Source organism: Ostrinia nubilalis, chromosome 16, assembly GCF_963855985.1.
Source record: "Ostrinia nubilalis chromosome 16, ilOstNubi1.1, whole genome shotgun sequence".
In the NCBI taxonomy this organism is placed as follows: domain Eukaryota; kingdom Metazoa; phylum Arthropoda; class Insecta; order Lepidoptera; family Crambidae; genus Ostrinia; species Ostrinia nubilalis.
In genome coordinates this window covers 13,241,780-13,385,958 of record NC_087103.1, presented here as the reverse complement: position 1 = coordinate 13,385,958, position 144,179 = coordinate 13,241,780, and the positions used below count along the sequence as shown (strand labels likewise).

The window sequence follows — 144,179 nt, the reverse complement described above, 5'->3', positions numbered from 1 at the left end:
ATCACCTACGGAATTACGGATACGATGTCCTGGGTGAGCCAAGTGGACTCTAGTTAAATTATTATTTTAGTGTCCTTTGATCATCTACAAACAAATCACACCTCCTCTGAACAGTCACATGTCCAATTGTTGTACTTATATTTTGTTTTGTAACATTTTTGATATTTTCTAAAAACCGCAATAAACAAATTGGATATTATGTATGTGACAATTCAGAGGTATGATTTATTTATAGGTGATCAAAGAACACTAAAAAAAATAATTTTACTGGAGTCCACTTTGATCATCTTGGTGATCAAAGCCAGGTGGAATAGACCATTAACCCCTATGAGAACTCTTTTGAGACTTGTAGTTTCTGAGACTTCGTGATGAATGAGTGAGTCACTTAGTCATTCAATGACCTTTCGTTCTACTAAAATTATACGTACCTATAGTTATTATCATTAAAATCAAATAAGTAAGTACCTACCAACCTAAGTAATTAAAATAAACACCCTACCAAAAAATTAACAAATTACATACAGAAAACAAAAACGAAGTAATTCTTATCCTATTTAACTACAATCGCCCACGCGCCCATCCCATTTGTCCGCCGCTGAACCGTACCCTAATATTCATCTCGGTAGATGGCGGAATTTGCAAGGAAGTTTGTAAAAAGTCACTAATTAACACTTTGATTTGCTCGTTTAAACACAGTGAATGATTCAAATAGGTACCTACAGTGAATGGTTCAATTACATAAAATATTTTTATTTATTAAATTTTCAATATTATTTACGAACAGCGCTATTCATAGTACATGTAATATTTAGTTACTAATTTACTAATGATGTCGATAGATGGCGTTTGACAGCTTTGCTTTCATGAATATTTACGTACCTCAAACATTTTTGTCAGGCGTAAGAAGATTTTAACCAATGACGATAGATGGCGCTTTTCCACGTCTTATGAAAATCCCAAATATTTTACGGGACCCTATTTTTTCCAAAATAAAATTTAGCCTATGTTACTCGTGAGTTATGTAGCTTTCGAATGGTGAAAGAATTTTTAAAATCGGTCCAGTAGTTTTTGAGCGTATCCATTACAACTAAACAAACAAACAAACAAACAAACAAACAAACAAAGTTTTCCTCTTTATAATATTAGTGTAGATAATATTTATAGGTCACTATCTTTGACTCCATCCATACAATTATTATTTAAAGCCAAACAAATATTGGGGAAAATTAAACACCTAGGTGATGAAGGTTAATTGGATCATTTCATAAGTTGGCGAAATTATTAATTGTGCTTTTAAGGTCTTTACGTGTGACTAGTTACACTTTTGGGAAACTTCCACTTTTTCTGTCCAAGAAATAGCAACGCTAGTACGAGCTAGTGTTACATACTCGTAAATGATTAGCAAGATTACGGTTAAATTCCCTGCTTGTAAAACTTACGCCCGTATTCACAAACATTTTAACTAACCCTAGAGTAACGTAGGTAGTTCTACTTATTACTTAATATTGTATATTACTGGGTTGTTTAAGTGAATAAATATTTATTATTAGTTTTCCTAATTTTGTTTATCTCAGCACGGGGCTGGTGTGTTTTAAAACCATTTACGGGCATTACCAAGTATATGGTCTTACTCTTAAGTAATTGTTTGTGAAGGCTCTGAAGAGATTGTCGGTTCATCCTGAAGAAATCGGCGCACTATACTACGAGGTTTTACAGTGCGCTTGGACGTACTGGGTCACATAAATTCAAATTCAAATTTTTTATTGCATATCAAGTGTTTACAATTGGGTCACATACGAACCAATCACAGAGCCCTATTCAACGCTGTGCGTTCGATTTGCTGCTTCACTTAAGCAAGCATCGTTTGTGAATACGGGTGTCAGGCCATTGCACTTCCCTCAAGTTATGTAAGCAGGACGCTACTTCGGAGGTTCATAACTGCACACATCCTCTCGTTGTGCATGCTGTGGCTGACTGATAGTTCAATAACAATTCTATAAATAGCTAACCCAGAAAACCAATCTCAGTCGATTTGAATCATTAATTAGGCTAATTAGTCCCACGAGATAGTAATGAATTCAAATTGCTTATAATCGCTCTAAATTGTGACAAAACTTTAGCATTGGTAGATTTTAGGAAAGAGGATTCCTAAGTGGAGTCGGTACTCACAAAATGCAAATCGAACGCACAACGTTGAATAGAGCTCTGTGATTGGTTCGTGCGTCCACGCGCACTGTGAGACCTCATAGTAATGTTTGCGAAAACGGGCGTACGTCTCGTGATACATACGAGTAGTGTAGGAGACCCTCCAGCTCATGGATTAGCACATCCAAATTCATCCAATAGACACAAGAGGATGAAGCACCTAGTATGTAGTGGCTGATTGTAACAAACTAAAGGTTTCAGAACTAAAGAGCACTCTTTGGCCTTCCTTAGGGAGGGCTACGTCTAGCAGAGGCTTGCAATTGGTGATGATGATGATCTTATTTCACAATACTCCATCGTACCATAGATGATTGCAAAGAAATATTTATTTAAATAATTCTATGATGCCCATAGCTTTCTGTCGTCGTCTCTACATCAAGCACACCACCATGGCATCTTTTTTTCTTCTTTATGGCACTATGGCATCTTGTAATGATATAAGGAGCTAACTATTTTGACAAACAAGTAGGTACCTAGTCCCATGTGTTGACGACTGTACGAGTATATGTACGTACATACATCCAAAGTCTAAATTACTTTTGCAACGCAATGTTCGGGTATTTTTTGAGCCCACGAAATAAGTATTCATTACATAGTGACCATGAAAATGAACAGTCATCCGCGAAAACATGCAAGTACAATACGCTTTGTTACAGTGGGTTAGAGGAAAAATGAAAAATTATTTATGCGGTTGACTGTACATCCATTTGTTTGATTTTTTGTATGAACGCGAGTATATGTCGTAAGTGCCATTAGTACGCCTACAAAATAATGTTTGCTTTGTGTTATTGTTGAAATAACACTATATCAACAGTTTCTCTGCTGGAGAGATACTTGAATAGAATATGTTATGATGGTCGGTAAATAAATAAAAACTACTTTCTTTTATGGGCTGTGTGAGGTAATATCAAAGAACGAATGAAGAATGTTTAATACAAGTCTTTTTCCATTTAGCATTTTATCGTTTATTGTATTTATAATTGAGTTGAGTTGGAAATAATATTATTATAAAACGTCAAATTCATTCTTCAAAGTTGTTACATATCTAGAGATCGTTTTCTTTTACATTTTAGTTGTTAAAATTTATATGTGAAAGTTAGGAAACATGATAATAAATACCCAGTGTATTTTATTTGTGTGTATTTTACCGCAAAGAAAAAGGGTCGATTATTTAGAGAAAAGATTATTTTCTAAATCTATTAATCTTCAAAAGTACCTGACCTAGCTTTATGAAACAAAACATACTTAAGTACTGGAATTTTCCTTGTGGTCTAGTGTACTTGTACTTCATTGAATATCATCACAAGATTTAGTAGTTAGGAATGAAAATTATATTTCATTTGTGAATAAAAAAAATTCTTAAAAAATCTAATGGCACTTTGTCACCGACTGTCCGGATTGCTTTTCTGACATGGATGTAATGTTTGCGCTAAACGCAAAAAACTACAGCGATTTAAACTGCCATCAGACTTGCGCAAGTATCTAAACGTTGCATGCATACTTGGCCATGAAAAATCTAAAGTAGTGAAAAAATATTTGTTCATAGTTTTTTTACTGTTAAAGTCGAAAATCGAAACAGCACTTGGCATTATCTAATACTTCCCAGATAAAACTTCTTTAAAAACCCTTTATTCTAGCCCTGAAACAACAATGTCTAAAATCTGTAGTTGATGATTCCAAGTGAACCTCGCTTCCACCTTCGGCCTGATCATCACTTTCCATCGTGTGAGATGCAAGCCGTTTCTCGTTGTGGATAAAAAAAATCTGTTTTAGTAATTTTAAAATCATTATGATATCCATCGAGTTCTCTACCTGACGACGTTATAGAGTTACCAATGCAATACAAAATCTTTGGGAGAGTCGCATTTTTTTACAGCTCTTAAAAGATATTCAATATCATTACTATTCGAACTTTTCAAACAACCAGATGGAAGTTACATAACATGATGATAATAATAGTACTGTGTAAAAACAGCTGTTTCTGGGACGCATTGTCGAAGCGCAGCGATGCGTTTGACACGGCAACGATATAAATAATTCAGGGAATGTACCGCCATTACTATGTATAGTTAGACACCTTTCTGCGCAGTGTGCTTACCATGATACTCATAGTTAGGTATGCTTGCTAGCGAGTGCGTAGCGTGTGACGTCCACCCACAAGGACCGACGACATCATAAAGGAAGTAGGAAAGCGCTGGACGCAGGCCGCTACCAACCGGGCAACATGGAAAGCATTGGGGGAGGCCTATATATGTTCAGCAGTGGACGTCCTATGGCTGAGATGATGATGATGAGTACGTCAATAAATCTATGAACAATTGAACATTTTAGTTCTTGAAAGTAACGGTTACGGGCGCTGTACATTACCATACTTTTTACGCAGTCGCTAGCGAGCACACCTTATGTAAACTCACTGATCACGTATTCTTGCAGCCAAATTTGTATTCGAACAAGTGTTTGTTTACGTTACGATGTTTGTTTAGATGCCAACAATGAATTTCTATACCTACCTATTAGTTTAGTCGTAATCCACCTGGATAACAGGGTCATAAGGAGTAGTTTTGAGAGAGCCTAAAGTCTAGATCTAGTGTAGCATTTCCTTTTTTATATTTTTTACAAGAAGCACATGGCATATACTCGTAATTTATAAAATTAGGGAGGGAATTATTATAATTAATTTTACGATTCTTCGCCAAATTGTCACAAGCACACTGAAATACATAAAAGTGATTTTCATTTATAAATGTTTCCCCAAAAATGAATAGAATAGAATAGAAAGTATTTATTTGTCTCAAAACAGGTTTCATTTACAGTTTACAAAAAGCATAAGAGACAAAAATGTCTATGACTCAGTGATTGCAGGAAAATACTTGAATTATTTTTATTCGTAGTATTCATTAAAATGTCTACGGAAATAAAAGTATCCTATGTTGCCCCTGGGGACACCCGGCCGGGGACAGAGATTGATGGTCGAAGGTTCTAATGGGATTCTAACGAAGATGTCCCAAATAGTTCAATGTCGAAGGACACTTTTCCCTTTTTGCTAGTCTAAGCTTAATATTAGTATTATAGGGCTTAGTAGGTCGTTTTTCTATTAGATTAGACCCATCAAAAACATAAATGTGAAATGAGAGCCAAGTTCAATATTTTATAGGCCTTGGTTGTTGAATTAAACGGCAAAAAAAGTTAGATCTAAATGGGTGCCAAGTACAATGAATGGTCAGTCCTGAAAATTTAGAAAAACATAAAATATCTTTTCTTCTTATAACTTGGGATAATATAATTTGTAGCCTAAGGTCTGACATAGCATCTCATGATTATACGAATTGTTATATTCGATGGCTAGTTTCTACCAGCAAGCCAAATTTTCGGAATAATAAATTAAGAACCGGAAAGTAACATGTTTAGAATTTGCGAAGGCAATTTAACGTACCTCTAAAAAACACCCGTTAGATACTTATAATAGTAGAGTCGTCCTCCTGCAATGGAGTCTAAGGCTGAGTTGCACCACCTAACTTTAACCGTGACTATAACGATAACCGGTGTATTTTGTATGGAGTTTGACAGGTTTTTGACGTTTGTCAAAGTTAAAGTAGGATGGTGCAACCCAGCCTTAATGATCTGATGATGATAATCGCGCTACGTGAAAGTTGGCAAGTTAGTAATAAAGTATCAAAAGACCTAGATTTGCAAGTTTTGTTTGTTTGTCTAGTTTTATCTAACGTTTGCGTGGAACTCGCATATTTATACAAACGTGTAGGTGACAGCTTTCTAGCTTTCTCTGTGTTTACGATAGTGCCACTAAGGCCATTGTAATTTCTGAATAATATTTGAGATTGTATGGATTCATAAATGGCTGTCGTAAACAGTGTTTATTGGGTATATTTACAACCTGGTGGAACTTGAAAGCTACTGCAAAACGCCCACAAAAATATCTTTCTTTATTTGCTTTATTTTATGTTATTGAAAGTTATAGGACCCGCAACGATACTAATCTTAAGAGATTCTCCGTTCAAAAAAAGAAATTCAAAGCTATAACTACGACGTCCCTTCGGTGTAAAACATAGCTACTTATACGTCAAAATTATGAATATTCATCATTATAAAATTAGTCTATAATATTATGATGATGAATGTCCATAATTTCAGTCCACACGTAAGGACACACACACAAGGTCTTTAACTAAGCTTAGACTAGCTTTTCAGCTTGAGCTTTTAAGATTTTCAAATGGAGTGGGCGCCCCACACATCGTAAATAAACACCAAGATGTATTTTCATTAAAAACTTATTTACTCCGCCATATTGCCGTTTTAGCTTGCTTTAACTTTGCATGTTTGATCTTATATTGTTTTAAACTTTCATTTTCACATAGAATAATTATTGACGGGATTGCTACCATGTAGGTACCTCCGTGATCATGTGGCGCTTGCAACAGTGCCGAAATATCGGAGGCTCGTAAATAAGGGACGTGGTAGCAATCCCGTCAGTAATAATAATTATGCTTGATTATAGTGATTATACCAACCATAGATCATGTTCCTAAGGTCCTCAATATTCCTGGCAATGGTCTCCGGCCTCTCCCCGCAAAGCGCGTAGGCCACCTCCTGTCCTTCAGGGTCATCATGGCGGTCCAGCTCTGCCTTATACGCGATCTCCTTGAACCAATCTGACAGCACCATCTGGAAGACGATGAGAAAGGTTTTTAGTAAGAATTTAATTTTAATTAGAACCATGCTAGTTACTGCAGACTAGTGTTTCACGAAATACAACCAGCCGGGATAGGATGCGCGCCATGATATAAAATCCTATCGATGATTTTAGACAACAATTATATGGGCTTATCGCGTAAAATCTAGCGGGCCTACTGGGCAAAGTGTCATTCGTAACAGTTTTAATTTCAAATTAGCTACAATAAGCACTGTAACTGCCTAGTTAAAAAAACACCAGAGATAAGCAATTCCAGAATTCTAGGCCCATTGGACTTCTAAGTCAGAGGTCGCGGGTTCGAACGCCGCGGCGCCGTTACATCAGTCATGTGCATCGAATCTTTTAATGGTTTCCACGCATCAAAGGGATAACCATGGGAAGTTTACTTCAATCAAGGTAACGGTATACCAAGACAATTGGGTAGTGGAGCCGACCAATTAAATACTTTTTCAAAACATGAATGTCCTCTATATTTTGTATAGAAAGAGGAACATAGAGTATTAATTGATCTTATATCAGATGCACTGGTTCAGATAAAAGAAAGAAGAATGTCAGTCCGCAGTGTTCATTCTTCTTTGTTGATTAATAGAATAGAATAGAATAGAAAAACCTTTATTTGACACGAAAACACTGATAATAATGGTAATGTATAATCGGCTTTGTTGAGATGAAGCGGATTAAGCGCCAATTTCCTTGATGGGTTTGAGGTATTATCGTTTTGAGGTTTGGTGTGTGTTATAAATTGCATGAATCTGGTGTGAATCTGGTGAAACAGTACCTATCGTCATCATTTAACTTTATATGAAATCACATTAGAAAAACATATAATGACACTATAAAACCTTAATTACCTTGTCGTCTTAAGTCGTAAATAAAAATATAATTATTTAGTGACAATTTGACAAGCTACTCTATCCACAATTGTACGCAATACTAGTGCATAACCATAACTATTAAAGTAATTTGTGGCATACCAGCATGGCATAACACTTTATTACCTGCTAATGTCATAATAACCGTGGATACTGTACAATTTACTGTATTATGATGTAATTGTGAAGGATACTCATTAGTTTTATCGTTATATCATTGATGGCCAAGCCTGATGGCTTCAATGTAAGTTACAGTCTTAGATTTTGATCCTGCATGGCGCAAATTTTCGATTCTGCATGGCGCGATTTTTATACCCGAAGCCATAGTAATTATGTAATGTTGTTTATTTCGTTTGTTTCAGACAAATTAGTCCACAGCTGGATAAAAACCAGCCTCAAGGATTCTCCGTGGTCGCCACTCGAGAACCTTTCTGCCCCCAAGGCAATATTAAGAGTATCTACCAGTAAGGAAGGCGGCCCACTATAGTCAAATATTGTGGCATCTTTAGCACTTTTCGTTCATTCGTTCGTTTCAGACAAATAAAGTCCACTGCTGAACACAGGCCTCTCCCAAGGTTTTCCACAATGAACGGTCCTGCGCTGCCCGCATCCAGGCTCTTCCCGCAACCTTTACCAGATTGTCGGTCCACCTATTAGGAGGCCTGCCATTTTAGTTAGGTGCTATTTTAGAAAAGTTTGACGTACTGTCGACGCTAGACGTTCAGCTATGTAATTGGCTGACCTTGAAACTTTTTTGTGTCTGAGTGTGAAGTTCAGTGGAATTAAATACATAGATTTAGTACGAGAACAACATCAATGCCATGCCATAATGTGATTAGATTAGGAATTCTAAGAAAATAATTAAAATGTACTTAAGCACTGTCACGACGAAGGCTTTTTGCCTCTATAGCGCTACACAGTCATTAAAGAAAGAAAGAAAAAATATTTATTTGGTATCAAAGATATTAAATAGGATTAGTAATGTATTTTACACATTAACGCTCTATTAACCTTTGTTAATGAATATTTGGAAAGATTGTGGGAATAAAGCAATGCTTGCTTGTTTTAGACACATTAAATATTTTTTTGGATTGCTTCGAGTTTGACTCTACAATGTAGAGATCCTTTTAAAAACTTGTATTTTGCTAGAACTCGTTTTTCGTTAACCATTTCGGACAATCAAATTAAATTGTTACAAAATACAAATGTTTCCTCATCAAGCCCTTATGTTTTACAACATGTAATTACTTATGTAGTTACGACCGAAACGAAATGATATGTTTAGCGCAATACACATTTTTCTTGTAGTAAGGTTTTTTCAAATTGCACATCAGTGGTTCTCAACATATGGCCTAGACGTCCCCAATTTAAAAATCATATGTTAGGTTTATTCTGTACAGCTTTGGATGAGAATCGCAGGCAGAACTACTTGTATAAAACGATTGTAATCATGTTTAGCTCTTTCTCGTAATCTAAAGGGGATTTTCTAATTCGTCGATAAAAAAACATAACCCCTGGCGCATACAAAAAACGGGCAGTTACTATATTTTGTTGTTGAAATCGATACATTTAACAACCTGAATAGGATTTGTGGGGGAATTGAAGACGTGACTCGAAATGTTGAGAAGCTATGAAATTGTATCAAATGTGTATTACATGTTGCAAGATGCAAGCAAGGTCTGTCCGAAAGTCAAGTTAATTTATTAATTGTATTACAACAGAGTAGTTACAATTTTGGTTAACATAACAAAAATTAGATTAGCGTATCTGTATACGTACATTATGTTGTTTTAGAAATAAAATAAATGTGTTGTTAGGTATGAGTAGGATGATGGACACAACTTTTCCTTGCAAATTAAAAACCTTACCATTAATTTTTCGATCGTAATTGAAGCGCAGTAACTTAGCCTAGGCGCAGACCATCGATTTTTCGTCGGCCGATAGTTTAGTCGGGCAGTTGATCAGTATGGGCATGTATGGAAGTGCGCACATTACGCCGATTCGAATTGGCCGATTCTTCATACAAATTAAAATCGGGCCCAACTATCGGCCAACTAAAAATCGATGGTTTGCGCCTAGTCTTAGTGTAATAAAATACATTGCTTGTTATTCAGTATCTAGAATTCTAGAGCTTTACAGACAAAATATTTTATTTGTAGCACTTTTAAATGGCATACATAAAATATCATACTTATCAAACGACTTGCCACGTATAGTCTGGCCGCTTCGAAACCCGTTCCACTATACTTGAACTTGACACGCTACCATCTCTACGCCCGGAAGGCAGGGCTACCAACTTGACCAACTTCTTAATTTAGGCTCTACACTAAGGCCCGATTCGACCAAACTTTTATTCGAGAATAACTTCTGGTAGCAGGGAAGCGCTGGACGCAAGCCGCTACCAATCGATCAACATGGAAAGCATTGGGGGAGGCCTATGTTCACCAGTGGACGTCCTATGGCTGAAATGATGATGATGATGAACTCTTGGTATAACTGGCACACTGACAGTTTCAGTATGGGAAATATTATGTCAAAATGTCGAATAACTGACAATTTATTCTGAGATTTATATTTACTCTTGTTTGGTCGAATCCACCCTAATACAGACTTTTATACCTAGCTATGTAAAGAATTTTATGTGACGTTTAGGACAAACCACGCAAATGAAGTCTAAGGCTGAGTTGCGCCACGTAACTTTAACAGTAACTATAACCGGTGTTTTTTGTATGGGGTTTGATAGTTTTTAGACGTTTGTCAAAGTTAAAGTAAGATGGTGCAACCCGGCCTTAGTTTTAATTTAACGAGTATTTAGATTTTTCAAGATATAATTTTTAAAAAGGATAGGATTTATGACGATATGGGCTGATGCATTCGATGACCTGTTTGCTACCACACGCTTATTTACTTGGTGTTTCGTTACTAGTGCGGGTAGATACTATTATATGGTGGTAGCTATTTAGATTCCCGCACATTTACAGTTATATCTTTTGTCCTGTACCTACATTATAAACTTTGCTTAGTCTGGGACTAGACGACGCTGTATAAAATTTTCATACAATATTTACCATTGTTTATTACTTGAACAATGAAGAGGCAACCCTACAATAACGCCTGCGGTAGTTGATTAATGTAACCAGCGATGTTTGGTGAAAGTATCATAACTGTGCTTTCTAAAGTCGACTCTAACTTCATAGGTGAACTCGTACGTACTCGTGGATCTTCCCATGTCGGTTCGGAGGTATTTGGTATAAAATTTAACTTTATGATGTTATGTTGAGGTAGGTTGGAATACCGAGAGAACCGAGTAAAAGATAAGCACAGTTAGGTATGTGGAAGGTTGTTTTTAAGCAAGCATTACGAACTTTGTTGTTCATCGAAGTACAAGTAGCTCTAGAATTAGCCCGAAACTTTTGTCTGAGAATAATATCTGGTATAACTGACACATTGACAGTTTCAGTATGGGAAATAAGTCTTCTCTGAGATTCTGACTCTTTATTCTGAGATTAATTTTTACTGTTGTTTGGCCGAATAGGGTGGATTCGGCCAAACAACTGAAACTGTCAATGTGTCAGTTATACCAGATATTATTATTAGATAAAAGTTTCGGGCCTAAGTATCACACGTTACAGGTAAATTCTGAACTAAAGTAAGTAGGTACTTTATATGTAAATACATAAAGCTTGTGTGTGTTGTTACTAATACGAGTATGTAACATATACTTTCATGTACAAACGACAGAAAGTTGCAAAATGTATTGTTGCGGTATGAGAAGCAACTTTCTATAGTTTTGTGTGTTCTCGTGACACTAAAATTACTAATGCCACTTTTTTCACAAAAACGAATGGCAAATACCTGATCCCCTGAACTCTTCAAGCTATGTTAATGACTTTGGCTTCCTTTTACACAATGGAGCCATGGAAGTACTATTTCCTACTACATGGTAGCAACGTTTAAAGATGGAAACAACGTTTAAAGTTTTATAGTAAGTGCGTCCTTCTGAACGTAAGCCAAAAATCTTGTTGTCCTGATAAAGGTTGAATTGGTAAAGACCCATCTACCAATGATAATTTCGTCTCAAGTCTAGAAAATAGACTAGTTCAAAACGCAGTAAGTGATCCATTTAAATAAATAAATAAATAAATTTTAGCAGTCACAAGTAGGTATGTGATGCGGGCGGCGCAGTACCGGTTGTTGTGGAATCCTAGGGGGTACATTGTTTTAAAATTTCATGGTCACTAACATAATAATTATTATTTACGGGATTTCTACCATGCACCTTAATTTTGAGTTTCCGATATTTCGGCACTGTTGCAAGCCCCATGGTCACGGAGGACTATCCTAGGGGGAGGCCTTAGTACAGCACCCGTGGCGGCGGCGCGCGCATGTGTTCACGCGCACCGTTAGCGAAGACCAGGGGAGGTACTACTCCCCTGAAGCCAGTCGTCGCTTGCTCAAACAGAGCGAGCCACATTCTGGGGCGGAGCCGCGAAAGAATGTCTGGGCCATCTAGCTCGGACAATAACTCCCAGCACCGTCCCAAAGACTTCGGGAGGACACCGTCAGGTTTTAGTGAGTAGGCCCTGCCCATCTGGCAGGGAGAGCCTTACATAACCCACTGGTTCCCCCGGGCCAGTGGGTATGCAATTTCATGCATTTCCTGACGAAAAAAAAAAGGCCTTTGTACAGCAGTGGACGTCATTTGGCTGAAACGAAGTAGGTATATCTAGTGAGGTTGATGGGCCTAAATCAATTGTCTAATCATACTGCGTACCTAAGCTGAGCCCCTGCGATGACATGGGTACGTATTGTGTAGGACTTGACAACCTCAAACTAATCTAGGCCGAACCCTTTGGGAACTAAAAGACTACTTAACCCAAAACACAAAGGTCAAGTAACGCTAGAATATAAAGTGGCCCACTTTATGGAGTCCCACGTTTAGAAAACTTCATAAAATGCTTTACCTTGCATGTAGAGGTCAAGTTGTACGTTCAAGTAGCAAACCTAAGTTCGTGATATTTGATTGCGACAATTGCAGTGTTTATTCCTTCGTTTCGGTGTCGAAATGTTTTGCTCCTATTGTAAATCTATTGCCATACTAATTTAAAGTATAAGGCGCTCGTTCATTTGAGCGAATATGAACAGATTTATGTATTAGTGCAAAAATTGAATGCAAGACGAACTTAGGTACTTGAAAGTCTTGCAACTCTTTCAAATCTAAATTAAACTTATTCATGACTGCGATATTATGTACTATAGTATATGACTGTATACAAACTATTTTAGGACTCTACTTTTTAAGTTCAATGCAGTCACAATGTTTGGCAGTTACTTAAACGTAAAAATTGCATACAGATTTTTAAACAGTATTTATTCATATTAGCAAGTTCAAGAAGTGCTAAGCAAGTAACTTACTAAGGCTGGGTTGCACCATCTTACGTTGACTTTAACAAACGTCAGAAATCTGTCAAACCCCATACAAAACACACCGGTTATTGTCATAGTTACTGTTAAAGTTGGGTGGTGCAACTCAGCCTAAGATTTGCACAACAAAAAGTTTGAGTTAGTATTTATAGTATGACAAGTCTGGTTCAAGTGCGAAGTTGCATTCCATCTAGTTGAAGGCTACTGAACTTGCGTGTTCATATGAGAAGGTTAGGTTGTTGCACTTAGTAATATCCTGTTCATCACGTAATGTCCCGTGCATCACTCCTACTTTAAGATAGGTGGTAAAAAGTTGCAGTGGCACATTAATTTTAATCGTGAGTAGGTCATATCGGGTAAATAACATTCTTTTTTAAGTTTTCTTAAGTTTTTGTTAATTGTCTTTGGTCATAAAAATGGTAATAAAACAAAAATCCTCTTAATAATACTCTTAACGATACACTTCTCATCGTATTTTGTACCGATATTCTACATTACACTTCAGTTGACAGTCACCTTTTGTTACTTTTATTCAGAAATTCCGTCACGCAGCTGTTACGGAAGAGTGATAGCAATTACGAACTCTATTTTTAACTATTTCAATGTAAATTCGCTCTCATAGTAGTCCAGTCAATAAAGCATTATAGATGGAAAACTGTAGAACACAATTTCTGACTTCAGGACTTTATTTAGACTAGTTAGGAGGTGAACATAGCAAAAGTCCCCGCTCTTAGCCCTTGAGCCGGCGGGGTGAGGGGGGTTTAAAGGTGCCACTTTTCGGTTTTTCGCTTAATCCTCGAAAACTATGCGTCCTAGTGACATGACTACTGTGAACCAAAAAAAGCTTATTCAATTTGCTACAGGTGAGATAGACAAGTTTTTCTATAAGTTGTATAGTTTTCGCGGCATCTGCTCTAGAAGGTCTGTAATATTGGAAATTTTATTTTTGTCTTACATGATCCCATCAGGAGAAAATCGACTAAATCAATATTGAGCAATCATTCTAGACATGCGGGAGCATGTTCAGCCTAGTTCCAGGGAGGGGACTGCACCGTGCGTATATTTAGACGAACCACTTTGAGCCACTTTTGACTCCTCATCACTCAAAAAGTACTGTGCATTAACACTTCAAATTTGGCTCATGTGTTGAGACTTGCAAGATATACATCAGCTTTAAATTTCATAAATATGCCTCAAACGGTTATTTAAGTATTGACGTCCAAAAATCTACATGTCTGACCTATAGACCAAATTCTAACCACTTCCAGATGACCTCGAAGGTTCAAATTTGGCATCCAGAAAGGTAGTTATGTAAATACAAAGGAACAAATAAAAAACCAGTAAATTTTAACATTTCACAGGTGATAGATAGATTTTAGTGTTCGAAATGTCGATTTTTGAACGTCAATACCTAAATAACCGTTTGAGGTATATTTATGAAATTTGAAGCTGATGTATATTTTGCATGTCTCAATACATGAGCCAAATTTGAAGTGTTAATGCACAGTAGTTTTTGAATGCTGAAGAGTCAAAAGTGGCTCCAATTGGTTCGTCTAAATATACGCACGGTGCAGTCCCCTCCCTGGAACTAGGCTTAACATGCTCCTGCAAGTCTATAGTGTTTGCTCAATGTTGATTTAGTCGATTTTCTCCTGATAGGAACATGTAAGACAAAAATAAAATTTCCAATTTTACAGACCTTCTAGAGCAGATGCCGCAAAAACTATGCAAGATATAGAAAAACTTGACGGTCTCGCCTGTAGCAAATTGAATAAGCTTTTTTTGGTTCATAGTAGTCATGTCACTAGGACGCATAGTTTCCAAGGATTAAGCGAAAAACCGAAAAGTGGTACCTTTAAACCCCCCTCTCCCCGCTGGCTCAAGGGCTAAGGACAGGGACTTTTGCTATGTTCACCACCTAACTAGGCTAAATAAAGTCCCGAGGTCAGAAATTGTGTTCCACGGATTTCTCTCTACACCGTCGTTAAGGCATTCATTGACTGGACTATAGACCCTTACCTCTACTTAGGGATAAACTTAATGGCGAATTAAAAAAATAAGTACACCTTAGTTGTGATATTATTATGGTGGAGTGATAGCAATAATTAGGAACTCCATTTTTTAAATAGCTATTGCAACATAAATTCGCGGCCACAGGACAAGGCCCCTTACCATCGATAAGCCTAATGGTGCATTAAAAATTAAATAGGTACCTACTTAAGTCTTCTGACCTACTGTTAACCCAAGATTTTTCGACAATTATTGTCGCAAACTAGTTGTGCGATCGCTATCGAGGCATAACGGTATGAAACCACCATTGGCAAACTGTTTCTGAGCGGCAACGTAATACAAAAAGTAGATAACATTAGGCCTTCAAAATGTACGCGCCTGAGTTTGCGTCAAATCTTAGATAATCTGTCTAATTTGATAAAAAATGTTACCTATTTCGTTATTGTTAAAAGTATTAAGGCAATAAGGAAAAACTCCTAAATAAGGGTAAACAGCGTGTATTGCACAAGACGGTAAAAGGTAAACTTCAAAATCAAAAACTATCAATATAAAAAGTAAAAAACCATAAACAAATATAAAAAAGGATTGCTGGCAAAACTGCTAGCAACAAGTTTATTTACTAGGGCTTCGCCCTCTCAGATTTTGATAAATTAAGACCTTCATAATTCTGATGTTTAACGGAGATAAAACATATTGTAGTTTCATAAAAACCGTCTAGTAGTTTTGAGTGAAAAGTAGCAAACTATCCTCTTTACAAACTTTCGTATTTATTAGCATAAGTTAGAAATGCCTTCGTAAAATGATTTATCTTAGTATAATATCATTATATTAAAGTGAACGTACATTAACTCAACAGGCTTTAATTTAATCTCAAATTGGATCTAGATAATGCTTTAGACTAAATGTTAAATACGCGTTTACTGCATGCTGAAATGAGGCTAATGGTAAAACGGGACTATTCCCACCTCTCGTTCCCACCACTGCAACTCCTGTGTAGCCAGGATCTACAGCTTGACCGCCATAAAAACCCAACCAATGAAGGTCAAGTTTATCCCGGGGGAAAGTTAAACTGTCATTGGACCCGCAACGAAATTAATCAGAAGAACATAGGAGGAGTTCGAAATTAAGGTTCGACTTCCCTCCATTGCAAAGCGGATGACAGGTGACAAACGAAGGTTTAAAACCTTTAAGAAAACATTATGCACGACGGACAATAAATATCAATTAAGGGGGTCTATCTTATGAGGCTAATGGTAGTGCACCAGGAAGACTGTGGATTGATTGGATCCACTGAAGTTAGATTACTATGGTGCGATGGCATAACTAGAAGGCAGGTGTGGTGCCAATCAAGATGAAACATTAAGGCTGGGTGGCACCATCTTACTTTAACTTTGACAAACGTCAAAAATAATCTATCAAAATCCATACAAAAAGCACCGGTTATTGTTGTTACGGTTAAAATAAGGAGGTGTAAGTCAGTCTAAGGCTGGATTGCACCCCAATTTTGTCAAACTCCTTACAAAAACACCGGTTATGGTTAGAGTTACGGTTAAAGTAAACTGCCGTGCTAGCGATATCAGTAGTAACTCTTTTTTTGCTGTTAACAAAACGCCTGTCAGCTCATCTAAAAGAGCTCATTACAGCTTTGCCAAAAAATGGAGCTACTGCTGATATCGCACGGCAGTAACGTAGAGCAACTTGGCATTCATATTAATGTTAGTTTTGTAGGTAGACTGAAAATTAAACGATATTAATTAAAGCCTGCGTGAAAACAGATTAATTTTAAGCCTGTCTGAGCTCTGATGAATGTTCAATGTGTAAGCTGTTTGTTTTCTGAATAAAACCAAATAAAATAAAATAAAAATAATAATTATGGAAATAAAAAAGAAGTAAACGTAAAGTTAGTCAGTTAGCCTTAAAGGTTTTCATGCCGTTTAATCAAAATGTGTAAATTAACAGTTTAGAGTGCTTTATTTAAGTAATTACACATTTCAGATTTATTTTATAGTGTAGTAAAAGACTAATAGGCAATAATATTAAAACATTGCCTGTGGTTAATAAATTTTCGTACAAGCATTCATTTGATCTTTAATACAATAAAGTTTGTGAAATCATTAGTAATCGAATATCTGTTTATATTTACTAAACCTTATAACTTGGCGAATTTTAAAACTCTTAGGCTGGGTTGTAACATCTTACTTTTTAACTTTGACAAACGTTAAAAATCTGTCAAACTCCATACAAAAAGCATCGTTTATTTTCATTGTTACGGTTAAAGCTAGGTGGTACTACTCAGCTTTAGAGTTGACAATGTTTTGGATTTTAAATATAAAGATCAAACAAGTGTTATAGGCAGATATTAACTATCAATTGGCTATTAATAGAGTGTTAACTTGTAAAACTAGTTGGCTGAGGTTCATCGAAAAAAGACGTCAGTGGAACAAAAAATAATACGATGATTTATTGTTGAACCTATTGACTGCGATTATTTTCTTAATATTCAGTCAAGTACCAATATGTTCTAATCTTATTTAAAAAAATCATAATTACCTACCTTGTTTTATGACAAATCCAATTCGTAAACTAGTCCACAGGTCAGCACTAGCTTAGTGTCTAGTTAACTAGCTGAGCCCTATTCCCTGGACCCACACAATCGCCTTTCAAATCTGCGCTCCTGGTAATAAACTAAATTGCACAACACATTTTACTTCGATTTTGTTGCAACAACACTAGCACTATAAAGATCACAGATAATCAAAAACTATGGCCATTCCCGCCAATTTGATTTTATTTTTCACGCACAGTCCAGCCAGCCAGCGATTTTTTCAATCAAAACTTATTGAAGAGTAAAAACTTTTTTATTTTTTTCTGGCTTCGCAATTCACGCGCGAAAACTATTTTCTTTGTCTTACTTTTTTTTAAATAAAGCAATGAAATTAAAGCTGCTAGCCGATGACAGTAGTCGGCCGCGCGCGCGCACGATAGATACGATTATAGTGCACTACTATAGCCTATGAGCGGTTGACGACCCGTTAGGAGTGTGGTCCATTCATAAGCGGATAGATATAGTACATAAAGACTCCGAATATATTGAGACAAAAGGGAATATCGCTTTGTTAAACTCTAAAGGAAATAACAAAGCAATGTTCTCTGTTTGCGACCCACTTACCAGACTGTAAGATGACCTTACGTGTACATGTAGCGTCATCTCAGTGGTTACTAAATAAATTACTAATTTAATTGATTTAATGAATAATAAATGAATTATTCATGACGTGTATAATTATTTATGATGTGGCACATGATACATCCTTTTGCAGTACTGGAAAGCGTCCAGTGGAAAAAAAAATATTGGCCGTTGTGTCAGAAAGTTTTTGAGCAGCGACCACAGATTGGATAACGTAGTGGAAGCAGATTTTCCTCTTAGTGAAACGATGATCTGGTGAAGGTCACGGGAAATACATGGATGCAAGTAGTGCGAGCGCCAAGACCGGTCGTTGTGAAAATACTCAAGAGGAGAGGTTTGAAAAAATGATATAAGGAAGTACAAAATAAAATAGTGTCGTAAACAAGAACCTAACATCAATAAAAAGTCTACCCGATGAAAGTGAATGTTCAAGAACTCTTGAGATAATAATAATTTTTTTACAGCCGCTCCATTCACATAACTTGCACCACCACCACGAACAGCTCATAGAAAACCACAACAAAGATAAAAACAGTTAATATCCACACGCTCTCTTGTGCTGATTTTATGACCAAATTGCCATTCTCGGGCAGACTTAAGAAAATAAAGAAATAATTGTCAACGATATAAATGAGCTTCGTAAAAGTTTCATCGCTCAATGTAGGCGGAAATTCTATTTTATAGACCTTTCCACTGGCTTTCGTTTAACTCAATCTAAAACAGGTTTCTTAGCTAGGTGCCACCATCTTACTTTAACTTAGACAAACGTCAAAAATCTGCCAAATTCCATACAAAAACATAGGTTTTCGTTATAGTTACGGTTAAAGTTAGATGATGCAACTCAGCACCCTAAGGCTAAGCTTAGGGTGTCACGTTCGTTGATCTAATTGTACAAAACATTTTCCCAAATGGTCTTATTTCCTGTACCTAAGCAAATGTGGTTTAAGTTTTTGCCGAAAATTTTCTCTACCAAAGAGAGCGAACGGGCCTGTGGGTTCAGGGCTAGGATTCGCGCCATGATAAATTTTTATCGAGGCAGTTATCGATTTTGCACGATAAGCCCATACATTTTTCATCTAAAATCATCGACAATAATAACATCGGCTGATGGTAAGCGTACCATACTATACCCTAACACGAGAATAGAAACGTTGCTTACCTTTTTTACCTGACTGCGCCAGAAGGAAGGATTTCTCAAAGGAATATTCCTTGCATAATTATTATAAAGAGTTCAACAGGTTCCAGAAAAATAAACTTATTATAAAATTGTGTATTGAGTATTACTACTTTTTAAAGACTTACTTGTTGATTCTGCCACGCAACTGTTACTCAGTGATTAGCGATCAGCTAATTAGTAATTCTATTTTTAGCCTGGGTATTTTTAACTGTTTCAAAATACAGTCGCGGTTACAGTTCCAGTCTAGACACTTACTAAGCTAACACTAGATTGTAAATTGTAAAGTGACAAATATCAGTATCATCACCAAGGACGACGTTTCAGTAGAGCTATGTTTGATACTTTAGTAGAAAATATACAGAGGGAATCGCTTTTGGCTAGTTTCTTTTAAACTCCCAAGTTAATCTGTGGTGGTGTTCTTTGCAATCATAAGTAGTAAGAAACTCATAAAGGGATCATAATCAACACAAACGCGTGGAAATAGTTTGAATATCATTTCCCGTTTTTGCAAGATTTTTCTTTACTGCTCCGCTCCTATTGGCTGTAGGGTGATGTTTTAACGATAAAATGACGCAATGAAAGCATACCACGGCGCGCATCTTGGGTCTACCCTGCAGGTCGATCGTCAGATCTACATATTATTGGAATGCCAAACCCCATATACAGCGCCATTTTTGAACAATGGCCTGGTCCTGTGGGGCAATTTTGTGGATATTGAAAGGGTGTTAAGCTCTAAAAAAAATGCATACGGCCTATGACCTATGCACTGCCTACGGACAGCTGCAGACCATTATTTAGAAAACTTAAAATTATTCCGCTGACTTGTATGTTTATACTGAAGGCGTGTTTAATGGTAAAATCACACCCAGAATACTTTCAAAAAGTAACAGAGGTCTCTGTCCGAGCGCAAAGAGCGCAGTACGTAAATCTCCTGTACCAACCACCATGTCGTTACGATATCTACAAAAGAAATGCATATAACTGACTATATTAAGCTCAGGGTAGGGAATTTAAAATAGGGTTGACAAATTGGTTGCATGCAAATTGTTTTTATTCACTTAAGGAATATTATGACTGGAAGGGATTATTCTGACTAAAAGCAAATTATGTAGATATTATTTAAGTAGAAACTAAGTAAATAAAATTATGAACAAAATTGACTTGTATAAAATATTTGCATGCTAGTTTAAATCTGGTGAATGTGTGCAGAATACTTATTATGTAACATCTAATGTACCACATTCAGCAAATAAATAATTTCATTTTCATTTTTCGTATTCATTTTCAACAATATTTATTCATAGAAATCCAAATAAAGTGCAACATTAATTCTTTCTGATAATGAATAATAACTATTTTTCTTTCTTTCAAACGAAAATATACTTTTATTTTTTAACAAAAGCACGATATTTGGATTTTCATGCCTAACATGAAAAATTATATCGAAGGATTTTTAAACTGTAATGAGGGTTTTCGCGATTGAAAAATTCGCCAGATGGCAATACGTAGACGCGAGGTCCAAATGCTGCGTGATTGGTGGATTTTGACATATCTGTCAATGTCGTATTGCCATCTGGCGGATTTTTCAGTCGCGAAAAAGAAGAAAAAGAATGAATAATTATCACTTGTGGTTTAAATACTATTTTATTGCAGAAATGTTATTTTGCTCTTATTAATCTTACGGGCGTTAGAGAACTTCACCCGCAACTTCTTTAGCAGATGAAATGTTACTGAATTTATTTGTAGGCGTTCGGTCAACAGCGCCTTTTTTAACTTATTTGTACTTTTGTCGTAACTTTTTAGTATTTGGTATATTTATTTATTGCAATGAATATATTGTACATTAAGGAACCTAAAACAAGTTTAGGTAATTTAAATACAATGATGCACACCCGGTTATTAAAATTTAAACATTAAGGAGTTTTAGCTCACAAGATATTTTTTTTAAAACGATTGCCATTTTTTTTGTTTGTTCGTTTCAGCCAAATGACGGCCACTGCTGGACAAAGTCCTCCCCCAAGGCTTTCCGTAACGACCACGGTCCTGCGCTGCCCGCATCCAGGTTTTTCCCGCGACCTTCACCAGATCGTCGGTCCACCTAGAAAGAGGATTTTTTTTGGAATTATCTGTATTTGTTGCCCTATTTATTTTATTTCATTTTAAAAATCGTATTTGGCTAATGGAAAGCGACGTAAGTGACTTTTTGTGTTGGTTTAGATTGTAGTACTCAGAATAAGTGGGAACGAAATTTGGAAAACATGTTTTTCCACTCGCGTGAATAATTAAATTAATGAACACCTACATAATTGTTAGGTATTTCATTAAATGAAACTCGTGTACAGATGCCTACTCATTAAATAAGACAAACACGAATAAACATGAAGATAAATATTTAATTTGGACAAGAGAATAGTGATAATTTTTCAATAAATTTCTTCTACGATCTATACAGTTGAATATGAACTTTCAAGTTCCATTAGTTATTCCTCCAACCAAAGGTTCACGTGTTTTCTTAAGCTCTACTACTATTACTCCGCATTAATGCGGAGTTTTATTAGAGCAAGTAAGTAGGTTGTATGATACATCTAATCTAAAACTTTTTTATTTTAAGCAGTTAGGCGTGGGATTCGTTTCAGCAACATACATCTACTGCTTTTCATTGACTCTACCAATAATTTCCAGACAGTTCTAGATTTAAAGGCTTATTAAATAACTAGCGGCTGCCCGCGACTTCGTACGCGTGGACCCAGTTTTACCCCCTTAGAGGTTGAATTTTGGATAAATCCCGTCTTGGTGAGCACCTACGTTCTAAAAGGAACCCCCACGCAAAATTTGAGACTCCTAACACTGTCAGTTTCTGAGAGTTATAATAGAGAGAGACTCAGGAATACATGTGACGCCATGCAAAACATCAGAGAGAGAGTTAGTTTAGTACGTTAGTACTTACTTTGCCTGGCCCATTCCCATTTTATTTGGGGTCGGCCCTCCTCGTCATGCGTCTCCAGGCGGCTCGGTCCTGGGCTGTCTTACTGTTAACTTGGGCTTCTTTAAGGTCGTTATTGATTACGGACATCCATGTAATTTAGTTTAGTACGTTAGTACCTATCTTAAATTAAAACAAAATTTTAATTAAAGAGTGATGATTTTTAAATAAAGAATTTGAATTTGATGACGAATAATGAATATTTTCCACTAGATCCATTCATTAGCTTCATGGTCAGGGCTCATTACTGTCAGTACTTTTGACATAACACCTGAGACGTCTTTTTAAAATTATCCTTAACACTGAAAAAACCGGTAAGTACATAGTGTTACTTTAAGAGAATATTTGTATGTGTTTGAGTTGAGGCTTTATTATTTGGTATTCAAGTATTGACTTCGGGGTCAACTAGCCAGTTCAGGCCCATTTTAGACCAGTTCTAGGTATTCTAGGATAGTAGTCAGCCCTCAGTAGAGTCTAGACCTTTGATTACATAAGCGACATAACCTAATTGCAGAATTAATGTTTACTTTGAACGAAAATTCTAGAAACGTTTATAATTTAGTAATTAGACATGATTATTTTAAACTGATAACTAAATGCTAAGGGTCAAACCGCGACTGACACATTATCCTAGTTAATGAATAACGTTTGCTAATAAATAAGAAATATAATTTACACTTGCAGTGCATACACAACAATCTTGTTATCCATCCACTTGAAATACGTAATTTACTTGAGAACTAGGAAGTAACTTAGCTCTGGCCTTAACCTAAGTTTACAGAAGACTACATAAACCTTCCTGAATTTATAATTTTAAAATTCACGACAATGCCACGTGCTCTTTTTTGATTACCAGAAATAGTTATATGTTCTATGAATGAAAACTAGTTAAAATGTCTTAAGAAAATGTGTTCCTAAACGCATATTTTAGAAGATAATTATCATTAATCTTAGTAGAGTTTTTTATACGTCGAAAAAAATTGTTGAATTGAAAAAAAAATTGTGCCATTCGATTCTTTGATTTTTGATTTCTTTGATCTTATTAATACCCTAGAGTTCCAGGAAATCAAATAGAGCACGTTGTATTAAGCTACAATTATTATTATTATAAAATAGAGAGACACGGGTCTCAACGCGACATTTTTTCTATGAGCTACATTATGTAATCACGTTTGAAGCTATAATTAATGTGAGCACGTGAGCTTTAACTATTGTAGATCAACAAACGTTGCTAAGGCTGAGTTGTACCACTTTAACTTTAACGGTAACTATAACGATAGGTACTTAACCAGCGCTTTTTGTATGGAGTTTGTCAGATTTTTGACGTTTGTTTAACTTTTAAAGTAAGATGGTGCAACCCAGCCTAAGAGCCTATTTAACTTTTTTTAAAGAAATTCCTAAACATTCGGAGTCAGGCCTTTCTCACCAGCCAGGAATTTCTTGGGCTATTCTTTTTCATAATGTCTGTTATAACCTCGGTCGTTATTTTCTCACCAGCCTGTATTTAATAATTTTCATTGTTTTTCGTAACATTTCAGTGTCGAGACACTCGCACAATAGATTTTATATACATAAATATTGTCTTTTATTCTATTATTATTTAACTACAAATTATTATTTTCAAATTGAAAAGACGTGTACGTAACAGATAAAACAATTTCATGATAATTAACATCGTAAAGAAAAATAAAACGATAAATAACAATCAAGTTGTCTGCTTAAAGAAACATCTTTGTAGGAAAACGGTCGGAAAAGGCCGAAATTACAGCTTATTCTATCATAATCAAACTAGACCATTAATTTCGTCTACCGGTACAGTTTTTTAGTAATATTATATTGAAGACTAGCTTTCCGCCCGCGGCTTCGTGCGCGTGGACCCCTGAACCCTATTTTTTTCCAAAATAAAATTTAGCCTATGTTACTCCTGGATAATGTAGCTTTCGAATGGTGAACGAATTTTTAAAAACGGTTCAGTAGTTTTTGAGCCTATTCATTTCAACCAAACAAACAAACAAATAAAGTTTTCCTCTTTATAATATTAGTGTAGACAATATACAGAGTCTTTCGTAGCAATAAGTGCGTGTAAGTACTCTTCAATAACGTCTTAAAATGATTGTATGTGCCGATCGTATGTACCCTTTCGCTTTCATACAAGATCATAGACTCGCCTAGACCACGTTTGTATGGTTGTATGTATGTATGGATAGATAAATAGGCGGCTAAATGCCGTGGAGTACCAGGCGACCATAGGCGCCGAGAGCTCACGCGGTAAGGTCCAAGTCAAGGTGAGGCAGGGCGTAGGGTTGGCAACACCAAGAATTTATCAACAGATGCGTGTTAAAACTGTTGAGAACAAGTACCTAAAAGATGAAGGCGATCTTTCTCTCTAATGAATAAACATGTCGACGAGAATGTTATTGTAATAAAAGTTGTCAATTCTTCACAATAACGCATAAACACTGAGTAAGTAGGTACCAGATTAAAAACAATATTTTGTTGACAACACATTTTATTATGAAGGAATTATGTACCAATTATTGGCTTCGTCTAGTTCCGGAAATTCGGAATTCCTACTAAAGGTTTAATCTAAAATATCCTTGTGTCAAAAAGTTACAAGTAGCTAAAACGTAGTGGGTGTTCTAATTCTTAGAAGATTAGAGGATAACATCAAGCTTCCCCAGCCCGTCTGGCTAGCGTGGGGAGTTTAGGCGAAATCCTTCGCTGGACGACCACTGCTGAACATAGGCCTCTCCCAATGATTTCCAGATTGTACGGGACTATTCCCACCTCTCGTTCCCACCGCTGCAACTGCTGTGTAGTCAGGAAGCTTGATCGCCAATAAAAACCCTACCAGTGAAGGTCAAGTTTGTCCCGGGGGAAAGTTAAATTGTCATTGGACCCGCAACGAAATTAATCAGAAGAACATAGGAGGAGTTCGAAGTTAAGATTCGACTTCCCTCCATTGCAAAGCGGATGACAGGTGACAGCATTGTTATGTTCCGGCAGTTAGAGGTAAGATAGCCAGTTCCTCCGTGGTTAAGGATTCCGGGTGAAGCTCGCTTCCATCTACGGCCTGATCATCACTTACCTTCAGGTGAGATACAGGCTAAGAGCTTCCTCGTTGTGGATAAAAAAAAACAATGATTTAATAACCTTTAAGAAAAGCTTTCGCCTTTATAGTGTGATATTTATTATTTTTTCAGGTATAGGCAGCCCTGCACGCACCGGGCTATGACCCCGTTGGCCGGGCGGTCAGCGTGCACCCAGCCAAGGGCGTACGGCATTCAATACACCGTAGGTTGTGTAGCAACTCATGCGCATACACACGTTTTGTGGCAAAATAACACGTATTACAACTGCACAAGGTAGAGTGTTTAGGTTCAGTGCCGTCCATCTACAGTAACGGCTTCGAACAACTGATAAATACGAGTAAATTATTTACGCCACGATGTGTTTACCGCTTTTTTTTAAACTAGCGACCCGCCCCTGATTCACACTGGTACTTACAATGTATTATACTTATTTATTTATTTATTTTATTGGGCTATCAACATGAGATACAGCATTAAACACAATAAAAATAAATTAAGCCAAAGCTCTCTAGCTAACTGCTCCCACACATTATTATAATGTAAGCAACCCGTGAACTTTACACAATAGAACAAGTTATTACAACTTTGAATTTAAACGAAAAACAGCAAAAAGAAACTAAAACTACTTAAAAACCTTCCTCAAGAATCACTCTATCTATTAAAAAAAACCGCATCAAAATCCGTTGCGTATTAGTTTTAAAGGTCTAAGCATACATAGGGACAGACAGACAAGAAAGCGACTTTGTTTTATAATACATACATATGTACCTAGTGATAATGGGTGTAAGAAAGCCAAGGGTCTATTCTGTTTTAATATAACATTGTTCTTGCTTGAATTGAAATAAGAGATGAATGTCAAGGCTCCCTTTGTAAAATCGGATGTTGAAGGTAGTTAAGTTCCACCGTTAGGTACTTTTCAGCTCCAGCCGATATGCTGTCCCGAGTAAAAGATGAATGTCACGGTTATATCATTATTTTCTTTTAGAAATGTTTTGCTTCTTGCGAGTGACTGAGTTTCTTCCGCCTTCTTCTCTGCACCAGCCTATACTTATGTTATCCTAAAGTGAAGCAACGGCAAGCTATATTTGGGACGTGTAACATAATAAGTGCTCTGAAAAGGACTTTCGTATTAACCGAGATGAATTCCGCCACTGTAACTCCTCTCTAGCCAGGATCTGCAGTTGGACTCAATACTCAATATTCAATACTTTATTGCTTCACCACATTAGTATTTAGGTCTTACAATTTAAGCAGATCAATGTGGACCCAGTTAGGGCACAGCAACCTTTGGAAGGAGGCAGAACGATCTCAGTAGTTTATATAGACTGAATTTAACCGGTTGAGTATGGTGGAAATGTCAAATTTTTGTTTTTAATACGGGACTATTCCCACCTCTCGTTCCCACCACTGCAACTCCTGTTTAGCCAGGATCTACAGTTTGACCGCCATAAAAACACAACCAATTAAGGTCAACGTTTGTCCCGGGGAAAGTTAAACTGTCATTGGACCCGCTACGAAATTAATCAGAAGAACATAGGAGGCGGAATTTTTGTTATTGTTACTTCTTCTGGACTTCCAGTGAAACGCAACCAGTGAAGGTTGAGTACTTAGTCCTAGGGGATACCGAACTGTCTTGGAGGGTTCTAAGAATTTATCCAAAAGAATATAGTCAGGAAGACTTAAATAGAAAGACACGGGTCTTAACGCGACATTTATTAATGAGAACGTTAAGACCCGTGTCTTTAACGAAATGGAACGCGAAAGTTTAAAATCTAATAAGAGGAGTTAGAAATATGACTTATTATACCGTACCTTATGTTGTTCTGTTATTGTGATCACACAGCTCAAGGAAATACCTGTTAATACTAATTGGCATTAGCACTTTGACTCAGTGACGAATTAATTAGCAATGACTGGCGCATACATTGTTCCGGACTGTGATTGTATTTTATAAGACGACAGACTTAAGTACCTATGACTTATTGCAAACAGAGAAAAAGAGATGTGTGTTTGAAAAAAACCGGCCAAGTGCGAGTCGGGCTCGCACACCGAGGGTTCCGCCGTACAAACGTAGCGGTTTACAATTTATGACGTATTAAATCAAATTACTTACTTGATTCCGTTGCGAGTAGTGGCGAATTTCAAAATATGCGGTATGATTATTTTTTATTTATTTATTTTTCCTATATTTGCATTATAGGTAGGTACCTACCTCAGCGTTTTGAATTTTTGCGTTGATTTAGAATTTCTCACAGTTTAGAGGCAATTAGATTTAAGAAGTGTTTGATATGAATTTCAACTTTAATATCTCTACGCGTTCATGTGAAAAAGGGTAGGTAGTAAGTTTATAATTATTAAAAAAATATTTTATGTCATGTAAGCAAAAATAATATTTTAAATTTTATATAACTTCAAATTTATCATTTTCGCAATTTTTCCTTTATCTGTACTATATAACGTTGCTTCGTGCCGAATTTCAAGATTCTGAGTTCACAGGAAGTACCTTGTAGGTTTTGATTCCCTAGCGTGTGACGGAAATTCGTCTGAGGTGTCGGTATAAACTGCTGTATCTTTTGATCGCGTTAACTTAGAAGTTTGATTTTTTTACTTCTTAAAGGGACAATAGATCTAGGTATTTGGTATAAATTTCAATTTGATACCTTTATTCGTTCGTGAGAAATAAGGTAGTAAGTTTCATTTTATTAAAATATTTTTATTATATTATATAACTAAAAAAATGAAATTTTCGCAATTTTTTCTATATTTGCATTATATGACAATGCTTTATGCCAAATTTCAAGATTCTGAGTTTACGGGAAGTATCCTGTAGGTTTTGATTCCTTTGCGAGTGTCGAAAATTTGTTGAAAATATCGACATAATCGGCTGTATCTTTTGATTGGCTTGGCTTAGAAGTTTGATATTTTCACAGCTTAAAGGGACAATAGACCTGAGTATTTCATGTGAATTTCAGCTTGATACGTTCACGCGTTCTTGAGATAAAGGGTCTTGACAGACGGACGGACGGACAACAAAGTGATCCTATAAGGGTTCCGTTTTTTCCTTATGAGGTACGGAACCCTAAAAAAATATCTATATTAAACAAAGTTAGGGCTTTTAAAATATGAAATGTACAGTGGGGACAACAGATTTTTTGTAAAAAAATTTAATGCGTCGTACTAAGTCTGTGTCTATATTATTATGGCTTTACAGATAAATGAACGATTTAAAGCGAGAGGGGTTAAAAAACCAATAATATGGAAAATCACATAGTAGAAAAACCGCCCCCTGAAAGGAAATTTCTACTGTGAACGTGAAAACCAAAGAAAATCTTATGTAGCTTGTAACTAAATAAATGTATTTATACTGTAAATTGTTAGTCCAACAACTTGAATACACAACTTAAGATAGATTTACTTAGCGTGTAGGATATTTATAGTACACATTAAACGGCAATGGGACGAGTGACGTAACGACAATTTGCCGATTGGCTCCGTGCACGATTACAGCGCCAACTAGCGTCCACAACTTTGTGGGTTCTGTCACATTGACATTTAGGTCGTATATTTGACGTGTATGTCTCCAACTTCCTCATTGGCCCTAGAGCAATTCCAAGTATACCATCAATAAAAGCCTAATTAGAGTCATCAAACCTCTCAGTCATTCAATTAGAGCCATTAGAACTTCATAACTATGAGTTGTTTTCTATGTGTAAGCTGAGGACACGTGTCTCCAGCTGACACATCTGTATCTTCGTAAATATTTATGCTACGATAATGTATTATACCTCAAAAATTACAGTCGAATCCAAATAGTAGGCTTTCCACTTTTCAAGACTTTAGCTCAAATACTGTTAAAACCACGATCAAAAAACTATGTGCGAGCTGGAGTACCGTGTCTCCAGCTTACACATCTGTATCTTCGTAAATATTTAAGCTACATCAATGTTTTATATCTCATAAATTAAAGTCGAATAAAAAAACCCGACTTCAATTCTTTCAAAGCTTTATTTCGAACCGTTTTCGAACTACGAACCGATACGTATGTGTAAGCTGGTGACACGTAACACACGGTGGATTATTAAAACCGTATAAGTTAGAGTTGCGTTTTAAAGATCAAATAATTCGTTATAATTGAAGTACACACGAGACATAATTTCAAATCTCTAGGCCTCTTAGTTTCAGAATTAAAAGCCAAAAACTATTTTCCCGCCAAATAATTCAAATAATATGGGTCGACTGCGACGTTGCCGTTCCGTGCGTCCACTAGAGCAGTCGAATTTGAACCTAAAAACTAGTACTGTTTGAATCATTTTTATTTGTAGTTTAAATCATTTAATTTCGATTATAAGAATTTTAGACTAGGAGCCGGCTGATTTGTGTATTGAGTACCTAATAACCTATAAAATATTTTGATAATAAGTTTTTATTTTGATCACAATGTTTTATTTAATCGAGGCAAAAACATTGCATCTATACTAATATTATAAATGTGAAAGTAACTTTGTCTTGCTTTCACGCCTAAACCACTGAACCGATTTTGATGAAATTTGGCATAGATATGGTTGAGTCCTGGTAAAGGACGTAGGATAGATTTTATCCCAGTTTTTGAAATATGATAAAGATTTTCATCATTATCATATCATCTGAAAATTATAAATAACTTGAAAAAATCGAGTATTCGGGTAGCCCTAGTGATACTCTACCTCTGGGCTTCGGCTTGACAGTACTTTTTGGGAAACCTTGTACAGGTGAACAATGGTGGCGCCCCCTATCAATGTGTTTGGTGGGACAGTTCAGTTTAGTGGGTCTTTTATAGCTGAGACGGTTCATTGTTCAATACAATCAATTCTTTCCTCTCTATTATTTTAGGTGCCTTATGTACGTATAGATTACGCACATTCTTTTTATATGAACGTAAGGGTGGGATTTAGGGGGTCACAAAACCGGTTTTACCGAAACCGAAAAAAAAACTGTATTCAGACATGGCAAAACCAGGTTATTCTTGGAAATATAATAGCTAGAATGAAATACTAAAATAACAATCAAAAACGTTTTTATTCAGCTCGATTATTATCACAGATCAATTAACATTTTTAATAATTAAGGTAGATACACTTTACTAGAAATCCGATGATCTACGTTCTTGTCGGGTATCACTAATGAAATAAAATTCCTACTTCATAAAACTAATTAATCAGGTAAATTATTTATCACAGATCGATCAACTTTTAATAACCTAGGTAGGGTAAGGTGGGGCACAATGTTACACGGGGTACAATGTTACAATGCATATTTCTCCGTCCCTTTCTATTAGTTGTATGATGTTGGTATACACGTTTGTCAAGCTCATAAGAGCTGCTGAACTGAGCCGCTGAACATCATACAACTAATAGAAAGGGACGGAGAAATATGCATTGTAACATTGTACCCCGTGTAACATTGTGCCCCACCTTACCCTATACTTTACTGTGTAGTAGAATACTGGTGATCCACGGTCGGGTCGGGGAGGTTTCCGGCTTTTTTTTTTTTGAAGGGACGCGCGCTGGTAGCTGGAGGAGCTTTTCCAGCTTCACCGGGCAGAGTGGCGAGTACAGAAGGTACTCTAGCCGTTTGGCGATCGTCGGTGCGCGTGCCGACGAGGCCGAGTGTGGGCTTCGCGAAGCGAAAGCGAAGACGTTCGCGATCGGGCCGTAGATTCCGGCTACTGGGACCGCAATTAACTGGGACAGTGGTCCCAGTCGCTGGATCGATAAAAATTAAATATTTTTCTTCCAGCGACTAGGTTCACTCATAGATAACTTAAAAAAATATATTATTCATTCCAAAATCGGTATCGTACTAAAAGGACAATGACCAAAAGTGGTCCAAATGTCCACCACTAATGAGACCTATATTGGCTTATGGTCCATTAAATAGAGATTAACTTTCAGTATGGGACGAAAAATAAATAAACTGTCAGTAAAAAGTTATGACTGTATGAAAAATTGTAGTAGTTTACGCGCTAATCTTAGGAACTACTGGTCCGATTTGAAAAATTATTTTTGTTATGGATAGCCCATTTATCAAGGATGGTTTTAGGTTATATAACATCACCCTACAACCAATAGGGGCGGAGCAGCGACCGCCCGAACATTAATTCCAATATTGTTGTCTTTCTTCTGAGTTTTTTTTTCTTTTAGCGAGAATCTAACACGGCACACTAAGCGACATGACATAATATGCATAGATTAATCCGAAATGTGCGATGGATAGAATGATATCAAGAACATTAATTTTCAGATGAAAAGGTAAAAACATGACTTTTCATTCAGTCTTAAACTTTTTACTGACAGCATATTTTTGATTGCGGTTTGGTTATAATGAATCAGTATTTAGTAGACTATTTTACTACATAGGTGGTGGTTGACATTTGGACCACACTCCATACATTTTTGGTCATTGTCCTTTATGAATGGTCCCAGAAAAGTATTTCATTTTTACTGATCTGGCGATTGGGACCGCGGTCCTAGCTAGTTGATTGCGGTCCCAGTTGGCGGAAAGGTTTCCGCGGGTCGGGTATCACTCATCCATCAGAGATTCGTAAATCTAATTAATCTATTTAATTACCACAGATAAATCATATTTTACTAACTAAACTTAGGTACATACATACAACATAGTTACACATGACTAATATTACAGTGATCGGTCGGGTCTAATATCATCACAGTCATCACTCATCACTCATTAAATATAAAACTATAATTTAGAGACAAAATAAATATTTAAGGAACTTTACCACTAAAATAACAATTACTGAGTTTCTTGCGCTGCTTCTTCTCAGCACTGACCCATTTATTGTCCCGAAGCAGTGGTAGGGTTAATATTGGGACGTGTAAAAGCGCTTTTTTAAAGCCTATTTGCAAAAATAAATGAATTTTATGAATTTTTTTAAATTTTATTTTTTTTATTTTATTATTTCGTAAAGCTTATAATCAGTTCAATTATTATCACAGATCAATCATCATTTAAAAATTTAAGTAGGTACACTTTGCGTATAGAAATCTGGTGATCCAAATTCTTATCGGGTATCACTGATCACTTATTCAATAAAAAATATAATTTGAAGACAAATTATAATATAAGGAACTTTAACACTAAAGTAACAATCAATATACTTCGTAAAACTAATTAATCAGTTCAATTAATATCACACATCGATCAACTTTTAATAACTTAGTAGGCACACTTTACTTATAGAAATGTGGTGATCCACGTTCTTATCGGGTATCACTCATCACTTATTCAATAAAAAATATAATTTTAACATAAGGAACTTTGCCACTAAAATTTAATAACAATCAATATACCTACCTCTTAAAACTAATTAATCAGGTACCTATACTTTACTGTGCTTTACTGTGTAAAAGAATACAGGTGATCCACGGTCGGGTCGGGTATCACTTATCACTCTCTTAGTAAATCTAATTAATCAATTTCATTATCACAGATAAATCAAAATTTAATAACTTAACATAGGTACCTACATAATTAATACAGTGTGAGTCACGTTAAAGTGTACATATGAAAATAGATGAAACTAGACCTATTTTTATCGACAAAAAGGAGGTCAAATTTTTTTTGAGATTTTTTTTTAATTTTTTATCGAATTTTTTTTCTTCCAATTACTTATTGTAAAGAAAACGTAATAACTTTTAAACTAAGCGGTATGTCCTGATAAAATAAAAACAGTAATAATGCTAAATAACAGGCGATACTAAAAAAATACATAAAATACACAAAAAAGGCCAAAAAATAATAAAAAATGATACTTTTTGAAAAAAATCTGCTAACAAAATTGTGTTTTTTTTGGTTATTTGATAAATTTCTCCAAAAAATGCCCCTATAACCGGTGGTTTTTATTACTTTGTATTATTCTCTATCGTATTACCTTCGTAAAACCAAAAATCGCATGTCTCTATCCCTATCACAACGTTTGCAATGATCGTTTGAATTAAGCCTCTCCGGGCGCGCCATTCAACGCTTCGTTAACAACGAAACTGAAAATGGCTCTAGATTTGTAATTTTGATAAAGACAAGTTAGATTTCAAATAAAAACAAAATATTTCGAAGTAAAATAAGCATTTTAGTTAAAATTAAAGTTGTCTCTACCTGTAGCGGAGAATAATGTTGTGGCAGGCCTTTGTTCAAACGATCATAGCAAATGTTGTGATAGGGATAGAGACATGCGATTTTTGGTTTTACGAAGATAATACGATAGAGAATAATACAAAGTAATAAAAACCACCGGTTATAGGGGCATTTTTTGGAGAAATTTATCAAATAACCAAAAAACACGAATTTAAAAGCAGATTTTTTTCAAAAAGTATCATTTTTTATTATTTGTTGGCCTTTTTTGTGTATTTTTATGTATTTTTTAGTATTGCCTGTTATTTAGCATTATTACTGTTTTTATTTTATCAGGATATACCGCTTAGTTTAAAATTTATTACGTTTTCTTTACAATAAGTAATTGGAAGAAAAAAAAAATCTATAAAAAAAAACATCTCAAAAAATTTTTGACCTCTTTTTTGTCGATAAAAATAAGTCTAGTTTCATCTATTTTCATATGTACACTTTAACGTGACTCACACTGTATAGCTACACACATTACTAATAATACAGTGAACATTGGTCAGGGCTAGTATCACTCATCACAGTCATCACTTAATATTAAAATATTTCTTAAAACTAATTAATGAATTATGACAGTACAGAAGTAACCTATCATACTTGATTAAAATATTTATAATAATAACCAGATCTTATATTTTCAGTTGTATTTTAATTTATAGAATAAATAACGCAGTGAGGTCTTGTTATTTTACTTGCTTGACTGTTTTCACTGCGAAGTGCACCATGACAAAAAGGCGTCTCATAGTATCTTCATCCATAAGAAAATCAGCAAACATCAGAAAGTAGTTATGGATCTGTAATAATATCCAACATTAAAATCATATAAAACTATTAACGAATATAAAAAAACGGTCACTACAATTTATTATTAAAACTGGGCTGCGTTAAGAGGGTTAGTCTATTTTGTGGCTAATCACTCACATGACTGTCCTTGGAGACTACATTCCCCAAAAAAAGTAGTTATCATTAGACCTGACATCATTAGGTTGCATTGTCATCTGAGTTACATTTATGTACAGTCGAATTCATAAATAATATGACAGTTTTCTTTGAATATTAATAATTGAAATTGGTCATACCTTAAAACTCTCGCAACTTTTCCACGGACATGATTATTTGTAGCCTTATTGTTGTCAATCTACCTCCGGTGTCAGTAGCTTATTTGAGTCACCTGTATCACGGGAACCCGATGCCTATAAATCTTGAATCATTCCAAATCAATCTCACTAGATGGCGACATAAGTATCGAATTTCTGAAGACGTTTGTAAAAAGTCACTAATGCTCAGTAAACTATAATGAAAAAATGTTTTACACATTAATTTGTTCATTTAAACACAGTGAATGATTCAAATAAACAATATTTCTTCATATAATAAAATTTTATCTTTAGTAAAAACTGAAGTCTTAAACAATCGTTTTTGCAGCGCTGTAGAAGTAGCATTTAGTTACAAATGATGTAATAGATGGCGCTCATCGCTGCTGTTTTATTTCGTCACTAATAAAAATACTAAAATAGGTTTGGTTTTGCAACAAATTATTATTTTTATTAATTGTCATATTTCCTGTAAAATGCAAAAAAAAAACATCTACATTCAAATAAAAATGAAAGAAACACAAATTAGCATTACAAAAGTTTGGTTATAATTTGTCTAACATTGTGCAATTTATATTCCAAATATTACTAATAGTCCCATTAGCCCCTCGTGTTAAACTAAATGAGCTTGTGTTACGAGTGGGCTCACCACAATAGTCGAGCGGCGGTGGGATTCGAACCCGCGTTCCCCGGATCTCGAGTCGGCCACTCCGACCCCTTCACCGTTCGGCTATCGTGGCTATAAATTTTCGATTGTTTTCCTTCCAATTATGATAACCTACCCAGTGTCACTCGCAATAATAATTAAGACGAATCTTAATCTAAAGACCTACATACACTGGAAAAACATAACCCTTTTTCTGGTGTAGTCGGTTATAAACTGTATTGCCCATAATAATGTTTAAGGTCCACCTTTTGTTCATAATTGTTAAGAGCATTATCCGCCAGTCAACCTTTCAGCCACGCAGAGAGCTGTTAGTAGGTAAGTAGGTAAGTGCGGTGCAGAGGTGCAGTTAATGTTTTTTTTTACTCATTTAATTTATTTTAAGATATGTATAGCAAATAAAAAAAATCTTAACCTAGTACCTATTAAAGTGAACCCATTGTTAATCCCCTGTTTAATTCCATTGTTAATTATTAAATTCGGCCAAAACATAAACAAAGTGAGAGCTTTGCTGTCTCACTCGCACGCTCCATAGCCGGCTACGCTATGCTACTCTGCGGCGACGCATCATAATTTACCTACCTATTAGCTGGCCACGCCGAGACGCGACCGCGCGGCCCATTGGATTGGCGTCATTGAAAGTAGAAGCAGGGTGCGCGAGCAGCAGGCAGCGAATGTTACGGTAGACAGTAGGTAATTATCCTTAAGCAAGTTCTCTCCCAAATACATGTCAGTCTGCATCAAGTTGTATTTCACTTATTTAAAATCAAAATGCAGATTCATTCGTGTGCGTTACCTCAGAGATATTATCGTCGCTTGCCTCTCTAAGTGACGTATCTGACATTTTTTTCGAAACTGAGTTATCTACACCATCTTAATTAATTTCGCAAGACGAATCGATCTATCTAATCGCCTGAAAATTTTGCAAAATGTCAGTTACGTCAGTTAGAGAGGCAAGCGACGATATGGTGACGCTGATCAAGATGTGCTTATGTCATGGAAAAGGTAGAGCCTTAAATCCTGTAAATGTGCCGAGAATCTAGCATTTTTGCCCAATAAGATTTCGGAGTAATTGAAGAAAATAAGATTCCGTTGCAGTAATGCTTGAAAACGTTACTGCAGCCACATGATTTTTACCCATTAGCCTTAGCCAGATTAATTGTTTTCAATAAGTAGCTTATATTTGTGCCTTTCCATGGTCAAGCAGCGACATTTGTGCCCAACCAACCAAGCCAATCTCTTTAAATTTATTTATTTATTTATTTAATGAAAGAAACATACAGCTTTTATATTACATATAGGTACAGGAAAACTTTAGTTTATTCATAAGCCAAAAAAGTTTCCAATGTTAATTTGTCAATAGCGAAGACATAATATTATAAAAAGCCAAATCGTAAGCCTTACCATGTTTAACGTTAAGGTAGGTACTTACGAAGAAAAGTTTAATAGTGTGAAATTAAGGACCAACTTATACTTCAGTTAATAAGGTTATTTAGCGTCTTCAATAGAAAGGGATAATATTCTATATTTGTCTGATCAATTTTTTTATGAATGTTTACCGATTTCTCTGTCAAACAAAAACCGATTTAAAAAAAATATTTTTGTTTGAAAGAAATCAAAACCACTTTTGACTGCAAAAATCTGTCCATCATTTACATTCATTTATATAATTTTTAATATTTTTACACATAAAAGCAAATTCAGAGTTTTTTTTATTGTTATTCTTATTTCTACCTATTAAAGCAATGAAAAAATATTTTTTATTTCTTTCTTTCTTTCTTTCTTTCTTAAAAATAAACTATGCATAACCCGTGCGCAAAAATACTGTAGACAGTTGTAATCGGTTAATTACAAGGCGTAGAAAGTAAAAATTCAGTATGCATTTATTTGAATATAAAAGCACTGCAGATTGATTACCATAAAAAGCAGTTATCTTCTTAAATATTGCCTTATTTGAGGCTCGAAATAAGTAAGCCATTTTCAGTTGTAAAATGATTTATTACATCGAAAATTAGGCATAGGTATTCAAAATTTTCTGACATCTGACACTGCAATCACAGAGCGCCCTTTTTATCCGGTTTAAGAGCTAGAAGGTATTTTCGATTTTCACAGTAACCCATCTAATTCATATGCCATGCGTTATTTTTTTTTTGGAATAATTATTATGGCACCCATTGGCACCAATCACATGCCACCTACCAACAAAAAATCGCATCTGTCCATCAAGTTTCATTCAAGTGTCATCGTCGGAGACCTGGGGGTGTACTTTGACGATGGTCTTTCATTTCGTTGTCATTACGACCATATTGTCACACGTTTTACAAGAGTCTTCAAGAACCAATCTACCCTTATATGCCTATACTACTCACTGATCAGAAGCATCTTAGATTATGGTTCTGTCATCTGGTCGCCATTCTACAATGTAGGTACACTCAGACCGAATTGAGGGAGACCAAAGAAATTTTCTGAATATTCTTTGCTTCAGATTGGGTTTGGGTCGCGAATATAAGTCATACAGGGCAAGACCGCTTCAAAATGACGTCTCTGGCCTCCAGACGTGAATGTCTTGAACTTGTCTGTCTGCATAAGATTTTGCATTCTGAACTTGATTCACCTAATCTTCTTTCCCTTCTTAATTTTAACACTCGCTACAAAATACAAATCCCGAAACCCTACCAAAAAATATTTTCGCTCCAAATCTATAAAAACAATACCTTTTTTTACAACCCTATAACCAGAATGTGCAGACTTTTAATGACACTGTCACTGAACACTCTTCTTTGGTTATATTCTGTTCTAAGTTGTACAAATTCAGGAGAGATATCCTGAATATAAAGTCAAGTTGTCCTTTGTAAACTTTAATAACACTTAATAACATTAAATACTAAGCATAAAATGAGTTAAACTAACACTATTTACCCTCTTTATTTCATAATTTTCAATTCATTCTGTGCACACGACATCATGTTAAGTAAGAGTTAAGAGTTGCGGTTTAGATTAATCTATGGATTATTATCTGTGCCTAAATATGACCGTAACTTGTTTTGTGAGCCTTAAATAAGTAAATAAATAAATAAAGTCGTTCGAAGAAATGGAAATCCCCATAACGTTACCGCAGCGGCACCCGCAACCTTTCAAAACCACGGGGGGCTCAAACGTCGCTGCTTGACCATGGAAAGGCACAAATACAAGCCACCTATTGAAACACCTTAAATCTGGCCAAGGCTAATAGGCAATAATCATGTCGCTGCTGCAGTAACGTTTTCAAGCATCACCGCAGCGGAATCCCATTTTCAAAAATTAAGTACTCCGCAACCTTACCGGGTACAAATGGTAGACTCTCGACACATTTACAGGATACAAGGCACCAACCCCTCCACATAAGCACATCCCGACCAGGGTCACCATGTCGCTGATGTAACGCACACGATTAATTTAGGAATTATTAATCTTATCTACCTACTTATTTAAAAAGACCAGTGTCGCGCGCTAAATGAAAACAAGCTTGGTAGGCAGGTACCCATCCATTGGGGCTACTCCCGATCCCAGTAACGTCAATATACTTAGTAGGTATGCATGCCAGCCATTCACGCAGCACGTGTAAGTGAATCGAAAATGATGCTATAGTCCGGTCGCCGAGCCCGTACGACGGGGACGGGCCGTCACAGTGAGTGAGCGAGCGCGACAGCAATACAATTACGCGCGAGTGATAAGGATGGGTAGCATGGTGTCATTGGACGAAATTCTACGTGTTCGGCGACGATAAATAGAGAGAGAGAAGGAATAAAACATCAGTAAAATAATAATTAAATAAGTAAATAACATTTTGCCACCTAGGTATATTTTGTGCCAGCACGGTATTATTACTCGTAAATAAATAGGTAGGTGCTATTATTATCGCGAGTGACGCGCAAACGAATGCAACAAAAAACCTAAACCTAAATCACAGATAATCCTAAATCTTAAACCTGTAAGTGCAAGTCGATTAAAATGTAGGCATATTTTTGAATAAACTACGATACGAGTACGAAAAACTAAAACTGGATTTTGTATTTTTTACGAACAGTTCATTTGATATTTACTTGACTGCTCCAGAAGGAGGGTTATGTTTTTTTTACATAATAATTATTTCTGAATATTTTTATGGAAAAAATAAGTTTTTTATTGATAATTTTACCTTTATTAGGTACTGCATGTTTCGATATTGCCCTGTTTTATATACCTAATAAAATAAAACAAATTGGAGTTTTAAGATGACAATTTGTAGCGGGATACGAACCCACGGTGTTGGATATTGAGCGTCGGCTGTGATCCTTGTGCTACTTGGACATTATTATACCGTGTCGAAATTTTCAATAGCGTCTCTAATCTGTTTTTTGCTTAGTTACATTCCTTCATAAACAAAGCAGTAAACTTATTGGCTTTAGCGCCATCTTTTGACATAGCACGCCAAATAAATACTCCGCTCAAGTTGCTAGAATAGAAAGCATTAGCGGGTCGCAAACCGCGGGACGGTCAAGTCCGCTGCGGCACACTAGCGCGATCTGTTATCACCACTAGGAAACCAAACGGGCCCGAGCAGTTTCAAGACTTAGGTCGGCCACATTTCGAGTATGGGATGATGCATCTGTACTAGTATTATATTATCTGTGCCTGTATAATCATAATTAAAAATAAGTGTTTCTTCTGTTACCTTATTCAATATTTTGGTAATATCTAGCACAGTAGGTAGGTACTTAAAAGTACCGAACTTAATACTGAATGAACTAAAAGATCAAGAGAAAATCCTAAGAAAAGTCAATATTATTTGTTTTTACAAGAAATATTATTATGGTAATACAATTATTGCTTGCTTTTTTTTTTAATTTTCACAGTTTGAGTTACACAATAATTACCTACAATGGTAGTGCTGACTGCTGAAAGTCTTTCTAAATAAGTAGTATTTCTCAATAATATTAACTATCGAATGTAAATCTGTACAAGTTCCCCTTTAACTGACATTCTACTATCAGTACTTGCTAAAGTTACATATTAAAATAATTTGAAAATTATAAAAGAGAAAAATATTATAAATAGAGAAAATTATAAAGGAAGAGCAGTCGCCGGCCCGGTAATCCCGGAATTCCCGCCTTAGGCAGTTCGATTTTTTCAAGTTATTTATAATTTTCAAATTAGTTGTAATCAAGAGATGCAAATCTTAACGCTAAAAATTAAATAATTACCTACCTACCTACATTAAAATAATTTTCAATTAATTCCACTTACCGTAGCTCATGGCCGTAGCTCGTCAGTGTGACAAAGGAATTTATTGACAATTTAAAGTCAGTTTTAATTAAAATGTCTGTACAATTCGTCCTTCGTTTGAAACACATTAAAAAAAACTGCTGTATAAGATTATTATTATGTAGTTTAGAATCCATCTAACATATCACAAGCAGTGTTGCCAGTCGGGTCTTTCCAAAAAGAACCAGAAATATAAAAAAATGTAACCTTTTTGAATAAAAAGTAACCTTCATACGGGGGGGGGGGGGGGAGCGATTGTGTAAGGTTGTTCATGGATGGAAAATGAATACAATTGATCATCGATCGTTTACCTAAATTCGAAATTTTGACCATTCCAATCATGAAGACCGAATAGTGACCGGTCGTATAAAACCGTTTCATGGATTTGCGTTTCATGGATTTGCGTTTCATTATCGAATAACATTCGCTAAAACTCATTGTCTTTAACAAATAATAAATCAAATTCATGTTTAAATGCAGTTTATGACATCATTTTTAAATTGTCACTATTAATATTTTTTACTGAATAACCTGTAAAAGTTAATTCTACAATTTCTGAAAAATCACCTAAAAGTAACCTTTTCATTAGTGTAACCTAAAAGTAACCAATGCAGTTCAAAAGTAACCAAAAAGGTTACAAAAGTAACCTTCTGGCAACACTGATCACAAGTCACAAATACGATAAATCCAATGTGTTGTGTGAACTTGTGTTTGTTTGACTTTGTAAAAAAAACTGTTTCCAGTGTTGCCAGTAGGGTCCTGTCAGAAATTACCAGAAATAGAAAAAAAAGTAACCCTCACACGTGCGATTGATATTATTATCATATTGATTCATAAAGCTAACTACTAACAACTTTCATCTTCGACTCTTATCTTACCAATCAGCCAAAATTCATACAAAGTGTTAAAATTAATTGGAAATCATCAACATTTTGAGTGTCACGTTTCAATTTAAATAATTTGTAAATTGACACTATTAATATTTTTTTACTGAATAACCTGTAAAAGTTAATTCTACAAATTCCGAAAAATCACCTAAAAGTAACCTTTTCATTAGTGTAACCTAAAAGTAACCAAAGCAGTTCAAAAATCAGCTAAAAGGTTACAAAAGTAACCTTCTGGCAACACTGACTGTTTCTCAATATTGCAGTCAACTGTCATCTTTTTTTTTAATACAAGTTTTACGGCTATGGATATAGATCCTTACGGCCAATTCTGTGCTGTACAAAATGCTGTGTTTCGTCTATTTTGTGATGTCTTATGCTGGATTTCTATATTCAATCCTAATCCAAATTATAGGGATTTGGATTGTCAACTGTCAGATTTTAATATGTTTTTGGCCAAAATAACTGCGGTTTTTGATGTTTTTACATTTTTATATTGTTTATAAGACTATTTAAACAATGTTAAAGTGTAAATGCATCGAAAATTTTGGAAATATAATCTAAAACTGAATTCAATTTGACAGTTGTAATCCGGATTTGGACAAGGATTGAATATGGGAATCGGGCGTTAGTAGTGATTGTGATTTGTGATGTTAATATTGTTAATTTTTTTTTTTTCAACAAAAGAAGAAGAATTCAATGAGGGCTTTCGCGATTGGAAAATCCTGAAAGTGCTTCATGAGCTCTATCAAACGGTTCAAACGGTATTAATAATAGGTTACAGAATAAACTGGATCTATCCGAAACTTCAATGTTTCCTTCTTCCATACATTTAGTACTACCACAGTCATGTAACGCATTGTAACGTTTTTCAAGACCTCCTCTCCCCCCAGATTGCATTACGTAACACTAGAACACCCCCTTAGCAACAAATACCACTTCTCACTTTAAAAAAAACGCTATTTTTGTTTTCACCCACCAGAATGGGTGATAATGGGTAAAAACCGGGTTTTTACCCAAATCACCCAGTTTTAACCCAATCGGGTGAAATGGGTTTTTACCCACTACCCATCTCTAGTCATGACACTCATCCCAACTAATATTATAAATGCGAAAGTAACTCTGTCTGTCTGTCTGTCTGTCTGTCTGTCTGTCTGTCTGTCTGTCTGTCTGTTACGCTTTCCCGCTTAAACCTCGCAACCGATTTTGATGAAATTTGGCATAGAGATAGTTTGAGTCCCGGGAAAGAACATAGGATAGTTTTTATCCCGGTTTTTGAAACAGGGACGCGCGCGATAAAGTTTTTCTGTGACAGACAAAATTCCACGCGGGCGAAGCCGCGGGCGGAAAGCTAGTCTCTTGACAATATTATAGCAAGTAAAGCCTAAAACCAATGTTTTTCATTAATAATTTAAAATAAGAATACAATTTACGAGTTTATTTTAAGTATTTATTATTAAATTAAAAAAATTACACTTCTAATATTGTGTGTCTGGCATACATTTAGTATGGAAGCTGGAAACATTGAATTTTCAGATAGATCCAGTTTATTCTGTAACTTATTATTGGTACCGTTTGAAAGAGCTCATTAAGCACTTTCAGGATCAGTAACCAGTTTTTTAATATCTTGTATAGTTAAGAAATAATCGAGTGAGATCACTTAACGTTTCCACCCTGTATAGTTGTTGCCCATTTTTGCCACTTGACGTGGCAGAATCGTGGGACTTCACGGTATTTAAATAAAAATTAAAGTGGTTGCGTTTAGAAACGCCACAAATATTTGAGTCTTTGGAAACAAGTTCGTTATTATACTTGTATATTAAAATATAATTTTGTTTTACCTAGCTTTTTCTTATTAATAAAATATAGGTTATTAAGTACTCAATACAGAAATCAGCCGGCTCCTAGTCTAAAATTCTTATAATCGAAATTAAATGATTTAAACTACAAATAAAAATGATTCAAACAGTACTAGTTTTTAGGTTCAAATTCGACTGCTCTAGTGGACGCACGGAACGGCAACGTCGCAGTCGACCCATATTATTTGAATTATTTGGCGGGAAAATAGTTTTTGGCTTTTAATTCTGAAACTAAGAGGCCTAGAGATTTGAAATTATGTCTCGTGTGTACTTCAATTATAACGAATTATTTGATCTTTAAAACGCAACTCTAACTTATACGGTTTTAATAATCCACCGTGTGTTACGTGTCACCAGCTTACACATACGTATCGGTTCGTAGTTCGAAAACGGTTCGAAATAAAGCTTTGAAAGAATTGAAGTCGGGTTTTTTTATTCGACTTTAATTTATGAGATATAAAACATTGATGTAGCTTAAATATTTACGAAGATACAGATGTGTAAGCTGGAGACACGGTACTCCAGCTCGCACATAGTTTTTTGATCGTGGTTTTAACAGTATTTGAGCTAAAGTCTTGAAAAGTGGAAAGCCTACTATTTGGATTCGACTGTAATTTTTGAGGTATAATACATTATCGTAGCATAAATATTTACGAAGATACAGATGTGTCAGCTGGAGACACGTGTCCTCAGCTTACACATAGAAAACAACTCATAGTTATGAAGTTCTAATGGCTCTAATTGAATGACTGAGAGGTTTGATGACTCTAATTAGGCTTTTATTGATGGTATACTTGGAATTGCTCTAGGGCCAATGAGGAAGTTGGAGACATACACGTGTATATTTGTGAAAAAATATCGAAATGAAAAAATAACAAATATTTTCAACTAATAAATTGTTGTGATACCACGATTTGGGTGGAAAAAAGGTTTTGAAATCATTTTGGTCATTCAAATCAAATGAGGTAAGTCCAAAAAGTGTGTTTAATTTTGATTGTGTCAGGGTTTGTTTACTTCATTTATAGTTGTAGTTTTACAGTAAAACAAAAAGAAAAAGCTACTTTAACGGTTTCATTATATAACAGTAAATATATTTAAATGTTTCTGTATCGCTAGTAATAAATTAAATATCGTTTTCAGATCGAAATGAGTATCGTTTTGAAGACCGGGTTTGTGAGAGTTACAATATCAAATTCCAACCACAAACCGTATTTAAAGGAAAGTTGTTGGTATTGGCTGGACAAGTCCGAGATGTAGAAGAATTAAGAACAAAACAAGGGCAGAGTTCAATAATTCACGCTCTCATCATAAGGCAAACATCTGTGCACAACAACTACTGTGACTCATTTTTGTACTACCACGTTGTATAGTTTAGTTATTTCCAAATTGTAAACGGCTATTAAAACAGCCCTATCGAAATACAGTCCACTCTTTTATTTAAGTTCCCAGTAGGACCCTTTTCATGCGATTAATTAATGATATTAAAATGTATTATGTAGAATCGCTTTGCCATTGACAGATACATCTGATGACAGAGCTTACATTATTTCTACTTTTGACCACCATGAGCGCTGCGATAGATTATGTCCCCCCCACCTAGTACTTCGCACCCAGCGAATACGCTTATCATCTCGCGGAAAAACAGTCGCTTGTCAACAACCGTAATATCCATACGTATCATTTTGAAAACAATAAACAAACTGCTTTTAAAAAGTACGAACTTGAAAGAAATTAACACTGGCCAGATAAAAGATGTGAGAAAAAAATAAACAAAGAACAAGGAACGTCAAAAAGGCGCCATAATTTTCGCTGTTCGAAACAATTGAATTGCAATTAGCAAATAAATTTTAAAAATAAACAAAAGACTCGCGATGTCAAAAAAGGCGCAATAATTTTCGCTGTCCCAAACAATTGAATGACAATTACCTAATAGGTTGTAATTTAAAAAATAAAGAAAAGACGCATTGTGTCAAAAAAGGCGCGATAATTTTCAACGTCCGAAACAATTGAATGGTAATTTAGTATTTAAAGTAACGGCAAGGCGTTGTAGTAACATACGAGGTTATTATGGCGAGTTTTTGAGACGGACCGTGACGCGAACCGGATTGGTCATAGTATATCGCTATGAACTTGCGTCGGTGTAGTAGCGATTAGATAGTTTTTGTTGTGGATCGCGCATGCGCGGGCGCACAAACAATGCTGTGACACAGTGACGATTTATTTGGATTTTGTTTGACACTGGTACGTATTTTTACTTTGTTTTATTTTTGTTATTTTATTTTTTATTTTTCTTTGCTACCTTTATCATTATCTTTTGCTATTTTTATCATTATTAGTTAAAATATTGTGTAATTTGTTGTTCTTACCTGATAGATAACATATGTAACGAACATGATAATGATGCCAAAAAGTAGTCTAGGTACTTCATATTTATTTATTTTGACACGATTCCAATTTATATTAGTTCATAGTTATTTAATTTTTAGCGTTAATAGTCGCATCTCAAACTATTTCCGCCTTGCAATTCGATTTTTTTCAAGTTATTTATAATTTTCATATTAGTTCATGTCGAATGATTTTACCGCGTGAAAATTTAAGTTAATAATAGATTAAATTTTTCGTGATTAATAAACATTATCAAATTCTGGAAAAAAAAATATTTATTACTAGCTTTCCGTCCGTGGCTTCATCCGCGTGAAAAAGGGCTGTTTCTAGGGTTTTCTCGGAAATTATTCGAATTTTTCTCGCCTCAAAAACCATCCTTAAACTTCAACGAACATTAAAAAAAAAGAATTGGTAAAATTGGCTCTGGCGTTATTGAGTAATGCGTTTACCAACACATTTTGTGATTCATTTTTGTAAGAAGATAATAAGGTCACATTTACTATTTTAGCTTTTGAGCTTTGTCCTAAACTAGTGCATAAAAAGGAATGATTCATATTATTATCTTCGGAGTGTTACAATTCTGCTCGAGTTACTCACGACATTAGTAATTTCTGCGGTCATGTGGTCATCTAAAAATAGTTTTAAAAACATCAGGGACGTTCAACTTGAAGCTTTCAATATAGTCACTTTAGCTATTTTAAGGCAGTTATCTTGGACCAGAAAATATACGTCACATAATTTTGAAGATGTAAAAATTCCGCCGCGTACCGGAAAACGCAGCGTGAGACGTCCACCTACAAAGTGGACCGACGACATCGTAAAGGTAGCAGGGAAGCGCTGGACGCAGGCCGCCTATGTTCAGCAGTGGACGTCCTATGGCTGAAATGATGATGATGATGATGATGATGAAAAATTCCGAATTTTAGATGCGATTTTAAAAGGGAAGAAATAGTAACGCTTTAAACAGAAAGGGGAAAACAAGGTGAGAAAAACACAAGGTAAGTAATTGTCTGGGGTCATTGGTTAACTAACTACTATAAAAATAACACATTAAAATCTAATTACCGTGTCTAGACGCAAATTATCTTCATACTTTCCCATTTATGGAAGGTTACAATAATAAAGTTGACCATAAAGTTGTCTAAGTACCATACGAAATACGGTTTTTTGGTAAAACTTAATTAAATGTATGTTTTCTATTTCTTTTTAGAAGTTTCAAATCTCCGCTTAATCTAGCTAGATATTCTACATAGCCACGGTTATCGTAAAATAATTATTTTACATGTCTAGGTAGACATAGGTAAGTAGGTAAATTCAGTGATAGAACTTTAGGCCCGGTTTCCACCAAGGCGGAGCAGAGCGGAGCGGAGAAGTGTTTTGAATAACCAATCAGATTTCATCATTTCCACTTTCCTCTCCGCTCCGCACCGCCGTCACTGTTAAATTTTATAGAAAAAGTAACGGCCGCCCGCGACTTCGTACGCGTGGATCCCGTTTTTCAAAGTCAAAAAAGTCAAAGTCAAAATTTCTTTATTTGTTTAGACTAATAAATAGTTCTTACAAATCGTCATATGCTCTTAAGGAGCCTCTACATGTCTCATAATCTTTTTACCCTACCAGCGCTTCGAGACCAACATTTGGCAAGTGCTGAGAAGAAGCGCCGCAACAAACTCAGTCACCACTGTCTGCCGGTTAATATAAATAAATAGAAATAGTAGTAGTAGGTACATTCGATTCAGGAGCAGTTCACTGAATTTACCATGCATTCTTGTATGGTGTATCATAAGAATGGGTATACAAGATTGCGTGGTATATTAAACAAGGTAGTGATTGTGGTAGTGACGTGCTAATATCTAGACTTACATATTAAGGTACTAGTAGAAATGACTCGCATACATAAATTTGAATAACTTGGATTGACCAGTCCCCGAAAGCAGGTGCATTTTTGCAATGCAGGTTTCCCCCTTAGGGGTGGGTTTCGTAAAATCCTTTCTTAGCGGATGCTTACGTCATAACATCTACCTGCATGCAAAATCTCAGCCCGATCCGTCCAGTGGTTTGGGCTATGCGTTGATAGATCACTATGTCAGTCAGTCAGTCATTCAGTCACCTTTGAGTTATTTATATTTAGATTTTACGGCGCGACACTTCTCTGCTCTGCCCTGCTCCGCCTTGGTGGACTCCGGTCCTTAACGGGACTATTCCCACCTCTCGTTCCCACCACTGCAACTCCTGTGTAGCCAGGATCTACAGCTTTACCGCCATAAAAACCCAACCAATGAAGGTCAAGTTTGTCCCGGGGGAAAGTTAAACTGTCATTGGACCCGCAACGAAATTAATCAGAAGAACGTAGGAGGAGTTCGAAATTAAGGTTCGACTTCCCTCCATTGCAAAGCGGATGACAGGCGACAAACAAAGGTTTAAAACCTTAAAGAAAAGGTTATGCACCACGGACAATAAATATCAATTTAGGGGGCCTATCTCGGACTGCGGTAACAATAACAAGCTTATGGTTTAGGCTCTAAGCTTCATCATCATCATCATCATTACCAACAGACCGTGATGATCCACTTATTATATTACGCAATAAACATAAACTCCGTCTATATGTTACACAACATACTCAAAACTTTTTCTTCACTAAATATACGGCTATAGTCAAATTCATCTCATGCTATAATATGAAAGGCGATATAACCTCTGGTGATCGGATGAGTTACGAAACCCGGCCTAGTCCAAGGCAATCAAATGCACTCTCGACTAGAACTGACTGACTGGTTATAAAATAGGTAGTATGCCTTGTCTAGCACAAAAAAAAAGTTAGGATCATTGAAAAATAAGAACTGACTAATTAGCGCTTAGTAGCTGGTAGAATCCGCTTACAATTAAGGAAAGCAGCAGTAAGTACACATACTATTTGCTACCATGTACTACAGTGGGCCCGTGGTAATGCCTCAAACGTTTTGCAAGGTGGTGTCGTACTGTAAGACTGTAATCCGGATTTATCGAAGAAAAGTAAATTCAAAAGAAAAAAAAGAAAAGAAAATTCAATGAACAGTTATGCACTCTACATATTGAAATCACACCTAAGTCGCAATTTGTACTGCTTGTGGTGGTATAGGTATGCATTTTCTGCTTTCATGCTGCTTTTAATCCATCCGTTTCCATACTTAACTCGATACAAATAAATAAAATATTTCCAGAGCTTCGCATTGATATTTGCTCGCCCCAATTGAGTGTAAATAAAAGTTCAAAATATTTCACGGACGGCGCGCACTTGACCGCGTTGTATTTCCGAAGAGCGCAGTTTAAAGGGCGCCATAATTATTACGGGTCGAGCGCGATTGTCCTAAGTACAGTCAGCTTCGTAAACAGTAGTTACCACCAACTTTAGAACAAAAACCTCGTATTATGGCCTGTATAACCGTATTGTTATGAATGAAACGCTCAAAGTCTATGCAAATTCAAGCATAGAACCAAGTCGTTGACTAGTTTACATGTTGACTCGTTGTATTTCTTATATTGAGACTAATCATTCGTTTGAATCTTTTCTTTTACTTAAGTGTTCATTCATTCATATAATTGATTTCTTGAGGGGGCAATAAATGCTCGCAGTAATTTTATTTTATTTCTGAAGTTATAAATTTTCAAAACGCAAATGAAATTCCACAAATGTATCCTTTGAAGAAATTCGACATTTTCTTTGATATGCATACGTTGTCCCCATCTGTGTCTTATTTCTTATTTTTTGCATATACATAGATACCTACTTATTGTTTAAGATTTGCACAGTTCTCAGTACGTCATCATTTAAGGTTTTCGTGTTCTGATGTTTTTGATATTTTCCTAATCTGACTGTACTGTAGCTCCAAGCGATGATCTGGATTCCTCTGATGATATTTAAAAATCTTGGTGAAGGAAAACCGCGTCATTGTTAAGAAATTAACAATTATATGTTGCATGTCAATATGTCACTTTAGCCCGAGTACAATATTAAGAATTAACGCGGTATGTAGTAGTGGAAACCTTTAAATGTAGAGTCATTTTCAGTCATTAAGTAGTTGGAAACCATCTCGAGCGAGATTCACACTTGTGTGTTATTAAGTTTATTTTAAGACTAGCGGCCGCCCGCGACTTCGTACGCGTGGACCTGGTTTAGTCCATTAGGGGTGGAGTTTCGTAAAATCCGCTCTTAGCATCTATAGCGCATACATTTTAAATTTCAACTCTCTTACTTTAAACACATAGGACTTTCATAATATAAACTTCCAACCCTCCTTTTATCTCCTTAGCCCCCGTAGTTGATTTCTAATGATACATTTTCAGTATATGTACCACCACCACCACCACCATTTCAGCCATAGGACGTCCACTGCTGAACATAGGCCTCCCCCAATGCTTTCCATGTTGATCGATTGGAAGCGGCCTGCGTCCAGCGCTTCCCTGCTACCTTTACGATGTCGTCGGTCCACCTTGTAGGTGGAAGTCCCACACTACGTTTTCCGGTACGCGGCCTCCATTCCAGAACTATTCTGCCCCATCGGCCATCATTTCTGCGTACTATGTGCCCTGCCCATTGCCACTTCAGCTTGCTAATCCGTCGGGCTATGTCAGCGACTTTGGTTCGTTTACGGATCTCCTCATTTCTGATTCGATCTCGCAAAGAAACACCAAGCATAGCCCTCTTCATAGCACGCTGTGCAACTGAGCTTCTGTATAAGGCCTATAGTGAGAGGCCACGTTTCCGAGCCATAAGTTATCACTGGTAACACACATTGGTTATACACTCTAGTCTTCAGGCATTGAGGTATTTTGGACGAAAAGATGTTGCGTAGTTTCCCGAACGCTGCCCAGCCGAGTTGGATACGACGATTGACCTCCTTCTCGAAATTGGAACTACCTAGCTGGATCGTTTTGTCCGAGGTAGACATACCTACTTGTCGACAATCTCGAGAATTGAGCTCCCAACTGAAACTGGGTAGGGCGCAACATGGACATTCGACATAAGCTTCGTTTTGTCCATGTTCATCCTCAGGCCTACCTGTTGGGAAAATCGATTAAGGTCTTCGAGCATTGTGCCAAGATCTTCCAACGATTCTGCCATGACCACAATATCGTCGGCAAACCGATGTGTACACAGTACCACAGTGTACCGAACAGTATATATATACCTCCACAATATCTAGAGATCATAGTGAGCATACATTTTAACTTTCAAGTCTCTTACTTTAAAAACCGAGGACTGCAATACAAACTTCTAACCCCCTTTTTAACTCCCATAAGGGTTGAATTTTGCAAAATTTCGTCTTAGTGACTACCTACGTTCTAAAAGGAGGTGTATTCCACTTTGATCACCTGGCTTTGATCAGCCAGGTGATCAAAGTCGACTTACAGCGACAATTTAGTGTCCTTTGAATTTATTCTGTGCCTTTGATCACCTACGGAATTACGGATACGATGTCCTGGGTGAGCCAAGTGGACTCTAGTTAAATTATTATTTTAGTGTCCTTTGATCATCTACAAACAAATCACACCTCCTCTGAACAGTCACATGTCCAATTGTTGTACTTATATTTTGTTTTGTAACATTTTTGATATTTTCTAAAAACCGCAATAAACAAATTGGATATTATGTATGTGACAATTCAGAGGTATGATTTATTTATAGGTGATCAAAGAACACTAAAAAAAATAATTTTACTGGAGTCCACTTTGATCATCTTGGTGATCAAAGCCAGGTGGAATAGACCATTAACCCCTATGAGAACTCTTTTGAGACTTGTAGTTTCTGAGACTTCGTGATGAATGAGTGAGTCACTTAGTCATTCAATGACCTTTCGTTCTACTAAAATTATACGTACCTATAGTTATTATCATTAAAATCAAATAAGTAAGTACCTACCAACCTAAGTAATTAAAATAAACACCCTACCAAAAAATTAACAAATTACATACAGAAAACAAAAACGAAGTAATTCTTATCCTATTTAACTACAATCGCCCACGCGCCCATCCCATTTGTCCGCCGCTGAACCGTACCCTAATATTCATCTCGGTAGATGGCGGAATTTGCAAGGAAGTTTGTAAAAAGTCACTAATTAACACTTTGATTTGCTCGTTTAAACACAGTGAATGATTCAAATAGGTACCTACAGTGAATGGTTCAATTACATAAAATATTTTTATTTATTAAATTTTCAATATTATTTACGAACAGCGCTATTCATAGTACATGTAATATTTAGTTACTAATTTACTAATGATGTCGATAGATGGCGTTTGACAGCTTTGCTTTCATGAATATTTACGTACCTCAAACATTTTTGTCAGGCGTAAGAAGATTTTAACCAATGACGATAGATGGCGCTTTTCCACGTCTTATGAAAATCCCAAATATTTTACGGGACCCTATTTTTTCCAAAATAAAATTTAGCCTATGTTACTCGTGAGTTATGTAGCTTTCGAATGGTGAAAGAATTTTTAAAATCGGTCCAGTAGTTTTTGAGCGTATCCATTACAACTAAACAAACAAACAAACAAACAAACAAACAAACAAAGTTTTCCTCTTTATAATATTAGTGTAGAAAACTATAACATACTTACATAAGTATGAAACTACATTGTCGGCCGTTTGGTGTAGTGGTTCAGAACGGACTACTATGCCGAGAGGTCCCGGGTTCGATTCCCGGCCGGGCAGAAATTGAAATGATGAATTTTAATTTCTGTGACGGGTCTGGGTGTGACTATGTATAATATGTATGTATTTAAAAAAAAAAGTATATAAGTAGTAGGTATATCCGTTAAGCTAGCACCCATAACACAAGCATTAAGTTGCTTACTTTGGGGCTAGCTGGCGCTGTGTGAAATTTTCCAAAGATTTATTATTTATTATTTATTATTTATAGTTTCAATGTCATATGACTCCTAGCTAAGAGGCAAGAAGTTTTCCTTTGTTAAATTAAAATTATGTTAGTCTTTAGATAGTACCTAACATTGTAATTCAAAAATACCTATTTCTTAAGTTTCATGTCAATTTAATATTCTGTAAATAGAAAATCCTTATAATTAACGACATTGATGTTTTTCTTAGCATATTTGTTTAGTTTGAGGTCATAGGCTGTGACTAATTGGAAAATTCCAATAAATAACTATGTGCACGAAAACTTATTATCACGTCAGTACAAGTAACAGTGCGTTCTGTGCATTATACATATTTTCCAAAGTATACAGATGCCCATATAGCCGGGTCAAGACGGGTGTAATTTGTAATGTAATCTACCGTGCAATGTAACACGAATTCTACGAGTGGACGACACTACGAACATTGCTTGTAATGCTGCCCATACTATTTCCATTACATTACACTATACGTTCCATTACGCGTTACACTCGTCTGTATTGAGAATTTTAACTTTGATTACAGCAGTAGAAGTACCAGGACCCCATAATGTACGAGCGGTTCCTGGAAATAGGCTTCGAGGCCGAGCTTAACACGAAGGAGGACCCTGAGCTGTACGAGCTCGCGTACGAACACTGCCATGAGGACCTCAACACCAGGGAAGCATCTATTGAGGAGCTCCGTTCAATGATATACGGTAAGCAGAGAGAAGTTATTTTTTAAACCAGCAGACAGTGGTGACTGAGTTTGTTGCGGCGCTTCTTCTCAGCACTTGCTAAATGTTTCTCTCGAAGCACTGGTAGGGCAAACAATAATGAGACATACATATAAAGGCTCCTTAAGAGCATTTGACGATTTGTCTGTAGTTTTATACTAACAAAGATACTTTTTATTCTTATTTAATAGGGAATTTCTGTATCTTGTAATGTCTTATGTTATGCGCACCATTATTCAGAGTTATTATTCAAAATCCACAGCTAAAAGCCTCAACAAGAAAAAAAATAAGCAATGGGAACTCTACACGTAACAATGTCTCATTTCGTATTTGATGCTAATTTTATTTATTTATCGATATAATTAAATTTAATGCAGTGTTTAGCTAATTGAAGCATTATTATTTAAGAGGTTCGTTCCTTCCTTGTTGTATCATCTTTATTCTGTTGTTATCCATCTTGATATTTTGGTCGAGATAGATATTGTATTTTCTACTCTCAGTTCGCCTAAAAAATGGAAAAAAATGTGAATAATTATTTTCAATCATCGTGGTAAAGTTTATTTTCACTTAATTACCTTTATCTTTCACAAAATCTCTATAATATTTTCGAATCAACCCATTAACTTCTGCTCTTAAATTCATAACATGATTGTTATTTCTGTTGCCATCCCTATAAGAATCATGACCCAAGATCATCTCAAGAATATCTTTGTCAAATTAATTCTAAGTCAGGCGTTATTGTTCATCACTGACCCTTTGACTCTAAAATCCTTTGTTTAGAGTTTTGAAATGTGACAGCACATATTAATATGGATGTTAATTTCTGCGTATTGCATATTTTTTCACGTGAAAATGTAGACAAACCATATTTAGATGAGTGTTTACCAGTTCTACAGTAGTGAAATCACTGGGTATTGCAATATTTAAAAGAAGCATTGAAACATTTTTTAAATATGCAATAGTACTTGTAGAGTACCGATACCAACCAACAAATTCCAATCAAACTCACCTACGATTTTACTGAATTTTGTACTTGACCGAATCACAAGCTTTAATTTTGTTTTTTAGTGTAGATTCTTAAACCATCGTCGTCATCGTCAGTATCGTTTAAAATGACTCCGAAAAAAGAATCGGTTTTTGCTGTGTTGCGAATACGCATTATGGCCTTGCCAAAATTGGCTGCCTGATAGTCTGCGTTGAATACAGTTTTTGATTCGTTCGTTTGTTCGTTCATTTCAGCCAAATGACGTCCACTGCTGGACAAAGGCCTCCCCCAAGTTTTCGATTAACTTTCAATAAAATTATATTTAATTATTTTTTAAATTTATCGCTACAATTTCGAATCATCGTTCCTTTAGATTTTAAATTACTCATCATCCTATTCTATATCGAAAAATAATAACATCGCAGCAACGGAAGGAAAACGGTCACTTCAACGGTCATAGATAAAAAGTATTCCAGTAACCATATTATGATTATTTTTTTATGAATAAAGCTCATCATGTTACTGTTATAGTCAAAAGTTGATACAAGAATATTATGCATCACAGCTATTGCCCTATTAAGCACCGAAGGATGCTTAAGAATGAATACATTTCAATGATCTTAACATTCTGCCTGTGTACGCGCAGGTTGAGGTTAACTATGTTTATTTGCATGCGTTTCAGAGCGAGGCGAGTGCCTGCCCTTCAGAATGGATGACTCGTTTCTGCTGAGGTTCTTGCGAGCCACCAAGTTCATAGTTCCTAAGGCTCACAGACTGGTAAGCATCCGATCTACATTAGTCATTCAACATCATCAACTTCAGTACGGCTAGCACGAAAAACTTTTGAGTTCGAATCGTTTGCGTATTCAAATCGCCATCAAACGATTTAGTACGAAAACTACAACAGCGTTCTTGTGAACGTGTCATAAAGTGAACTTAGTATGAGAATGGTTGCACGACGCTTATTTTGAGAATCAAAATTGTCACGTTATGGTTTAATTCGAAGGTTGAGCATCGAATTTTGTAGAATACGCAAACGATTCGAAGACGAAAGTTGTTCAAGCTAGAGGTACTGGTCATTTATGTCCGTTTTCACCATCAATCCCTAATTTTTAAGTGACCCCTATAGCACATAACAGGAATTTTGTTTTCATAAGGGTCACTTAAAAATTAGGGATTGATGGTGAAAACGGGCATTAGTCTCTACTTCTAAGTCTCTATTTAGAAGCACAACCCTCTCTAATTTGGTTTCAACCAAATGCCGTGCAATGTTGGACTAAGGCTTCCCAAAGACAAGGTGGAAATCTTTGACCTTAACGACCTGTCCTACGCTTCACTAGGTCTAATCTACCAGAGGCAGATGAAGGATTTGGCCTTCACTCCTGACCAGACGGGTTGCATGCACTTGTCATTATTACTATTTAGTTATCATGCAGGTGCTAAGACATCTTGTTAGTTTCAAAAACTCGACTTTGCTCAGCAAATAGAAGTGTTTTGTCAAAACAAACATTATGTGCAATTTACAAGCTTCGTAAATACAAAACTTTCCACACTTATTTATAAATCATTCAGTAGATTCAGAAGGTTATATAAGGAGACAAATGAACTAATAATAATATGCCAAAAGTGTAGCAAATAAGACATGATATCACATGAAATCTTTTAAACTTCACCGTATGCGAACAGTTAATATGAACTCCGAATGTTATTCAATCTTTGAAGCAGTTAAGTTATCGGAAAAATCCCAACATTTTGACCAAATTTTATAAATATAGGCAGCCGCGATTAACACTCCAAAGTCTATGTAATAGAGTCCAAACGAGATAGATCTTAGGAGAGTAAGCGTAATCATAGAAGAATAATGCACGTTATGTCGATTGGGTAGCTTGGGGTCATTGGACAAAATTCTACGTGCTTCCGGACCAGACTATAGTACAGTTATGAAAATGTGAGTGCATTTCCTGTACTATACAATTATGGTAATTGCATACCAAGAGAATAATATTATAAACTAAGATAATAAGAATAATAATTTATGAGGCTGAGGATAAATGACTTTTTTACGTCTGAATGAACCGATTTAGATTCAGAACTTCTCCTAACTAACCTAACCTAAACTATGTTTATTATGTCGAGAACCAGGAAAAAATATAAACTAGTTTTTATCCTGTTCTTTTAAAGGATAAAAACTAGCTTAAATTATACACGCGTAAGATTTTTCTGTGACAGGCGAAAACTCACGCGGGCAAAACCCAAATAAATGATGAGCCGATTAGCTCCGTAACCATTGAACACAACATAGCTGCTTCTATGTGTTGTCGTACACAGCACATACATTGTATAAGATACAGATATTCGCCGTTAGAACGTGTGTCAGCTGGCGCCCATATTACGTATAGACCGGTTTGTTGCATAACTGACCTTAAACAAATATGCAACGGTACGATTATTCTAATAAGCGACCTCTAAGTACACAACCTGTTCGTATCCTCGGCATTTTATGACACATGTGTTATATCTTTCTAATTAGCAAGTTTTTGGGATTGTGTTTAATCACAAAAACCAGCTTGAGCAATAGCAGGTTCAAAGATTTAGTTAGTTTGAGAGAACTTTTGAAATATCATGGTATTTTTGACTGCTTGCGACAAATGCCTATAGAAGCACTTTTTCTGTAGTTACTTTTTTACCCGATTTTGTTTCGTAATTTTTGGCACTAGATATGTTATATTTCATTAGAAAATTAGGTACTTCATTACTCTTAAATGAATTATGATATAAATTAACAACTAACAAGTATATTTCTCAATACTGCTGAAAGGGAAAAAATTGTAAATACATTCACACAATACGTTATCATTTGGATTTCGTATTAAAAGCTTTTCAGTCAATATAATCCAAATGGGAAAAATGTTAAACTTAAATTGTCTCATACAATTATTTTCATTTACCTATGCGTTTGTTTCCAGGTAGTTCGATACTGTGCGTTCAGAGACCAGTACCCATACCTCTACAAGGATGTGGACATGTGGGAACTGGTGAAGGTCAAGGATGCCTACGAGGGATCCATGCTAGACCGCCCTGACGTCGGCAGACTGTCCATCTTCAGATTCGGTGAGAGTTCCTCATATAAAACAGTGTATACCTACTTCTATTTCCAAGAGTATTTACTTTACCTCTTTGGACTTAACAAATGCCAAAGTATTGACTTATACTTGGCTCAACACCGGAACTTTTTGTTGACACGTCACTAGATAGATTTTTATAAGATTCCGTATGTTGAAATGTAGGTCTAAAGTAATAATAAAGACTCGTAGACTTGCGGAGAAATCCGTTGCGAAAAAGACTACATGAAATCACCGAATTTAAATATGCAATCGGTGATTTCACGTACTTAGTTATCATAAAGCAATTATGAAATTGGCAAACCAAATTGCTCTCTTGCTCTCTCTCTTCAATAAACATAATTCTCCTTTCTAAAGGACGGATCAACTTCCCTACTTACTTCTACTTAAACATGTCTCCTTAAGTTAAGTGAGCCGTAGATATTCGCTGGACCAAAGGAGTTGCTAATATCTGCCTCTTAGAACCACAACACAACACACTCTAATTTTAGCAACAGCAATCGACGATTTAGCAGCTTTTCAGTGACCACACCGCACACTTAAAAACGGCAAATGTGGCGATTGATTCGGTGAGAGATCCTCATATAGGGTGTATAAAGCTTCTAGTTCTAAGAGTACTTATCTACCTCTGCTGGGGGATCTTTTTACTTAACGAATGCTAAAGTAATGACGCATATTGGGCTCAATAGCCTCGTTACAAATTTAGATGCTCGGTCGCATCGATTTGGCCTAAAACAGTCTTTCCCAAAGTGGGCGATAACGCCCCCTTGTGGGCGCTGCAGGCTTAAAGGGGGGCGGTAAGAGACCCAGAAAAAAAAATCGGAACGTTGTGTAGAGGCTTGGGAGGCGTCATCTACTAGGAGGACTCTTAGACACCGACTGAGCTCGACTCGACTACAAAAATGGGGGGCGCTAAAAATAATTTATTCTCTAAGTGGGCAGTAGTAGACTAAATAAGTTTGGGAACCGCTGGTCTAAAAGTAGCATATCTGCTTTCGTCTTTAAGTAGACCATAGTCCATAGCTTTTACAACTTCTTCAATGTCCAGGAATGTGGGACCCCAGCGAGTTCCCTGTGGAAGACCTGGTCCGTGCGGGCATGCTGATGATGGAGATCGGACTCCGGCAGCCGAAGCTGCAAGTGATCGGCGGCACCGTCATCGTGGACTTGGAAGGCATCACTTTGAGGCACGTGGCTACCTTGACGCCAACTGTGGCGTACCAGATCGTAGGGCTACTTGGGGTGAGTCAATAGCTAATATACGACGACTATACGACCCATGACGCCAGGGGGGGCCCATTTAGTCGCTGGCTAGTCACCGCCTGCCATTTTTTCAGTCAGAGACTATGAACCAGGCAGGTGTCCCGTAGTCTCCATCCATAGCCCAGTAACCAGTCCATCCATCCTTCATCCATAACCCTAGTCCATTCTCCAATAACTGCAATAGCTCCTGTGCACAGGCTGGGGATGGCCTCTGGCTACATTCCATGATATAGTCAGAGACTAGATCCAGCATGTGCACCACTTTCACTTTTGTCGATTATTTTGCGCTTAAAACGGCCTCTACGTGTTGGATCTGTATCCCCACGCACACTTTTGACCCGTGAGCTCCAAAGCGTACAAACATAATAATAAAATAAATGTTTATTTTCTCTTCACAAAGGTAACAAAGAATAATGGATACTACAATATTGTGAATATTACAATAACAGAACCTTTGCGAGAGACTGGTGTCTAAACTAGGGTAATCCCTGTGTGATAGATCACCAGGCCCTCAACTTGCCTTGAACTTAACAATTTGACCAGATAAACACGCGCAAAGTGCGAAGAGAGATCACAAGTACTTGCACATCACTATACATAAAAATACGTGATACAGTTAGTATGATATATTATACGTTTTTATGAAGTTAGGTTTCACGCAGCGTGGGACGTCAAGGGACGACAAGGTGGACCGAAGACCTGATAAAGGTAGCAGGAAGGCGCTGGATGCAGGCCGCTACCAACCGTGCGATGTAGAAGTCATTGGGGAGGCCTATGTTCAGCAGTGGACGTCCTGTGGCTGAAATGATGATGATGTTATTTAAGTGTGATTCCGGTTGAGTAGATGTAGTACGAAGCGATTGTCATCTTATAGTGAAGACCAAAATTTCATTCAATTACCTGATGATTATAATGTGGAATGATATTTCAAGGTGTTGAAGTAGACAATACTTAATTATTAGACACCCTGCAGACAACAGACTTTTGTCAGCAGGTAGTTGGGTCGGTACATGTATAAAAGTGAGACATTACACTGATTTGGATTCTTCATACAAATTGGAAGCCAACCAAACTATTAGCCGACTAATGCCCGTTTTCACCATCAATCCCTAATTTTTAAGTGACTCCTATGAAAACAGAATTCCTGTTATGTGTTACCATTGCTAGGGTTCACTTAAAAATTAACGATTGATGGTGAAAACGGGTACAAAAGTCAGTAGTCTGGGAGGTGTCTCAAGGTGATAAAACCCAGCGTGTGCACTCATGGATAATTTAGCGTGTACCTACCGATAACACTCAAACATTAGCGGAAGAATGGTGGGGCGCGACTTCGTGGATGAAACTATCTATAATCGCCAATGTATCAATTTTTCAGCTAGCAATGCCTTGCCGCCTAAAGGCCTGCCACTTCGTCAACTACTCCTGGATCATCAACACCTTCATATACCTCTTCAAGCGCTTCATCCCGAGGAAGTCCTGGGACAAAATCCACTTCCACGGATACAACTTAAAGTCTTTACAAGAACATATCGACCCAGAATGCCTTCCAGTCAGGTATGGAGGCACGTGTAGAAATGTATCCAATTTTGGAATATGGCTGACTAAGATCAAGAAGTATAGGGACAGTACCCTTGATCAGGAGCTGAAGAAAGTAGGGTATATGGTTAAAGAGTGATTAAGCAGATTTCTGATATAAAAAAGCTGTAAATAAAATACAAGATCTGACATATATTTCTATGAGACATCTATGAAATCTACAGTAATTTATCTGACAAAACAAAATAATAATAAATAATATAAGTTCCTAAATAACCTAACAACTTTGGACTCGGAAAGTGCTGAAGTAAGTTATTTAATTATGTACATACATACTAGCTCTTATATTCATGAACACTGTCAGTTTTATAACTAAGCGAATCTATAGGAAGTTACTTATTTGCGTCATCACTTTCTCAAAGATTAATTTAATTGAAATGTGCTTTGGCTAAAAAGATTTCGTAAAATCGTACAATTTAGAAACGGTGTACGAATATCTAATATAAAAAATCATAGTCTAAATTTTCTATGACAGGGCATATATGCCAGTGCCGCTATACACTCCAACATATTCCGATGGTTTACAACAGTGGGCGAGATTGCGGAGTTCCGTAAGCATGTGGGGCCGTCCTTTGAAAGCTCGCAGATTTTTACTGGCCACGGTTTTCACAAATCCTACCTACACCGCTTCAAGATCATAGACAACCCCTACTGCCCCTGCGATGACTCCAGCTTACAGGATATTGACCATCTCATGCGAGACTGCCCAATATTTAGCAGACTCCGGCATGAGCACGAGATGACATGCAACAATTTACGGATTGACCCCTATAAACCACAACAAATCATAACAAAATCCCAACCAATCGTCACGTTCATAGCCCTCATTAACTCAATAGTCCATCAACTCAAGGGGATCAACAAAACATAGCTTGTAAGCTACGTATTGTTGGATCTCTCTCTCTTTTCACGTTTGGTTGCAGACTGTATCCATTAGCAGACTGCAACTAAACGCCCTTGGAGCTCAGAACTTTCGAAGTTCAATAAAAACTGTGAGCACATTATTAGGTACTTTAACCAAAATCGAAAAAGTGCCGAAGACAAAAAAAAAAAAAAAAAAAAAAAACAAATCAAATCAATATTTATTTATTAAGTTTAGAATAATATTTTGGCACTTATGAACGTCAAAACAAAAAAAGGTAGCCCATAAAGGTAAATAATGAGACGAGAAAAGGGCATGCAAGAAGAAAATATAAACAACATAATAATACTATTATACTACCTGATCTCAACTACTAATGAGCTTGTAAAAATAAATAATAATCCATAATACCAGTCATAACAAATAAAACATTAATCACAGCAGAACTAAACGTTCAAATAGATGTGCCACTAAATACATAATGGAAATACCTACATTAAATAATCTATATTTTTAATGATATTATGTAGTTATAAGATTCAGTCAATGATTCTATTACTTGGGTAGTTAGGTTAGTTGTTCAGTCTTTTTTATTTATATTTAAGTAACTAAGTTTAGATATAACAAGAACAAAAGTACAAGACAAACATTTAAAACTTTCGAGGGGATATGAAAAACAGCACAAGCTAAAGACGTACGTAGTTCTAAAGGTGGGAATATACTTAGAGCATTTTCATGTAACGTAACGTTCTTACGTGTAGTAAAACACAGGTAAATTGTAAACCCAATGGTACGTGAAAGGCTGAGGTTCGTTGTTCTGTTACAAGTAAGTGCTCTAGCTAGTCTATAATCACCTTGATATGTTCAAAATCAAAAATATTTATTCAGTTTAGACCACAAGTGGCACTTATGAACGTCAAAATATAGTAAATAATAAAAAAGAACAGGTAGCCCTTATGGGGCACTTTACATGTCTCCTTATTTTATCTTTTGTAGTTACAATATAAATATACCATAATATTTATTTATTTATTTATTTATTTTCACCAACTTAAACTATCTTTACAGGTCAATAACCTAATGCGATAGCATAAATATATTACGAGTATGTGCTGTTGTAGTCTACAATAATATTATGTACTGAGATTTTAATTAGAACAAGGGACAATACATGTAATTTTTGGAATATTATAACTACCTTCGGTGCTCAGATTATAATATCGCAGTGTTTTTCAACCTGTGGGTCGCGACCCCCCGGGGGGTCCGAAGCCTCTAAGGGGGGTCGTAAAATCTGCCTCAGTAAAAAAAACAGTAAGGTTTTAAGATAGATTTATCCAAAATCTAATTATGCAAATGCGTAAATGTTGTATGGATTGAAATATTCAGTCCCTACAATATCTTTGTAACATTAAAAAATGTATGAAAAAAAAGCAAAAGGTCGGGGGGTCGCAAAATATATTTTTCATAGGTACTTGTCATGAAAAAGGTTGAAAAACACTGTAATATCGTAATGAAATATGTAGGTATCTCCTTTTTGTAACGTAACAATGTTTTCAAACATAATATTTCAGAAACTGAAAATGTGATGTATTTTTGTAAGGCTTTAGGAAAATTTTGCGTTTTGGAAGAAGTACAAATGTTATATTTTATGATAGGATAAAAATGTTTTTCGAGCTGTGAATTTGGTGCGACATTATTATAGGTGAAATGTTTTTGTAAAATATAAATATTTTTATGAATGTATACTATGCTTTTTAATTTAATATCTCCATCTGCGTCTTCCAATTTGGTTCTAATATATTGGCTCACATAAAATTCTAAATCCTATTCTTTGTCTTACTACCGATTTGTGTTCATAATAATCTCTCTTCATAATTTTATTTTTCATACTTTTTTTATTCATACATTTTTATTACTAACATCGGAGCTCATAACAGTTAGTAATCATAATTTTTTTATCAATACTGTTACTACCAAGAACCATTTAAAATACATAATTTTTATTTTCAGATCTTTTTTCTTCATAACATTCATTGATCATATTGTTTTAATTAATAATGTTGTTACTAAGAACAGACTTCAACTCATAATGTTGTTGTTCAGAATAATTTACTTTATAACAGACATACTCGTATCTTTAAAAAAAACATATATAATTTAATAGAGTAGATAAGCATGCAGAGCATTCAGCATGAAAGCAAGTATGCAGCATGCATTGGTATCTCGTCGTCTCCGGCGCTGCGGGATGTGCAGCCCTTCCGCCCTTGCGTAACAAGGCTCAGGCACCCACGCTTGCTTCCGCAGCTTCGGCTTTTTGGACCGCCATCGGCGCCTTCGGCGCCTCGGCGACCAGCCTCAGCCGCTCCAGCTCGCCCGGGCGCCTGAGCCTCGTCACAGCGGGCGAGGGCTGCCCTCCCTCCGCGCCTCCGGCTTTTAAATTACACTCTAGGGGTAGGGCAGACAAGACTACGTGGAGTCGGTTTTGCAGCGATTCGTTTCTGTCACGTTAGTTTTGTGGCACAAAATATTGCCTGTTTTGGACCATTTCAAATTAATTTAATATTAAAATACGATTTAATACGAATATAGACATCATGATACGAATTTAATTTTAATACGAATTTATCCATATTATTGAAAGGATAAATACACTTATGAGTAATAAATTTATGAAAACATATATTAGGATACATTACATTTATGAATATTATAGTTATTTATTCGAATGATTATGAGTTTCGATCATTAGTATAGAAAAATATATGAAAACAAATATTAGTAAAAACTAAGTGTATGATTAGTGATATTATGAATATCAATGATTATGTTTTTAAATATGTAGGTTTTAATTTTTTTATGAAGAATGATCATTATGGTATCAAATTGTATGAGAAATATTTTCGGACCTCCAATGATAGGAATTAAAAAGTTATGTAAGAAAATGCGCTACCTTCCAATTTAACTAAGGTAAACGGTATTTAATTGAAGAATGATGACGGCACATCGATGTAAAAACAATGCGATCTTACTCAGTTGGAATAGGGGCTAATTTGCAACAAATATACAATATGTAACAAAAACACCGTCCGATCCGAAAGGGTCATAAAGTAGCTTTAACAACATTACCAAAACAAGTATCAAAATTACGTAATTAATAAAAACAACTTTTTTATCGATTTTTAAAGTCAATAAGTTTAGCAATGATTTACCCTACAACGGGGAAATTTTCAAAAAGCGTTAACACTGTCGGCGCGCGGCTTTTTTTAAGACGCTGGGGGTCATGACCTTATGACGTCGCTACGCGTGCCGGCGCATCTCTACCCCTCCCGCGTACCCTCTACACTGCAGTTCGGATTGCCATGTAAGCTATTTTATTTTTGTAAATTTTGTATTTATTTTTCATGGGGTATTTTTTTTATAATATTTTATAAAAATTATTACACAAATGGAATCTTAACTCGATACCTGTTAACACCTTAATGGATCGGACGGTGTTTCCGTTACATATTGTATAAAAGAGAAGGTCTCAAAATAAATTTTAAATCTTTTGTTTAATATTCGCTAAAATACTGGTAATTTTCTTTATTCTGTTTAGTAAACAAAAGTAGCATGGCTCTAAGCTTATATTTATTTTACAACGTAATAACTTGTTATACTCTAATGAGCTTCAATGTTCGTATTAATATTTGTTTTTCAAGTTTCTCTGAACTGAAATTTAAATATCTAACACATATTTAGTACTTCAATATTTTTTATCATTATTTTAGGTGCTTTATATAAATTATCAACACTAATTTAAAGAGATTTCCAAGTAATTCGCACGAATTTGATAATTACGCCTCCGCACGGTTAGTGTATGGAAGCGTGATTTTCAAACGCTTGGATTTGTATTCGTAAGTTGTATACTAATTCGTACTAAAATTACAACAAATTGGGTGAAATCATAATGCTAATTGCGAAAATGGAATTTACTTTATAAATACTCCAGTGCCGAATAGCAAGGGAGGTAAGCTATAATTAATTTCTCTCTCTATCTTAAAATATGACTTCTACGATTGTAGCAATTGTAAATTACTTTAGATCCTTTTTAAATAGCCAAGGGGACACCGGAATGCTATCTCTATCTACCCCGATCTACGTTTAAGGGATTTCCCTACTATAATATTATAAATGCGAAAGTACGACCTCTCTCTGTCTGTCTGTGTCGCTTTCACGCCTAAACCACTGAACCGATTTTGATTAAATTTGGCATAGAGATAGTTTGTGTCCCGGGCAAGGACATAGGATAGTTTCTATCCCGGTTTTTGAAACAGGAACGCGCGCGATAATGTGTTTCTGTGACTACAAAATTTCATGGGGGCGAAGCCGCGGGTGGAAAGCTAGTCTTCCTTAAGTACTCGTGGGACCTCATGTACGTAACAGGTACTCAACAAAAGGGACAAAGGTGACTGAGTTTCTTCCACCACTTCTTCTCAGCACCAGCCCATATGTTGTCCCGAAGTGGTGGTAGGGCAAGTTATATTTGGGACGTATAGTGCCCTGGAAGGGGCCTATGCACTGAATAAACTATTTATGTTAATCTTTATCAAGACAAAATGTGCTCTTACGTTTGAAATTAGTATCCAGCGAACCTTACTCACCTTATAGTGTTTGGTTATTCACCAAAATGTCCATGGGTTATCAATAAATTGGATCACTATCATCATCAATCATAGAGCCATCCCACTTCAAACCAATCTATCAATTTACTACGGTATATACAAACTTTAGTTTACAAGAACAATGGAGTACCTACTCGTGAATAATATGATATAGTGATGTAGGAATATGTGTGACAAAATATGGCACATATTACATGTGTCATGTTATTTTAATATTTTTGTATTTTATAATGTACAAGGAGATGCTCTGTAACTAAGGCTGTATTCACAAACGATACTTGCTTAAGTAGATACTTATTTATGGCAGCAACGCACAACGTTGAATAGAGTTTTGTCATTGGTTCGTGTGTCATCCTGTGCGTCCACGCGCACTGTGAGACCGCATGGTAATGTTTGTGAATACGTTTTACTTTGTATGTAATGTTGTTGGTATACTTACCTCAATAAATAAATCAATAAATACGGGCATAAGACACAAATCCGCGTGTAAAACTATGTAGATAGAAATGAGTGGGCAGTTTCTGGCTTAAGCTTAAGCCATATAAAGAAAAATAATAATACCTGGGTATTATCTACTGTAATACTCTATTTTCGTAACAATAGCATTTGAAAAAGTATGTTAATCTTGTGAATGTTTGGTTCTAAATATAGATTCTTTTCTGTTGAGTCCAAGACTCCAAGCTAAGTCTTGAATGATCTTGTTTTCAAATTATATACGAGTTAGTTAGTATACGGGGTGTTTTTTTTATAAATTAACCGAACTAAATACTACTCAAATACAACTTCTTTTTAGTTCCTACAGGATCAATAACTTATCTAAATAAAAAAAAAGATTACGCCTTCATATAAATGACTGATTTGCTCATGATAAGGTGTGTGAATTACGCCCGTATTCACAAACATTACTATGAGGTCTCACAGTGCGTGTGGACGCACAGGGTGACACACGAACCAATCATTGAGCTCTGTTCAACGCTGTGCGTTCAATTTGCTGCTTCAATTAAGCAAGCATCATTTATGAATACGGGCGTAAGTTTTTTTTAAATATTTAAACTTGGATCCCATAAGGCAAGGTTGAACTTAAGAATCAATCCTTTATATTTGATCAAGTATAAGCATAACGTAAGTAACTCTCACTAGTCCAAAAACTCCACTGTAGTGTAAAAAGTTGTTGTGCAAAAAGCATAAGCGTGGAGAGGTCATAAAGAGGGCCCAAGGCCCAAGCACTCTTGTGCACGTCGCTTGAAAGCCGAACAGTCCTCCGACCCTCAGAGGTAAAAATATTACATTCGTGTGCCGAGTGCTTCACTTTCGTGTCATGTAAAAAGGTATTTTGTATAGATAGGTACTACCTAATAAATTATTAGAATTTTATTATTAGTAATAATAATAATTATCTCGTATGTATCTGGAAGTATTAGATACCTAAAATTGCTCTTTGTATAATGTACCTACAGAGTTGGTTACAATCATTTAAATAAATGATAATTGAAAATAAGAGTCTAATTTCCACTTGATTACATACTAAAACAGCATTCGTACGAGTAGTTAAAAACAATTTCTTCCATTAGATACCTACTAATTTCTTTATGTTAAAAACAGACATAAAGCGTGTCATATCTTCTGAGTTTGAGTGAGTATTAATAGTACACAGTATTGATGATGTGCATCTAACTAATTTAAAATTTCAGTGAACGAATGAATTAATAATCCCACGTATTTCCAAGAATTGTTTTAATTTCATGGGTAAAGTAAAGCGTACGGTTTCCAGGATTCGCAGAATTCAAGTTAAAATGGCTATAATCTTAATTGGTTCTGCGACAGGCATCGTGGAACCGACAGTGACAGGAAGGTAATTTTGGAACGGAGTAATGGATGGATTACCAGGTAAATATTGGTGGATGATTATACAGGGTGGAATTTTGTACCTAATGCCACCTGGATGGAAAGTACTCTTATTACTGTAGATAGAAAATGTTACACAAAGACAACATTCCTTTATTTTTGAAAAGAAAAAGAACTGCATTCAAAGATTTTCGATTTTTTTTTTCGAAAATTTACCTCCGTACCAATCCATTTTCTGTAAATAATTACAATTATTTATGATTTCATGGTTTTCCTTTCATTTGATTTATCAAGTTTGTTAGAGTGATTTCATCCTTATACTGAACCCTAACGATTGATGCAATAAAAATATAGGGTGTAATTTTTAACAGCTTTGAGTTGGTTCGATTCTCGGGTCTGACAAGCAAATTTTTGGAAATCTTTGAATGTAGTTGTGTTTCCTTTCAAAAATAAAGGAATGTTTTCTTTGAGTAAAATTTTCTATCTACAGTATTAAGAGTATCTTCCCTCCAGGTGGCATTACAAAATTCCACCTTGTATAGTACAGAAGACAGCACTATACTGTAAATTATTATATTACCTATCTTAACGCAGCTTTTCTAGCCCATTTTGTGTTATAACAACGATATTTTCTGCGTTACTAAACAAAAGATATATCGAATTGCATAAGGATTCGAGTCTCGTCTTTGTTTCCGTTCTTAATGAAGGAATCTAGGAAATAAGGGATAAAAACGCTAACAATTTATTAATATTGATTGTATGAGTAACTAACCATCATCTTTCATGTTCATGACATTGTAATCAAACGATTACAACCAAAACTAGCATTATAGAGTCATTAACGTTGTATGCCATCTATCAGTGTATGCCTGAAAACAGTCGTCAATTAAAAGAGAAAGCTTTAAAATATGGCAAATTATTATTAATTACTTAAAAATACAAAACATGAGGACTCAATGATAATAACTTTAAACCCACATAATGAAACAATACATGTTTCACAGAGATATCTCTGTAATGAAAAAATCAATGCGTGGCGCTCTATTACGCCCTTACACGGGGTATACAAAAGAAAATGTCATTCCACCACTATTACTGCGCATCATATCGAGGTATCGGGTATCGGGGATCCAAACAAATAGGCTGTGCCCAAAGTGAGTGCCAATAAAGCGATCGTATGACGTGTAATCTCAATTTTCCTGAAAACGGAATGGTGAAAAACTTGTAGTAGAAAAACCTATTTTGGAAGTCGGACAAGAATGTTGAAAAACGTTACGGACATACCTACTTATTTTAATTTTATTTTTATTTGTTTAATAGGAAAACCAACTTATAGATTGTTTGAACACATTGCTCATTATCTTTTCGCATATAGGCTTGTACAGAAATAATAGTAGATGAGAGTTAAAAGACATGTAAAGCAAAAAAAAAGATACTTATTTTCGCAATACAGCTCATAAAAATAATATAAAACTTTATTTCTCACCATAAGCAAATGCTTTGTGACAATGCTATGAGCCAATTCTGATAAAAAGCAGAAAAAGTAGCTTTTTAAATCACCTTTTCAGCACATGCAGCATCTTTTGAAAGGTGAATACCAAACTAAGTTTCTTATTTTTTTATATTCCTGCGTTGCTAATTGAAGAGCACTTGCGTTGCGGCGCGTTGCCATTCAAAGTGCCAGTTTAATATTTCACCGGCAATTCCCCGCATGTCTCACTGATCAAAGTGAATTAAATATGAACATTTTTAGACGCTCACTTTGAAGACAGATTCAATTAACATCTGTTCATTTTAAACTTAAACTTGAGCACAGTACTAGCTATGCTAAAGCTTTGGGGGAGGCCTATGTTCAGCAGTAGATGATGATGATAATGATGCTAAAACTAATTTACCTAATATCAGTCAGAAAGGGAATTAAGAAAGTCAAATTATTTGGTTTATTTGAATTATATTAATAAGTTTTTTTGAGCAGAGCAGATAGTTCTATAATATCTATTTCGTAATATCGCTCCAATTTTGATCTTAGTCAAATAAAGATACTTGTACGTTCAGAAGGTTTTCTTTTGCTATTCAAAATTCTACTAGGTGGACCGACGATCTGGTAAAGGTCGCGGGAAGAGCCTGGATGCGGGCAGCGCAGGACCGTTCATTGTGGAAAACCTTGGGGGAGGCCTTTGTCCAGCAGTGGACGTCATTTGGCTGAAAAGAAGAAGAAAGAAGAAGATTCAAAATTATCGCATGCAAATTGCTTTACTATTAAGTGGACTTCCAGCTTTATCATGAAAATAATTTCGTTTCTCGTATAGAGCATCATTTGTTCGTCCTCCTGAATATTGCAGGAGGCTGCGACCTCCCGTTTTACGGGCATTACATTGCCCCGGAAGTCGGGTGGAGGTTTATTTTCAGATCAATTTGGACGTTCTTCTCATTATTTTTCAAGGCCTTCTAATTGAATTCAAAGATGTACACAATGTTTTAGAATTGAGTTTTGTTTTTCATCTCTCATTTGTACTTTGATATCAATTTAATATTTCTTACTTTCTTTACTTAAATTCCGATTTAACATCAGAGATGTTATTATGTTAACCTAAAGATGCAATTTTTTTGCCATTTTCACAATTATCTAAAGAAATAAAGTTTCAGAATCTTCAACATTTTACGAATATTGAATACCCGATAAAGCCTAAAATATCCACTAAAAATACGACAAGACTCCAGTTAATTATTAATATCCCTATCAGGTTCCATAGCAACTGGCACGTCATACAACAAAGCATTTTGCTCTCGATCCTCAGCGTGACATACGTCAGACATGCGACGTGTACGTCGTCCGACCTTCGTCATGCTCTCGGCAGATTAGACCACACAGATGTGTAATCCTATATTATGTGGGCGCAGACGATGACGCACACTGGGCAGAAAAAACGCCTATAATGGGGACCAATTTGAAAACTCATGCAATTTTTTAAAATATTTTATTTTACATACAAACAATTTAAAAACTTTAGTTTTGTCGAGCACATTAAACAGATCGGTGAAAAAGCTAAAAAGAACTTTTATGCCTTAAGTCACATTTCAACCTCGACGTGGGGTCTAACGTTTAAAATCCTCCGAGTAATATATTCGGCCACTTATTTAAGCTCCATTTGCTATGGTGCACCAGTTTGGGCTGACAGAGCTACTATAGGAGCCGCTCGACGGAAACTACTCCAAAGTCAACGCCTTGCATTGATTTTTCTTTGCAAAGCTTACAGAACTGTGAGCACGGAGGCTCTGCCAGTCCTGGCTGGTGTACTGCCGGTCGACTTAGAGGTACAAAAGCGTGCGGCTATATACTTCACATCAAGGGAAAATATAACCTCCGATTTCTTAAATAGCCGCGATCGTTCTAAAATAAGTCGATTATTTGATTCCCGAGAAGTCGTTGAAGAAGATTTACTTAATGAATGGCAAAAAAGATGGGATACGTCAGTCAAAGGACGTCACTTATATAAATTCTTCCCGAATGTACGCGAAAGTCTAACTAGGCGATGGTTAGAAATCGACCATTGCTCGTCGCAGTTCCTCACGGGACATGGCAACTTTAAACATAAACTTCACGAATTCAAACTAGTTCCGTCTCCTTTTTGCGAGTGTTCCACTGATGATGTCTGTCATGAGCAGTCTGCCCATCATATCTTGTGGGAGTGTGATCTTTGGAAACATGAACGTGATATAATGCTTAATTCAATACAACATACATCTGTTTCCGCAATTTATTACACCGATCTTGTCGCGACAAGGAAAAATTTCCGTGCTTTTAAGCGATTTTGTGAAAAATATTATTGGCAGGTAGTTGCTAATTGCTCATAAGATAGGCCCCCTTAATTTAATTTATTGTCCGTGGTGCATAATCTTTTTCTTAAAGGTTTTTAAACCTTTGTTTGTCACCTGTCATCCGCTTTGCAATGGAACTCCTCCTATGTTCTTCTGATTAATTTCGTTGCGGGTCCAATGACAGTTTAACTTTCCCCCGGGACAAACTTGACCTTCATTGGTTGGGTTTTTGTGGCGGTCAAGCTGTAGATCCTGGCTACACAGGAGTTGCAGTGGTGGGAACGAGAGTTGGGAATAGTCCCGTAAATACAAACAATTGTTGTCTTTATTGGCCCATGGAAATCAATTGATAGATATAGGATGTAATAATTAAGTTTAAATAAGTCGCATTTTACTCTATTATCGGCTTGTCCCATCCAGCTTTTGCCAGTGACCTTTCGCAAGTCGTCACTCCACTCTAGAGTACTCTAGACAACATTCAAGTTATTTGAGGGAAGGTACAAGTAGCACGGACGGCTATAAAATGTGCACTCTCGTTTTTATGATAATGACGTCTACATGGCGGTGACTTGAATAGGGCAAAACTATGTTTATTTTGTTTACATGATATGTAAGTTTGTAAGAATATGTTAAAACCTTTTTATAAATTTGTCCATAGAACCGCATCAAGACGAGACTGTTGTCCTCAGCTATAAAAGATGCTTTCTTCATTATACAAGTTGCAATTTCGTACTAAGGCCAAAATGTACATCAGACTAGATATTTTATTGCAAAACAACACCATTTACATCTGCATAAGGCGCATCTACATAAGGTGCATCTGCATAGCGTTTACCTTGATGTGCCATCGATCATATTAGTAACATTTCAGAAAACGCTGTCATGTTCAGGTAAAATAAACAGTTTCTATTCAAACAAGCTTTCCTTGAATTGACTACTCTGGCTTTAACATCAGACGTAAAACTCCTGTGTAGCCAGGATCTACAGCTTATACAGCAGTGTCTTTAAGTTCGTCTAACTTAAATAAAAGCTGTTTTACATTATACCAGGAACTTCATTAATTGTACCGTGAAGTTTGCTTGAGACGGGCAGCATCTCTTCTACCCAGTGTGCGCCGGAGACTGGCACAAACCTTTGTCATTGGCCGCGATGTTGTATGTCTTCATTACAATTTATTATCTGTAGCCTGCCGTCATATTAGGGCGGCAGATGTCTTCTATTCTTAGACATATTATATCGTAAGTACACGTAGATGTGATTTATTTATTTATTTCATATTTTTGAAGGAGATTAAGGACAATTGGAAATAATAAATCTTTGGAAAATTTCACACAGCGCCAGCTAGCCCCAAAGTAAGCAACTTTTATGAATGTGTTATGGTGCTAGCTTAACGGTGCTACTTTATGTAGAAAACATAATATAAACTATTTGGGTCTGGATATTGCTGTAGTTTTGTTAATATTTCCTGCGTTCGAAGACAAAAGTTATAAGCCTGATTAAGCATCATCTAAAGTTTTATTTAGGTGATAATATAATAATTTACATGATAAACGTCACTAAACAGTACTACAAGATAAATAGTGCGCCTTCTGAGTTTAAGGGCTGTAGTATCTCACTTATGTAATATACCTAAGTTCTCTGGGTAATTTACAGAAGTGGTTTAGAGATTCTACATTTTTCAATCCCTGATTCACATATAAAATAGCGTTCTTAACGTGTGAATAAAAATAGTACCCCCAATAAAAACGTAAGACTCGTTCCACGATGGGTTCGTAAAAGAAGCGCGCTCGAGAAGTGCTGAAACGTTAATATTACAAAAACTCGCGCTGCCTCGCTTTGAATCTTTTAGCACAACCGGCCGTCGCTCAGGCTTTGGGAATACGTAGACGAGCTACAAAACTGGTGATGGAAACAGGTAAAAATAAGAAAAAATAGAAAGAAAAATTGTTTATTCAGTCCAAATCTGATCTGCATTTCAGATGATTATCAGAAATACAGATCAGATGTGTGTGAGCTTATTTTTAATGTTGAACCAGTATGGCATCCACTCAACATGTGCTCTAGGGTAAAATTTAGGACATAACGCGTTTGTGGAAGCCATGGGTGAAACAAAAGACATTTAATACGTATTATGTTACATACATTCATAAAAAAGTATACTCAATATTTATTCAATTTTATCATCAAGCTTTTATAAAACCCGCTCTGAAACTAATAAATAAAGTTTATTTTATACCTACCACATGATAACCGAGTTATGGCTCTCACCACTGTGCAAACAGAGATATCGGCATAATCGGTTACCCTGTCATGCCGTCATGACATGAGATGCAATACATTGCACACGACGTCGTACCTACATGACGACAGTACATAAAGCTAACTTCGAACTCCTCATTTATGTTCTTCTGATAAATTTCGTTGCGGGTCCAATGACAGTTTAACCAGAATGTTTAACTTTCCCCCGGGACAAACTTGACCTTCACTGGTTGGGTTTTTATTGGCGGTCAAGCTGTAGATCCTGGCTACACAGGAGTTGCAGTGGTGGAAAAGAGAGGTGGGAATAGTCCCGTAGTACATAAAGCTAGAACACTGGGCATTTTATGTAAGTAGTAGTAATATTTCAGACATTTTTGTCATAAAGTCAACTATTGAAGCATTAAAAAGAACAAATTTTGGCCCCTTCAGTCAAGATGGCGGCTAACGCTCTGACTCCTCGAGATCGAAAGTTACATTTTTCATGACTAGTCTATAAGCAATACAAATAAAAATACTATGTTCCACCTTTTCTAAGGCAAAGCCTTTTTTGTCCCCAAATGTTTGGATTAATAGTCAATAACGTGAAAAGTATTGTTATTTCCTACAACATACTTTTCTCTAAAACATATGAGACTCAAAGAGACACTTAGGCTGCTTCAATTTCATTATCTTTACCTACGAGATTCCCTAGGATAGTCGTTATCTAGGTAAAAGGCACATCAAACTGAATACTATGGTATCTTAAGTAGCTGATAATAGATGCTATTTTTCAATAAGTGTGTTCTTATGTGCCCACTGTACATACTCGACTGAAGGGCAAGGGCCTCTATTCATTTTATATCTTCGGAAGCGCGTCTTTTCATGCTCTCGCTTTGTATGAAGAATAAATACATTTAAGTAAGACCATTTTGGCCTGGGGTATCCTAATGTGATTATACCTTACTTATGAACTCAATAGTAAACTCTCATTTTTGTATTTTATTTAGATAATTTGACAGCTTACCTACACCATAGCTATGGCCACTTTAACCCCACCAACCAGTGAATTTTATTGCCTTAAGTTCCAAAAATAATGAATAAATCTTTCAAAATTACTTGCTTGTCTAACCCTTAAGTTAAATATAACCCTAGACCAATACATAAGCAAATCTAGTTTGACATAGTCCAGAACGTAACCAACCGTACCAGGCACGAGACTATTCCCGCCTCTCGTTCCCACCCCTGCAACTCTTGTGTAGCCAGGATCTACAGCTTGACCGCCAATAAAAACTCAAACAGTGAAAGGTTAAGTTCATAAACCAACCGTACTAGTGGAGTGAGTCCACTGTATCTGCCTTATTTGTGTTCGTTCACTTTAATCAGGCTAATTGCAACCACTTCCCATCTTACGCCGTTCTCGAGCTAACAATGACTTGCTTTTGTTACATAACTTTCGAATGAATCATGTTCAATCTACAACACCCGTATTTTAATTGCTGGAGAAATTCAGGACTCGTTAAGTTAAAGGGCATAATATTTAAAATAAAAGCATTTACCTATTTATTTGGAATACTTGCATTAAATTAGGTGATAACGTGCTATTAATAATCAAATATTGTCAATGTGCGAAATTCCCATTTAGAAACTATTGACGGTCTGATCGTAACTTTTAATGAACTGTTTCATTACTAATTTCTTATTATTCATCTTTAGCTGATATTTATACTAATCGAAATGTGACCTGTAGTTATATTAACAGCTAGGTTATGAGCTACTTTTGAGATAGAAGAATCTGAAAACTTCATTTACAAAGAGTCAAAAATTTACATATTGTCACAAAACGTGAACAGAAATGGACAATATTTTAACCCTTTCTGGGCTGCACCATCTTACTTTAACGTTGACAAACTTCAAAAATCTGTCAAACTCCATACAAAAACACCGGATATCGTTATAGTTAAGTACGGTCAAAGTTAGGTGGTGCAACTCAGCCTAAATATTTTATCTTCCAATTACATAAATGAACAACCCCATATCTTACCGTAATAACCAGTAAACAAAGCCTTATCTAGTCCAAGAACTCCAATGGCCGACATGTCATGCCCACGCCCTTTCATTTTGCCATAAATTACGCCACAAAAGGACTGTCGTAACTATGAGCCTTCTATAGGACATTATAACCCGCTCTATCATCCTATGATAATAGAGGGATGGTGCCTGGAGACTGAAGATTTGCTCTTTTAATATTGTAATTTTGAATCGCTGAAAGGACTTTTTAAAAGGTCATCAGATAGTTCTCCATAGAAAGAGTATTGAATACAGTTCTTACAACTCACGAAGGCGAGTGAGCTTTACATGTGTGGTGGCTCGCTACTGATCGTTTTTCAAAAGTTTTGATTTGATAGACATAACACTATCGTTATGTGCATGTACACATACACACACAAGTAAAGCTATATTCGATTACTTCTTTGCCTTGTAATACTAATAGGTCTTTATAAAAATATTTTTTCATTATTTTTGGCGGCCGCTGGGTTTGCTACCAGATTACAACACAGATATGGATTTCGGTTGGAATCCCGCTGGGGGCAATTACTGGAGTGATGAGAAAGAGGATCTATACTTATACTATCTACTAACTGGACCTGTTGCTGAAACATCGTAAGTATTACGTAACTCATAAAGGATACATGGTCATGGTCAAGGGCATACGGTGTAATTCTGAGTTGCATCACCTAACTTTAACTGTAACGATAACCGGTGTTTTTGGATGGAGTTTGACAGATTTTTGACGTTTGTTCGAGTTACAGTAAGATGGTGCAACCAGCTTAAGAGTATTATGGTAATTTGCCATGACTTTTAATTACACCACATCGATATAATCACTGTGGCATCTAATATAATAATAATGGGCGCTATTTTACTACCCATATAAACTCTTTTGAGTTGTCGACTATAAGAACCTCGAAGTAAAATAAACAGTCGTCATTTCTCATATAGTAACAGTACCGTGATCTTTAAACTAAATCATTAAATATTCTTCCTACCTTCTTTTGTCTAAATGATAGCGAATTTCCTTGATTAAAGTCTACGGTTAAAATTAATTACAATTTCAAGAAAACGTTTAGAAGCGAAAGCAAGAAATACGATTTCCTTTTTTAGATTGCTTATATTTTTGCAAAACCTCGTCTGACCTTTAATAATTAAGTCAAAACATTTTTAGTTTACATTATATTAATATTTAAGTGAGATTCACGAAGCAGGGCGTTAGGTGACCTATATCAAAGTAAAACTAATTTAAAACTGAGTTCTATAGAACTAGTTCATAGATCAGTGGTTCCCAAAGTTGTCTGGGCTACGACTTATCTAATATAAGTTCCCAAACTCGGGAACCATCTATAGGAAATTTCTCCCGCTGCCCAGCGGTTGGATCGGTAGGGCGGTGTGTGGTTCTACAGGCAGGGCCCACTCAATGTTCGCTCACGACCCACCTCTGGGTCGCGACCCATAAGCCTTGATCACACGTACCGAGTAAACGGGCGAGACGATAAAATGTTTACTCGGTCGAGACAGTTGGGTGAGCGAGTCACATACTCGAGCGCTCGGCCGAGCACTCGGCGTAATATTCATTGAATACACACCGAGTACTCGGCCGAGAGCACTGTCTCGCCCGTTTGCTCGGTACGTGTAATCAAGGCTATAGTTTGGGAAACCCTGTCATAGATAGAACTAAAATTGGCGAGTTATTTTAGGAGAGCAATAAAAGCAATAGTTCTGCGAGTTCGTCTACAATCTACATGTTTGTCTGGGCACTAGTTTATTAAAAGCGTCCAGTTTTATTTTTGTTCAGAAACTGAATCGATAACCGTTTTTATTGTGCTTACACGAATAATTGAGAACATACACATCTATTCATAATGTCCGGCACAAACATGAAATATTTATTTTGTGTTTGAATTGCTTTACTCGTATCTCCAAGATAATTCTAAAAGTGTATTTAAATTAAGCTGTACCTTCATAAGCTCCAGCTTTGCTATTATTATATTTACATATTCATAGTTGAGAACCCGATAATGGGATTTAAATAAAACCACTTTTTTACACATCTATCAATCAAGTCTAATCTAAAGTTTTCCGGAGACTTTATGAAAAAGTCTGACTCTTATCAGAACAATGTGAAACTACTTAAACAAAAATAAAACCTCACCCACTGAACTGAAATCACAAACATTACCATGAGACCGCACAGGGTGACATACGAACCAATCATAGAGCTCTATTCAACGCTGTGCGTTCGATTTGCTGCTTCACTTAAGCAAGCATCGTTTGTGAATACGGGCGTAAGAAACAATCTGTAGTTTGCAAATATTTTCAGACGCTACGCGCTACAGGTCCGCCAGTCTGCTACGAGCTACGCCGTAGCACGGACGCGGTCGTCGTAGCGCTGCCCGCATAACTCCACTTTCGTAACTTGCAACTGAAACGTTTTGAAAAAGGAACAGTTTATTTTTAAAAGGCATTAGGTACTTTTTATGTAGCATTATTTTTTTTTTCTAAATAGGTTCAAACAGGAAACTTTAGTGAATTTTGTATGTGGTAGCAGTTGGGACTGAACTTTTAAAGGTTAGTAAGCAGCAATTTAAATTATTTTACACACTATTTTAAGCTCAGCGAGCAATCCATTATTATTTAGTTTAAAACTCACCAACTGCTAAATGAATTCGGATAAAAGCTGCACAGATTAACTCGATAACAACTTTTACATTGTTTGTGTGCAAACGAGATCCAATGTAATATCGATTGTGTCTAACACATACACACATAAAACTATTTTTATATGCATGTTTGTTGATATACACAACACGGCTGAAATAAATCTATACTATTAATATTATAAAGCTGAAGAATTTGTTTGTTTGCTTACTTGAACGCACTAATCTCCGGAACTACTGGACCGATTTGAAAAATTATTTCAGTGTTAGATAGCCCATTTATCGAGGAAGGCTATAGGCATCACGCTACGATCAATAGGAGCAGAGAAACAATGAAAAATGTTGCGAAAACGGGTTTTCACGCGTACGAAGTCGCGGGCACAGCTAAAATCAATACATTATCATATTATTATCAATACATCTGAATAAATAAATAAATAAATAATTTATTTACATAGGAGTCATATTACATGATTACTCGTATTTGGTTGAAAATCTCAACTGCCTCAATTTTTAGGCAGATTAACCAAAGTCTCTATAGTTCAGTGGTTAGAACCGTCGTCCGGCAAACGAAAAGCAGTGGGTTCATGTCTCACCTCAGGCAGCCGTATTTCCCAAATGAAAATTAAATTCTGAATAGGTACAATAATATACAGAATTGTTTACAGGTGATTGCGATATAAAACAACCAAATTACCTTTAGAAGGGAAGAAAATATCATTAATTGGAAAGGTTTCTGATTAAATTTATTCTCTATGCTCTTCGGGAAGAGTTCAAGGTTAATTAAATGGCGGGATCATGTTTGCCAAATCAAGTGCCTTTGCTGAGATTGGCTCGATTTGCTATTAATAAACAGAGCTGGATGCAAAAACATTTCAATTTTAATCAGAGTATTAAAATTTACATCTAGTCTTCTGATAAGCTATATTCTGATTATAAAAATAATTGGAATGTTTAACTGCCTTACTCGCGTCAAAATTTATGACTATGTATATTTGAAAGACTGTAAGCCCTTGAAAAGGAAGCTGACAATAGTGACTGAGTTTCTTACGCTGCTTCTTCTCAGCACTGGCCCATTTATTGTCCCGAAGCAGTGGTAGGGTTAATACTGGGACGCGTAAAAGTGCTTTTTAATAGCCTATAAATATGCTATAATAAATGAGTTTTATTGAGTTTTTTTGTTTGTTTATTATATGTAAATCATGGTAGATTTTTTACATGGCTTTATCCGCACAAAATTCGGTCATTCACAGAAATACTTTAGCGAAAAGAGGAGCGCCTCTTTTTAAACACATTTTTTTCTTGAATCTTGACCATCTCTATACCAATCTGAATAGGTTCAGTGGTTTTGCTTGAAAAAAACAGAGGCTTTCGCTTTTATAATGTTAAATGGATGGATTAATAAATAAATAAATCCTTGGACATTTTACACTGTGCCTCTAGTCCCAAACTAAGCAAAGCTTGTACTATGGGTACTAGACAACAGATATAAACACATACTTGCATACTTTTTTTTGTAAATACATTAATACATACATAGAATACAAACCATTCACAGTTACGGTGATAGTATGTACCTATTTTATACTTCCTTAAAACATAATTTATTGCATTACCTAGGTACTTGTTGAATACGGTGTTTGACCCCAAAATCCAACTAACCTACGTCACTAACTAACACGTATGCCAAACACTACATTGTATGGTAAGGACCAAATATTTATCTATAACTACAAGATATGTTTAGCAAGACACTGACCCAGTTTGCCTGTGTAACAACATAGACAAACCCAGTAGATTGACTATCACCTGAAATCTGTTAATTTTGTGTGACACTTTCACTTTCCATCGGAAATATTGTTCTAAAATGTATTCTAAAACATCAGCTAATAGATGGTTTGAAACTAGGTAACTGCGATATAAAAATCCAGTTACTTTTTTATCTCCATCTAATCGAAAGAAGCTTTTTTTTATGAAGATTGTACGAGCTAGTATTGAATCCCAATCAAGTTTAATCGGGTTAAATTCATTCCGCCAACATAATAAAAAAAAACTGGCCAACAGTGTGTCGTGGCACGCGCAGTGTAGGTTTCCATAGTTGTCCGTCATTAACAAAATATATTTCAGAAGCAAGCAATTACTTCATCTAAAGTGACTTTTAATATTTTCTTCTAAGGATTTTTATTAAGTATGAAATTTTATAATACATGAGTTAAACGGCTATTCTCTAACTCTTAAACTAACTGATGTATCTTAACCGTTATAGTTTTCCTAGAAAGATCATAAAAAGCACTATTATTGTGAATTTTTCCAGATTTTTTAGACCAACATTTAGTTACAGAGGGGGCGGAGCGTGCAAAAAACATCAGAACTATCCAATGTAACACAAGTTACTGGACTATAAGGTAAGCTAGAGAACTACCTACCAGCAACTTTAACTATTATAATCAAAGTAATCAAATAGCCTGGGCATAGCGAGTCAAAACAGACCCTTTGTGGTGAAACAGAGTGTGACAATTACCCATCTCAGGGGACCCAGAAGCCCAAGTCCTAATCTTATTTAATTTCGTTGAAGTTATTTAATTAAATTAATCTAAATAAGATTTTGTTTAATGTTAATATTTCTCGGAATACCGTTGGACGGATTAGTTTCTACGAACTTGGGTTTAATGTGGGTTGATTTCAATAGAATTATCACAACTTTGCTATGGAAAAAAGATTTATTTTTAATTTAACGAATATTTATTTGTTAGGTTTTAACTAATTTTAGTCGTAATAGTCATTTGTTTTGTCGCATTCATCTCCATTATTTGAGCACATATTAGCGGACCAGGCACTATCAGTACTTTACATTACTTCAAATGTCATTATTAGTGACAATGTGGTGGTTCATCATCATCATCATTTCAGCCACAGGACGTCCTCTGCTGGACACAGGCCTCCCCCCAGTGATTTCCATATTGATTGATTGATTGAAATGAACGTAGGTATGACGGTTACAGTGCCACAATGCTAATTACCGAAGGAAGAATAAATTGACAGTACTATGAATGTCATTATTACTGACAATGTCTGGTCCGCTTTTTTTAAAAAGGTATAAAATTTGTTCAAAACGCCTGCAGCTCTACAGATAGCGAAATGAAAGTTTTCACGTGCACGAGTTATTCTGCCCGTGATTTTTGCTTTCCTTTTGTGTTCAAACTGCGGAGGCTGATAGGAAAATAACTGCGCCCCGCTCTAAGCGTTTCGTTCGTTGTGTTGTTTTATTGTCTAGTGGACACTGTCAAGGACACTGAGACCTGATAGTAGAGCAAGGTTTTTTAATGAAAAGTTGTTTAGTTCGTTTTTCCATTATAGTCCTTTTCTTGCAACCCACGAAGGCGGGTGTGCTTTACTTGTGTGTGTACGTTTACATGCACATAACAAAGTGTAATCTTTCAAAACTTTTGAAAAACCGATCATCCACCACACATGTAAAGCTAACTAGTCTTCGTGAATTGCAACAACTAACTATAATAACAGATCAAGGATTTGACGAGCATGGATACAGAGTGCAATATCGAACGTTTATATGCGCCTAAAATAATGTAAAGATTTAAGATATTAAATTATTCATTTTTTCGTCATGATTGGTACCTATAACGTGTGTGTGTGGTGAACGCTACAATGTAACCTTGTTGGTGATCAATTAAATAAATAAATAATACAAGAAGAAAAAATGCTCTAAAAATCTGCGTAGAAAGTACTGAAAAAGTACCGGTGTATAAAAAATTGTAAGAAAGATGGATTAAAAATCTATAGAAATAGATACTGAACTGTCCTGAAATTAATAAAAACACATAATTTGATGTAAGTATAGGTACGTAAATATTTGTCGGCTTCTCTTGTTTGCAGAAGTCCGTATTTGTTTCCAGGATTAACAAAGTCTATTGTATTTCAAAAATGTCCCCTGAAACCCCTTCTTATCTAATATTGATGGAAGTGATCAAATACCCCGCCTACTTGTTTTGGAACAAGAGTAATAAGTAAATAGGCCTTCAGTATTCACTGTTGAACTGTCCGCCAGAGACCTATAAACTCATAACACAAATACCATTCGTACGAGTAAATACTTAAAGCAGGTACATACGTACTGGTGAGGGTAAGAGCGAGTCCGCACGGACGATTCCGTTCCGAATCTGTGAAAATACAGTCCGGAGAACGTTAAGACTATTTTACCTAAAATTGTGCAAATAAATATTTGAATTTGAACTATTTGTAAGGCAGTTTACGCACTAGATAGGACATCCGTCATCCGATTTCTCTAGTAAGTTTTTTAATTCCGTATTTTGACTGATTTGGATCAAATTTTGAGTGTAACCGCTCTAAAGGTCGATTCACACATATCAGTTCCGTCAATTCAGTTCATGGAGCTTCAGTGATACGTTCACCATTGATGATCATAGAGAATGTATGAAAGAATATCGCCCGTATTCACAAACATTACTATGAGGTCTCACAGTGCGCGTAGATGCACAGGCTCACACACGAACCAATAACAGAGCTCTATTCAATGCTGTGCATTCGATTTACTGCTTCACTTATGAAAGCATCGTTTGTGAATACGGGCGTGAGTGCACTGTTCGGATACTTACCTTAGGCACTTCAATTTATTATGTTTATAGCCTGTGAATGGTCGCTATAAAAATGTTCGTGTTTACGTTGAGACGACACAATTCAAATGTTGTTTGTGAAAACAACGGAAACTGCCCGTAAATCGAGATAAAAGTCTCATCTTTATGGTTTGCTCGGGTCCACTTCCTACTGTAATTCGATTTAGTTTTATATTTATGGACAATCGAGTGTTACCTATTCTATGGACAAAAGAGAAATAAAAATTGTCGTTGAGCCCGAATCTATAAGTTAACCAGAAGAAAATAGGGAAGCAATAATAACTGTGTACTTATTCCTAAAAAAACCTAAAGACCTAAATATCATTATATTTTTTACAAAACTTGTCCCAAAAGACAGTCCTTTTGATAGAATCGCTGAGTACTTAGACAGATTAAAAAGGCCATAATATATGAAGAACGCGCATAATATAAGTATTGTGTAATTAATTACCTCTGCTATGAGGTCAACGTTCAATTCGCAAAAATAATTCACTTACACCGTACGTAGAACGTACGCATTTTCATATGAAACGGCCAGGGTTCATGCGTTGGTAAATTAATTGTTATAATATCTCTGTGTAACCAAGTCAAGCAATGAATAAATTAAAGAATGAATGAATGTTTGTAACCGTGCTACACAATCAATGGAATTACCATTCATGGAGAGTAAAGTCAATGGGAGGCGACATCCTCCATTTGCCCTGTTAAATTAGAGGGCCGTGCTCCTGCAGTGGAGACTTAATGACTTGATAATGATGAGATCTGGTTGGGCAAATAGGCAATAATTTGCGTATTTCCCTGCATCTGTAAGTCAGAATCTAGTTTAAGCCTGAGCGCAGACCACCGATTTTTAGTTGGCCGATAGTTGGGCCGGGCTGTTGATCAGTATGAACGTGTATGGAAGTGCGCACACTACACCGATTTGGTATCGGACGATTCTTCATACAAATTGAAAATCGATCAAACTAACGGCCAACTAATAGTCGGTGGTCTGCGCCTAACAATGATAACCAGTAATTGAAGGCTTCCAGTATTGGGTAATTTTAGTATGTGGGCTTTTTGCCTGGTTTACAAATTGATATTTATGAATCGAGCGTGCTCATCTTCTACTTAAGTATGAACTTAATAAGAAAAGTTCAGAAAATAATTCACAAACTGGGGTTAGTGTTTCCCTTTCATGTAATCTTCTACTTAATTTTAATTTACGCCAATATACTTCAGCCTGCTCAAAAATAGCTGTAGAGTCATAAAGTAAGCGTCAGCTCTCCTCTGAGCTTACATTTAAGCTCCACATTTGCATTTTATGCTCTATATGCTCTACATTCATTTAACTTTGATCTTTATTTCAATGTAGGTACGCTTCAAATTGTAATTTTTCAGCTGATCCAGCATGCCATCTCAACTCGAGTGAAGGAAATTACACGCCCTATAGCGGCTCTAGCTACGAAGTAGCAATGGAGACTGAAATGAACAGGAAAATTTTAGTCGCCGAATGGAATTTTCTCAGACTGAATGTTTTTTATGAAAGTAAATACAAACGTAGACATTCATTTCTTTTTTAGTTTCTTTATATTGGCATTCAGAAAGCAATATGAAAATTAAGTGAACCGAAAAGAGTAATATTTCAAACATTTTAATAATATCTCCCCACTAATATTACAAAGGCAAAAGATTGTTAGTGTGTATGTTTGTTACTTCTTAACGTCTAAACGGCTGAAGCGATTTAAGTAAAATTTGGTATGGATTTAGCTGACACCCTTGATTAGCACATAGGCTACGTTTCACCGCGGGTAACACCGCGGGGCACAGCTAGTATATTTATATTTACGAGCACCAATAGACTTCAATCCTTCAAACCTTTATTAGATTTTAACACTTGTAGCCCTAAAGACGGTGTTTGAATTCAAATATTCAGTACGAATATTGCATGTGGATTCTCACCATTATTTTACGCGAACATTTGTAACTTAGGATATAATGATACATATTAGCATATTGTACGCATTTTGTTAGTACATTTATTGTTCAACGTAATTCTCATCGCTTAGTTTGAGACATTAAAGATGGACCAAAGTCATAATTTTAATAGTTAGGCCTAATAAGTATTTTTGTTAAGGTTCCGTCTCGTTTATTTGAATACCCTTTTGAAGCTGCCAGTGTTAGCATTACATATTTTTAATGAATACCATTAAAAAAACATGTCCCAAATATAAAATGCGCCCTGAATTATGCAACGTCATAACTTCTCTCTCGAACAATGTCCTGAGGGCACACTTGATTAAAACTCGTATGACACCTCCAAATTACTGCCGGAAAGTGAGCCCTAGTTAGATGAGATACAGTCCAATTTCCCTTGGGAGGAATATCACCTGCAAATGACTGCGAATGCCAAATGAACTGGATAAAAAACGAGTGAAAATGCTATATGTAAGTTTCGTGGTTTAGTTTTTAACTAGAAAATTCTGGATGCCATGTTAACATTTTAATTTTAAGCTACAAAAAACTTAGACGTTAAACACGTGTTTAAAATTATATTTCCATACTAAATGTCAATTTAAATAAGTGTAACGCCCGTTTAACTTGTTGTTATAAGCCCCATAATGTTCATATAAGTACCTAACTACTGCTTATACAGAAAAGTGACTTGTGAATAAAACTACGCCTACTTTAAGGGCTTCTTGTAACCATTGTGCAAATACTTTTTTGAACTTAGGTATTGAAACAAGATTGGATTGTCATTGTAATTTTTTTAAATAATTTTTCAGTACCTTTAGAAGTCATGTAAATAAATTTTTGGTAAGTACCCCTATAGGTAAAATGACAACAGCCTTTTAAACAACAAATCCTCAAAAATACCGCAGCATTAGCCCATAACCTCTGATAAATGTCACCATTAAACAAAACAAAAGCAGGAATAACTACCGCCATAAAGCCACCGCTCAACTTTAAGCTGCGAAAAATAATCAAGCAAAATTGTAGAGACGAGAACGTTAAAATGCAAAGAATCTCTCCGTGATTAAAACGTTAAAAACTTCGCAAAGTGAAACTGGCTATTACTGGAGGTTCCGTATGAGAATAAATTGGCGTTAAAAAGTAATAAAATTCCATCTCTAATAGTCAAAGATCTAGATCGTACCTATAAGATGAGAGTCTTATTTAACTTTATTGAAAAAAATATTTGATCGTTATTAAATTCATATTTTTTTGTAGCAGACTAGGTATTTATTAATTTTCCTTTCAGCTAGTAGACGCTACCTAAACCTAAACATTTTCTGAATCTGCGAGTAATAATATAAGTTAGTTTCATTTCAAGGATATTATAAACATTTTATGCCGATAATACTAGAATTAATTAATTTGATTCATGAATCAATTTCTTATCTTGTTTTTAAAATATATACAATTTTATGTGACCTTGATTTATAAGTACATTTTAATCAACAAATACTCCAGAGAATGATCAACGATTGGAAACATTACTTCAAGATGCTTGAATAGCTGCGCTAAATTAACAGCGGTGTTTTAAAAACAGCCTCTCTTATTTTTCTATCTACCTACGAAGCCTTGTATCAGTGCTGATTCTTGAAACTGTAGATACCTATATCTAAGTAGTGTCCTCTTACAGTAGGAATTTGTTTCAACACAATTCGTTATCTGCCGTCTTATAGTAAACGTTTTCCTTGTTCACATTTTATCTTCCTGATGCATGATGTCTAAATGTCTATAGTAAAAGTGGAAGTAACTAAATGCTAATACTAATTCCAACTTAATTACTAATGCCAGTCCCATATCCTTTTACTATATCTACCTATCTCATCAATGTTAAAGGACCTAAAAAATTAAATTTTCAGTTGATTGAAAATAATTGGAGGTTTTTCAACAAGGCACAATTTTTCCACTACAGTGGTGGTGATCAGATTGGTTAGAAAATAGAGTCGCAAAAACTCTTTCTTTCGCTTGGTGATACTAAAGGTAACGCCTCTGCCTTCCTAGACTTAGTTCAAGTGCTAGCTTTGTTTGTACTTCGATCGCGCCGAGTAGTTTTTGACGCAAACTTGGATTGTTGGGAAAAGAAAGAAGTTACTTCGACGGTTTGCTCTGTTGAAGAATGGACAGCTTTCGATTGCTTTGAGATAACTTAGGAGTGTAGTTACTTTAATCTGTATTAATGAAAGCTTTTTAGCTCTCATGTTGAATCATCTAGAATTCTAGATCTTCTAACTAAATTGTAGAGGCTAATTAGAGAAGAGAAGTTACTTACTACATATTATTTTTTAACATCTTTGTTAACAAAGTTCACTTCCCTAATGGATTTTTAGAGTAGATACATTTTGTTAACATACGAGTATGTGTTTGAATAGCCAAATCTGAGTCTCAGGGTCGATCTGTGGTCTGATTTTTTTAACCTCTTGCCCTTGACTATTCTTGTCCAATACTAAGCAAAAAGAACGATTTGAATCTAGCCGCTTGTGACCTCATTTAAGCAGAAGTGGATATTTACTGGCTGCCTGAGTGTAGCGGCACCTTTAGTCCTATCATCCGATATTGGATTTGGCAAGCAAGATATCTATAGGTATGGTCGAGGTGGCAGAATATACGCCAAATGGCCGAGTGCAGCAATATCTCTCAGCCGAGACTGAATGATCCATCGCATTGGCCATGCGAGTGCATCGGGAGCAATAACATCGATCGCAGCGCTTTGGGACAAGTGTAACTATATTTGACTGTTTGCCGTACAGAGCTTTGTGATAGATCCAAAGCCATTTGAAATGATAGTAAATGGGTCACTATACGCAACCCTGACAAGGCAATATAAAAGATATACAAAAAGTTACGGAGCGAAATCTTTCAGACAACCCGGAAGACAGTTGACTAAAATAAAAGGAGTAGGCGGTGTTTGAACAGAAGAACAAGGTTGTTTTTGTTATCTAAAAATATTTGATGGACCGGGCTTAACCCTTAATTACTCGCATAAAGAATCTTACATAACTGCTCGCAAGGGGTCACAGATGACCCCAAATTGTATGAGTAGTTTTTAATACATACTGAAATTTATAAGTAAATGAAACTATATTATTATAAAAATGCTTTATTTATTCTTTAATATCTATGGGTAATAACATGAATTTCTTACTAATTATACAAAAACAAGCTAAATTAAAATAATTGTCAATAATTAACAATTTGTACTTAGGTATACTGAGATCAAAGGTAATACTAGTATTTTTTAGGAACTCTCCGAATCATTCTTGTTACACTGTTGACAGTATATTTCAGAGTGATCATTGCACACAAATCTTGTACATTTCTTGCATTTTCGATTCACTTGATTGTGCGGAGGATTGCTCGATCTCATTAGCGCTATCATGATCACTTTTTGTTATTTCATCTAACTCTGGCTCAGAACTCGACCCTCCAACTTCTTCTTCATCAAAAACATCTTCCAATCATTGCACAATTTGCTATTTTTTCCTATCTCTACTAACTCTGAAAAAAAAAGACAAAGTAGTAGTAAAACTGAATTTATCAATATTTTTATTGTTTAGAGCTGTAAAAACACATTTATAACAAACATTTATTCACTGAATATACAATAACACAAATATTATTCATAATACACAAAATAAATACATAAAACAAAAAACGTACCTCTTCCAAAAAAGTTACGTAATTACTCGCATGGGGTCACCACTCAAGAGCGCAGCGACGCATCCTTCCACTCCCGTGAATTAGTCGCTATCACAATACAAACTAAGACGTGTTTTATGAAGCTACTGGGGGCGCGGAGGAAATCGGGCCGCGCCAAGTGCTTCATTTTTGAATCCGAAATTGCTTTGACCCCATGCGACTAATTAAGGGTTAAGAACGATATTACAACGATAAGATTTTATATACAAACTAAGTCACGCCTAAATCGCTAAACCAGTTTTTGGGTATATAAAATTAATGGGGTGAAAAGCGTACTTAGATCAAACTAGGCTTTTGTCGCAAAAATAAACCATAAAGGCACAGGAATATGGCACAAAAGTTTAGAAGGATAACACATCATTCCTCATGGTATAGATATGTAACATACTATCATGTTTTAGGTAATAAATTAAATGCTTTCATTGAGTTTATTACATCATCATCATCATTTCAGCCATAGGACGTCCACTGCTGAACATAGGCCTCCCCCAATGCTTTCCATGTTGATCGATTGGTAGCGGCCTGCGTCCAGCGCTTCCCTGCTACCTTTACGATGTCGTCGGTCCACCTTGTAGGTGGACGTCCCACGCTGCGTGTTCCGGAGTTAAGTTCATACCTGCGTGATAAGTTTTCGTGACAAAACAAAACTACGCGGCTAGAAGCTAATTCATAATAAAATCACAAAATCCATAATTAAGCTAACACCATTAAGTAACCTATAGAAAACTATTTTGCTTTTCCGGAATAAATATCGTGCTGGAAATATTTCTTTACCCAACTTTCGCTTACCTTGTATAAAATACATAGTCTCACTCATACATAATCCCAGTAAATCTCGTATGGATCACACAAACTCAAAGTGACGAAGGAAAGAGATTAAGCCAAGGCATATTCTTCCGTTGCTTTGAAATTCACAAACCAAACACAAGCGCATAGCAGATTAACGTAAACATCTGTATACGTTGCTAGCCTTGTGTTTCAAAGGCGGAGCGTTTATGTGTAACTTAGCTCCGGGCCAATTGGTAGGTGCCGTTTCAAGGGAGCATCGCAGGGAGCTAGTTTTTTATTTGGCTAATTTTTCTCGCTTGCAAAATTGAAAAGAATTAGGACGCTTAAAAGAGGCTAAGAAGTTAAAGTCGGCTTAAAAAACACCAAAGATGATCAGTTAGTTACTTAATTAGCAGGTATAACATTGATAGGGTAGTGTCTGTCGTACTTAAGTAGGTAAGTAATTTACTTTTCTACTTTACTATTAACTTTTAGGGATTCATAATACAATGCTATAGTATTACCACTGTTATTATGTCGGTTGTGAACTTACTGGTTTTTGCTGCTCTCGGCAGTTCTCTTTGGTGAGGTCAACCGGATTAATTGTAAACAGACGGAGTACGGCAAATACTTGATAAGATTATCTTCAGGGAGACTGTGATCACAGCAATTGTGTTTTGTAAGTCTACTTATTTACAATCTTAACATGTAGATACTCTTAAAGGCGGGAACAAGAAATGTAATAAATAAACTCTTATAGTTAAAGTTATTTTAAAAGATTCATTGCTTAATTCAATTCAGCCTAAGCAGACGTTATAATATTGTCCTGTGTATGACATGATATTCGGTATGAAGGCGGAATAAGCTTCAAAAAAGCTTTTATTGATTGAAAACCCGAATTCTTGAAAAAAAATCACGATCACTTAACATTTAAAAGTCGATTTAAGTTTTGGAAGGCTTACTTATCTCAAAGGCAAGGATCCTTGCCTTGTTTACAGAAACATTTAAATAAATCGGAAATACTAACATTAGCTATAGCAAAGTGATGATGCTAGTTTTGCAAGGCACATCTCAGAAGCAAGGGTTGTACCTACCTACATTTAGCCGCGAGGCAGAGCGCTTACTCGCGTCAAAGGTTTATTCTCGAAAGCATTTTCAACAAAAGCGTCTTAGATACTCTGGTAGTGAGGACGCGGACGTTTTAAACTTACACGACATATTATGCACGATTTAGGGTGGAATCGACCAAACAAGAGTAAATATTAATCTCAGAATAAATCGTCATTTATTCGACATTTTGACATATTTCCCATACTGAAACTGTCAATGTGTCAGTTATACCAGTGGGTTTAGACAAAGTGCAAATTATAATCGCAAACCAGTCGACAAGTGGTCGAAAAGCCCCTTTTTTGTATGGAGTTTTGACGGATTCGATTTTCGATTCGATCAAAAAGTGCGTTTTGTCTAGGGGGGCTGGAGTTATTCTCGGATAAAAGTTTGGTCGAATCCGGCCAGATTGTTATGATCTTACCTACTACTCGTGAAATTTTCTATTTCTAATAAAATGTCGTCCTTACTCAAGTTATGAGAGAGATGGTAACTTAAAATTAAGCTACATCTATGGCAGCTCCATAAAGTTATTATATTAAATATTTCAATCTACAAGCAATTAAATAAGTTATTTGCACACTTTATTACAAATCTAAATCCATTTAATTTCCTTCCTTCAAAGAAGAAAATCTCTTTCATATCGTAAGTAATTAAGTTCTTAGTAATTTAGAATCGCGTGATTCAACAAAATATTAACTGGGTTTGAAATACCATTATCAAAATGAGGTTACTTAACAAATTCGGCTTTGAATTCAAAGGATCGAAACTATCAAAGCTGTTCACATATTGACTTAAATTGATTACCCGGGTGATTGGCAAGGCCAGGGTATGCAAACCCATCCGAGGCAGATGAGGAAATCGCTCAGAATAATATCGTTGTTCCAAAGCTTATAAGCCGACACAAAGCCTCAACCCTTGCTAGGGATGTGGTTGAACTCGATAGAAAAGTATCGATAAAAGAAGTTCCGTAAAAGATATATTTTTTTCCCTGTGAAAATATTCATGGAACAAAAAAAGAAAAATAATTATTCATTGAAGATCTCAGAGCTCTTGCACTATATTTTAAACTATGTACATTGAGGAGTGAATGTTTGTGGTGCTGACGAGGGAGTTTATTGCTAGAAAGAAAGGGAATCGTAGAAAATGCCCGACTTTATGAGTTGATTTTAAAATCTGGCTATCAGGCGAAAATAGTGAAGTGGACCAATTTTAGGAGCCGAATACAATGATTTTCTCACTAGGTAAGAATGATAAATGAATATACATACATAGTTTATCAGTTCAAGATCAGAATACTTAGCCATTTCATCGATATCAGTGCATCACATCCTTACCGCTAACTATCTATTTGTCACGCTAGTTTTATCCAGGCGTCAGAATGTCAACGATGTCATCAGATTTGTGCCCCTTGAAGCTGATAAATGTCAATTCTTCACGATTGGATGCGAGGGTACCTACAATCACACTTTAGGATCTTATGTCGTTTGTAATAGGGACTATTTTGCAATGAAAATGTATAGCCTAATATGCTGTCGTCTGTACATTCTGGGAAGAGATAAAACATTGTAGTTTTGATGTAATACAGTCATATTTTGTATACCTACTGAATTTACTGTTGGAGAAAAATTACGTCGTATTTTATGTACAGTTGACAGCATGTAAGAAGATCCATACTACCATAAAGTAAGTAACTCTGTCTGTCTATGTTAAGTGATAATCAATCTAAGAAATAAATAAAATTAATATTAAGGGCTCGCGCGCACGGGTGTCTTTTGTCACCGTGACAAGTATATAAATAATAATAAATATCCTTAGACATTTTACACTGCGCTTCTAGTCCCAAACTAAGCAAAGCTTGTACTATGGGTACTAGACAACGGATATAAACATACTTAAATACTTTTTTTTGTAAATACATACTTATTATACACTAGCGGCCGCCCGCGACTTCGTACGCGTGGATCCCGTTTTACCCCCTTCATCTATGTTACGCGGTTTAGATTTTTTCATACAAATGTTTTTTCCCGCTAACTCCCGTTCCCGTGGGAATTTTGCAATATCCTGTTGTAACTAAGCTTTAAGTTTACTAAGGTACCTGCATGCCAAATTTCAAGCATCTAACTTAAGCGGTTTAGATTTTTCAAACAAAAAGATTTTCCCGCTAATTCCCTTTCCCGTGGGAATTTTGGGGATTCCTTGTTGTAACTAAGCTTTAAGTTTACTAAGGTACCTACATACTAAATTTCAAGCGTCTAACTTAAGCGGTTTAGATTTTTCATACAAAAGGATTTTCCCGCTAATTCCCGTTCCCGTGGGAAATTCGGGAATCACTTGTTGTAACTAAGCTTTAAGCTTACTAAGGTACCTACATGCCAAATTTCAAGCGTCTAACTTAAGCGGTTTAGATTTTTCTTACAAAAGGATTTTCCCGTTAATTCCTGTTCCCGTGGGAATTTCTAAGTATACTATAACCTGCCCAGGAGTATGAAGAATAATTGTACCAAGTTTCGTAAAAATCCGTCGAGTAGTTTTTGTTTCTATAAGGAACATACAGACGGACAGACAGACAGACAGACAGACAAAAATTTTACTGATTGCATTTTTGGCATCAGTATCGATCACTAATCACCCCCTGATAGTTATTTTGAAAATATATTTAATGTACAGAATTGACCTCTCTACAGATTTATTATAAGTATAGATTGAAAACACCCAGTCCAGTACAAACAAATAATATTATGTTCATGCACACAAATGTTTGTACTGTGCGGGAATCGAACCCGCTACCTCCGGAATAATAGTCCGTTTCGAACCACTACACCAAACGGCCGACCAATTATATCTTCATCTTTACACTTTTATAAAGAGAAAAAGAGACTAGAGATGAAACGGATAGTTGTTTGGCCGGATACCGGATACCGGATATCCGGCGAGCTGCTAGGTCGGATAGCCGGATATCCGGCGGCCGGATAGTTGGCCCATTGTCTTGTTGCATGTCGTAACGAGTTTTGCGCCGCACAGGTGCTTCGAACGCGATCAGTGGGTCTATTAGACTGGACAAGTCGCACTTTTCGAAAATCGAATCCGTCCGAATAGAATGTCAGACTGCCACTCGTCTAGGGGCGACGAGGGGGCAGATCAATTCGGGTGATTTCGGTTGCCATCGTGAGTGTTTGATTGAATAGCTAAAATTAAATTACTCGCTGCGTAATCTGGCTGAACTGCATCATGTCATCAGATCATCAGTGAAAAAAAGATCGCTTGTTTTATTTGGCAATATTTCGACATTAACAGATATTTACTATTAATGTTTTCGTCATTAGAGTGAAAAGCCTAGAAAAAGAAATTAGTTTTTTGAAAGGCCTTAATATGTTTTTTTTTTTTAACTTTTTGGACTTTAAATAAAAGCCGTCATTACTTTAAGCCATTTTATTGATATTTAATTCAAAGATTAAATGTATTTCATTTTATTATAGGAAATTGTCGTAGTTTTTTAATATCCGGTATCCGGCCGGATAGTGAGTTACTATCCGGTATCCGGCCGGATAGTGAGTTACTATCCGGTATCCGGCCGAATAGTAGAAATAGGCCGGATATCCGGCCTACCGGATAGTTACCGGATATCCGTTTCATCTCTAAAACAGACACAACGTAGTACTTATTCTTATCTATGGAGAAACATACTGAAAAAAAGTCAGCCGTGTGCGCGAGCCCTTTTAAATTTGTGGCTTGTTTTCCTTTAGGTGTGTTATATACTTATACCTAATAGAAAGAAACAACGCAATAATTTGCAAAATAATTTTCCGCAAAGCTCTTTAAAGACTAATAGGCTGTCAATCAGCTGTCAGACTTATGAATATTTCGCTATAGGGAATAATCGGCAAATTCTCTGAACTGTTTGATGAATACAAATAAGTAACGCCCGTTTAACCTTCACTACACCTACACCATAATTTAAAGTGACATTAACAAACTCCATGTAAGAAACACCGATTATTGTTAAAGTTACTGTTAAAGTAAGATGGTGAAACTCAGCCTTACTTAATTTGTCACCTTAACCTCTTTGATCCAGAGTTAAAACTCTTAACTCAGAGGTTCTGGGTTCGATTCCCGTAGGGTGTAGCAACATAAACAATACATGAGTGCACGTTCCTTATCAGGCAATCTATTAGAATCATAGAGTCCGTCTTGGTTTAGGATCCTTAAAGTTACTACCTACATGCTCAGAATTTTATAATATTGCTATAGGATAGAAGAATAGCTATTATTTCTTAAATTCGAAGCTTTAAAACAAAATGATGGTTTATATTTCAGTAAGTACCAGTATCTTAGCTGTATTGTAAAGCTTAATATTGTTTTTCATTGAAAGTAATATAGGTACGAGAAATCCCATAAATAACTTAACTTTGAGTTGATTATCATCAGTCTAGAAACTATGTCAGATAAGCGAAACTTGGAATAATAATTTAAGTTAGTAATATTGTTTCCGAGAGCTGAAACAATAACATAATTAAATTAGAACAGTTAGAATAAGTTAGAATATAACAAACTTTAATGTCATGAAATATTCATAAAACAATGAACCTTTGAAATAATTGTACCAGGCGGTAATAAATGCAAGGAGTCTGGAACTGGATAATGGTAGAGTCGGGGACAATAGGTAGGAAAGAGAGAACAAAATGTGTCAGCGCTAGTCGTTACGACAGAAGTTAATTTCAGTACCAAAGAGTAATTATTCTTAGGAATGAATGCAGTCTGGTGACAATAGTTATTATGATGGTATTTTTCTGACAACTAGAATTTATGTCGACCCTCTTTTGTTCCAGAACTTCCAGATACTGTTTTAGTACCTTAGCAACCGAATGGAATCCTGGAAATGGATGAATGGAAGAATGGTTATCTAAATCATCTATCTAAAGAATTTTACATTGATTTTATAAATAAATATGCCAGTTTTTACGTGAAAACGTGACAATTCTATCATGATCGAGGAGACAAAACTAAGTTCATAACACATATCACTATGGCATATTGATGGTATTAAACTAATGATTGAAAATTGACAATAATTTTGGTCTAAAAATGGTATACAATCTGCATATTATGCAGAATCAAATAATGATAAATAGAAACCAAAGCTGAAGCTAAGTTCGTGATGAGCAATAACAACGACTATTGAATGCAATTAACAGGGTATCTGCAAACAGCCTTCAACAGTCCATAAGTAATGAACTAGCCAGGGTTGCCAGTACACTTCATTCGTTCGTTCGTTTCAGCCGAAAGACGTCCACTGCTGGACAAAGGCCTCCCCCAAGGATTTCCACAAAGACTGGTCCTGCGCCGCTCGCATCCAGGCACCTCCCGCGACCTTCACCAGATCGTCGGTCCACCTAGTGGGAGGCCTGCCCACGCTACGTCTTCCGGCTCGTGGTCGCCACTCAAGAACTTTCCTGCCCAGCGGCCATCAGCTCTTCGAGCTATGTGCCCCGCCCACTGCCACTTGATTTTAGCGATTCTGCGGGGTTACAGAGTACACTTACCTAGGTATAAAAATCTGGAATTCTCGCCTGAAAGAAAAATGAAAAAAATAAAATAAAGAAAATTGGTTGATCCCTTTTGCTTCAATTAAAGTGTAAAGTTGTTATAAAATGTTTTTATAATATTTTGGTTCTCTTTGGGAATATTCCTAACTAGACATACTAGTGGTTCCCTGCTAAAAATCATCAAATCAGTGTCTACTCTCCAAACAAAGCTGAAATTGAAAATCCGTCTGAAGGTAAAACTTTATTTTTCATATTATGTTATAACATCATACTTTGTATTTATTAAACACGTAATTACCTTGCTTATCTCATGTTGTTGATTTAACAATATAAATCTAAAATAAAATTTAGCGAAACACGTTTTCAGTATTTCGACATATTTCATTAGGGTACCTACACGTGTGAATCTTCCCACGCGTATTTACGAAATTAACAAACGAATCGAGAAATATTATTATTATTTACTAGCTGGTGAAAATATAATAATATTTCCCGTTTTTGCAACATTTTTTCTTTACTCTTCCACCCCTAATGGCTATAGGGTGATGTTATATGGCCTAAAGGCTTACCTACTCGATAAATGGGCTAGCCAGCACAAAAATATTTTTTCAGAACGGAAAACAGTACTCCCTGAGTAAACTCTTCAGCTTTATAATTTTAAGTATCTTAGATATTAGTAGGTATAGATTTTGTCAATTTAAGATATTTGCAAGTATTGAAAATTCTGATCTATATAAAAATATACCTACCTACTACGTAAAGTTATGATGTCCTCAAAAACCCCCAAATTATGCTTAATTTCTTCGAAGACTGCCTTCAAAGATTTATATTGACTCTTAAGCGGTCCCATATTTAAGTCTATTTATAAATCCACTCAAAATATACTTAATAGGCGGGAAGTATAATTAGCTAATTAAATTTTCGCTTGATATCCTTGAGAGGGCGGATGTCATTAAAAGTTGAGTGAAATCTCAAATTAAGGAGTATGGAAGTTCAGGGTCTTGAGAAGAGATAGTACCTACCTACAATCCTACATCAGACTATACCTACATATTTGTTGCAAATTCGCCCTTATTACCACCACATAGAGACCACAGTGTTTAAGTTGACGTGCCGTCATATTTACCTCGTACCTTTATTATATTTTATGAGAGAACTCATGTTTGCTATTCTTCGTTCATTATTTTTGGCACCATATTATAACAATACATTGTTGGCATGTCTAATATAATCAATTGTTCCCGTTTATTGTATTGTGTCAGCCATTTTCCCTGAAAGACAATGGGGCTTTCCTCAGACACGTGTAGAGAAAATAATAGGGAAACATACATAATATACTTACTACAATACACATTTACAAGGATTTAGCTTAATGATCTCTGTAATTTAAGCTAACTGTGATTTGTTTTTCGAACCAAACCGTTTCGTGGTTTACTTTTTTTTTTGCATGATGAATATTCAGATTTTTTTTTGTTTATGAAACCTATTCCAATCCCATTGCTTCACTTTGTCACAGAAATCATTGTCACTCGTTTGATGATCAAAAAAATTGTCGTCTCAAATCCAAACGCTGCCGTTTACACATTGCGACTTTGCAGCTCGGCGCCTTTGCGACTGTATCAATGCTGTATCGCGACTGAATCGCATTTGTATCGCTGCAAAAAGTAGCGATGTAAAAAGGCCCTAAGGCACTTTTTATTTCTCAAGGTATCACAACCCAACTGATAAATAAACAATCTGAAAGAAACTTTCGCGAGTTACACTCTATCCGAGAGCTTTTGCGAAAAAAACATATTTTATTTTCAATTACAATTCAACTTAACTAACCTTATAAAATCTAAGTCTTTGACTGAAGCTCAAAGCCGGGCTGAGCGGAATGATTGGATGGACATCATCCAATCATTCGTAGAACCGAGGTACATAGAGCTCGCATAACACGCGTAAATAATGTTTTAATATTAACAAAGAGTTAGAGAGTCTAATGGAAAGCTTTTTCATCGAATCAAACTTTACAAAAGCTTTTTAATGTAATTTTAAAGTATAACTGTGTCAGTTCAATCAGATTCCCAGTAAAATTGTTAATAGTGTTTGTCATGACATTGTCCAATTTAGTATAATCATGTGTAGTCAGCTCTCATACACATAGGTCATGAATTGATTTGAAAAAGTTTGAAAATTGTGTTTCAAACTGTCATTATTTTAGCATTATCATGACTGCTGTTTTGTTCTCTATTATTTGTAATGCCCAAAATTCATATTTCTATAAGCACATGATCGAAATCGATCCTTTACTAAAATAACGATCAAAGTGGATACGAGAATACCAGAAGATGACAATTACCATAACTATAAGTAGATTTTATTGATACTGGATTTTTTAATACTGAGAACATAAATTACCTACTTATCTACTAATACAGAGTTTCCCAAACTTCGCGAGCGAACATTGAGTGGGCCCTGCCAGTAGAACGACACACCACCGATCCAACCGCGGGGCAGCGGGCGAAATTTCCTATAGGTGGGTCCCGAATTTGGGAACTTGTATTAGATGAGTCAAAGCCCAGACAACTTTGGGAACCACTGTACTAATACATAGTTCAGTGTTTTGGCATAGCCCGTATCCGATGAAGCGAAGTTTCGTCCTAAACTGCCTTAAATTTCCACTCGAGTAGAGTCAAGTCCACTTAAGCATTTAATTGCTGAAGTTTACCGTATGTAGAGCTGGCACGTTTTTGAGGATATGTTCCTTAAACTTAAAGAGAATAGTTTTTTCTCGTTAATTAAGTCATCTCAAATAAGGAGCAAATTGTCACAAATAACGAAAGGTGCTTTTCGATGGCAATATCTAAGTTCGCCATACGATAGACCTGGCATACCTACCTAATAGGGTATTTCTTCAACTTCATTATTATCAGCCTATAGTACAGTCTCTGAGCATGTGGAATTTTGTCCAATGACCCCAAGCTACTCATCCTTATCACTCGCGCGTAATTATGTTGTTGTTGCGCTCGCACACTCACTGAGGGCGCCCGTCGCATAGTCGCGACAGCAATATAATTACGCGCGAGCGATAAGGATGGGTAGCCTGGGGTCAATGGACAAAATTCTACGTGCTCAGCGACCAGACTAGGTATACCATTGTTACAGATGACGGAGGGTCGGTCGCGTGTGCAGCAGAACGATTTACTTCTGCACGAGGCTGTGATCAAGAACGAGCCCGCAGCCGTCAGGGAGGCGTTGCTCAGGCCCACGGATGTCAACTGCAGGAACAACGTGAGTACATTGCAAACAACAGCTGGGTTACTCCGAAAAACGTCATCTGAAGTTTCGAATGTTGCCATACCTCTCACACGAAGAGAGATGCCAGCATGAGCGACGGTGACAGATAGACCCGAAACTACGTAAACACTAGTAAACAGCGTTTCAGAGTAGCGCCCAGGCGGCATTGTCACATTGCTGCGGGGCGCTACGGGACTATTCCCACCTCTCATTCCCACCGCTGCAACTCCTGTGTAGCCAGGATCCACAGCTTGGCCGCCAATAAAAACCCAACCAGTGAATGTCAAGTTTGTCCCGGGGGAAAGTTAAACTGTCATTGGACCCGCAATGAAACTAATCAGAAGAACATAGGAGGAGTTCAAAGTCAAGGTTCGACTTCGTTATAGGGGCCTACGCGGGGCGTTAGTGGGTCGTACACGTCGTACTTACTTGCGCGTTTGTATAGAATGATTATAGCCACAGAACGTCTATTTGTCTATTGCTGAAGATTATGCTTCCCCCAATGATTTCTATCAGTTCTGCATGCTGTGCTCTGTTCTTTGCCACTTCAGCTTACTAATCTGTTGCTTACGGATCTTAGGAGACTTTAGATCGTTTACGGATCTCCTCATTTTTAAAAGAGTAATGCCCGTTTTCACCTTTTCTCCCTAATTTTTAAGTGATCTCTATGAAAACAAAATTCCTGTTATGTGTTACCATAGGGGTCACTTAAAAATTAGGGATTGATGGTGAAAATGGGCATAAGTATCATAAATAAAGGAAGATCAATGTCATCTCACATCTTGTGCAACTTACACTAAATATTTTAAAATTTTCCTCATCAGTTTATCATTTAAACTAACGCTTTAGGAAATATCACTGGTTTAAAATTCCAGTTACCTCGTGGGTGTTTCGGATCCGTGGGAGGTCAGTCAGGCTATATTTGGAACGTATCCGCAAGAGAGCATCCGTACAAAACTCATTAATTGCAATCTATTTTTGTGTTTTACGGTCTGTTTGAAATATTTATTAATGAAAAGGATTAAATTATTTTTAATTTATTATGGATGGTTTGAAACTGACTATCTCACTTCAGTACTGATATCTACCACACTAATTATAAAGTAGAAAGTTTTGATTGTTTGGACTGATTTCAAAAAATCTTTCACCATTCGAATCTTAAATTATTTCTGATGAAAATAGGCGGTACGAAATTCGCCGAGTTGGGTAGTACATACCTATATTATAATCTTGTTTGTAACCATAACCCATACGATAGCAGACAAAGGAAAATTAACTATAATAAGTTATTAACAGGAATAGGAAAATTTGGTAGAGAAGTCGATCTCTAAAATGTACTCAAATATCTAATTACGAAGAGATTTTAATTAATTTTAGTAACATCCTTAAAATAGGTACGCATCAGTAATAAATATCTATTTTTAGTTGGCTCGTGCTAATGAAATCATGTTCTCAATATCACATCAACTTCAGCCGAGTTAATTGCTCGTGGAGTCAATTACAACGCCAACCTTGATTCATTATATCTTGTGACTTTGTTTCTTTGGAGAATTTTACAGGCGTACACAAATATTTTTAATATTGAGTATCAATTTTACCTGTTTGGATATTACGCCCGTATTTATTTATTTATTTATTTTATTTAAAACTTATATGCACATAGAACGGTGTACATAAGGCGGACTTAATGCTTGTAATTTAATTTAATGTATTCACAAACGATACTTGCTTAAGTGAAGCAGCAAATCGAACGCACAGCGTTGAATAGAGCTCTGTGATTGGTCCATGTGTCACCCTGTGCGTCCACGCATAGTGAGGCCTCATAGTAATGTTTGTGAATACGGGCGAAAGTATTCATAACCAACACCGAACATCCTATTTAAAAATTCGAATGGTTTTTTTCTCTTATTTGATTTGCGTAAAGATAGCCAGTGTCAATAAATCGAACATTAACTCATGCATTATTTTTCTTTTAAAAGTTTCAACCTTCGGTATTCAACCGTATTTATTGTCAGACTGAGCCAACTGGCCAGCAAGAAAGAACTTTTTCTTTTTCGTGCCAGAAAACCTTCTTTTGTTTTTATTTTCCCTGTCACTCTATTATTTTACAGTTTTCCAGCGCCATAACTGAATGTATGATAATAAATGATTTAAATTACTGGAATTCCACACATTATTCGTGTAGGTATATTATTTTTGTTTGACTTGAACCAGAGTGACTGACATAGCCCGCAGAATCGCTAAAATCAAGTGGCAGTGGGCGGGGCACATAGCTCGAAGAGCTGATGGCTGCTGGGGCAGGAAAGTTCTTGAGTGGCGACCACGAGCTGGAAGACGTAGCGTGGGCAGGCCTCCCACTAGGTGGACCGACGATCTGGTGAAGGTCGCGTGAGGTACCTGGATGCAAGCGGCGCAGGACCGGTCTTTGTGGAAATCCTTGGGGGAGGCCTTTGTCCAGCAGTGGACGTCTTTCGGCTGAAACGAACGATATTATTTTTATTTGTTGTTGTTTGTTTTAGTATGGCCGAGCACCGATACATTGGGCAGCTAGCAGAGGCAACGTAGAAATCATCAAACAGCTTATCGAAGCTAAATGCGACATAGAAGCTGCTGATAAGGTAACGTTGTTTTAAATACCATTAAGGGCTGATTTTTCAATCGTCAGATATCTTTTAACTGAAGAAACTCTTTTCTTTTAGTATAGTAGACACTGTTTAAATGTGTGGCATGCAATATGCCATGGCAACCTATAATTAAGACAGCAATTAGATTAAGTTTAAATACGCTGTAAATATTTATTGTCTTCTAGTGTATGTCCTAATAAATAAAAATAAAGAATAACCTTGTCATTTTGACATATTTCCCATACTGTAACAGTCAATGTGCCAAACTTACTCTTCAGTTAAAAGTTATCAAAGGAGTGAAAAATCAGCCCTACTAATAAAGTCACACATGCCTTAAAACGGCAATTCTATTACTAAACGTCACTTTGTTCAACGCACGTCTAACTTTTATTAGTAAGGTAATATGGTATCATAATTATTTGCAATAGGGACGATTTTGCAACAATTAAAAGTCTGATGTGCTGTTGACTGTATACTAAACAATTTTTTTAATTTAATCTAAATTTAGACTGTGTAAACTGCAGTTTTAAGGGGCTCGGTTGTGTTAATCGTTTCGAAAATGAGTTTTCAGTCCTTGACCTTTACGATACACCCTCTTTTAAGTGTAGCGCAGAGTTATGGACTAATTTCCGCAAAGGTAAACCCGTTAGAGATTTCACTTGTGATACAGAGGGCTTCAAAAATAGATTTACACTGAAAAAACTCACAAATTCACGGAATATTTCAGTCTGCTTTATCTTTTTACAAGTTAGTGTTGTGACTTCATTCGCGCGGACATCATAGAATAAACCTGTGAGATATATTCATGCTTATGATAGGTACCTATGATTACAACTTCATCAAAATTCGTTCAACAGTTTTGTATGTATACAGCCTTTCGCGTTTTTAATATTACTGGTATACTTATAGCATTTAACTAGTATGCAGGATTACAGGTATAAGAGGGGTGTGTTTTATCCGACTTCAAAAATGGAGGAGGTATTCATTTCGTCTTAATATTTGTTATTAGGTCAAACGCCGCGTGAACATGTGTTTACAGTGACAACTGTTAGAGTAGGCGCACACCGTTGATTTTTAGTTGGCCGATAGTTGTGCCCGATTTTAATTTGTATGAGGAATCGGCCAAATCGAATCGGCGTAGTGTGCGCACTCCCATACATGCCCATACTGATCAACTGCCCGACTAAACTATCGGCCGACAAAAAATCAAAGGTGTGCGCCTACTCTTACGTATAATATCACAGATATTTTAATACTAGTGTCATAATGTCACTACTCTTGCACCACTCCACAATATCCGAAAACTTACTCCGTATGCCTTGTAGTATAGATTTTACAAAACCATCTCACTGATTAACAAACAGACAGTCCAACGCAGTGTTATTAATAGCCAGTTGCTGTAATCCGCACTGAAACCACAGCCAATATTGCCCTGCTTCCTGCCTTCACTAACATATCCGCTTTGTCTAGGGATGCTCCAGCATACGTAAGGATATCGATAAATAAGTATTATAAATGGACTAATTTTAAAACATATTTAATGAAAATTTCATTGTGTTTTTTACGTTCACTTCTTCGCATACCTCTTCTTTCTTCACTATTAAATATGTATTACTTTCTATGATAGAGTTTTCAATTAGAATCTTGTGGAATAAGTTACAACTATTAGTTTTTGGATAAAACGTGCAGGTAGAACTTAGCTAAAAATAATTTAACTTAGGCCGAGTTGCACTATCTTACTTTAACTTTGAGAAACGTCAAAAATCTGTCAAACTCCATACAAAAAGCACCGGTAATCACCGGTTATTGTTATTGTTACGGTTAAAATAAGGTGATGCAACTCATCCTTAGTAATTTTACAGCATTCTAATTTCTACCCAAAATCACTTATTTTGTCTGTACTTTTGGCATTGGGTGCCATCGTAAATAAAAACAATACAAGTAATCAATAAAGTTATTCGAGACAGACATTGTGTATTTGTTAATTAAATCGATAATATTAATTAAACGACCCATCCCTATTTGTCCCTGGACCGTTAAACCGAATTGTCATCCACATCAGCATTATCGGCCTCATTTGCGGGTTATTCCGTATTCGACCCATGATAACTCAACCCATTTCTTCACTCATCCCAAATTAGTATTCCTAGCTCTACCGATTACAGAATTTCGTTATTCTACCCAAATGCATTCCTCACTCAACCCAAAGTAAATATACCAAAAACAAGTATGGATAGCAAAACAACGTTTACTATTTGTCCAGAAATTTAATTATGATAAATACATACTAGTACATTTATTTTTATTTAAAAAAAAAAATATCACCTACATGTTTGATAAAATATGATAAAATTTTAAGGTAATTAAGAAACTTTGGTCAAATCATACCGCTCAAAACTTATACCGCGGGATTAGTTGTCCGTCCACATGAATACTTTTATTAAGATTTATAGTGGATTTATAGTAGATTTATATTAGATTCAAATTATGTAAGTTATGGTTCCTCTTTAATCTGTGATTTTTATTATAAGATTAAAAAAAAATGTATCTACTTTTTGTTTTGTTATGAAAAGTTATAGTTCTAATTGCATGTAGTCATTATTTTATTTGTGTCCTTTTGTGAAAAACGTTTTTCAAATATATTATTGTATCAGAACTCCTGTAGTTTTATTTAATAGCACGATCTTAACACAAAAATTAACTGAGCTTAAATTTCTAAAAAATATATTTTTATTCTGACCGTACATAAAAATCTTATATTTTTTAAGTGGTTTTAAAATGGGTTGAGCTAGGAATGTTTTTGGGGTGAATAAGGAACATAAAATTAAAAATTAGTTGTGGGTAGAGTAAGGAACAAAATTGGGTTGAGTAAGGAAAATAATGAGTGGGTTGAGTTTGTCGTGGGTCGAATACGGAATAACCCTCATTTGCGAATGCATAATTCATTCTGTGTGTTATTTCACTGTCTGTTCACATACATTATTCGGTTAGTTTTTGATATTGCTTATACATATTTAAAGGTAAGTCACAAATCCACTCATAGGTTTTTATTTCCCCCGCAATTCTCTGCATCATCATTCTACAATAATGCCTAATTTTATAGTGAGTTACGTTGAAATGAGACGTCACAACATCTGATTCTGCCCCTCAATAGTACCAGGGTTAAATAAGCGAGCAAGGATTGTTTAGCCAGAATCACAACTTTCATGGTAACGGAACGGAACGCCACGCGAAAATCAATCCCCGAAATACTAGGCTGCCAGAAGTCAAAAGCGGTTTCTACTCTCACTTTCATTCGATAAAATGAGACGAAACGTTCCGCCTCACGTTCCGCTGATCCACTGTTGCCTCCACGTTCGTTTCGTTCGTGTTATTTCGCCACATTCCCCCCCGACAAGTACCAGGCTGCCATAGCGCTACAGGAGCTAACCGACTCGTTTGCCCGCAGTTCGGCATGCGGCCGCTTCTCATGGCCGCTTGGCACGGCCATCTCGACGCGGTAAAGGCGCTCGTCGCGGCCGGAGCCTGCCTCGCAGCTACTAACAAGGTATGCTCTCCTAGTACTTTGAGAATCTATTTCAGATTTGCATTCTTACTATTTCTCATTCCTAGGAAGAGGAGCATAAGAAGTTGTATTATTTTCGTTATATTTTCTGATTAATATCAATAAACAAAAACTTTGGTATTTTGATGAATTGGTGTTTAATTATGTAAGTCGATCCATTCATTCGCAATGTCTCGTTTAATTACTGTTTTACGAGTATATCCACCGTGTTAAAATAATGAATGAGTCGATTCATCATCATACGAAAATTCATTATAAAATTATCTCCACATTAAATAAACACAATATTTAAACGAAACTGTTTCTTCTGAAAGCAGTAAAATTAATAATACATTCGCATTTAAATTCACTGAACTCACCACCCATGAAATCGTCCGATTTGTCCGTGAAAGTGCTCTAGAATAAATCGGTTTACCAAAATATTATTAAATGCTCCAAATAAATTGATTGATACCGAATGCGGCGCGGTAACAAATAAGCTTATTCGATTCGTTTGGTGAATGCTTTTGTTTCGGCTGATTAATAGATTCCGTATGTAGGCACTCAATAACAGTGCTTTTAATTTGGTATGATAGAGCTGGATAATAATAAATCGATTACTCGAGCTGATGATAATTGCTAATTTTCTCTACTTCTAGTTGGTAAAGTAAGGCTGAGTTGCACCACCTAACTTTAACGGTAACTTTGACGATAACCGGTGCTTTTTGTATAGAGTTTGACAGTCAAAGTTAAAGTAAGATGGTGCAACCCAGCCTAAGTATCTGGTAATAATGAAGATAAGACTGACAATAAAATTATGATACTTTATTTTAAATGTCCGTCAATTTATTTATATTGAATTAACAGCTCGTAGTTAATCTTGTCTGCTCTAATAATATCTAATTTCTTGAATCAGATATAATCTTCTTGAATTAGTTTATTACTTCAATCATGTTTCAGATGTTTATTTATTCTGAAAAGATTAATTATTCATTCATCTGCTAAATATTTTTGGGTAGCTGTGTGCTAATTACTTTAGAATAGAGAAAATTAATCTTATTCGAAAGCAAAAATAGTATAAAACCTTTATGTAATCGTATTACATTTACCAAAGCACAAAATTCTTACTGAAATTGTGAAATGTATTTTTAGAACGCTACGCCCCACATTGAAGGGACGTCTATAAATAAAGTTTTTTCATTAAAACACACCAAAACAACTTAAAATTAAAAATACACAATCTTTTTCCAAATAGTAAGTTCTCCCGCCAAGTTGCAGCAACTCCTGAGTTCTGAGGAGGTGAATGAAAATTTAACGTCAAAGTTCCTACCACAAAACTTTACCGTGTCTACTACAGCGAAGTAAACTTACATCATTTCCTTTGAAAATCCTGTTTCTGAACATCGTGTAAGTTTTCTTAATTACACATTAACGATATAATTATGTTCCTTTTCGAGATACCTACTAAAGTAGTGTTACGCAATATTTTTGAATTTAAAATACATATTAAATAAAATTGTAGGGTTAAAAATTAGTTAAAAGTCACGTAGATTTTGTGTTAAAGAACAGAACAACACAATCATCATCATATTTCAGTCAAAGGACGGCCACTTAGAAGACAACCCAAGTAACATTTTACTCCATTTAAGAGTTCAATAGTCGTTCACATGTACTCCACAAGCTGTGTATGTCAGCTGTATACGAGCTGTATAGCTTGCTATAATGCTTTTATAGAACCAGTTTGGGCACAAATTAGACAGCTTTAAGTTCACTATGGCTGTACATTAGCAGTATAATAGCATTATAATAGCAGTTTAAGTAGTAACATCGTACTTAAGGCTGACTTACGGCACTATATGGGACGCAGTGTGAACCATACAACGTACGTGAGGACAATAAAGAGTAACAAGTGGCTAAATGCACAGCTTTCAAAGTTATAAAGTCCGACAAAAGTACTCCAATGGTACCTAAAGTTCACGTGTGTCTTAAATTATTTCCACATTTTAATATTAGTTTGGTATTTGTACGTGAGTGCCAAGAGGGAAACAACTCGGGCGGATAATCATTTATGCAAATAATAACACGGGTTTTAAATACTTAATAATGTTAATGCCATTGGGAATGCAACTTTATCGTGAAATGTATACATATTTACAGCTAAAATATTTACGCGCCTCTGTAAAAACGCGATATTCATTTTAAAATATTTAAAACTGGCTGAGAGGAAATCTACAATTTTCAGTTTTTGATATTGGATTGGCATTATAATTATATTACGGTAATTAATTATAACATGAAACCAAAACTCAATCGCTCTATCTGCGAATTTTGTGATAAATCTGCATTAATTTTGGAGATTTATTTGGTAAATATTTTAGGTTATGTAGAACAAAATGGTGGAAATTAAATACGGCTATGTGAACTGTTATAACTCCAATTTAATGAGCGTATATTAGGTTCACATGTGTTCTGTTAGAATGCTGTTATCTATATGAAGTTCCACATTTGTACCACTACAGCGCTAATGTCTATAAATTTATTCTAATGTGAACTTATGTACAGCTTTAAGATGTACCTAGTTCAGGTCAATTGTGTATCTTTAATTCTTTCAAATACTGAAATTTTAGAGATCCGCAATAAAAATTATTAATGTCCGTTAAATCGCCTAGCCCAGGTACTAATAGTCAAGTATGAATACCTAAAGCATCAGACGGTAGTGTTCCCGGTTTAAATTCGTTTATTATGCTTGACAATTTATTCAAAGCGGAATGAGGAATACGATTTTCAATAGCCCATGTTCTTATTTTTTTTTTGTGAAAGGTTAAATAATTGTCCAAATCAAAATGGTATTCACTATCACAAGAACTGCAATCATCACACTCTGATATCTGGTATATTTTGAAGGGAAATTTCAGGTTCAGGCATAATATTTTCCTCTGCATCATGTACAGAACCACCATGAACAACTAAAAACAGGCTTGGGGAAATGTGTAATAGAATATCACATTCACATTCGTGTTCAGCTTAAAGCAAATAAGAGTAGTACTTGTGGACAAATAAACTGCTATTGATGTTAATGGACAACACATATAGTCCTTTTAACAGCCTACAGTGTACATGCGAACCATTGAAACACTTTTGTACAGATAGTAAAAAAAGGTTATTTTAATTATCACAAACAAGTCCTACTACAGCTACTAGCTGTATAACAGTCTAAAACAAGTAAACATAACAGCCTTTGGCTTTATAAATGACCACGTGTGTTCTATTAAAATGCTAGCTCTATAACATCGTACAAGTAGGCCGTTAAACAGCGGTTGCCGTATCTCTACCCTCCTATATTGCTCTTAGTCAGATGGCTGACTAAAGGATAGTTGTTAGAGTATTATAACACCAACAATCGTATAAAAGTATAACTCTACACTAGTCTACACTCCTATAAATCCCTTAGACAGGTATAGGTGTAATTAATTGCAATAATACAGCTTATACATCACGAGTGAACTGTACTAATGCTTTAAGTACACATTGGAACTAAATGTGAACTCTTAAATGGAGTAAAATGTTACTTGGGAAAGGCTTAGCCCAAAGATTTCCACGACCACGGTTTTGCGCTGCCCGCATGCAGGTGCTTCCCGCGACGTTTTGTATTATTTTGATAGCTTTACATTTTAATATTGTATCTTCTCTTACCTTGTAAATGTGTGTGCATTAAACATTTACCCACATCATACCGTTTCCCTAAAACAAACGAACATCTTCCGCGAACATGTCGCTCCTGATATCCATTACTGAAAATGTGTCAAAGTCACGTACGTGTAACCAAAAAGTAATTTAAAATTTACAGGGCCGCATTAGTCGAGTTCACTTTCACTCAAAAAATGGATAAATAAAAAAATTAAAGTACCAAGATGCGTCAAGATTTTTTTTAAATAATATTAAGATGTTAATGTTTCAAGGCACAATATTATACAAATCTATATTTTCAACTAAATTGGTCTTTAGTCCTGCCTGACGCTATATTGAATGAATTTATGAATTTTTATTTTTAAATATTTTGTCTAGTTATTTTTTGTAGTATTTTTCCTACTCATAAAGAATCACACTTTCGATTCATTTTATTATTTACTTAATTAATAGTGATTCTGTCCGCTGTGGATCCTCCTTGATTCGGCCCTCTTCTTAGAACCTCGAGGAAACGTAACCAAATATTTCACTTGGTGATTCGAAATTGACGCACGTACACAATTCGCTGAAATTGAACCAGTTTTAGCAAATTATTTGTTTTAGAATTCGGAAAGAATCAATGAATGGTTTAGTAGATCAAAGAAATAGAAACACCATATAATTTTACGACTGAGGACCTATTTTAGGAGAAAAGTAAAAGAAAAAGAAAAGTAGGTAGGTACTACTGACAACGACCATTTTTCCAGAAAGGCAATTCTATTGCCGTCTTTTGTTGAAATCTCTCTCTTCATAATTTTAATTTACTTTTAACTGTATCTATATCATTTTCAGCACCAGTCGATACAATATACCCATTTGTATATCCCAAGTTATATGTAAAACGAGTTTTTCAGACCCCTGAAAGTCTTACTCGTAATATTAAGATTTTAACTGCCTATAATATACAGGTATTTTAATACTTACCTACTAATAATAAAGATTCATTAGTTGGCGGTCAGGCTGTAGATTCTGACTACACAGGAGTTGCAGCGTGGGAACTAGAAGTCGGAATAGTCCTATTAATAAAGAACCTGAATCAATTCTTCTTATTATCGTGTCCACAACAAACCTATACAGTGTCGGCCCATCAATTTATCAATTTGTCCTTATCCATAGAAACACAACGACATCCTCCAGTGTGCGTGCTCGCGCGGTTCCTTAGACGTCGCTGCGTACGCGCTCAGCCTCGGCGCCAAGGTCCAAGGTTCGGACGCCGCTGGTGACGCGCCGTTAGCATTAGCAGCTCGCGCCGGCCACACCGCTCTGGTGGAGCTGCTGTTGGAGAAAGGAGCTGATATTGACGCTATTAATAAGGTGGGTATCTTATTTATACTCCTAGACAAGGTTTAGAGATAAGACGCTGACGGTTCAGCATAAAACGTAGAAGAAGTTCCGTGTGGAGCTGTGTCACTGCCGCTAGAAGTTGTGAATGCTGGTAGAGCTGCTATAAATGTAGTACACAATCAGCTTCGGCGCCAAGGTCCAAGGTTCGGACGCCGCTGGTGACGCGCCGTTAGCATTAGCAGCGCGCGCCGGCCACACCGCTCTGGTGGAGCTGCTGTTGGAGAAAGGCGCTGACATTGACGCTATTAATAAGGTGTGTATCTTATACTCCTAGACAAGGTTTAGAGATAAGACGCTGATGGTTCAACATAAAACGTCTACGTTCCGTGTGGAACTGTATCACTGCCACTAGAAGTTGTGAATGCTGGTAGAGCAGCTATAAATGTAGTACACAATCAGCTTCGGAGCCAAGGTTCAGGGTTCGGACGCTGCTGGTGACGCGCCGTTAGCATTAGCAGCTCGCGCCGGCCTCACCGCGCTGGTGGAGCTGCTGTTGGAGAAAGACGCTGATATTGACGCTATTAATAAAGTGGGTATCTTATACTCCTACACAAGGTTTAGAGATAAGACGCTGACGGTTCAACATAAAACGCAGATGAAGTTCCGTGTGGAGTGAAACCGTGTGTCACTGCCACTAGAAGTTGTAAATGCTGGTAGAGCTGCTATAATATAGTTCATGCTCAGCCTCGGAGACAAGGATCAGGGTTCGGACGCCGCTGGTGACGCGCACACTGCGCTGGTGGAACTGCTGTTGGAGAAAGGCGCTGATATTGACGCTATTAATAAGGTGGGTATCTTATACTCCTAGACAAGGTTTAGAGATAAGACGCTGACGGTTCAGCATAAAACGTAGAAGAAGTTCCGTGTGGAGTGGAACCGTGTGTCACTGCCACTAGATGTTGTAAATGCTGGTAGAGCTGCTATAATGTAATTCGTGCTCAGCCTCGGAACAAGGATCAGGGATCGGACGCCGCTGGTGACGCGCACACTGCGCTGGTGGTACTGCTGTTGGAGAAAGGAGCTGATATAGACGGAAGTAATAAGGTGCGTATCTTCATTATTTTATACGGAGCTACTTAGAGACAAGACGCTGATGGTGCAGCATAAAACGTAGAAAAAGTTCTGTGTAGAGCGGCGTCAAAGCCTCTAGAAGTTATAAGTGCTGGTATTGCTGATAGAGCTACTATAAATGGCGTACGTGCTCCGCCTCGGAGACAAGGTCCAGGGTTCGGACGCCGCTGGTGACGCGCTGTTAGCATTAGCAGCGCGCGCTGGTCTTACTGCGCTGGTGGAGCTGCTGTTGGAGTAAGGAAATATTAACGCTATTAATAAGGTGGGTATCTTTATCACATTACTTAGAGCAAAGATTTGAATAGGTTAGCATAGAACGTAGAAGTTCCGTGTGGAGCAGCGTCACTGCTTCTAGATAGAAGTCATTGCGCTGGTACCTAGCTGCTATCAACCCTTAGGAATACATACAGCTTAGTTATTAAGGTTTAGCTTTTCTCGAACTTAGGTAATTGAGGAGTCCATTTTGCGTGATTTACTTTTCTTTCTACTCCAACCGACTCATTATCCCAGAACGCTGGAGAACTAAGAATTTGAACCTTTTGGTCTGCCACGCTCCCTGCATTCTATGACCACGTGGTAATGACGTTTCATTTGCACTCTACATGGTAGCTTTTTACTTCCCACATGGAAAAAACAATGCCCACCCCTGTCCACAGTAACCGCGTCGTATGAAAATTCTCCCACTTTCTGAGAGCGATCCGCGCGAGCACGTAAAGTGATTTGTAGCGAGCGGGAAGCGCGGGAAATTAGATAGCAAATCGAATCAGCGCAGGAGCGGCGCGTTTATTATTCAGCTAGACCACACGTGGCACGCGGGTTCGCTCGTCTTTGTATGAGAATCTTATGATTTTTTTATGCATATCAAGGTAGGTATTTGACCATAATCGCATCTGGTGTTAAGTGGAATGCAGTCTAGAAGGGGTACATATCTGCCTTGTAAGTGCCTGTTCACTCTCGCCTTGAAAAGGCCCGGGTTATCCGGCTCACCTTATGTATTTAGGACACTAAAATTCATGCTAAATTTTGTCTCCTGTCATCCGCTTTTGCACTTGAGGGAAGTCGAACCCTAACTTCGAACTCCTCCTAAATGTTCTTATAATTTCGTTGCGGTTCCAATGATAGTTTATCTTTCCCCCGGGACAAACTTGACCTTCACTGGTTGGGTTTTTATTGGCGGTCAAGCTGTAGATCCCGATTACACAGGAGTTGCAGCGGTAGGGAAGAGAGATAAGAATAGTCCCGATGCTCAGTTATAATAGGATCTGTTTGCTTGAAAGTAAAAAGCTAAAAGTTTCCCGTGTCGAAACTGTTTCTACACCAAAATGAATATTGATTTTGTGTTAAAGTATGAAAACGTTTCTGCTACACTCATTTAAAGTATTTATTAGCTTTCCACTGGCCTCCTTTATTTGTAGGCTCAACATCGGATCACCCCACTATTTAGTACCGCAGAACTCCTGAATGTATCACCAATTAACCGGGAATTGAATGGATGTTCCCTGAGGTTCAGGTAACAAATCGTAGTACATTGGTTAAATGTGTTTCCGTCGTAATGGCCTAATAAATAAGGTTAAAGACGTGAAATAGTCCTTCTGTATTAGGCGCAGAAGTTTCAGATGAAAATATATTGCTCTGCAAACTTTTTGGGGCTTAGGTAAAAAATGTCAGGCACTTAAAGGTGAGGAACACTCGCTTTTAGTTTTTGAGGATCGTCTAGGTAAAGGCCATCTTTGAGTTTACTTTGTCAATGCCACATTTTTTTGTATTTCTTTAATGCAACAATCTCCAAGTTAAGATGATACATTGTCCCTGACGGATAAACTGATGTCTTAGTCTATTTAATAAAGCGAAAGTAACTCTACCTAATTGAAATGGAAGCATAGGAAGAAGAGATGAATTGAGACTAAACACATAGGATAGTCTTTAAAAGCGGAACACGCGATTATCTGCCTTTCTGTGACGCCTGTATCACTTTAATATACGAGTACATCTCTGCAATCACATCAATTTATCAATGGCGAAATAAACGCAGAGATTCACAAACATTACTATGAGGTCTCACAGTGCGCGTGGACGCACAAGGTGATACATGAACCAATCACAGAGCTCTATTCAACGCTGTGCGTTCGACTTGCTGCTTCACTTAGGCAAGCATTCGTTTGTGAATACGGACGGGCGTAAAATGCTTTCGCTGTCATGATTTCGCGGGGATGTGCTACAAGCGAAAGATCGCGGGCAAAGCTGGTAGTCCTGTTAAATATTGTATTAATTCCATCAGTTCCCGACCTTAGCCTGTTCCACCTTGAGCATCGTTAATGGCTGCCCTATTTGTCTGCCCCGTTTTGTTTGCTATGCAAATTGCGTCCTGGCGAAGATCGAAAGAAAACAATAATTTTTCTGTTTGCCCACCCTGAGCGATGCCGGTCAAAGCGATACTGCTTTGTTTATAAACGGTTATTTTGTTTGTGCCTCGAATCGATGAATAATGAATAAATTGTGCCGTTTTAAAATATTCCTTTAAAATTATACAGATTTACGTGGGATTTATTCGGTCGCTGTAGGATAGGTACTACTTATTGATTGTTATGTTAAAGTGTTTTTGTTTTGGTTGTATCATAATGACTGTACCTAACGAGTTTTTATTTAAGTATCTAAATGAACGTTTTGGTAACACAAAATCATGAAAATTCATGCTTAAATAAATCGATAAAGTATGTATTATTGTATTCAGAATTAAAAACGCTCGCTGATCCAGGCTATATCAGTTAAATGAGCATGAAATTGAAGTTATACACTGTTATGTATACCTATATGATATCTTTTCATATAATATGTAGTTTTTTCTTACATAGTATTGTCACAGTATTGTAGTGTAAGCTCCTCCCTGACTGAGTAGCATTTGTTCTAAAATAAGTTTTTTTCATGATTTGTTTCACGGTAGAAAAAAGTAAAAAAATAACAATTTCCCTTTGTTTTTCCAAGTAAATAATAAAAAATAAAGTCAAGAGTACCAGGCTACCATAATCGCAGTAGCGGTCGCTATGGCCGTCAACATGGTGCGCTGTGCCTTCGCGCACGTCACAACACAAGCTGTCAGCTGCAATAATACGGAGCCATTTGACTTGCAACAAGTTATTTACATATTTCTCAGATAAAACATGTTACGAAACTTTACGGCTACAGAGAGGTTTTAGTGCTGCCATAAAAGTATTTAATTCGTCGAGTCGATCGTCTTTTGCTTTAAACATTCTTGTGATGTATGATCGTCACATGTTCAGACCAGACACGCACTCAACTATTCCATTTTTAATTTCGAAATGCTGGTTAAGTTTTACGGCTTGTCCACTCCTACCCATTTTACAGCTGTTCAAATGACTGTGCCAGATAATGAACTCAAATGTTGTGTGCCACATAAAAATTAATGTTCTGATTTAGGTTCACGCTCACTCTTTATTATTTCACGAACAAAAAATACCTCATACCAAATAATCTGTGACAAAATGTAAATGCCATGACGATAAAACATTTTTATTTAGTAATGAGAAAATTATCAAGTCAATCTCCAGACTAATCAACTGATTACCGAACCTTTGCCAAACGAACTTGTATTTTCATCAAGTAAAGTACAAAATCGTTTTTTATCTCTAATGACGCGTTCGGTCATTTGGAATCCCCGGCCTAATATCCCGTAAGCGATGGCACCATTAACTCTGTACCAGCGATAGAACGAAATTGGTAACGTTATTAATGATAGAAATTTTCAATTTATTTCAAGAGTTTGGTTATTTTTATCAGGAAATTGGAAAATTTTCAAATTTTGTTTACACGCACCTTTATTCTTAAAAGTTTCGTTCGTTTCGATTTCGATTCGTAGAGGAAGATTTCCAACGCGTATGCCAACATTTGGGCTACAAAAAAAAAGATAAGCGGTTCACCAAAAAAAGTACTTCCTCACAAACTCTGCTCTCCTAGTAGCCAAACTAGTAAATGGACAACTCCTGCCTCACTCGCTCCCAATCAGTCACGTTATCAACCAGTTGCCCAATGAGTTATCTCCGTCCGTCTCTTTCCAACAGGTCGGGCGTACCGCTCTACACGTGGCATGCGAGAGCGGCCACTCGCCCACCGCTGTACTCCTGGTAGCCAAAGGCGCGTCCAGAGAAGCCCGAGACAACTCCGGGCGGACGCCGCTCCATCTAGCGGCGGTGCACAGACACACGGAGCTAGTGCGGGTGCTGTTGGAATCCGAGTGTCACGTCGACGCGACCGATAACGTAAGCGCCATGCCCTACGGGCTTATGGTTGCCTGGTAATTCCGATTTACTGGGACGCTTCAAAGTCAAGGTGCGATCTTGAACGTCCTTGTCGCGTTTCACTTCCCATTGAAAGACCTTCATACGTTATGGAAAAAATGAAAACGTATAAAACAGATGAATATTGAATTTAAATGAAAAATGAATAGACAAAAACAAATTCTAACCTAACTACGGCGTTGTTTACAGTTTTGTAAATGAACATTTTGTTTTCAGAACGGTGTGACAGCTCTGCAGATGGCCTGTGCACAAGGCTGCCGCGGCATAGTAGAGCACTTGCTGACATTCGGCGCTAATGTGCACTTACAGAATAATGTAAGTTTATTTTTAAAGTTTTTATAAATAAAAACTATTTATTTGTGATCGAGCAGCTTTATCTTTGTAAGTTTGATTATACACAGTGTGTTGTCAGTTTGTCCCAGAACTTCGTTACTAGGTGACACTATCAAGTCGTGTCGTAGTAACACAGTTTTTTTTAATTGATAGAGGCTTTTTGCATCTGCACGTTTCAATTCCTCGAACTAAAATATTTCACAAGTACGAAGAGCTGGCTCGTATTCGTTAATTTCCCCTAAAAATTACCCATGACCTCGTTCATTAATTTGCCTAAATATTTCTATCACATAGTTTATGTGCATCTTGTCACACTAGTAACCGGCAAAAGAAATACATGGAGTCGCGTTTGACAGCCCGTTAAATTAGAAAGGGTCATCCTTCTGCTGTGGGACTAAATGACATGATGATGATGACGTTTATGGTGATGATAATGATGATAATTCTGCATTAGGTGGGGTCGTCGGCCCTGCATGCGGCGTGCGCGGCAGACGCCACCGACATCGTCGAGCTACTCCTGGCCCACGGAGCAGACCCTGCCCTCACTGACCAGGTAACACACATTTGTAACACCACAGTGGGCGTACGTAACCTTGCTCAAACATTATCCAGAATTAAATTAAAGGATGTTTTTCAGTCCCTGGAAAATTTAATAAAAAGATAATATTTACCCAGAATACCACTAAGTAGGCTTTGGTCCATTTTATTGGCCCATGACCCATGACTGTCTCAAAATAATGTCATCATCATCATCATCATATTTTCAGCCATAGGACGTCTACTGCTGAACATAGGCCTCCCCCAATGCTTTCCACGTTGATCGATTGGTAGCGGCCTACGTCCAGCGCTTCCCTGCTACCTTTCAAAATAATATACAGGGTGTCCCGTAATGTAACGTCAAGCCGAAACTGGGTGTTGGGGCAAGTTGTGCTGGTTATCAGAAAAATATAATAAAAAATCTATGTGGCATATTTTCAAAATAATAGGCATTTAAAAAAAATTTAAAAATTCTACTCCAGGTGACGGTTCTTTTACTCGTGTTGCCACAAATCTTCACTTTTTCCAAATTTTTTTTTTGTTATGTAACCCTGAATAATGCTTCTCTAAATTGTTATCAAAATTACAAAACCAGCTGCTCCAGCTTGGATGAAAAAAATACATTATTCCAAAAAAAAATTCAAAATAAAAATTTTGCCTAGTTTAAACTGACTGTACTGAAAAAAAATTGTACTACGCGAGTGTGGCAAGTGACGTCATAATTTGGCGCATTTAGTAAGGATTCCAAAATGGTATAACACTTGGTAAATTCTTGCTGTAATTGTCGACAATTTTTGTTTTTTTTGGAAATAATCCCGTTTTTAACTTTATCTACCTTGGTTAAAAATTATTATTCTAATGTGCCCAAAATTCAAGTTTCTGTGACTGACTACCGTACAGTCAGTCACAGAAACTTTTGTCACCATGACAGTAATTAGTAGTTGACATACTGTGACAAAAGTCACCCGTGCGCGTGCGCCTTTACTACCTGCTCTGCCTGCATTTGTACTTGGTAACAGGGATAATAAGGATATGAAGTTTCGGTTATGGATACGGTTACGGATATAAGAATAATATTATACCGGTTTCGGTTACGGTCACGGATATGAAATCATTTCAGATTATCCGAAAGTTTCGGATAATTTCGGTTACGGAATTATTAGAAATAGGAATAGCAATATGCTGCGTGACCCACATAGCTACTTTATGTACCAACTAAGACGACACCTATGTATGATAAAGGTCAAACAGGCTGGCATATTAGATGGTGCCAGGGAATGCCAGACAAGTTGGTAACAAATATTAAGATTTAAGGTACAATTCCAAGACGTGCCGCAGACCGCAAACTGCAACCGCAAACTGCAAAACTATGAAATCGGCAGCGCGGCATTGCAGCTGCGGCGTGTATACTGCAGATTTCATAGAGTTTTGAAGTTTGGAATTGTACCCTTAAGACTCCGCCATTATCCGAAACTATCCGTAACTTTTGAATCAGTTTCGGTTACGGTTATGGATATTTTTTTATTTCGGATATCCGATAGTTTCGGTTACGGTTACGGATATCCATAACATCCCTGCTTGGTAAGATGGCCCTCTCCGTCCCGCTCATACCTTTTAAAATGGCTTCTCCACCTCACTTAAGCCAGAAACTTGAATTTTGGGCACATTAGAATAATAATTTTTAACCAAGGTAGATAAAGTTAAAAACGGGATTATTTTCAAAAAACCAAAAATTGTCGACAATTACAGCATGGATTTACCAAGTGCTATACCATTTTGGAATCCTTACTAAATGCGCCAAATTATGACGTCACTTGCCACACTCGCGTAGTACAATTTTTTTTCAGTACAGTCAGTTTAAACTAGGCAAAATTTTTATTTTGAAAATTTTTTTGGGAATAATGTATTTTTTTCATCCAAGCTGGAGCAGCTGGTTTTGTAATTTTGATAACAATTTAGAGAAGCATTATTCAGGGTTACATAACAAAAAAAAAATTTGGAAAAAGTGAAGATTTGTGGCAACACGAGTAAAAGAACCGTCACCTGGAGTAGAATTTTTATATTTTTTTTAAATGCCTATTATTTTGAAAATATGCCACATAGATTTTTTTTTATATTTTTCTGATAACCAGCACAACTTGCCCCAACACCCAGTTCCGGCTTGACGTTACATTACGGGACACCCTGTATAGGTTTTTAATAAATAAAAATGTAATTTAATATGACACGGATGACTCCAGTATTTATATCTTTATTCATCGATAAGAAAAGTTACTATGCTCAGTCTATTACAAAAGATTGGCCAAATATGTATATCAACATTATTTCTTTGATAATAAAAAAATATATTAAAAATTATAGAAATGCAAAAAGCAGGATTTTACTCCAGGGGACACCCGGGTTTGAACCGGGGACCTCTCGATCTGCAGTCGAATGCTCTACCACTGAGCTATATCCCCACTGACGGAGCGGGCGAAATAAGTCAACACTTTGCCAAACTGGTTCTACTGCTGACGTCACGCGGTGATAAGCGCCCACTGATAGTGACTCGTGTTAAAACCCGTATTAATAACTTTCCAATGGAAGTGATTAATGTCTTATACAGGGTGTTACTTTGCATTCTTGCCATATTTACAGAGGTTACTATATTACTGATACTGAACACAAATCCGTAAAAAAATAATGCCCGAAAAAATTTTTTTTTAATCTTGAGTATTTTATTTTATCGACAATCTGTTAAACACCACTAATTATCGTAACGCATGCACATCACTTGTTGGCGATGGCGATGGAGACTTTTTTACTTTTTATTGTATTTTTAAATATCTATTGTCTTTAAAATGTCTTTTTGACACTTGTAAAAAACTGAAAAATCCATCAAACACAAATCACGTTATAAATAATACAAAAATGACTGAAGTGTATTCAAACAACGAATAATTTAATCAAAATGGTGCTTGGAGTGTCTGCAAGACGTCTTAGACGAAATGCTTGATGACGTACCCTTAGCGTTACACCAAATGCTCTACTACCAGCAGGATGGTGCTCCCCCACAATAAGGACGTCAAGTGCGCGAATAATACGTTTGGTGAACAGAGGATTGGACGAGGGGTCCAGTAGCTTGGCCACCACGATCCTCGGACCTGACACCAATGGATTTTTGGAGTGACTTGAAACGACTGGTATGCGCAGAAGAGATAAACAGTGTAAACGCGTTACATGAAAGGATTGTTTTAGTGAAACTGTGATACAAAACGTTTATGTGTTGCGAAAACTAAAGCGAAAAACCTACGCTTCGCCGTGCTAGACTGTGCCTTCATCAGAACGGAGGACACTTTGAACACTTGCTTCGCAGTACGTAAACTTTGTAAGTAGTAACTTATAAATAAATAATTAATTGTGAATAAGGTGATTTCATTTCATACTTAATTTATTAATTTGTAAAAATAGGGTACTTATGTTGTAAATTAATTGAAACCCTATTAATTATTACGTATTTTTGACGGTCCTAAACCCGTAAAGTAGAAAGGAAAATCTGAAATCAACTGAAGAGTATTTTAAAATAGTTATTATGACTGGATAAAAAGGCTGGTACTTACTCAGAGCCATAAAATTAAGAACTAGGCCACGCCCACTAGGTTTATTCCACTTGCACCTGTAGAACGTGCGAGACAAAATTGGTTTATTCCAATTTGTACTGAAAAACCAAATTTACTAAAATCTTAGTGTACTTTCTTTATGGGAGTCTCTTGTTTATCTTAAATAATAGGTATTGTTACCTACTTTTATCTCTGTGAATATGGCAAGAATGCAAAGTAACACGGTGTATAATGAGTACCTATGAAGAAATCGCCGTCTGTTATTAATTTTATTAATACTTTCAGAGTCTGATAGAATTGGACGCTATTTAGGACAAACTGTTTTTTAAGACTAGATTTTTTTAAATAACAAAAAGTAAGTAAGTATGCATAAATCAAACTAAGGCATAAAATAGAGTCTTGCTGAAAGAAAGCATATGAGCTCTAAAATTCAGTAGTTTTACATGTAGGAAGATTACGCTGATTTTGAATTTACAAATTAACATTATTATTATTATACTACTTGTATCATTCATAAGGATTTATGTCGAACAGATTTTACGAAAACTGTCTTATCTATAAAAATCGCTAATTTACTTTTAATTAAACGTACAAAAGTACGAGGAATCGACTTGGTGGCAAATCGACAAGAACCCGGAGGAGGGATGGATAGCTATCTCCCGGTTGCCATGGCGACGGGAGGACGTGTGGTGATTCGTCACGGCTTCATATTAATAACCGCGAACAATGTTTGCTCGTAGCATACGTGGCTGGGGTTACCATGTGTATTTGGAAAATCACGAGAAATAGATTGATTTAATAAAATCGTACTCTAATAATGATGCAGGTGCATCTGAAAATATAATAAAATTGGACTGACTTCCAAAGCATGGGAAATTAAATTGAATATGTTTAAGGAAAATATCAGGTTCATTATATGCATTTTTCTAAGCATATTAGTAATAATCGTACCACCAAAACATTTTTATGTCAAAATCATAATGGCTCACATTGTTAAAAATTATTATCAGATCTCATGTAGAGCCAAACTTCTAACTCGACCCGCCCTGACTCTGCCAAACCCTAACGTAACAAACTCTTCTTCCTTCGTCTTCTTCAAACCTTAGTCACAATATGAAGCACAGAAACAGGATTAAGTTCAACTCTTAAAGACCACAAAGGAAACGCGGTTTAATTAATTGGGACTTGGGAGGTAAATTGTCCCGCAAAAGCCAAAAACATAGCAACACTACATACGTGACATCACACGTCACCGTATTATGCACCAGTATCGAATACGTGTGTAATGGTCATAGCAGACTTATATGGGCATGTGTGGGAAGTGGGGCCGGCTTGGCCACAAGGTTGTTCGCGCGAATGCGTTATGGCGAATGTCATGACCTCTTAATCAGGCTGTTAACTCGAGATTATTATAGGCGAGTATATCATCATCATCATTTCAGGACGTCCACTGCTGAACATAGGCCTCCCCCAATGACTTCCACATCGCACCTGGTAGTGGCCTGTATCCAGCACCTTCCTACTACCTTTATCAGGTCGTCGGTCCACCTTGCGAGTGGACGTCCCACGCTGTTTTGGTGGACGAGCCATCAATCAGTTAGTTCTGCGTACTATGTGCCCTGCCCATTGCCACTTGAACTTGCTAATCCGTCGGGCTATAACGTAAACAAGTATAGTATAGCTATGCCGTGCCGTGACACACGTTTATTATGCACCAGCATCGAATACGTGTAATGGGCACGTGTGGGAAGTGGGGCCGGCTTGGCCACAAGGTTGTTCGCGCGAATGCGTTATGGCGAATGTCATGACCTATTAATCAGGCTGTTAACTCGGGTTTATTACCAGCATAAAACTCATAAAGCTCATTTCTTTTTGAAAATGGGCTTTTAAAAAGTACTTTTACACGTCCCAGTTAACCCTATCACTGTTTCGGGACGATGGTAAATGGGGCCAGTGCTGAGAAGGCAGTGCAAGAAATGAGTTTCTGTTGAAGGTGTGAGCACCTTCACAAATGTTACTATGAGGTCTCACAGTGCGCGTGGACGCACAGGGACAGGTCACACACGAACTAATCACAGAGCTCTATTCAACGCTGTGTACGTTCGATTTTCTGCTTCAAAAACATTGATAAATAAACGCATAGCGCAACTTTGATTGCGCGAAGCTTCGTAGAAACGGAAATGCAAATGTTGATGTTTGTTCGTGTCAAAGGCTTTATTCGTGTCCTCGAGCGTGTATATTCGTCAGCAAATGTATTTTTTCTGCGAAGTATGTTTAATTAATGCAAAATTTCTCTCTACTGTGAATTTATTTTGAATTTTACAGTAGGTAGTAACTAGTATTAACTACGTATACCAACATGTTCTGTAGAGCATGACACACGCTGAGTAGGTGCCATTTGGTTCAATAACTTCTGTCAAATATTTATACTATGGTTTAAATAAAAAAAAAATTCTTTCTTTCTTCTTGCTATAATGTTACTTCTAAGCAATTTAAAGCAATAATAGCATTCACCAGCTATCATGCTAAAATAAAACCTATCATAACCTTTTGTATTAACTGGTATTTTTAACACGATAATAAAGCCAATAAAACTACTCATCCATATACTCTTGGCATATTCCGATGCACCTTCGGGAGGCAGTTTATTTTATAACGATGGATGGTTCAGTGAGCTAGTGAGCTAGCTTCTCTAACTCACTTTACTCCAATTAGCTCGCGTCTGCTCAGATGGAGCTGGGCGTTTGATATTTTTAAAGTGCAGCTTACAAGGAACGACCTTTGCAAACATAGGTCAAGGATAACTACAGGATTGTGTTTCAATCGCCTAAGTGATAGTGCTATTTTAGGTAGATATTTGATACAGCATCGCTCTGCATTGTTTATTCAGTGAATCAAGGAAATACTAGCAGAGAGCACATTTTACAGGAAAAACTACAACTGTCTCAATTTTATTTATTAAAACAGTATTTCAATTAACAATATTTTTTAAACATATTTAATTAGATAATCAAACATCAGACAAGTCTCTACAACAACTTATTCTCAATGGTTAATTATATGTATTACAAGTACCTACATACAAATAGGTAGGTACCCAAAATTAAATAAGTATGTTTTGTTTTTTAGTTTATCACAAAAACGGTGCATCCTTGTAAAATAAGAGTGAATACAGAATAGTTACACAGCTTTTCTGCAAAACCGTACATTTTACAGGTAAATAAGATATCAAATTACACTGTTTTTAACCGACGTGGTGACATTTTGATCGCCTATCGTGTCAACTCCATTCTTCCACTCGGCCGGGCAAACTTGCCAAACCTTGTTGTCATTGAGATGTTTGCGCAATTGTTTTATTCAGGCCCCTGAAAAGCTGAAATAGGTCGATGGAGCCAACGACGCGTTAATAATGTAAGCCCGCCCTGATGTAAATTTCATCTGTACGGATCGCATCGATACAATTTGCTTTGTAAATTATATTTATTTATACAGCTCTGGTATTGGGAATTGAACGCAATAACAAATTCGAGTTAAAAGTGTTTCCCACTTTTATTAAGATTGAATAAAATATTGCGGTGGTAATAAAGGTCGGAAAGCTTTCACAAACTTACTATCTACCTATATGTAAAGCATCTACTTTGGTGAAAAAATCTAAATTACATTAAAAGTAGGTTAGGTATTTCGAATGGTACGAAATTTTTCATTAATAAAAGGCACCAGATTCCACTTATAAGTGATCCTTATAGTCCAGTAGAATTAGCTTTTAAATCGGAAATAATTCCTACAAAAGATTTTATTGTTTTAATGGCTTCATTGGTTGCCCATTAAGACTCTCCTAAGTTTTCGACTTCGACGGAGTTGTGCTTAAGTGGTGGGGGCCCCCGAAAGGGGCATTTTTTCGGTTTTCCGGTTATACCGCGTAAAGGACTTACCCTATCAAAAAGTGGTCTTCATGACGGTTGAAGGGCACTTAATCCTGTATTGAATAAAACCAAATTCATATGTTTTGGACAAACCGTTCTCGCGCTAAAGTTCGGCAAAGTAGAAAATATACGTATAATTAATGACCCTCTCCACGTCCAATGGTTTGTTACCCACAGGCTTCCAAGTCTTGAAAAGGGCCACCTCAGCCAGTGTAACCCTATCAAGGCTTACGAGCTTGATGCGCCTATTCTTGTTCGTCCCAGCCGTTCCTTAACTGCGGTTGCTGCACCTCTTCCTGGCACTCACCTGAACGACTCTGTGTTACCTACTGTAGCTGCCCCTCTTTCTTGTGTCCTCCTGCATGACTACGTTGCCTAGCCGTATGCCTGGTCTAAGGTTCGACGCCAAAAATCAACAACAACAAGTTCATATTAAAACGCTGAAGAGTTTTTTGTTTGTTTGTTTGAACGCGCTAATCTTAAGAATTACTAGTTTGATTGAAATCATTATTTTTGTGTTGAATAGCTCATACATTGAGGAAGGCTATAAGATATATACAATCACTCTACGACTAATAGAGGCGAAGCAGTAAAGAAAAATGTTGCAAGCACGGGAAATAGTATTTAAACTATTTTCACTCGTACGAAGTTGATTTTGTGGCGTCGAACCTTGGACCAGGCATATGGCTAAGCAATGAAATCGTACAGGAGGGTACAAGGAAGAGGGGCAGCCACATTAGGTAACACAGAGTCGTTCAGGAGAGTGCCAGGAAGAGGTGCAGCAACCGCAGTTAAGGAACGGCTGGGACGAACAAGGATAAGCGAATCAAACTCGTGAGCCTTGTTAGGGTTACACTGGTTAAGGCGACCCTTTGTGGGTAACAAGCCATTGGACGTGGAGAGGGTCATTAATTATACGTATATTTTCTACTTTGCCGAACTTTAGCGCGAGAACGGTTTGTCCAAAACATATGAATTTGGTCTTATTCAATGCAGGATTAAGTGCCCTTTAACCGTCATGAAGACCACTTTTCGATAGGGTAAGTCCTTTACGCGGTATAACCGGAAAACCGAAAAAACGCCCCTTTCGGGGGCCCCCTCCACTTAAGCACATGTCGAAAACTTAGGAGAGTTTTAATGGGCAACCAATGAAGCCATTAAAGCAAAAAAATCTTTTGTAGGAATTATTTCCGATTTAATCAATTTTTGTGTTTAATTCTACTGGCCTATTAGAAGGATTTCTAATTTCTAAATACCGTCCTTCAGACGGAGTTTGTCACGTCATTTCTAAATTTAGAACTACTTAGCGTTACACAAAATTGGGCCTATTTTCTTCAGTTTCTTTTTATTAAAGTCTCTACACCATAACTACAGTAATAACTGTGTACTAGGCTTGCAGAAACACACACGGGTGGCGGAGGTCATATTGTCGCTGAATAATTTACAGGTCAGGCGCTGACCAATTCGCAACCGGACCAGCGCGGCAGCGTCCATTCATCTTGGAAACTGTTTTCATATTTATTTAGGCTTGCGAGTGTTGTTTTGGCATGTACCGCATTTGTGTTGGAAAATGGAATTTGGTTAGCTTTTGTCAAAGTTACGAGGTCACTTGCTTTTAATTATTGACAAGCTAAGTGAACATAAGAATGGCCAACAAGTAGATTTACCGAAGGTTTGTGAATAAACTTGAGTACTTAATAAAGTTCTTAAGTAAATATAATGTGCTGTTTAAACCCTCCGCTATCAGCAACAAAAGTACCTACAGACAGATTATCTTGAAAAAAAATCCTACGTTCTTTTATTCCCATTTACCTACTACAAATTAATTTTTATGTAACATTTGAAAAGAGTAAAATTAGTTTTTACTGTTTTCAAATATTATTTCTGCAGCACGTGGTACCTGCTCTCTCAAATATTGTAAGCAATCACAATTCCAATATCAGACCTACCGAGTATCCTAGTAGTAGTAGAGTCGATATTGGACCAGTGAGGCGCAGGAGAATACTAAATTATGTAAACAAGAACGTGACCTCCGCCAGAGGCCTGCTCTCCTGGTAGCGGCGCTGCATAATACAGGATGCAAATGCCTGTTTACTACGAGCCCCTGAACTTGAACATTCATACATAAAACATGGGGCAATTGTCTTCAATAAAAAACGCTCATTTTGTAGATCGTTGCACAGGTTGATGGCAGTTAATAGACCTCTAGTAGCGAATAATGATTACTAGAATGGTCCCAATGAACTTTCATTGATAACAACAAAGTTCATTAAGCTCCAATAAAAAGCACATCTGCCTAATTACAATGGTACTTATTTGAAGCACACTAGTATCTCCAATGTCGAGTGTTTAAAGAGACACAGTGGACTACAGTGGAATTTCAAGTTAGCCCGGCGATCATTTCACATCTACGAGTACCTTTACTGATTATGTTACATCAGTCTCTACTATTATAACGCCCGAATTCATTAACATTACTATGAGGTCTCACAGTGCACGTGGACCGTGGACGCACAGGTTGACACAGGAACCAATCATAGAGCTTTATTCAACGCTGTGCGTTCGATTTGCTGCTTCACTTAAGCAAGCATTGTTTGTGAATAAGGGCGTAAGTTTTGCACGAGTAGTCACGAGATTTCAATAAATCTTATTCATTAGTATGCGAATTCGATTCTCATATTTATTTCAACTGTACCTTTCCGACTCTACATTTATCTCTTCTGAAAAACGTGTACAAATTCACGTATTTCATGGGTATTAAAAGGCAATTAACTAGGTAAAACGTTATTCAATAAGTTATGCTGAGCTTTATGTGGCATCATTTACAGCGTGTTTTAAAAGAGTTTAATTCCAATATTGAGCTAGCAGAGGCGTGCAAAAATTCAATGGTATTCACTTCAAGTCTTGCAATGATATGATAAAAAATAACAATTGCAAATATTGATAATTCTTATTGAACGAAACCGTGTATTAGGTATCATCAATTAATTAGTTATCAAAACAGAAAAACTTCTCTTAGCCTAATCCTTGGGATATAACATCGTAATCAGCCTACCAGCACGCGACCCCGGGGAAATTATGTATGAAACTTTAAGACGAATTTGACGTTGATCCACCTTGGCAGAATTTGCGAACATTATGAATAATGTGCCGAACTCGTTTATAACTACCCACAACTATTTACCAACTATAGTTAATTCATAATGAGGGCAGTTATCGGCTTAACGATTAGAATAGATATTTTACTAAATAATTATGTAGTAGTTATTAATTTCTTGTGTTTAAGCAATTTACAACCTATCCGAATTAATCCGAAATAGATGAAAATGTTTCCTTTGCTATGAACATTACAATGTTATTATTTATTTAAAGCTTACATGCATATAACACTGTATATAGGGCGGACTTAACCAGTCGGAATTCTCCTCCAGTCAACCTGAGAATATCTTAGGCGGTACAATAATATTATTTATTAATCCTTCAAGGCCCGCGAATCTAGACACAATAGATAATCAATTGTTATGACATTAATTAATGCCGTCTGGGACTCAAGCGGTTAAAGGTACTTTGTAGGTACAATAAAGATTAAATATACTTACCTGAAACTTTTGCTCACTGAAACTCTACATAATTTCTCCATACAATTTAATATCAAATTAATATCTTGTAAGATGTGCTTTGTTATCTATTCTAATTGTAACGTTTCAATTACATACACAAACGAGAATATAATTACAAATATAAACAGAATATTAAAGAGGATTACATCTACTTATGATCATATTATTCCCTTTGTATCAGTAATTAATTAATAATGTTATCAGGCTTGATTTATCTAATTGGGAGCTATGTAGTTGTAACATTTAACAGGTAACTTACCAATTAATTTGGCATTATCGCAAATCCTCACTGAATAAGTAGATTATAATCATTATTATAACTAGGTGGTTGGGTGATACCAAAATAATGATAATTATTTTATTTGATGTGGCAGCAAAATAAATGATAAAAGCAAAATAATTTTACCTCCTTAGGGGTTGAATTTTGCAAAATCCTGTCTTAGTGAGCACCTACGTTCTAAAAGTCCGTCCGTTCATGGAACCCCCATGCAAAATTTGAGACTCCTAGCACTTGTAGTTTCTTAGATTTCGTGATGAGTGAGTGATTCAGTGACCTTTTGCTTTACAACCCTGGACTACCAGATTTCATCAATCAGCTTCCAAATCCGAAGGAGAGCAATAAAATTAACTCAGCGGATTAACTGCCTAAAGAAACGAAGTAAATAAACTTTTGTGTCGGAAAGAAGTTAGAAATAAAGGGTACAGTCGTGATAAATTAATAACGCAAAAGTAGAGCTTCTTCTAGATACGACTAATTTATTATTCTTAGCAGAAGTTGTATAACAACATCTCTAGTAGAGCATTGTTTATTTTTCATCATTATAGTTTGTCGGTCATAGAATAAAAAATGTAGGTACCTACTCGTATTCGATAAATCCATAGAAAACTCTGCAGTTCTTCAAGCAAACGAAATACAATCAACTGTCACATATAAGTTTCTCATTTAATTCTGTTTATTTTTTCGACAGTTACAATGCGTCAAAGGACTAAACTTTCGTTAACATGTGGTGTAAACTTAACCTATCTTTCACAGTGGTCCCAGTCACCAGTCAGCGTGGCAGGTGGGGCTACCGATTGCCCGCCAGAAGGGTTCCGCCGTGCCGCGAGGGGTTCCTTCTCAGCCATCTTGGATCTACTCACAGCTACCGCCAACTTGACGGTGAGTTTTAAAAAAAATTAAATACCTATACTCCATATATTAAGCTTCGAATGCGAGTAACTTTTGCGGTCATCGTAGAACTGCTCATAAGAACAAACTATACTTGTCGATAAAACAAGCGACTGCCAGTCCGAAGGCTTCTTTGAGTTCCCTCGGACTTTCTTCGGATATTTCTCGATCAGCCTGGAAACGCTCACAGTTAGCCCTGCCGGGCTAGGATGCGCGCCGTGATAAATTCTTATCGATCATTTTCGTCGACAAACGTATGGGCTTATCACGTAAAATCGATAAAAAGCTTAGGCTTATTGGTTAATATTCATAATAGTAAATACCTAACAAAGTTTCACTGGTTCGATACTCCACAAGCTTAAAATAAGCATGACGAACAGAACTTGCTTATTATTGTCATCAAAAATACATTTACAAGACAACAAAAGTAATATATGTACTAGCAAACTAATGTTTTCATTCTTCTAGTTTATTATTGTAGGGACTTACACTATAAGAAGTACACACGTGAAATATTTTATCAGCCGCAACTCTACATTCAGGATCAGGTAACATAGTTAGTAGATTTTTAAGTGCTAAGTAGTAGAATGTAAGAATACCTGACTTACAAAGTTACCAAGCTTAAGCTGAGGCGCAGACCACCGACTTTTAGTTGGTCGATAGTTGGGCCAGATTTTTTGTATGAAGAATCGGCCGATACCAAATCGGTGTAATGTGCGCACTTTCATACATCTCCATACTGATTAACAGCCCGACCCGACTATCGACCAACTAATAAATCTGTAGTCTGCGCCTAGACTAAATACAGAATAGGTATTTTATTTGTGTGATTAACACTAAACCCAAACACGTGCTAAAAGTAAAAGTAAAAGGTAAAACATCCAACAATTTCCACCTCTCCAATATAAGGTCCAACTTTCCTTAAAAGGACAAACAAAACTCGTAAGTATAGCGAGAACTTCTGACGTACACCACTAAGTTCCTTTTCATCCCAAACAGTTTTTATCTTTCCATTAGTCCCTTCAGCCCGGATTAAATATCTAAATACCCACATATGCCTTTGAAGTCCGCGAATAGGGTGGAATTATTTCTGAGACGTAAGTAATTTTCTTTTACCAAGAATTTCGATTGGGGACAGTTATGCCTTTAGGGCTGAATCGATAATGCTGGCTGGCTTCGAAAGGATAGTGGCATTTAGCATAATTATTGCTGACATAAAAATAAATTATGAAAAACTACGATTTGCTGAATATTAAACTGATACCTAAAGATTGATTATGAGGGTTTTGTTGATAAAGAGATTGGGCATTATTTTCCAAACAAGTACCTGTCTAATACCCATTCCTAAGAGGGTTTTTTCTGTTATTATTATACTTATTAGCTTTCCGCCCGCGGCTTCGCCCGCGTCGAATTTTGTCTGTCACAGAAAAACTTTATCGCGCGCGTTCCTGTTTCAAAAACCGGGATAAAAACTATCCTATGTCCTTTTCCGGGACTCAAACTAATCGGTTCAGTGGTTTAGGCGTGAAAGCAAGACAGGCAGACAGAGTTACTTTCGCATTTATAATATTAGGTGATTCGATATGGTTTGTAGGTGTCTTTCTGCCAAAAAACTATAGACTGTTGCTTGTAGAGAGACCGCGGCATCTAATTAATTACTCATGTCGTTGTTCATAAAGTTTACAAAGGCTTTCGTGGTAATTATTCAAATTCCATTTTCAAAGAAAACAAAGCCTTCATTTCACGTTATTCGAGGTAAATCCCAACATAAACGATGGCTCTAAAAACAGAGCAGGATAAACAAAAATCCTGTTTAAAAATTTCTCATGAACTGGCCGCAACATTACCAGATAAATGAAGGTAGGGTAGAGAGTAAAAACTACTTTCTACCTACTCTTAGATATAATAGTTAGTTTAAACTGCAAATAGCCTTTTGCGCCGGAACCGGAAACGGCGCCATATTAGATAATAAAACGGCCTCGTGCTCGTGCCATCCGGTCGTCTGGTATGTAACTATTTGCCAAGAACTTCCCTGGACCTACATTGTTGAAGGAAACAGCTAGCTCACTAGAATAAGGAAAAATGTCGCGAACTCATATGTACACTAGCTGTAAAGCTACTGAAGTCCGGACCAATTTTCAGATATATCGTTAGCGGCCGCCCGCGACTTCGTACCTACTCGTAAAAACAGGATTTTCATACAAACTTCCAACCTCCGGTTTTACCCTTTTAGGGGTTGAATTTTGCAAAATCCCGTCTTAGTGAGCACCTACGTTCTAAAAGGAATCCCCATGCAAAATTTGAGACACCTAGCATTTGCAGTTTCTGAGATTTCGTGATGAGTGAGTCAGTCAGTTATATCATTTATGTATTCATTCAAAATATATAAGTACTTACTAAATAGTGTGATCTTTTGACGTTGAATTAAATGATGTAGAGAGAGTAGAGAGAAGATAAAATCTTTCAAATAAAGATTTGAAAGACTTTAATTGTTATTAATTTACTCAAATGTTTTTTCTAGAATTCCTATAACTATCTGTGGTATGGCTGATATTGCTCTTGTGCTGTAAATGCACTAGTATAACTCAGGAAAACTACTAAATGGGCTCTCCGGTGCGGTAATTGGATAAAACTCAAGCCATTGCTAACAAATTGCTGTTTAGAACTGGAATGGCTATGAACTAAGTTTCCCGGGATTGGTATAGTAACAATATTATGAGAATATTCATAGTATCTAGCTTCATGTAAGCAGAGCTTTTACGGAAAATATTAGGTGGACCGACGATCTGGTAAAGGTCGCGGGAAGAGCCTGGATGCGGGCAGCGCAGGACCGTGCATTGTGGAAAACCTTGGAGGAGGCCTTTGTCCAGCAGTGGACGTCATTTGGCTGAAACGAACGAACGATTAGGTAATATTTTGTGATTTTGCAGACTGACATAGGTTAAGCTGATCTTTAAAGCAACTATCTTACGTTTACCATTGGATCACAAAAGGTGACTGAGTTTATTCCGCCACTTCTCAGCACCAGCCCATATGTTGTCCCGAAGTGGTGGTAGGGCAAGCTAAATTTGGGGCGTGTAAAGCACCCTGGAAAGGGCCTATGATACTGAATAAAAGATTTGATTTGATTTCAATACAATTAACAAAATATTACCTAACTAGCGGCCGCCCGCGACTTCGTACGCGTGGATCCCGTTTTGGGTTTGGGTCCCCTTAGCGGTGGAGTTTCGTAAAATCCTTTCTTAGCGGATGCCTACGTCATAACATCTACCTGCATGCCACAGCCCTATCCGTCCAGTGGTTTGGGCTGTGCGTTGATAGACCACTATGTCAGGCAGTCAGTCAGTCACCTTTGAGTTATATATTATTAGATATCTAGGCACAATTGACAATACGAAATCACCTAACAAATATCATCTCGTTGGCAAAAACCAACGTCACAACTAGACAAACATCTGAAAGAGGGTCCTTACTTTTCCTCACAAAATATGCTTTAAAACTTCATCCTCTCTCGACCCTTGTAACATGTTTCATAAAAGCCACAAAACATCTAAAGCCGATGTTGTAAATTCGCTCATATTTTCATGACTTCGGGGATTAAGTAAGTAGGCATTTCCGAAAGAAAAACTTGGGAATGTAATGTTTTTCTCGCTAACAGAAAATAATAATGATTCAGAGAAATATTACTACAGGCTTGTTTCAGCCTGAGGCATGGTGGTAAATCTAGTAAACCATGCCACGAACATTGGCAAAATGTAGCTTTATTTCGCTTTATTTTAGCCTACCTAAATTATGAAAGTAACATTAAACATTTTGATTGATTAAGTAAGATCACTATGAAATTAATAACTAACATACGCCCGTATTCACAAACGATGCTTGCTTAAGTGAAGCAGCAAATCGAACGCACAGCGTTGAATAGAGCTCTGTGACTGGTTCGTGTGTCACTCTGTGCGTCCACGCGCACTGGGAGACCTCATGTAATGTTTGTGAATATGGGCGATAATGTATAAATAAGGAAGGAGGGACTTCTAATGATACTGACACTCAAACAAAAGAATATCACTGTCGATAATGGATGGTCCGCTCGTCAATATACATACTTTAGTAGTTTAGTGTTATGTAGAGGCGAAATGCGACCTCCCAAATCAATATTATTCCTTTCAGGTCACTCACACAGAGGTTTCATCTCTACACATCTCTCTATCTACCGTTTACATTCGTTTATCTGGACAGTGGACACAGAGAATCGGCAGGCGATACGAGTTTTCCAGTTCTTGATTTCATAAACATACAACTGTGTGATTAGCGTGTACCAAATTGGAACATCCTATAAAGGCGGGCGCAAGCGCAGATGCGTGTGGCGGACGACTGGACGGACGGGGCTTTGTGTATTATCTACGCACACAACGACAATGCGTACCCAACCGGTCTGCGATCGCGATCGAACGTCGAGTCTTTCGTCATCGTAGTGCGCACTCGCTAAAATAATGTTTTGTATATCTGAAAGTGTTGTGAATGCTTATACTAAAACGTTTGTTTTTATTTGTATAGAGAACAATAGTGTCTAGACAAACCTAAAGAGGATTTAGGACGCTATTTGGATCAAATATGTAATTGCTCAATAATGAATAATAAATAAATAAATAAATAAATAATTTGAAAAATAAAACAGTGAAGCCATTGATAGCAGTGCCAGTTTCCATGGCAAGGCGCTACCTGCACGAAATTATCCAATTTACGGTAGCGCACCGTCCGGCAATTTTCCGGTGACCGGCCATCCGGATCGGAGGCATTCCGGTTCGTTATAACGAAGACAATCTCGTTATCCGATGATACGAACACCGGGTTTTATGACTGAATATTTCGTAAAGGATACTAAAAAGCAATATTTATTTTTACTCCTGTTAATATTTACGATTTGTTATAAAATATTGAAATGCCAATCAGCGAAAACCATACTCTTTGGTAGTATCCAATACGTTACTAACAAGATAGACAAAAAGAGGAGATTCATCATACTTACGTACATAGTAAGGTGCCGTGTCGTGAAACGTAATTTACTCGAGAATACGTTGTTTTGGCTTTATTCGTCCCTCTCATTCAAGTTGTATTTGCGGAGTCTGTTGAATAGACCTAGTGGGGTATTCCACACACGTGCGCACAATTTACGGGCGTCGGGCAATTCCACTATAAGTAATCGGTTCCACAGTCAAATGGGCTATGCGGTTTTATTTTAGCCCTAATGGATTTGAGATCAGAACATAATTATTAATTTAGGTAACCTGCTCAGTATTTTAGATCAGACACAAAGAGAATATGCTTTAACTAAGTATTTATTTAAAAGTATATCATCGATATAAAACTCATAAAACTAATTTATTTCTGTAAGTTGGCTTTAAAAAAGCACTTTTACACGTTCCAGTATTAACCCTACCACTGCTTCAGGACAATAAATGGGCCAGTGCTGAGAAGAAGCAGCGCAAGAAACTCAGAAACTATTATTAAATAAAAATAATTAACATAATTAAATTTTAATTTATTTGGTTATAGTTACTTTAATACGTCTCGTACCATTTATGGAACAAGTATTTGTATAAAACTTTTTGATACCAATCGATTTAACAAAAACCGACGGAAATAGGGGACTATTTCCTAACGCTTTCGATCTCGATCCGCAACTATTCTTACTAGTCAACAATTAGGTTGACTGTCAATTGCCAGTTATGAAAACCATTTCCATCCATTCGCAATCACCGATTGATTGGCCTGTCGCTCATCGTTGTTAACAGAGTTAGCGCTGGACAGCCGATTAGCCAACTAGCGTAGTGGTGTGGCACGATTTCAGCTTTGGCTTACCTACTTTTACAGGTTTCGCCCGCCATTTCAGCTTTAAAATGACGTAATTCATGTGCGATAAGCTTAACTCGTTTATTGGCTGCTATTTCAGCTATAAAATGTCGTTGCGTACGCTGTGGGTTGTGGGCTTACTTTCACTGCTACTTACTTGCGGTTATTTTAGTGTTAGGGCCGATTTTTCAATCGTCGGATAACTTATAACTTAAGAATAAACTTGTCATTTTGACATAAGTATATTCCATATTGGAACTGTCATTAAGCCAAACTTATTCTTCAGATAAAAGTTATCCGACGATTTAAAAATCAGCCCTTAGTTGTAAAATAAAACTTAGTTTGCACTATAAATTCTAACAACATACGCCGAAATCTAATTAAATACAAATAGGTACCAGTTTACCGGGAATATAGGATTACGGGAATACCTATTTGCCGATCTCATCATTACTTTCAGTTTCTAAACCCCGCGTGAGCAGGGCTTTTCAAAAATAGAGTTAGACTCATTTGAGTGTTCCCCTCCACGGAAATCTTTAGTAAAAGGCGAAAGATTTATACGTATTGAAGGGAAACCAGAGTGACGTTGTTGGCGGTCGCCGGACTACTTAAGTTCTGGAAAAAATCAAATGATACCGCGAGTCAACTCAGCACAGCTCCATCTAGCGGCGCTAATGAGAAACACGACATGTGACTGCTTGTGCTTGTAATAGCAATCACGTAATGTAGACTCAACATTGTGCATTGTAGAGACTGCTTGGGGCTCTTCTTTTTGTTGAGTTTTATTGTAATTTAAAAGCTTATTTTAAAAGTAGCCAAAAAACATGTTTGAGAATAAGTTTTCATATTTTTTTTTAATTTAGTTGCCTATTTAGATGGGTAACTATTCAGTTGACACCATAAAATCCATTATAAATAGCAAGCATTATTCCAATCGATAAAAAATGGCAGTGAATCGTTAAAGTTAATAATTGGCTTGTGCAATGGCCCAATGGACGACCTGTTATCGCCGTATTTGATGAAGCCAGGATATTTTAAAACAAACTTAATTTACCGCCAAGCTGAATTAATTGGCAACTCGTGTCGGTTCTGCTGTATTGAAAAATATTTAAACACCAGATTGGTATGGGAATTGGGAACACAAACAAGTTAATTCGCATCATAAAACTCAATTATGAAGTCGAATTTGGAAAAAAAAGCACGCAGTAAGCGTGTCGTCGTGAATAGAGTATTCGGTAGTACCTACCTATGGTGTACCTACTTATTCTTTGCGAACTAGTCTAAGTCAATACTTAAGTAACTACACCCTTTTTTTTACAAACGACTGTCCTCTCAGTGTCTGGAAAAGATCGCTTCCTCCTAGCTAGCGATAAGACAGCCTGTTCACCCTGTCTTTTCTTTTAGGTCAGTTTGGTGTATAGTGTAACATTAAAGTATTACTTAAATTCTATAACTCTATCTATAATTTGCATAGGTATCTTAGGCTACGAGTATATCTACCTACTTAGATACTTTTTACTTATTTTAGGTTTTAATCATTAAAACCAGTGGCAGTAGTAAGTAATTAAAAGTGTCCTTGTAAGTAATAACCTGCCCTGCCTATCTACAAAATAAAACTAATTCCAGTAAGTACTTACTATAAATGCCTGTTTCAGGAGCACTCGGACGGGGCGACCACGCCGCGCAACGACAAATCCGGAGCCCACTCGCCAGCCGCTAATGAAGGTAGTTACATAATCTATCCAGTGGCGGGGCAAGACCTAAATTTGATGTGGGCAAGACAGATTTCGCGAGGCCTTGTTCTGTAGCGACCTGAAGACGGATTTTATAAAAAAAAAAAACGGGTCAACGGTCTATTCATTGACAGTTTCTGATTTCTTGATTCAGTGATTATTTTTAAAGGAATATTGCGCCAAAGAATAATGTTCGTCACTTAAAACCGTGTTGTTGCTTAATTTTGTGTCTGGTTATGGCTGAATTTGTTTGGAAAAAAATATATATTTTTAACTACATTGTTTAGCTATCAAGAATTTATATTTAATAGTCAATGTTTCCATTTATTGTGATATTATCATCTCCACCTTGTATACATTTTTTCAAAATTTTTGATGCGCGAGGCCCCTTGTTCCGCGGGGCCGTAGGCGGTGGCCCACGTCGCCTACGCCTTACGCCGCCACTGAATCTATCCGGATTAAAGGTTATCAGATACTAACAGGGAGAAGTCATTGTCATACCAGTGTGACCAGCCTTCACGAGGACATGGGGGTGGAGAGAGAAGTGATGTCTATGGTATGACTTAGATACCCAGATAACAATTTAAACTTGAATCTGACTTGCAGTAAGTTTGATGTATCAAAAATGAAGCTTTGTTTCAAATTTGCCATGGCAAGTATATAAACTTGAGGCAAGTTTAAATCAAACTTTCTAGTTTCCGAGCGACAAACTTGCATTAATGTGTTTCTATAAAGTATATGCAAGTTTGCCTTAACAAACTTGCATTATGTCTGCTTCTATAAATTATATGTAAGTTTGCCTTAACAAACTTGCATTATGTCTGCTTCTATAAATTATATGTAAGTTTGCCTTAACAAACTTGCATTATGTCTGCTTCTACAGGGTGTTAGGTAAATGGGTATATGAGCCGACACTAGCCCATGTTAACATGAGCATATAAATGGTATGGTGAAGTCAGAAAATTGATATCTTCATTTTAATTATTTTAATTTTCATACAAATCGGATTTTATAAAATTTATTTTGTATGAAAATGTAAAAAAATAAAATGATGACATCAAATTTCTGACTTCACCATACCATTTATATGCCCATGTTAACATGGGCTAGTGTCGGCTCATATACCCATTTACCTAACACCCTGTATAAATAATATGTAAGTTTGCCTTAACAAACTTGCAATGAATATGCATGTTTGACATTAAATAAAACAACAAACATAACATATATTTTTTTATTATTTATACTTTTATCTTATCTTACTTTAAATGAGAAAAAATCGGTTTCATGGTCGCCGCTATTGGTTTTTTTCTTTATTTTGTGTTTCTGCTCTGAAACAAAAAGAAACAAGTATATTTATCACAGGTTAAGACATTATTTTCATTTAATTGTATAAGTTTCTGTACTACTAACAAAATTATGAACTATGTCTGAAATAAATATATTTATAGTAATCCTTAAAAACTACTATAAGGGTAAGGGGTTATTAGTTAAAATTCTGAAAGGAGCACATCTAAAATTTGTAAATCACTAGGTACATAGTATAAAAGAAAGTCGCTGTCTGTCTGTCCCTTGTGTAATAATAATGTAATATATGTATAACTAGCGACCCGCCCCGGATTCGTATGGGGTTCTATTATATAACCTTTCTCATAAATCCCTCTAACTATTGTTGAAAACCGCATCAAAATCCGTTGCATAGTTTTAAAGATTTAAGCATATGTATATAGGAACAGACAGCGACAGCAACTTTGTTTTATACATATGTATAATACATGTACCCGTGTGAAGCCGGGGCGGGTCGCTAGTGTAAAATAAAATACATCTAATGTAAATAAATTAAATCTTACCTTCTTGAAAGTCTAACTTTAGCTTGATTTAGCCAATCACTTATAATTTCTTTTAGACTGTCTTCAGTTACATCTTCGTTGATTTTTCTACATATTTCTGAAAAATAAAATAAAAATAATTAACACTAACAAACACGAATGATTCAGAAAATAATAGTAGTAGGTATATTGAGAGATATACAGGTGTATCTTAATGAATTCATTGGCAACCTTGCAGGGGGAAGCTCAGACCATCATTATGAACAACTTTATTTTCGTGATCAGTTTTTGTATGAAAACAGGAAAAATTGGTCATAGGAAAAGTTCATAATGATGGTCTGAGCCACCCCCTGCAAGGTTGCCTATGAATTCATTTACACCCTGTATAAGTTTGTAATAAAATAAAGGTACTTACGAAAGATTAATTTATAGGTTTCTGTACTCATAAATGACTTTTTATTCGAATTTTTCATCTGTTTCCCAGTTAACGAATACAACTCGGCTATACATCATCTAGAATTATTTGTCTCAACATATTAGTCGTAAGGCTTCTTACATTTCTGCCGCCAATACCAGACAAAAATGACATCTGAAATTTAATTAAAGTAGCATTAGAATGTTTTCATAGAATAATAAAATTTGCCCTGTGTTTAAGTATTTAATTTATACATACTATTGCCTGTATTCTTGTTTATTTTTAAATGGTCATCGAAATTATTAAAACTTGCAATATCTTTACTGGTAGACTTGCCAAAAGTTCTGAAAGACCTGCATTGTCATCTGTTGGTGAAAATGTTTCTTCGGACCTAGCTAACGGTAAATCCAATTTTCTATTGATTTCAGCCATTTGGTTAGCTAGGTCTGACACAATCTGAATCATATGACTCTGCTGTATAGCATATTGCTTGTTTGTAATGCACTCTGTAACAAATAAAAAAACATGGAAAAGTCATAACTAAAACAAGTGAAAATATGAAATTTTGTCGCATTGCATCTTTGACGAGAGAAGCTCATTGCATGTTATAAAAACCTGTTACCTGATTGGCAGTTAACAGCTTTGAGTTGTGTTTGCTTGGCCTCTTTAGAACCGGAGGTGACTGGGTAATTTACAGCAGACATTATGTCCACTGTCACTTCATTTGTAACATCATTTTCTGCTTCGTCTGAGTCCAAATTTCAGGTTTCTTCCGCTTTTTTTAAATGTAATCGTGCTTCGCCATAAGTTTCTGAAATAAATAAAAAAGTCTCACAATAGTAGAATCTAGTTATAACTTAGCAATACAAAAATAAAGAAAATTATTTTACCATAACTTTTAAGTATTTTTATTTGATATTGTGACCATGTTGCTTCAGGTGCAGGCATCTTCTTCAAGTTTGTTTTTGATTTCTTCAGTGCATACATTAGGGTAATAACAAGTGTTGGTATCTTAACCACTTTGATGAAACTATGCCAGGAGCATCATCTTCATCTAAAAATGTAACCAAAAAAAATTTTTTTGATTCCATTATGCAAAGTCTGAAACCAAATAACACTATTAATTATAATTATATTATATAATAATAGATAGGTATGTAGGAGGAAATTTATGTTACCTTTGCTAAGACATAACTAACAATTTTAAGAATTAAACGAGGTAGGATAAAAGTACATGATAAGGTGGATAGGATGTTTAGGGGGTATTTTATATTTACATTTACAATTTTGAAGTGCTATGAGTGTAGCATTTTCATAGCAACATGATAATTATTGAAAGGAAAAACTATGACTTTTCCATCAATGTCAGTCACTGTACAGCAATTAATTTATTTTATTTGAGGATATTTGTTAATTTTAGACGTTCTATTTATGTATTATTTTCCAATTGCAGTGCAAGACAGGGTCCACGATGTACATTTACAACTTACAATAACACCTTTCTGTTACACATAGATAATTAGAAATAGATATTGAGTAATATGCATAACTAAACAGGATCGAACATGTAGGAACTATTTAGGGTTAGGAACACTTGGAACACGTTGCCTGGGTTTGAAAGTAGGTAAATAAGGTTTAAGGGATAGATATGAACTACATATTATCATTAATTCTGTTTGTAAAAGTAAAAATAAATGAACTAACCTTTAATCTTCAGCACGTCACGCGTCCAATTCGCACAACAGAAGCGTTTATTAAATAAAACACCGTGCAAAACAAAAAAACTTGTAGGTTCTACGTTCTACCACTGATTTTGTGCACTGCAAAACACAGATTAGAAGAGAGTATGCTGCAAAAGTGCAAGCAAAACACTTGGCTGTTTTTTCTTCCGGAACCGGAAGTTTTTGTTTTCTTTTTTATGGCTTCGGGCGAGTGACGTTGGCGTATGACCACTAGTGATTATTTGCAGTGTTGCCAGTCGGGTCTTGTCAGAAATTACCAGAAATATAAAAAAATGTAACCTTTTTGAATAAAAAGTAACCTTCATACGGGGGGGGGGGGGGGGGTGCGGAGCGATTGTGTAAGGTTGTTCATGGATGGTTCATGTTTACCTAAATTCGAAATTTTGACCATTCCATGAAGACCGAAAAGTGACCGGTCGTATAAAACCGTTTCATGGATTTGCGTTTTATTATCAAAAAAACATTTGCTAAAACTCATTGTCTTTAACAAATAATAAATCAAATTCATGTTTAAATGCAGTTTATGACATAATTTTTAAATTGTCACTATTAATATTTTTACTGAATAACCTGTAAAAGTTAATTCTACAATTTCTGAAAAATCACCTAAAAGTAACCTTTTCATTAGTGTAACCAATGCAGTTCAAAAGTAACCTAAAAGGTTACAAAAGTAACCTTCTGGCAACACTGATTATTTGCTCCATGCGTATGACAGTTTAACGCAAGTTTGTAACAAACAAAAAACTAACTTGATACTTCATCTTTGAAACATAGCGCAAAATGCAAACTTGCTTCAAAATTAAAAAAGCCTTGAAACATCATACCTAAATCAAAAAGCTTACAGCAATATTGCCACAAACTTGATTTGTCATATTTGACGTGACAATCTAATTTCAAATAAAAATCATATTTGCAGCAAGTTCGCTTGCTATCTGGGTAGTGCATAAGCACACAAAGCACACCTATCCGTGCGCGATAAGTTTGATATCTAACTATTAATTGCGTTTAATCGGTTGGGTTGGGGGAGGGGACGCGCATTCCACGGACCGGCAAACTTACCGCGAACGGGTAGTAGGTTCCTGCGGTCAAGAAAACAGTAGGGTACCTCTTAAATACATATCTAAGTATATAATGTGTTCCTCCTTTACTCCCTTTTAGCCTAAAAGTTAATGGTAAGAGAATTGTTCCGTCCGCTGTGATGCCTCTGATTTATGTAAGTCATTGTATCGGGGAGAATCAGAAATCTATCCAAAAACATAAATGGGGGCGGCCTTCCTCGGCGAAAAATAATTAGAATGCTCAATCTTTGGCCGACAAGAGTCATTTGGAATATTTTTAACATGGAAGAATTTTTTAACTATTTTTTCTTGAAATCTCATCAATTCTGTAACATTTTATAAATAGAAACTTCTACCCTTCAGTTTTTTTACCAGTTAATTATTATAGATAGGTACCTACCTACTATGATGATCTTGTAATGTATAAAACACGAAAGTTAGCGAGAATGAATGGGGGATGTTTGTAACTTTTTCGTGCAAAAAGTAGGTCGATCTTGATGAAATTTTCCGAAAAAACCGGGAGTTAAACTGTGAATCTGACCACCTCTCTAGATACCAGCTCATAATCACTGTGAACGTTTCCAGGGGAAGAGGCGGTGAGCGAGAGGTGATGGTCGGCCAGCACGCTCCTCGACCGCTTGGCGCAGCGCGGCTTCGCGGCCGACACCCGGCTGGCGCTGCCGCCGACAGGTAGGATGGGTTGGCACCCCCCCGTCATAAGGGGTCATCCATAAAGTACGTCACACGTAAAGAGGGGGGGGCTCAGAAATGTGACCACCTGTGTGTGACAAGGACGGAGGGGGGCTCAAAAAATCATGAAATTCGTGTGACGTACTTTATGGATGGCCCCTAAGTCGTAAGGCACCCCCTTGGTACCCCCCAGGATTTGGAGTTACCTACCGATTCGAAGATTGAAAGAGAGACCGCGGACTTGCCATGCAGATGCGCCAGTGAGTACTAATGTGCGTGACTTGTGTCACCCCCTGATGCTTGGCACACTGGATTGGACGGATTCGTGGATTCGGCAGATTCTTGTGATTCAATCAACGGATTAGCTATACGACAGAAATACAGTCGTGCTCAAAAAGATTCCCCTTCACCACTATACTAACGGTAAAGACCAATCCCACCGCTGCAACTCCTGAGTACTTGCCAGGATCCCTGACAGATCCTTCCAACCTAATGAAGGTCAAGTTTGTCCCGGTGCAAAGTTAAACTGTCTTTGGACCCGAAACGAAATTGATTGGAACTTATAAGTAACTAGCATAATGGGGATTTCTCAAAATGTTGGAATATCTTTCTCTATTATGTGGAGTTCTCTCCCGTGCAAAGCGGTTGACAGATGACAAGTTCCAGGTCGGTACCAGCCTATAGTAAGTAGTGTAGCCCAATATACCCTAAACTCGGCAGAGTACCTACTTATCGTTTCAGAAAATTATGCAAACAAATTCTCCAGTTATCTTGCAATCAAGTTAAATATCTCATAATGCAGGCTGCGCGCGCTACCGCGAGCTGTGCTACCGGGCCGCGCACGCGCACACGACGGACGAGCCGCCGGCGCGCGCGTGCGAGTGCGCCAACTGCACCGCTCGTCGCGCCTCCTCGGAGCCCTGAGCCGCGCCCGCTGGCGGCCTCACCGCCGCCCTGGCGAGGCCCATCCCTGCCCTGCCTTCATGGATGACTCGGAAATTACCATAAGTTCTGATGATTCACTTTCAGATGATTATCCTTGCTAAGTCCGATTTCCCCGTGCTCATTGGCGGCCTCACCGCCGCCCTGGCGAGGCCCATCCCTGCCCTGCCTTCGTGGATGACTCGGAAATTACCATAAGTGTAACCATACGTTTTGTTAAGGGATTCACACCACGCCCTAGTGAGACCTATCCCTGCCCTGCCTTCACAGATGAGTCGGAAATTACCATAACTATAACCATAAGTTCTGATGATTCACTTTCAGATCATTACTTATCCTTGCTAAGCCCGATTTGCCTGT

At 36.5% G+C, this 144,179-nt stretch overlaps 3 protein-coding genes, 3 long non-coding RNA genes and 2 other non-coding genes across 11 annotated transcripts in view; 3 read left to right on the top strand and 5 right to left on the bottom strand.

Moving 5' to 3' along the window:
• LOC135079450 (clavesin-1-like) overlaps window positions 1-18,205 on the bottom strand; it is a 24,479-nt gene extending 6,274 nt beyond the window's left edge. Inside the window, exons 1-2 of the mRNA XM_063974114.1 lie at window positions 17,774-18,205; window positions 6,732-6,885 (exon numbers count right to left, since the gene is read on the bottom strand). Of these exons, the coding sequence (XP_063830184.1) occupies window positions 6,732-6,885 (154 nt within the window). The 5' untranslated portion in view covers window positions 17,774-18,205. The remainder of the gene's footprint in view (window positions 1-6,731; window positions 6,886-17,773) is intronic.
• Window positions 18,206-32,759: 14,554 nt separating this feature from the next.
• On the bottom strand, window positions 32,760-34,999 carry LOC135079425 (uncharacterized). The gene is made up of 2 exons (XR_010258798.1): window positions 34,913-34,999; window positions 32,760-34,627 (listed from the first exon to the last, which is right to left on the bottom strand). It is a non-coding gene; the product is annotated as an uncharacterized LOC135079425 (long non-coding RNA).
• A 10,420-nt stretch (window positions 35,000-45,419) lies between these two features.
• Window positions 45,420-60,961, top strand: LOC135079422 (clavesin-2-like). 3 transcript variants are annotated; one of them, XM_063974082.1, is made up of 7 exons: window positions 49,042-49,057; window positions 49,108-49,123; window positions 53,426-53,597; window positions 55,283-55,377; window positions 57,567-57,711; window positions 58,771-58,964; window positions 60,361-60,961. In XM_063974082.1, the coding sequence occupies exons 3-7, from the start codon at window positions 53,450-53,452 to the stop codon at window positions 60,658-60,660; spliced, it is 882 nt and encodes a 293-aa protein (XP_063830152.1). In that variant the 5' UTR covers window positions 49,042-49,057; window positions 49,108-49,123; window positions 53,426-53,449; the 3' UTR covers window positions 60,661-60,961. The 3 variants fall into 3 exon arrangements, with proteins under 3 accessions (XP_063830151.1, XP_063830150.1, XP_063830152.1); XM_063974081.1 differs by lacking the exons at window positions 49,042-49,057; window positions 49,108-49,123 and adding an exon at window positions 45,420-45,858 and having other exon boundaries at window positions 53,429-53,597; XM_063974080.1 differs by lacking the exons at window positions 49,042-49,057; window positions 49,108-49,123 and adding an exon at window positions 45,423-45,858.
• A 17,609-nt stretch (window positions 60,962-78,570) lies between these two features.
• Window positions 78,571-121,161, top strand: LOC135079563 (ankyrin repeat domain-containing protein 50-like). Its single transcript, XM_063974214.1, has 13 exons — window positions 78,571-78,629; window positions 99,627-99,752; window positions 102,278-102,376; window positions 105,831-105,929; window positions 110,769-110,966; window positions 111,109-111,249; window positions 111,415-111,608; window positions 111,681-111,783; window positions 111,939-112,040; window positions 116,144-116,341; window positions 116,597-116,695; window positions 117,168-117,266; window positions 121,135-121,161. The coding sequence occupies exons 2-13, from the start codon at window positions 99,627-99,629 to the stop codon at window positions 121,159-121,161; spliced, it is 1,485 nt and encodes a 494-aa protein (XP_063830284.1). The 5' UTR covers window positions 78,571-78,629.
• On the bottom strand, window positions 119,638-119,709 carry Trnac-gca (transfer RNA cysteine (anticodon GCA)). The gene has a single exon. It is a non-coding gene; the product is annotated as a tRNA-Cys (tRNA).
• Window positions 121,162-129,431: 8,270 nt separating the features above from the next.
• LOC135079457 (uncharacterized) lies at window positions 129,432-142,867 on the top strand. The gene is made up of 3 exons (XR_010258807.1): window positions 129,432-129,551; window positions 137,066-137,135; window positions 142,773-142,867. It is a non-coding gene; the product is annotated as an uncharacterized LOC135079457 (long non-coding RNA).
• Window positions 135,877-135,994, bottom strand: LOC135079589 (U5 spliceosomal RNA). Its single transcript, XR_010258830.1, has one exon. It is a non-coding gene; the product is annotated as a U5 spliceosomal RNA (small nuclear RNA).
• LOC135079421 (uncharacterized) lies at window positions 138,364-141,255 on the bottom strand. Of its 2 annotated transcripts, none has more exons than XR_010258796.1 (7): window positions 141,092-141,255; window positions 140,278-140,488; window positions 140,010-140,198; window positions 139,646-139,893; window positions 139,388-139,561; window positions 138,994-139,090; window positions 138,364-138,474 (listed from the first exon to the last, which is right to left on the bottom strand). It is a non-coding gene; the product is annotated as an uncharacterized LOC135079421 (long non-coding RNA). The 2 variants fall into 2 exon arrangements; XR_010258797.1 differs by having other exon boundaries at window positions 140,278-140,441.
• Window positions 142,868-144,179: the final 1,312 nt, after the last annotated feature.

Coding starts and splice junctions, on each gene's coding strand:
- LOC135079563 (XM_063974214.1), top strand. CDS start 99,627: ATGACGGAGGGTCGGTCGCGTGTGCAGCAGAACGATTTACTTCTGCAC. Junction 111,784..111,938: donor ATATTGACGCTATTAATAAG/GTGGGTATCTTA, acceptor ATTCGTGCTCAG/CCTCGGAACAAGGATCAGGG. Junction 117,267..121,134: donor ACCCTGCCCTCACTGACCAG/GTAACACACATT, acceptor TAATACTTTCAG/AGTCTGATAGAATTGGACGC.
- LOC135079422 (XM_063974081.1), top strand. CDS start 53,450: ATGTACGAGCGGTTCCTGGAAATAGGCTTCGAGGCCGAGCTTAACACG. Junction 53,598..55,282: donor GCTCCGTTCAATGATATACG/GTAAGCAGAGAG, acceptor CATGCGTTTCAG/AGCGAGGCGAGTGCCTGCCC. Junction 55,378..57,566: donor TTCCTAAGGCTCACAGACTG/GTAAGCATCCGA, acceptor GTTTGTTTCCAG/GTAGTTCGATACTGTGCGTT.